This window comes from Mastigoproctus giganteus, chromosome 12 (genome assembly GCF_048544385.1).
Source record: "Mastigoproctus giganteus isolate SK-2022 chromosome 12, ASM4854438v1, whole genome shotgun sequence".
NCBI lineage: Eukaryota > Metazoa > Arthropoda > Arachnida > Uropygi > Thelyphonidae > Mastigoproctus > Mastigoproctus giganteus.
The window spans coordinates 39,661,979-39,806,157 of record NC_143586.1 but is presented as its reverse complement, the minus strand read 5'-3'; the positions used below and the strand labels follow the sequence as shown (position 1 = coordinate 39,806,157).

Here is a 144,179-nt window from a genome sequence, read left to right as displayed (position 1 = left end):
ATATCCTTCCAGAATACACACTAAGTTCCTTGTGGGAGGTTGTAGGTTTTCTCGGATCGACAACAGCAGAATGTTGTTATCAGTACCAAACTTTCTATAAAGTCACAAACTGCAACCAGCGATACACCCAACCATATTCCAATGTACCCTCCCAAGTAGCTGAAAACTTCCACTTTCTGAAAAAATAGAAAGAAATAATTTGAATATAAACAAGGAATTAATAATACTACAACTTTTGAAAACCATATGAATATCACTGATATTATATTCACTCACTGACCAAAATATTAGAAACCTTAGAGCCGCCTTTTACTTGAAATATAGACTGCATACACATTATGGCACGTATTCCTAAAGAAGTCTAGCTTCACCTTTAACCAGTCTTCCATAACATTTACCAACTGCTGTATTGCTGTCGGTAGAGAAATGCGAAGGCGAAGTGCCCTTTCAAACATATCCCAGCAATTTTTAATTGAATTCAAATTTGGAGAATTAGGTGGCCAGGGCAGATATTGGAAATCTTGGGAATGTTGCTCGAACCATTCGGATAAAATTTTCGCAAGGTGGATGATAGTTGCTGTTTTGAAAGAATCCATTGCAATCCGAGTAAAAAGGAAGCACAGCAGGGTGAAGTTAGTCGAAATGAATGGACCAAGTCCATATAACAGAAGTCGGTACGAGTCCATACTGTACCATGAGTGAGGACACGAGACATTCTGGATGCATGGATTAACGAGGTTCACACCACACTTTTAGCATACCACTGGTGCAAAAAAAAGGTGTGTAAATCGAGACCCGTCAGATCACATGATCTTCTTCCACTGTTTTCCACAGACTTCTTCCACTGACGATTTTTCACAGAAAGTAGTTACTTTCGGGTAGGCAGGCGACAAATAAATCCCAGAGTTTTCGACTCTCATTGCATAGTTCGGTTGGAAATGGATCTTTCTTTTCTAAATTGAATTTTCGGTCATTTGCTGTACACTAGACTTTCTGTTGACGCACAGTTCGCTTTAAATCCCTGCGTTTTCGTTCTTGGAGTACCGACTTTCTACCGCATTTCTTCCTTTTAGACCTTCATTCTCTTTTCGTCTTCTACTCTTTGTATACTTGGGGGAAGGTTGCTTTCGACACACCAGTGGTGTCCATTGTTTTCTCAATTGTAGCTGCTGCTGAACGTGCTCCAACGATCAGCTATCTTATTGACGCCAATTGCAAAAGTTTTCTAAGTTTTTGGCCAGTGAGAATATAAACCAACATTTTGTTATATTGAAAAAAGTTAAAGTTTAGTAATTTTCAAAATTCTCCTTTCTAAATCGAACTGAACTTGTGTATAGTACTCAAGTAACTTAATTTGAAGAATTCTACAGCTACAAAGTTGAAAGCCATTATTACAAAGTTAAAAAATGTGAAATAAGCTGAATATCAGAGTCGATGTAGGCCTGAAAATAAAACAATGATGTTTACCTTCTTATTGGTCAATATTTTTAAAAACAGTTCTCCAAAGGTAATTTAATGAAATCTTACCTCAAATTTAGGTTTGTAAGAATGCACTTCCATATTTCTCTCCAGGAAAAATTTCAAATGCGAGTAATGTTCTCTAAAAACGGAAAACTGCTCAAATATTTTTACAAAAACGTTGAAGAAAGCATGAGGAAAAAACTGGTAAATTTTGATTTTTATTTCTTCGAACTGCATTATACGGAAATTAATAATTAAATATCGAAAGGTAAAAAGATTCCACGCATATTTTCAAATTAATGATTGTCACTGAATGGACTCTTCTGAGACACGTTGTTTAAACTCAATCACAGTAGTAAGTGGATTGCCGAATGGAATCCCAAAGTGGATCCGAAATGTTTCTGAAAGAAAACAGAAGTAGAAAATTCTTTTTTTACTTCTGGTAATAATCAGCAAACCATTGAATTTGAAAATATACGTGGAGGCTGTGTTTTTACTGTTTAAAAGTTTAATTTTTATTCTTTTTTAAAATCAGAAAAAATTACCTGCTGTACTTCATATAGATGGCAGTAATCCCAGATAAACATACCAACCGTGTGGTACTACGTTCAGGGTGGTGGAGAATGAAAAGCACGTAGGCGTAATTGAGCAGTCAGATATGAGGTTCTCCGAGCAGTGCAGGCAAGCTGTCGGGCAAGGTTATGTGAAGGATATACAGGAATTTTTCCAGCAGGGATAAGAAGGTGATTATCCCATTGTATGAGGAAATGGTTAGACCATATCTTGAGTCCAGGATCGGGGACTCATTTTAGGAAAGGACATGGATCTTTTGGAACGAGCATAGAGAAAAGCAAAGAGATTGGTGAGGGGAACAAAGAAGTGTTCTTACCAAGAAAGGCTTCAATTTCGTAAATTGCAACGTCTAGAGACCAGGCACCTGCGAGGTGATCTGATTGAGGTGTTTAAGGCTTTGAATGGATTGAGCAAGCTGAATTCTGATAGAATCTTTCCTCTTGCTGATGACGAGATTGGATACAACGGTCGGCTATTTTTGTTCCTTGGTTTTTTTCTTTCTATATTTATTTTTCGTATGTTGTTGGTTTATGGTATCATATTAGTGATATTTCACACTTTTTTGGCCTCGACGCGGTGAGGTGGCTCCGGTCTAAATTTATTGGTTAATAACTTAATATTTTTTAGATACATATTCCTTCCACTCTTCTTTCATTTCTACTTCTGTCTTCGTTATACATTCTCCGCTTTTTTTTCATATTGTTCTATGTATAAAGTTTGCTACGTGTGTGTGTGTGTTCATTGTACTTGTTGATAATATGTAACTCAAGTTCTGTGAACAACCCTTATTAGAAATATGATGATAGGAAGTGGACAAAAAAATTTTAAATATCTTAGAGGTACAACACTTACCCTGGATTCCGTCCAGCATCATATGCACGTTTCTGTAGTAAAGAAATGAGTGGTGTTATTTAATTTTTATTACAATAATTTTCAAGTGATAAAAAAATTCAAAAACTACTAGAAATAATAGAAAGGAACAATCTTAAAAATAAAAGATATAAAATATAATGTGGACATGTAATGGGCGACACCTAGAACGTCTGTTCAACTCCGCCTCGTGTCTCTGTGAAGAACAGTACCACTACAAATGGGCCAGATATGTGTGTGACGTAGGTTTGTGTGTATTGTGTGTGTTCTGTTCTGGCCACTTGGCTACCCAGAAGCATCTGTCACCTGGACAGATGATTCTGGGTACTCGTCCACACCACGGGAAGGTGGGCCAGTTCCAGTAGAGCAAGTAACGCCTCAAAAGAGACTCTGACCTACCTGATGTTGCCAAAAGGTGGGCCAGATTCCTCCGGGGGCCCATTCCAGAGGAAAAAGGAAAGAGAGAAAAGAAAAAAAAAATGAAAAGGGTAGTCTTCAATAAATACTCTTGTATCCAGAATAATTCAGATGTGGAGCTGATGACCTTTAGGATCAGTGCAATGACAATTTATACAAACATGAACCATAGAAGAAAATAAATCAGAGAAGCAAATTATTGTCCCGCTTACACAGTTGGATTTGGTCGATTGTTCTGGTGCGCTAATCTGGCGTTGATTCTTCTTCTGCGAGCAAACACCTCGGAGGCAAAGTTCTGAAGAGCTGAGAGATTATTCTTATTATGCAGAAGCATTTCCTCTTTCCCCGGAGAGAGAGAGAGATCTGGAACGTCAGTTCGGAGCTTCACCCTAAGATCGTCGTAGATTGCACAGTTAAAGAGCACGTGACTCCAATCTTCTGTATACCCGCAGCTGCAGAGATCGGTGTGATGCAAGCGAAACTGAAAGAGTTTTTGATTGAGAGAGCCATGTCCTGTTATCAGAAAGGAAGTTTGCATAGTTAAAGAGCACCAGGTTTTAACCGATTTAGAGAGTAAGAAGGTCACATCAGGCAGGAATTTTCTTGTCGTCGCTCCAAGTGCGGTGGTGTCCCATCTGGTCTGCCAGATGCTAATTAGCTCGTTAAACCATCTGGATTTCTCTTTTTTAGGATCTTCATTTAAATTTAGGTGCATTCCAAGTAATTCTGAAGGTATTTGTTTTTTGTGTCGAAAGCAAATGCCACGATAGATGATGAATAGATCCAATGGGAGGGCCCCCGCAATAACTTGCACTGCAGCGGTGGAAACTGTTCTACAGACTCTGAGAATAGAGAGGAGCATGCTCCGCTGGATGGAATTCAGTTTTAACCTCATTTTGGAATTAGTGGCCCGATGAAATCAAGCTCCTGCTGCATAGGTGACTATGGGCAAGATAAAAAAACAGCATTATAGTAGAGAAAGAGTGACTTTCTAGAGAGACACTCCACTCCCCTCTAGAAATTCGAATAATTGACCCTGTGAACTTTTTGATTTTGGTACTTATGCGAATCAGATGAGGATAGAAGGAAAGCTTATGGTCAATAATGACCACAAGAAGTTTTGCCTCAGTGACTATAGGAAACCGCTTGCCAAACATTTTGACTTTGGGAGGCCGCCTGAGATCTAATTTGGATTTAAAAAGCATCATTTTTGTTTTCGCTGGATTAATTTTAAGTTTGTTAGCCAATGACCAGGAGGAAAGGTCAGTTAAAATCTGGTTTGCATTCACCTCCAACACTGCACGAGAACTGCCTGAGACCACAATGGTCAGGTCATCGGCGAAAGCAAAAATTTTGCAATTCTGGAGAGAGTGGCCCAGCCAGTCTTGAAGCACAATGTTCCAGATAAGGGGCCCCAGGACTGAACCTTGGGGGCACCCTCGAAAAACCTTCCTAGAGACTTGGAGGAATTTGGACTTGACAATTATTGAGCGGTCAGAGAAATAATTTTGAAATAATTTGTACATATGAAAGGAGCATCTGGCAGACCGGAGACGTTCAAGGGCGCTGTCCCACCAGAGAGTGTCAAAGGCGCCCTCGAAGTTGACCATAATAGCTAGTTTAAACTTGGATTTAGAATTTATAATGTGCCAAACAAAGTCAGACAAGGCCTCCTCGCAAGAATGACCTGGGGTGAAGCCATATTGACAGGGAGAAAAGAGATTTTGTTGTTGAAACAGAGCTGTTAGTCGAAGAGCCTTAAGCCGCTCGAAGATCTTCCCTAGATTAGCAAGCAGCGCAATTGGTCTGTAGACAAGGTGGATTTGCGGTAGGCTTATTTGGTTTTTTGATAAGACGGAGCAAAGAAACCTTCCAAACAGAGGGAAAGATGCCTTCCATAAGGCATTTATTGAAGAGCAAGAGCAAGTAGAGAGGTCTTAATTTTAACAGCCGGAGAATGAACACATATTCAATCATATCAATTTCCGGACACTTCCTCACATTGATCGTCTTGACCACAGAGGTAAGTTCCTCTAAAGTAAAAAAATATAATGATAATAAAACGTTATGGCAGTTGGTACCAGTGTAGGTTGAGAAAATAGTTGGATATGAATCATAACTGGATTTGAAAGATTCCGCGAATGCACCGAAAGAGATGGTGCTCATTTCGGCGGTTACGTTTTTCTTTATGTTCTCGACATTCTGAAATCTCTTTCTTTTGAATGCAGTTTTCACCTTGGGAAAAGGAAGAAATTTATCGGAAAAATAGGAGGATCGTTAATCTGTACAACGGCATGTTTGCGTCAGAATTGCCTGCACAGTAAGTGCTGGATGGGCAAGGGCATTGTCGACATTGTGTCCTAACAAGAAACAGCTGCCTTTCTCTCGAAATTGCAGCTTAACCGGGAAATGCGCTTCAATAGTCTTTGAAACATCTGTAGGTAGGCGTCGTGGGCAGCACAGTTGGTCGAATCGCCGTCTTCCTTGTGTTCGAGTCCCGTCGATGATGAGAGGAATCTTTATAGGCCTTTTTCAAAATGTGGCTGAATTAGCCTCCGAAGAGGGTAACATGGATTTTACTCCCGGAAACTCGGGTTTTTCGTTTAGCAAACAGAAAATCAACCACAACACACCTCCATTTACAGACAGTACTGAGCAATACTGCCTTAATCTAATGCTCTAAAACCCAATAACAACAACAGCTTCTGTAGGTAGAAGGCAACATTAACTTTATCCCTTCAAGTATAAAATTTCTTGTGAATCAAAAAGAGGTGTTTGCTTAAAAAACATCATCACCATCTTCTTTATCATGGACTTCTATAAACTACACTTCTTTGGGCCTTGATGATGACTTTGAAGTTCATTGTGTCCTGACGCTTGATCTGTGGGCCGTACTGAAACACTCAACTCCAGTTAAAATACAGTCGAGTACATTAGGACTGTGTTGAAAAGACTTCGCATGATGACGCCCTTCGTTATTTCTGCTCATCGGTGAGGCTATGCAGCACATAATTTTGGCCCGACCTTCCTTTGTCCTAACTCTTCATACATAATTTGATGAATAATCTTCTTGTTCATATCCAACTTTTGAGCCATCATTCTGAGATTCAAACGACGTCGTTCCACAATATCCCGAATTTTCGCAACTCTGTCATAATTTCGAGAAGTTGACGGATGCTCACTTCTTTGGTCATCACGAACTTCCTCACGTTCACATTTCAACCGCTTATAACGTTTAAACGCGCTGGTACGACTTAACGTTTCATAAGTGTTTCTGTTATAGATTTTCCCAGTTTAAAACAAAATTTGATATTCGTTCGTTGCTCCATCATAAAATCGTGACACAGAGGGCTACTGACGAAACTGATTGTTAATTGCAACTTGTCGTTCTACTGGACATTCTCTGTTGAAGAAAGTTTGAACTACATCATAACACTCGTTTTTTTTTTTTACCAGCTCATCAAACATGACCGCGACAGCGTCATGTTTGATGACGCTGTCGCAAACTAACCTGGGAACTTTATTATTACTAACCTGGGAACTTTATTGCCTCACCTCGCTAGTAAGAATAATGATCAGAAGAACAGAAAGGTTAAATGACAAAGGGAAGATTAGTGTTATGTGTTTCAAGTTAAACTGATAGATTTCTACCAAAAATCAGAATCAATATTAGCGATAGTTAATCAGATGAAAGGTTTCAAAATAATGTAATTTGGCCAGGGGGCGAGTTTTCTCCATAACTTTGGAAAGAACTGAATGCAATAGAAGGATTATTGTAAGAGGTCATCCCTTCTTAAGAATTGGTTAAATAGAATTTTCACGCAAGATTGTAAAATGGCAATATAATACGGTTTTTCATTAACCAATGGAATTGGTTAATGAAAAACCAATTCAGGATTTTTATGATTTCCTTCTGAAACTGAATCCATTCATTGAGCAATGAATAAACCCCGTATATATCGGTTACCAAGGTAGACTAAGGTGTCACTTAAATGTGAGATGCCTTTCAGATTGCATGATCAAATTAAATCACTGCCAAAGGTTATATTATGATTTTATAGTATTGAGATTAACATCAAATTGAATATTCCTTATGGAAACTTCGAATTGATATTTGAAAAATCATATTTTCTTTATATAGCAAGAAGCATACGAATTGCTTCGTTATTATTTAAGAAAAAGGAATTTCCTCTTAAAGATGTACTGCATGCAGTATTTCTAATGGTTTTCAATTAAAAATTCGCCCTGTCACATTACATTTCGATGTTTGAAGACTGCTGGCTTTCCAGTTTCATTATCTCTCTCTCACTCTTTCTTTGTACCTTTCAGTAGTTTTTATTAGTGATACTTGCCACTTTTTTATATACTGTGTTACAATATTAGCTTGAAAACAAGCTTCAATTTTTCATTGACCATTGGCATAGCGGGAATATTTCCTACCATAGGAAATTAAAGGAATCCATTAATTTCATTTAATGGATTCGTTTCTTATTATCAACGAAGATCAATTAATTTGGACAGTGATTTTAGGTCAGTCATGATAAAATAATTACCTGTTTTAGAGGTTCCTCCTCTTTGACAACATAGGTATACCTTAGAGTTCTGCAAGACACAAACAATATTCATTTACTTATAATGCCGAAAGCAAAAAATGCACATAAATATTTGCTAAAAAAATTAATATAAATTGTATACATATCCATTATCCGGTAAAATAATTGTGCGCTACTACAAAATGTGCAATTTTAGCCTATAAAAGAACCGCAGTTAAATCGGAGGATGAGCACACGGAAAGAATCAACAGAGTTTCAGACAGGAAAGCAGAAGGATGTGGTGAAAATTGACAACATTCTAAAGAAATGGAAAGCCGGAAGTGACAGTGCGCCCAAGAAAAGACCATACTATATAACTAGTATTCTGTGCTTACAGAATACCAAATGATAGGAGCTTACACTCCTTGAGGCGTTTTGTTACCTCATCACGCCATCAAACCCTAAAGAACCCAAGTTCGGGATGAGAGAGCAGCCACAGACAAACCTGTGTTTCCAGAAATTAGTAGTCTTCCGCGACATATTTATGCAGTCATTACAGGGAAAGCTGTCCCAACACCTTATTTAGTTTTTGAATAAACATGGGTTTTGTTCATGAGTGCAAGTTCCATGAATTTCGGTAGGATAATGCCAGCATTTCAATCATCCCTTTCCATCGGTGCTAACAGCAAAATGGATTGTTTTAATTACTTCTGAAAATCAGCTTTTTTTGTTGGGTTACAGGCGCATCAGCGACTTAGAGGAGCATATTAAGCCATATATCTGTCAACTGCGTATTGTCTGTGTGATTGTTCTGTTTTCTGGATGAAAAACCCTAGTTTCCGGAAAAAAACCGTGCCACTCTCGCTGAAACCGTCTACCTCAGCCACGTTGTGAAAAAGACCCATGAAAATTCGTTGCGTTATTGATGGGATTCGAACTTCAGCATTTTCAACCCGATGTGTATATGAAAACTATGATGAGTGGTGTATATTTGTCCTAATTTGTGCTAAATTATATACACTGTTCTCCAATATGTATTGGACACCTCACCCGTGGGAAGCAATGTTGAAATCCATTACTCCCCGAGGGTTAAGTCACATGTTGCAAGAAGTCCTGAAAATAAAGACGTATATTCTAATTACAATCTTCTTTCCTTGTAGAGGGATGTTAAGGTTGTATTAACTACTTTGTTACCATAATTTGAATTAGCTATAAACATCACTGCCGGATGAAAATGTTGTTTATGCATGGGTAATCACTGCTGCATAATTTATCTGTTCTCAGTGAGGAAATGTATGAAAAATGAATGCTTACCTGCATGATGGCTTGCATCTATCAGAACAAGTTGCCCAGTGATCTGTTTTGGCAGAGCAAGAGTAGATCTCTGCAATTTAAAACAAAATAGCAATGTAACAATTCCATAAATAAATTTTGTTTTGTTTTCAGTTTAATTTTATTGTATACTGCTTGTATGTGTTTATTTTATTATCCGAAAGATCAAATAGGTTGCGATATTAACCCCAATTCTTTCATCAGACTCATCTGATATCTAAAACAAAATGTTTTATCAGTTTCACCCAAATTGTATTTCACCAACAGTTCTGAAGTTCGGTGGTGGTAATGTGATGGCATGGACCTGTTTTACACGATTTTGAGCTGGTTACGTGTCCAACAATTTCCTTGTCACGAATTTCAATTCTTAATAGCTTGTTAAAGAAGAATCAGGCGACATTGATAGACTGATGTGATTAGAAGAATGTGGCCTATTTCACAGAGGTCAATATCAATTACCCAATAGCAAACTGTCCTGCTTGAGGAACAGAAGATTTTTTTCAGTCGACATGGGTCATTAATTTACAGCTAGTGCTCCCATAGACCGCATGGAGCACTACTACTGCTTATTACCAGACAAAGGAGCTCTGAATCATATTGAAATTTGATCTCTAAATCCTTACTCTTCTTTGTTAAGACCTCAAAATTTTTGATAATACATTGAATGTCTTTTACAACATGTACATACCCGGTTTTTAACTGCATAGATAAAGATTATCTAAAGATTTTATCAACTATTTCTTACCATTAGGACATCGTTTGTCGGTGTACAGATGGAGAGATGGAGTTGACACGCATTTATGCTCGCAGGTAGCCACAATTCTTTCGGCCACGCAGGTATTCAGACATTCCTGAAAAATATTTAAACTAAGCAAAAAAAAAAGCTTCACAATTGATATTTGGTTTCATAATGGTGTAAAAACATTAGAATTAAAGTGATCTTTTAAAATCTGTTTATGATTTATACACTGTAGTCATACTTGGTTGTTAACCGTTTAAAACCTGTCAAGACATTACTCGAAAATTTTATTGAAATACCTTAAAATCTAAGGATGCATTTCCTTTCCAAAATTCCAAGCAATTGATTTCATTCAATATTTATTCGTTTTTCGATTTTTTTAGTGTATGTGCGTGTGTACATGCTCGAGTTGAACGTTCAGAGTTTTTACAATGATGTTCAAAATCTAAGCAGCAAACAAGTTGTGAAGTGATTCAGACTCTTTAAATAAATCGATAACATCTAATAACATCATGGAAAAACGTTAGCTAGCATTCATATTAATGTATCTTAATAAGTTAAAAAGACTGAGTAAATTCCGACCTGAAGTTAGAGGTTTGCTTAACGAGCGATCGATCTTCTGTGGGTATTATTATTTATTATTATTTATAATCGTGAGATACTGAAGGAGGTTGTGTGAAATGGGTTCCAGGCAAGTCATAGTTGCAGTAAAGGGAAGATGATAGTGGGGTACGTTAGAGGCCAAATGATTCTGGAGAGCATAACAAGGGAGATTGAATTTGCTGGTAAGTACGAATGTCTCGTTATAGGATTCAACCTATTTCTTATAGACTGGAATACGTGGACTGGACATACAATATACATATGGCAACTGTTTTTTTTTTGAACAAACTAGGTGATTGCTACTTATTCAAACATGCCTGAGAGGGTTTAAGGAACAATTAATCTAGCTATCCTAGATCTTGCTCTCGCTAAGGTGCCTAACTGTATGGAAACTTGAATGGGATTAACCAATAGCAGGCAATAACCGCAATACCATAAATTGGGTTGGCATCAAAAGAAAACTATGTGGACAATTGTAATGGTAAGGACTTCACTTTCAAAAGACGAGACAGTAATGGAATGAGATGTTCCTTTTAGTCGATTAATGAGAGAGACTACTGTATGGTATATGTTCCAGGGATTTATTTTCGAAGCCAAAAACGTTCTAGTGGTCAAGTTCTATAAACGGTACTAAAATGGATGAAAAGAGAGGTTAAGACGTTAATTGCGCAAAAGAAACAAGCATTGAGCAGTTACAGACAATCACAGGATCCGTGAAAGCCTTCCTTTCACGGATGATGGAACTTGGAAATGAAGGCCTTCCCGATTGCCTAATGCTACACCAGCAATTTGAAAGCAATTTCCTTCCTCTGAACTTTGTTGTCCAGTATCAGTTGTTGGCGAACAAAACGCAAACACACCTTTGTATAAACCACGCGGTTAATCGTTATATTCACACTTCCTTCGCTAATTTCGATAACAAAATTAGCGAAGGAAGACTTTCATAACGATGCGTGCATCCACGCAGTAGTTATGGAGGTCAACGTTTCTTATTCTGATTCTCGTACACCCTTAACCCAGAGTTTAACTATGGTTCTCTCAACAATATCATTCATGGAGACGATTTTCTGATATCTGTGAATATTTCTGTTTTTTTCTCTTCCGATAAAAATTAGTTCTCGATTCACTGTTTAGGAACCTTGCTGTCTGACTCTAATTTGAAACCCGACTTTGTTTAAATTAATGAGCCCGAACTGACGAAAATTGAGTACTATTGTAACACAATTTTTTTGTTGACAAAGATTCTGGAAAATAATGAGAAAGCTGAATTAACTTTATGTCACAAACTTACTGATAGAAATTCATTAGAACCCTGGAAAGTTACCTCGTATGTCAAAGGTCCCGAACCATTTTCCTTCCTCTGAGTAATATAATCTGTGCAATTAGTACTATAAGGAGGTGGAAGCAATCTTTCCTCCAACTGCAATGGAAGAGGAATTCTAAATAAATCTGTAAAGCCTTAAAGAAAACTTTAAAAGAGTGTTCACTTAAATCATTCATTTTACTTACTGCCTGTATTATGAAAGAATAATGTTTTCCAGGATAAATTACGTGTCCACGGGTAAACGGTTCTGGATAGGAGAATTGTGAGTGAACATCGATAGCTATTGAAACATCCATATCCGGACGAAAATATTCTTCTCCGGAGAACTCAGTGCCAAAGGTCAGGAAGAATTCAGTCACTAAAATGTTAATGGTCAAAAAATCATTTACAATATTATTACAAAACGTTTTATTTACATTGTACAAAAGGGACAAGACATTGATTTTTCAAATATATTTTTAAAATAAAATTTTATTTCGAAATAATGCATTTATGGTTGTAAGTCAATTTACCAAAGCCAATTGGTCAAATTCAATTCATCGAAAAGTTTATTTACGGAATAATCAGATTATCTAATAAATATTTTATCTAACAAGCTCGAGTGGGACAACATATCATCTATATATCCCCTAATGTACAGTACTTCAGTCATAATGGAAAATAATTTGCAAATGCGATTACACTACGCTACATGATTTTCGATGTTTGTAAGCTGTTTTTAACTCAGTTTTTTAAGCTGACTCCAGAAATGTTATTCATTTTTTATTATCACGTACCGTTTTTTTTCACAAATCACTTAAGTGTATGTCATGAGTTGTATTATTCAATGTATTAAGTTGGAGTAAATGGTTCCCTACCTATCTGAGGACGAGAACTGGTCCCCTACCTATCTGAGGACGAGAACTGGTCCCCTACCTTTCTGAGGACGATTCTATGACTTTTATTTAATATGAATGATTTAATAAGCTACTTAGGAATTAGTTACAATCCTACACAGTGGAGAGTTTTTGACTCATCAAAGAGGAGTATTAAAGGTGTGTTGCTCCACGATGGAAATAAATACGGGTCAATTCTAGCAGCTCGCTCTGTTCATTTGAAAGAAACATATGAGAACTTGAAGAAGTTGTTGACAAATGTTAAGTAGGAAGAACATGGTTGGTTGGTCTGTGCTTATTTTAAATTGATACGCATGTTACTTGAACTGAAATCTGGCTATACAAAAATACCTTGCTTTTTGTGCGAGCGGTACAGTCGGGCAAGGAGTAAGCACTGAGATGTCAAAGTCTGGCCAAAGAGGGGCAGTTTGTTGCCTGATTCAAAGAACGTAGTTCATAAGCCATTGGTAGATGCCAAAACGGTCCTCTTTCCACCCTTTCACATCAAACTGGGTTTGATAAAACAGTTTGTAAAAGCTTTACTTCAAGAAGGTCCCTGTTTCAACTATCTTTGTACTAAATTTCCATCGATCACCCAAGAAAAACTAAAACAAGGTATTTTTGTGGGACGTTAGATTCGCAAAACTGATGAGGGACCGAGATTTTGAGCGAATTATGATTAAAAAAGAAAAATGGGCATGGGTTAGCTTCAGGTCTGTTGTTGAAAACTTCTTAGGGAAGAAAAATGATTCAGACTACAAGAATATAGTTGAAAATATTTTTAATGCAGAGGAAATCACATCTATGACTGCTTATACCATGAGAGGGAAATAGCGGAAATCAGAGTAATCCCAAATAGAGACATGTGAACGTCTAGAAATCTGAATGTCATTGAAGCATCGGATCAGTAGGCTTTTTTGCGAGAAATAAGACAGGAATATTTTAGAAGAATTGAAGGATCTCCAAGTATTCGTCCGAGTGGAGAATTACCTGGAAATCTACGTTTAGGAAATCAGTGGTGAATATTCAAGAAGTTGAGTCCTGTTTGTACAGGCAAGGTGTCTGAAACCTGAAGGTGGAATATAATATGCTATCATCAGTAAAACGCGAGTTCTAGTCACATCGATGACGTGAGGAATTTTAATGGGCCTTTTTCACAACGTGGCTGAGTTAGTCGATTTCAGGCGAGGGTAGCATGGATTTTTCTCCAGGAAACTAGGGTTTTTCATCCAGATAATCGACCACAGAACACACGCAATTTACAGACATTATACACGGAGTAATTTGGCCTTAGTCGCTGATGCTTCTAAAAATCTACTACAACAACTCCATATATTAAGAATTCTGTATGTATTATTTCGTTATTGTACGTATTAAAAAAGTGACATGTTCTTGCAAATTTTTATAAATGATTTCTCACCCTCTGTGGACTTGACAGAGATCTTTTTCATTGCACTGGTGTTCAGCTGCGAAAATAAAGTACCACATTTCCTGAGCCCGTTATCAATAGCAGATACAACCAACTCCTTAAACAGTTTGCTAAAATACAAAAAAAAATAATAATTTGTAATTAGTACTTTTGCACGCATAAGAAATATTTGTAATGGATAAGAAAAGGTTTAATTTTAAGGATAAGAGTTTTCTTCTTCTTTGCCAAGAGCGACAAGGAAGATGAGCAAAGTCTACCTGCCCCCCTCAACTGCTAAATGATTTATTTCATAAAATAGACAATTGCTTAAAATTAGATGCTGAAATTCAGTATAATTGTCAAAAAGTCTCTGTTTGAGATAAGTGATTCAGTGATTTGTCAAAATGATTTGAAGACTCAAAAAGAATGCGCTGTTAAGGAACGTGTGTTTTAAAGCCACATCCAGTATCCGGAATTGAAAGAGTCCAATCTAATAGATGACATTCAGAAGAAATTGGCACAGGAACAGAAATGTTGTAAACTCGTTAAAAGTTAGAATCTCTTTAGAAAACTTAAACTAAATGGTTTTTCATCCCGCAAGAGACTAAAGAAGTTTCAATTTTTCACATTCCCTGAAAACTTATACAAGAGCTACATAATGAGAAAATTATAGTTATTTAGAAACATCTAACATATACCTGACATGAAAACCATGAACTTAGCACTCTGCATGAAAAGTTGTCCCAAAATGTTATACCATACGAATTTTCCTTTATGTTTGTTAAATATAAATTAATGATATGCTTGACTTCTTTATTAACTGAAGTGTAACTGACGAATACACTAAGTGGCCAATTCATCAAGCATACCTACTAATTGCGAGTAGGGCTCCCTTTATCCTTCAGAACAGTTCAAATTCGTTGAGCATGGACTCAACGAGGTGTTGAATGTGTGCCACAAGGATGCTAGTCTTTGTTGGCTCAGTTACTTCCCATAGTTGCTGCAAATTGGATGGCTCTGAATCGAAAGAACTCGTTTCATTTCACAGGTGCTCAACTGGATTGAGATGGGAACTACTGCAGCAAGCCGGATTCACCCTCATGTACATGAGAAAAGTTGTATACAATTCTGGAATTGCCCCATGCAGCATTAACCTGTTGGAAAAACCCATTCGCAAGTGGATATAATCTGTGGCATACAAATGTTACTCGACTGGTATCAAGGGACCTAATGTGCTCAACGAAAATACTCCTCATACCAGTAGACTGCCTTCATCAGCCTGCATTATTGACAATTAGCAAGATGGATTCTTGGAATCAGATGCTTTCATTTATATTCTAGCCCTCGCATCAACATTTGTCCGTCTTGAGGGAATCAAAACTACGCCTTCAACTGTGACAGCTCTTATAGCCCAGGTATATTCAATACTTACTTGCAGTATTCATAGTTCTTATAAAGCGTCCAGCAAGATGTAATTGTATCATTTATTCTGTGTCCAAACTCTTTTGCCTCTTCAAAGGACGCGTAGGAAGTCAATTTCACAGGCAACTGAAATAAAAAAACGAATACATTTAGTTTTTCCAAATAATAAACTGAGCTGCAAAAAGTAAGGTAACTTTACTTTTTACTTTGTATGGTTTTTATTCATAATGATACTACTACTACTAATAATAATAATATTCTTTAATAAGTTAAAAGGTATAAATTTGTGATTCCACACACAGATAACCAGAGTACTCAACACATGGAGAAATAGGATTCGTGAAATGAGGAGGTCTAGTTCCCAATAAGTACAAACTCATTATGTACTGCGCAAAATTAGGTTTCAATAACAGGAGGGAAATCAGTTCTGATATTCTTCTCATTGTCTATCACCTAGTGATGACTTGCTCAATAAAACTCCTGAGTCTTAGCATTCGTGCCAATCACTGGTTGTTGTCAAACAGATCACCCAACAAGCCATTCCCATTATTTTAATGCAATGAGGGTGAAGGGTTGTACCGTATTTCTGCTGACTTGATACGAATGCCAAGATTCCCTTGTCTATGGTTGAATCATGAACTTTCACTTCAAGTATCCACCCACTGGATTCCGAAGTTGAAATTTCCAGAGAGGCAATGTCGCTATTTATGTCAGTGATTACAACCTGTTGTCAATCAAGTCACACTTGAAATCAAAAAACGGGGGGAGGAAGGCCTCGGAATTTTACAATTCACACACACACAGTTTAGTGCATTCAAAGAGACATTGGAATCTACAAAAACATTCGTTAAAACAACAGGAATGGCTTCAAGACACTCTCTAAAAATATAGAGATCAAATAGGAATAAACTGGCCCATTGTCCTTCTGGCACAGGAGTGACACCCAACAGTTATCCAGCCTACAGGACGAAACTGCGCCTTTCAATACTCAATGCGCATCGCATTGCCGTATAAGGCGATGCCCGAGCAGCACTCTGACATTCAAATCATGTTTGTCATCAAAAAATGTGTACGCGTGTCATGAATTTGAAGGTATGCCATTTATATATTCAGGATCGTTATTCGAAATGACCGTTCAAGTGACAAATGAACCTTAAGCAGTAAAATACATTATATCAGAAGTTCCCAACGTATGGGATGCGCCACATGAGGGATCGAATTCGGTTTGTTTTGGAGAGAAGGCTGTTGTTTTTATGAAGAACTTTTTTTAACGAAGGATTGACAAATCATTACACTAATCCAGGTATAAAGCGTATTTCATTTCATATTTGAGATTAAATGTATTGAAGTGTATATTAATTTATAAAAGTATGCATAGCTAAAATTCATCAACTCTACTTATTTTGTTTATTTATGAGATATTTTAAGGTTGCTCAAGTTTGGAAACATCTGCATTATATCAAGCTAAATATGAATATAATCTGCATTTTGTCATCCTGGAAAGTAAAACGTTCTGTAAATCGATGTTGAACTTACTCTGATGTTTTCCTTTTCATCCTTGCAGATATGAGGAAAATCGGAACAAAATTGTTTCGTGTTGTATCGCAAACCTACACACTTATTTGGGAACTTCTTACAGAATGGCTTCCTTCGAATTCTGAAAAAAATTATGTGCTTTTAATCATAAAAGAAACCATTAATTAAACTTTCAGTCTTTTCTTATTTAAAACGTCTAACATTTTAGGTTAAGCACCAAAGCATTCAGACTTTGAGGCGTCAGTATATTGTAATATACTGATGCCTCACACTTGGAACACCCTTTGTTTTTAAAACTACTTGTATTGTACGTGGAATATATTCAAATAAACCTTGAATTATCTCGGTAACAATATTGGGCTATTCTTCGTGTAGAAATGTTTCAAGTTCCTTGAGTGATACAGGTGGAGGAAATCTGCTTCTCACTCTCCTCTCCAAATATGCCCACAGTGGCTCAATAACGTTTAAGTTTGGTGATTGTGTTTAACTTTAGGTTTATGCTCCTCAAACCAAGATTGGACACATCTGGTTGTCTGAATTGGAGCATCATCAGCTTGAAACATGGCATCGTTAGTTGGAAACAATGTTTGCACCATGGAACGGATTGCATGGGATCCGAAGTCCCCTCCCCTGTATGTTTTAATATAATTAGTCGTGAGGACTTTCATATTACCAAACGAAAAGTCCAGGAACATTAGATTAAGTTAATGGAACCAAAAATTTTGGGCGCACGGGTTATTCAAGAGTGCAGAGTACTAAAGAAATACAGTAAATAATATGGCACTTTTTTAATCAAATAATGACAGGATTGCTTCCTCATAAGCGTGGAAAACCAGCTTAGCTGTCCCAGGGCTTCAGATCATACTATAACGAAATGTAAGAAAATAGGCTACTTGTGCAAAGGAAAGTTATTTGTGATTTATAAAAGTTTACCTACCCATTCATATTACACACTGTAATGGCTGGAAGTTCTATCTCCTCCGCCAATACGAACTCAATGTTTGGATAGCTCGGATATCCCCAATACACAGAGAGGAAAGTTGTTGTCTGATAGATGAAGCCTGCTATACAGGCAAACAGAACAATAAGTTTCGTTGCTTTACGAAATGGGCTTTTGGTGGACACTATTTGAGGAACACCAGTTATCATGGAATTTTCAAAACGGGCGGCTGCATATTCTTTGGTAGTGGCCATTTTCAGTGGTTCTGCAAATCACTTTGTAGGGATGGGATAATTATCTGAAAGAATCAATAAAATCATGGTACACGACACGTTTATAATTTAACATCCATGGGAACCATTTTGATTTCAGAAATTACGCAAATTAATTACCACCTAAAATTATTACTAAATTCCGTAGGAGTAAAACGTATGAGAAAGAGTGTTTTAAATACATTAAATTAATATTTATGTTTCTCTTCAAATTTAGTGATAACACTGCTAACAAAGAACCATAGTTTCTTTGGTAAAATCTCAATTACACCATCTCTGTAATAGAAACAGCCAAGCGTTTTAGACAAACCTCTTAACGTAGAAGAAGATCTTCCATCAGAATCCTTTCGCCAAAATGTTAGCATTGAGCTGCTGTCGGAAAGCGTATACGACCTTTCGCTGGCAGAACCATAGATAAAATGTATTCGACTTTTATTTTCTGTTAATGGTAACTGTTTGGGTGTGTCAGTTGAATAAATTATTTATCGCTACCACAATTTTCACTTTACTAATCAAAATTAATGGAATATTGACTACTACTGCCCTCACGAAGTCGATGTGTTTGGTCAAATATTTCTAATGCAACAGTTTGTGCTTCCACATCAATAACGCGATTTCTTTTTTTATAAATTGAATTCCCAAGTAGCTCTCTGGGGTAAAATTATTCCTTCTGTGTAAAGTTGAAACCCATGGAAACTGCTCGCTGCTTTTCATGAAAGAATAATATTATTCAATAAATATATATGTTTAGAAATATTTATAGGAATGTATATATATATATATATATATATATATATATATATATATATATATATATATATATATATATATAACTCAGACAAAAAAAGAGAATTTTTTTAAATATACCCCGAACTAATTTGATTCTCCATTCCTTTACACTTTTATTTTTCTTCAAGCGAGTGCTACTACCTTTTGTCATTTATTATAATGACGAGAATATTATGTTCCAGGCGCCATTTTTTATATAAGATTAGAAAATACAATTTTTCTTGATTTCTTCATTCAAACTACTATCTTACTGTTTTTAAAATAAAGAATGACTCAGCTTAAACATCCACGAAGTGCACAAATCGTGGAAAGATAGTAAGTGTCATCATGGAAGCTTCTGAGAACCAATGGATAACATATTAAATACCTCCATGGAATAAAATGGAAACGTACAATTTAAAGAGGTCGTGCTTCGTAACTTCGATCTGACAGAAAAGAAATTGATATAGACTCTATTTCATGATGGAGGTTTGGAGGTAATGTCCCAAGTAGCTGATTATGAGTCGATGCTCATCATCATCATCATCAGCAGCAGCAGCCATTTTCAATCCACTGCAGGATGAAGGCCTCTCCAGTAACTTTCCAATTCCTTCTGTTTTGTGCAATGGCCATCCATTTACTACCCATGAACTCGTGAATTTCATCTATCCATCTCCGTCGTTGTCTTCCAGGCTTTCTTTTAGATCCTCTTGGGTACCATTCTGTTATTTTCTTTGTCCATCTGTCATCATGTCTTCGAGCTATGTGTCCTGTCCAAGTCCATTTCAGTTCTTTAGTTTTGATAAGAATGTCCTTTATTTGTGTTTGGTGCCTAATCCATGTGCTTCTCTTCTTATCTAACAGTCTGATTGCCAATATAATTTGTTCCATTCTTCGCTGTGTAGTTTTCAACTTCTCTTCTATTCTTCTGGTGAGTGCCCAAGTTTCACTTCTATAAGTCTTAATGGGGAGTATACATTGGTTCAGTATTTTACGTTTCAGACAAATTGGGATATTGCTCCTCAGTATGTGACTATATTTCCTGAATGCTATCCATACAAAATTTATTCTTCTCTTCACTTCCAGTAATTTATCATTACAGCTAATGACTTGTCCCAGATAAGTTTATGACTCCACCTTTTCAATTGCTGCTCCTTTAATGATTATAACCCTTCCTGTTCATATACTTGTTCAACATTACTTTTGTTTTAACCATGTTCATCTTTAGTCCGAAATCCTTACTAACTCTGCATAACTGATTAAGATTTTTCCTCTAATTCTTTGGGATCATGGCTTATGACCACAATGTCAACTGCAAATCGTAAATGGTTTAGGTACTCTCCGTTCACATTGACTCCTTTTTGAGACCAATCCAATCTTCTGGAAGCTTCTTCAAGGGCAGCAGTTGATCCATAGTTGAGAATCCTGTTCATAGTTGAGAGTCGATGCTATCGGTTAGTAACTAAGCAAGGGCGACAAGGATCCCAGAAATGATATGATGGCGCCATGGAACCATATTTAGATTGGTAAATAGGTAATTTAGAGGGGAGGGGAGGGGAGACTGCAGTGCTTCGCAACCTTCGTCTAGATTGCCGCAAGATTAGGGAAAAACTCTATTGAATTTAATAGCAATTATTTATTTTGTGTGCAGGCAATGCAGTTCTTAATTCCAAGTGTGGCTCGAATGACAAAAGTTTGGGACTCACCGGGTTAAATCGTAAACAAATCATCTCCTTCTGTACAACCCAATAAACCCACCTCCATGATTTATGGACTGTCCGTGAATACATTTTTAAAAAATAAAAAAAATGTACATAAATTCTAGTTATTTAATAATTGCTCTTTGTGTGATCACGCTCACTTCTTAAATTTTGTAGCAATTACCTCATATTATTCTGCTGGTTTTTGATTCCCAGTGGCAATTAAAAAAACATTAATGTACATGTATGGATGGCAGATCCAGTGCTACTGCAAAGCACCTGGTAACTTTAATCCCGGAAAATCCCCATAAAAAAGTCAGAATACCTATTTGATTCATTATCATAACATAATTAGATCTCTAAATAAATAAGTGCCGGGCGCAATAGAGTAGTGGAGTGTTAGAGGCAAAGCTGTCTCTGTGCTTGCTACTAGGAGTAATATAGTTTCAGAGCAGTCGTCACCGTGTTACGTTTAGTTCCTGAAAATGTCTCTATAAACTATTTTATAATTATCTAAAGGAGAAACGAATGTTGTAAAGTGGTGAGTACATGTCGAAAATGCTTGAGTTAACTTTGGTTTAACAATAACAGTTTAGTTTCTCAATTAGTAGACGATAATTTGATCTCTTAAATACCTGACATGGAACTGATAGTTTAATTTTCTATTTCCCTTCGTTGAAAATTCATAAATCGTATGAAAGATTATCAATATGAAATTGGTGCAATTCATTCATCATGGCACCATTTCTGTTTTTATCTTTCAGAAGTTGATGGTTAATGATCGACTCCAATAATGTCCACAGCCAAGGAATTCGCGAAAGCCCTGTTGGAAAAATCGATGCTGACAGGCGTTCCCGAAATCGTGAAAACTAAGAGCGTTTTGAGAAGGGTTATAAAAGTTATTATTCTGTTGGGATGTTTGGCAGGCTTCATCTATCAAACGGTAACTTATTTTAATGTTTATTTCAAATACCCGTGCTTTGCAGATCTCAATTTGGTCTATCCTGAAAAGGTGGAGATCCCAGCGGTAACTTACTGCAATGCTAATGGGTAAGTGTCACATTGTGTGGTTGGTTGTTTGTGTTCAATAAAAGTAGTGTACAGAAGTCCAACAATAATTAAAATAAAATATGATTCTGATTTTATATACAGTGCATCTTCAGTGCATTGCATATAAACGTATTCTTAAGGCAAAAATACAAATGTTTCTCATCTTTCTTTATTTAGGATACGTCGAAGAAAATTCTGTAGCATATATCCAGAGAGATGTGCCCCACTTCAGAGAGAAGATAAATTCTGTGATCAGTTTCCTCACTTCTGTATGAACAGATCAGAAAAACTGCTGGTACGTGGATATATTCAATTACTGTTATAAACAAAACTATAGTATTATAAATTACCGTGGTCACCAGCGCTATCCTTGTGCATTCTGTGGAAAAGATCTCTTCAATAGGGGCTACAGTTACCCCTCTCTCAAGCAGAGAGAACAGGGTTTTTTCATTGAGCAATTCCAAGTTTTTCAGCCCATACAAATCAATCCGTCGTGCATCTTAAACCAGAATGTGTTGATCAAAAAACTCGTGGCAATAAAACGATTTCGGTGAAAGTTAATTTTAGATTTTGGAGAAAGTATCCTATTTCTAAATTAAAATATTTAATTAAGAAGTGTTTGAATTTGAATGCTCCGGTTGATTATTTTTTTCTGTTTATATTATCCTCTATATATAGGGTTGAATGTATTGTTTATAACGATTCACTTATGGGTTGTTTTTTTTTTGTAACACGTGGCTCTTAATAAATAACATTTATTGAAAAAGTTATTTAAATTTTCTGAATTACTGGCAAAGAATTTTATTTTAATTTTAACAAGTTTGCAATATAAACAAGATTCTAATGGTATTGATAAACACATTATTATTATTATTCTGTAGTTCCTGGTGTTGATTACTGGTCCTGGATGGCGAGGATGAATTCTTCGGTCTCAGGGAAGAGCATCCCGCTCGTGAGCCATGCATTGGAAGCAATTTTATCTATGTTATATGTGATGGAGATCATTGCAGTGTCTGCCATGGAGTGTCTTCTCTGCCCATCTTTCTAGCTTCCTTTGTGCCTCCTGGTTGGGGGGGGGGGATTCCTCGCTTAGGTTCAGTGGGTATACCGCTTGTCTATATTCCTTATGGCCTGCTGGAGTGCTGCTGTGTGCTGCTCTTGGTCATCATTGTCCTTGTCTTTCTCATGATATCCTCCAGCTGGGTGTTAGTCCAATTTATGACCCCGAAGGAGTATGTTAGCACTGGTACTGAATAGGTGTTTATGGCTTTAACTGTACTCCCTCCGTTCAGCTGGCGTCTGAGTCTCTGATGGTATTTTTCGGTCAAGCAAGCTTTAATTTCCTTGTGCTGTAACTGCTGAGCCTGCACCATTCCCAAGTATTTGTAGGCCTCTCCCTCTGCTATGGCTTCGACCTCTTTACCAGTCTTCAGCTGGTAGTTTCGGTGGACTAATTTTCTGTGGTACAATCCGTGGGTCTTGCATTTGTCTAGACCAAATTCCATCCTAATATCATTGCTGAATTTTTCGGTGATCTGGAGTAGTTGCTGGAGGTGCTTCTCGGTTCCTACGTACAGCTTGATGTCATCCATGTACATCAGGTGGGTGAGGGTGTACAGGTTCTTCCTTCCTTCTTTGAGATTATATCCTACTTGCTACTGTTGAGCATGATGGATAGCGAGTTAAGGGAGTACAGTTAATCACCTTGAAAGATTCCTCTCGTGATGGGGATTGGCCTGGTTGTGATGTTTTCGATCTTAATGGTGGTACTTCATTTCGCCATCGTTTCTCCTAGGAAGTTTTTCACTATCGGATTGACTTTGTAGATGTTCAGCACCTCTATTAGCCAGCTATGAGGCACGGAGTCGAAGGCCTTGCGGTAATCGATCTAGGCTGTGTACATGTTGCGGTGCTTCTTGTCGGCTTGCTCCATAACCGCGGCATCTATGGTTAATTTCTCCTTGCATCCTTTGCTCAGTCACTTGCATCCTTTCTGCTGTTCGGCCATTATGTTCTGGCTCTCCAAGTGGTCAGATAGTCTGCGCGGTAGCACAGTGGTATCGGCACACCGTCCTCCCCACACCGGGCGGAAAAGGTCCGGGTTCGAATACCGTCGATGACGCGAGGAACTTTAACGGGCTTCCGTCGCTGAGTTAGTCGGTCTCAGGTATAGACAACAAGGTTTTTTCATCCAGAAACTGGGGTTTTGTCGTCCAGCAAAACAAGCAAATTGACCAGATAACACACGCAATTTACACACACAATACATATACGAGCATATGTAAGAAATTATGCGTGGCCCTAATATAATAATTTGAATTTGAATTGAAAGTGATCTTCCTGGTTATGTCTGCCTTCCAACAATGTACAGGATCCTGACCAGTTGGTCAAGATCCTGTACATTGTTGGAAGGCAGGTCATTGGCCTATATTTCACCAGGTTTCTTGTATCTTCGTCTTTAGGCTTTAGAAATGTGATTCCTTGAGTGAGAAACTTTGAGATTGTCTCTGGGTGCCTTATCATTTGGATGAACTGCTATGTCAGGTGCTTGTGTGTGTGTGTGCAAGCGAGCTTCTTGTACCAGTAGTTGTGGATGTTATCTATTCCTGGAGTTCGCCAGTTGTGAGAATTCTTGATCGTCTGTTTCACTTCTTCTTCCCGAATCTCCCACCCTCTAATTTCTTGTACGTCCTTAGTTTTCTTGCATTCTAGTTCTATCCAGGGGTCTCGGCTGTTATGTCTTACTTCCCTGCTCCATATGTTTTTCGAGAACTCTTCAATCGTCTTCTGCTTGGGTGGTTCGTTCCCTTCTTTCCCGTCTTCTCCGACACTCCTGTAGAAGCCTCTTTGGTCCTTATCAAAGATTCAGTTGTTTATTTTCTTCTGGGAGCTCTCTTTGTATCGGTGTAGTCTCTTGCTGAGTGCAAGGAGGTTCTGCATCAATGTGTCCAAGTAATCTCTTATTCTCTGATTTTTTGTCTCATGTTTGCTGTGGGCGCTGTCTCTCTTGAGGATGCTCTTCCCTTTTCCAATTAATTTTCATTTCTTACTCCAATTGCCAATTGGGTCAATTGGCCTATCTTGACTCTTAATTCTTCTATCTTCTGCTGAAGTCTTCTTTCCCAAGCTGGCTGTTCCTTCTGTTTTCGGTTCTTCTTCTGCTGGTCTCTCGTTTTCCTTCCATTAATCCTCGTGGCTGCTACCGCAGCACAATACACGGCTGTGTGGATGGCCTCCAGTGTTGCACCATTGCTGCCGAGGTAATGCGGTATTATGTGCCGATTCAGGTGGTCTGTGACTCTCCACAAGGTTATAGGTTATATTCGGCCTCTGCTTCGGTATCACATGAGCGTTTGTGGGGTCCATTCCTTCGAATTCTGTTAGGGCCTTCTTCCACTCGTCATTTATTCTGGATATCATGAACTCGTCTCTTTCCACTTCAGCTGCTGTGGGTTGTATTTCTTCTTGCTCTTCCTCATCTGGTTCCGTATTCTTTATCCTTTGTAGTTGATCGCTCACGTCCTGCTTGATTTTTTCCAAGATTGCAGGAGCTATCAGGTTCTTCGTGACGATGGTCCTTCTCTGGTCCTCTATTCGCTGTTCGGTGACCCAAATATCCAGGAATCGTTCCAGCCACTTGGTATGTAGTCTCGCCCTGTAAGTTGTCATATCGATCTCCAGCTTCGTTATTTCGTAGTATGCTTGCATGATGTACGTATTCATTTCGATGCTCCACTTCATGCGTTGGTTCTCCCTTCCTGGGTGGTCACTAGCGCAGTTGCTCAGGAAGCACTTCTAATTGATGGGGCTGGTTGGTCTTGCCCTTCTCTTGTGATAGCCATACGGGGACGGCTCCACTGTCTTCTTCGGGAGACCGTCTCTGATTTTTCGAACCGACCCCTCTGCCTAACGCATGAACGCGAGTGACTTTATTCTGGGCCACACTCGATGTAGTATGATTAATATTTCTCTGCGACATCATCCATCTATGGAGAGGGACCTGTTTAGCTACGGCTTATGTCCAGTGGTAGTTCTAGGTAGTGACGCCAGATGGCGCTATAATCTTCCTTAGCTGCCACTCCGACCTTGGGTTAGGTAGGCCCCTTGGAGCATTATATTAATTAATTTATTATTATCCTAATTTATTACTAATGTTATACCGATCTCCCAGCATGATGGAGCCACGTTCACTTCCGCCAAGGCGGTACTCGAACCCGGGTCCATCAAGCTGGTAGTCCAGTCATAACCATTGGGCCATCGCGCCCCTTTTATTATTATTATTATTAGTAGTAGTAGTAGTAGTAGTAGTAGTAGTAGCAGCAAATATTAGCAGTATTAGCAAATGTTATAGATCTTAAAAGATTACTTATCAAATAGAAAAAATTCTGTACCCATGAAACAGGACAAATACGAGAACGAGACTCGTATTAAAAACAATCACAATTCTTTAATGTCTTGTTTTCTTACATAATAAACTTATTAACCCCAACTCATTCTGCGGTTTGTTTCGTTGCAGTTTCCTCTACCATCATTCATGAACTTTGAGCGAGATGCCTCCAAAGAAGAACTTGATGGATTGGGCCACACTGCCGAAGAAGTAGTCCCAGTTAGGTACAGTTAAAATTTTCATTTCATGAAAATTCTCAAATGGAAGTGTTCGATAAAATATCTCAGTAAATGCCTGGGAAGGGTATATTTTAGTTTCCTTCATGGTACGGGACTGTTTGGTGGCTTGACTAGTACAGAGCTCGCAAAATTTTTTTAAGACCTTCCTCGTTGACAACATATAGTGATTTCGAGCCGGTGGGCCAATTTGGTCATGTGCCAGCTTGTATTTTTGATCACGATGTATGGGAGAATGCTTTCGTGTTTGAAGGACTCATTTGCGAAGTGCAACGACTATGCACGTTGCATATTATTAAGATTAAGAAAACTATTAATATACCACCTCCTTACAATACAGTGGCTGTTTGATGTGTAGTCCTCACAGAAAGCACAGCGTTTATTTTTTATTAATCGCACCAGCGATCCCTGCCAAATTCGTGCAAGCCTCTCGTATATTTACAATATCATACATACAGTATTAAAGATACACATCATAGTATCGTACAGAGAACGAGGCGGATCCATTCAAAAGTAGAGAACAATGTCCAAAGTCCATCCGCACAAGAATCCTCTGAGATGGACTTCTCTCAAACTATTTGGGCATTTCAACAGGATAAGCGCACGTTCTGCGCCTACCCTGTTGAAATGTTGCAATGCGCTCTAATGATCATCCAACCTGATTGTTCTCCAGTCAGCCACAAGACCTCATTACACGATGCAACAATTAATTTCCTTGCTCCCACTATTTATAACAAGGTTAACCATCTTCGAAATATCATGATGTATGAGATGCCAAACTCTTGGAAGGATTTGAATTCTGTTTCTGTTCCTGGCAGCAGTTGTTCGCATTCAGGATTCAACGGATGTAGATTAAGCGACCTACTAATTCCTCCCTAATATCGGAGTACTCGTGGCAGTCATATAATATACACTGAGTGATCACTGAATTATGACCACCTCCCTAATATTTCGTAGGTCTTCCTTTTGCCCTCAGTACAGAAGCTATCTGACGTGGCATTGATTCAACAAGATGTCAGAAACGTTCGAGAGGTATGACCAACCAAGCTATGTGCAATGCGGTCAGCAATGCAGGTATGGAGGTGATTGGTGTATCCAGATGCCTGATATGACTTTCCATTGTGTCCCACAAGTGTTCTATGGGATTGATATCAAAGAGAGTTAGGAGGCCAAGCGATACGATGGAAGTCAGGACTGTGTTCCTCAAACCATTCCTGTACAACAAATGCCTGTGCTCGGCGCATTGTCACCTTGGATGACACCATCGCCATTAGGGAAAAAGTGTAACATAGTGGGATGTACACAGTTAGCAAGCAGTTGACGATAGAGGAGACCACTGATACGTTGTTCCATATGCACCAGGGGTCCAAGTTCCTGCCAGTGATACATGCCCCACACCATACAACCGCATCCACCGACCTGCACTTTTGATACCATGCATGATGGATCAAGGGCCTCATGTTGTTGACGCCAAATCCGTACACGACCATCCACGGTGTGGAGTAAATAACGTGACTCTTCCGACCAGCACACCTTCTTCCAGTCTTCTAACGTCCAATTTGCATGCTCTTTGCACCAGGCGAGTCTTTTACGCCGATGAACTTTGGTTAGGAGAGGATGCCGTATGGGTCGTTTATTGGTATAGCCCATACGTCCGAGCGTGCGACGCATGGCCATGCCAGATATTGTTCCGGGTTGGCCCATGTTGTATTGGGTAGTCAACTCTTCAACAGTGCTGCGCCTGTTCGAGTCCTCGGACCCGGGCGCTCACCTCTAACATTAACCTTTCGCTGACCTTTGCAGTTTTGCCGTCGGGTCGTTGCTTGACCATTTTGACGCCAGTACTGGTACACTACGGCGGCTCTAGAACAGCCCACCAGTTCAGCCGTTTGGGAAATCGAGGCACCAGCTCGTCGAGCATCCACAATCTGTCCTTTATCAAAGTCCGATAAATCCTTTCTTTTACCCATCACGCTCGAAATTTCACTACCTACTGAATCACTGACACCTTATCTACGCAACGTAGGTCGACTAACTCCGCACTCTCATACCTCACATGGACAACCGGTCGCATTCAGTTTTCATAGGCGTAGTCATAGCTTTTCATAGGGGTGGGCTTTCAGTGATCACTGTGTATGTCCCCAAGTTTCATCTTTCCCAGAGACGGAAGCAGAACAGTCTTCAATACTTAATTTGCTGAACACGATCAATGTCCTGTCAAGAAGAAGATGGAGTGTAAATTTGGACTAAATCATCTGGAGCAAGATTTACGATTAATGTTTACGCAAGGAAGGAATTTATTTGTAATGTGACCCATAGTACTATCCTTCCGTCTCTCTTGTCATTAACAACCAAGAGCCCACAGATACAGTTCTCTTCTTTTTATGCAGCAGGGAAATCAATTTTAATTGATAGAAGGCTGTATGGTACTCCACGCCTTACGTGGAAGCACATTGACTTGATTTGAAAACTTAATATAGGTCTAGAGACAGCCGTCCGGTCACGACCTGCAATGCGTCGTTCGAAACAAATCTGAGGGCCACATTTTACTTCAATAACATTGCACGCTGTATTGCAAACAGCTTCCTGACGTTCGCCTTTTGAAACCCACAATCTAACCATACGTGTACATCCTAACAGACAATTCGCAAAATGCAGTCATAGAACAAATTCAGTGTTCTTCCTTTCATTCCTCAATCCTTCCTCGTTATCGGTGCAATTATTCCAACACAATTCCAGATATTAGTATTAGTATTAGTAACGGCCGCATGGTGCAAGAAAGCCTATGGCTTATGCTGCACCAGCCAAAAAAAAAAAAAAAAATCCGAACAAAACAATGATAAAAACAAAAATTAAATAAATAAATAAATAATAATAATTAATAAATAAATAAAAATAATAAAATGAAATTAAAAATTAAATAAAAAGGAAATTAATCCTATCATCATATGCGCTTCCCTTACCCGAAAGTACTATCCAGATGACCTTTGAATTTCCCCAAACTGTCAGCCTCTACCACCCATGAAGGCAACTTATTCCAGTAATTTATAACTCGCTGGCTAAAATAAAACTTCCTGCAGTCCAATCTAAACATTTCCCCGCGTAACTTGAATTTATGTCCCCTAGTTCTAGCATCATTTATAATCTTGAAACTTTTGTCCTCATTCATTTTACTGATGCCTCTCAGAGCCTTAAACACCTCAATCAAATCTCCTCTAAGGTGTCTAGTTTCCAAACTCTGCAACCCACATATTCGAAGTCTTTCTTCATAAGGACGCCCTTTTGCCGATCTCACCAGGCGAGTTACCCTTCTTTGCACCCTTTCAAGAAGCTCGATGTCTTTCTTTAGGTGCGGTCTCCATACTTGAACACAGTATTCCAAGTGTGGTCTAACATAGGCCTTATATAATGGGATTATCACGTCCCTATCTCTACTTGCAAAAGTTCGATAGATCATCGATAGGACACCATGGGCCTTCCTTGCAACCTGTTTACAATGCTCAGAGAATTTCATGTCTGACTGTATCGTAACACCCAAGTCCCTTTCCTCCAGTACTGGGTTTAGTTGAACTCCACCAAGTGAATAAGTTATTTTGGGATTACTGTTTCCCAGGTGTAATACCTTACACTTTGTTGGATTAAAGCACAGCTGCCATTTTTCTGACCATTCTTGAAGTCTATCTAGGTCTCTCTGAAGCAGCTCAGCTTGACAGTGATCATTAACTACTCTACCAATTTTAACATCATCTGCAAATTTAGACATCACGCCCTCTATCCCTTCATCAATGTCGTTTATGAAAATTAAAAACAACAGTGGTCCTAATACTGATCCTTGGGGAACCCCACTTCTTACATCAACCCAATCTGAGGAATAGCCATTTATCACAACCCTCTGCCTCCTGCCCTGAAGCCATCCTTCTATCCATCTAAGGATTTTCCCAGTGATTCCAACCTGTTCCAGCTTATAAAGCAACCGCTCATGTGGGACTGAGTCAAAAGCTTTGCTGAAATCTAAATAAACAATGTCGAAATTATTCCCTAAATCCAGCTCGTGAGTGACCCTTTCGAAATAGCGAACCAGATTTGTTAAACATGATTTTCCCTTTACAAAGCCATGCTGAGTATCCTTGAGAATTTCAATTCGATCCAAATGATCCTGAATTCCACCCGTGATGTGATCATTGCCTCCATGATTTTCCCTACTACTGAAGTCAGACTGACAGGTCGATAATTTCCCACTTCACTTTTAGAGCCACCCTTATGTATGGGAGATACATTTGCACTTTTCCAATCCAAGGGAATCTCCCCAAAGTCTAGTGATGCTCGCATAACCAGCCTCAGTGGTTCAATGCACTCGCTTGCCGCCTCTCTCAAGATTATAGGGTATATTCCATCAACTCCAGGAGCCTTACTAGTCTGTAGGCTTGAAAGTTTTTTCATTAAATAATCTTGCGAAATTTCAATATCATTAATTACATATTTTTTAACTTCGCTCCCACAATTTCCCATTGCCACAAAAGGCTTTTCATTTGTAAATATCGATGCAAAATAACTGTTGAGTTCAACTGCAACGGCAGCTGGTGTATTTATTACTATCCCCTTTCCCTTACGTAAAGGTCCGATCTGGTTTGTCCTGCTCTTCTTGGCATTTATATATGTGAAGAATTCTTTATCCCCCCTCTTTGCTCTGTTTGCTAATGATTTCTCATAAACTGCCTTTGCCTGTCGAACCTTTTCTGTGGCTCTATTACACATCACCTTGTAGCTGTTATAGGCTTCAGTACTTTTTATTGTTCTGTAACCTTTCCATGCCACCTTTTTCTGCTCAAGTAATGTGGCAACTTCACTATTCATCCAACTTGGAACCCTTCTCGTGGAGTATTTTTTTAATGGTATATACGCATTCAAGGCATCTGTGATTAGTGTTTTAAAAGCATACTACAGTTCAAATGTATTCATTTTCTGCACGATATCTACCCAGTTAATAGAGGCCATGTAGTACCTTAAGGCATCGTAATTTCCTTTTCTGAAATTAAAACCCATTCCTTTGCCTTTTACTTCTGCTACCTCTCTCATCATCATCCACCGTAGAACTCCGTGATCACTTCCTGCTATTGGTCCTCTACTGTCAGCCCTGTTATGTCCTCTGATTCATGTGTGATGATGAGGTCTAGGATATTCTTTTCTCTAGTACTTTCCCTGACATGTTGATACAAATAACAGTCATCTAGTTGATTTAAAAATTTTGTTCCCCATGTCGAGTTTCCTTCCCATTTACTCCAATCAATCAGAGGCAAATTGAAATCACCCATAATAAGGCATTGACGCTTACTTGCCCATTCCATTTGCATGTAGAGGCTTTTGTCATAGTCTTCACAATCACCTGGTCTGTAGATTACGCCTACTCGCATTGTACCTTTGTTTCCAACTATCTCACACCATACAGACTCTATACTAGCATGTGAAACGTCTGAATCTGGGAAAGCTATCGTCGCACTCAGGCTGCTTCTGATAAGAAGCATTACCCCACCACCCCTTCTATCTACTCTATCCTTCCTAAATACATTATTCAAGCCGTACTGAAACTCATCGTCCCCAATTTCCGGGTGGCACCACGTCTCTGTAAGCCCTATTATGTCCGCGTTACTTGTTTTAACCAGCAGTTCGAATTCGCTCATTTTATTGACGACACTTCTAACGTTACTGTATAAACAATTAAGATTTACTGTTCTTGTATATTTAACAACCCTAACACAACCCTTGAAGTTTTTTAGGCTCTCTTCCCTGATATTAGCTACCCGCTCACGTGAAACGTCTTTGCCCCCAGAACATCTAGATAATACGTCCAGTTGGGGTAACAGATAAGAACTCTTAAGGTATGTGCAAGAGTTACATTGACCAATATTATCAGATAAACGCGTGTCAGTATTACCCACATCCCCCCTAACTAGCAGTTTCCCTGAGCCTTTAAGGTATCCTCAATAATACTGGCAAAAACTTTTGCACCACCTTTGTTTAAGTGTATCCCGTCTCTACAAAACAAATTCCTTCTACCTACAAGTGTGGGCCATGCTGATAGAAATTTACCCCCTAAAGCCTTGCAGATTCCTTCAAGTCTTCAGTTAATCCACAAGGCTCTTAACATATAATCCCTCCTATCGTGTCTGGGCAGAATTGCAGACACATAGACATTATGGCCTAGCTCGCGACATTTCCTCAGCATGGTCCTGTATTTTTCCAACAAATCGTCAGATCGTGTACGTTTAATATCGTTTGTCCCCACATGAATAATAATATTTTCTTTACCCCCTTTAAAATCTGACAGTCTGTTGGTGACATCATCAATAGTTGCTCCCGGCAGACATACCCTGGTTCTGCTCCACCTATCTTTATTACAAAAAATATTCCCCGTTTCCCTGACAATGGAGTCTCCTAATAAAACAATATCCTTTTTAACCAGGGTAGTTTGCACTTGGTTTTTCTGTTTTGAGGCTCGAATCGGGTGTGCATCACTTGGTAGATTGCTGGAGTTTTGAGTCCCTGACGAGCTCCCAGAAGCATTATTTTCGAGGGCAAGCACTCGTTTTTTCAGGGATTCAAATTGTTCCATCAGTGCACCAAATTGTAATTTAAGATCGGTGCACTCCTTACATCGATCACAACGAAAAGAATCCCCAGGTGAGGTAGGATTAGTCACCAGGTCGACCTTGGAAAACATTCCACAGGTTCCACAACGGATTAAATCATGACTCACCCGTAAATCGCCATCTGCTATTTCCGTGTGAGTCACGATACCCTGTGACGTGTTTAAGGCAGATCTCGTAACAACCATTATAAAATTAAATAAATATCAATGAAAGTAACTTTAAAAAATTATATCTATAATATTATTAAAATCAAACAGTTACAGGAAAACCTATAACAAAATAATCCAACAATATTTAAATAAATCAAATATTTAAAAGCACTATCCAAAAGTAAACCACTTAACTGAGGAGCCCTGTCTAAGCGCGTCCGCTCACCTCGAATGCCAACGTACTAATCGTACGTTGGCATTCGAGGCATAATCGTATTATCCGCAATGTAAATAATATGGAAAATATTTTTATCAGTTTGATATTTATCGTTCTCACAGACTGGAGATGATCTCCACCTAAAGATTTCACGGGATTTCTAGTCACTGACAAGTGCCATTTTTATAACACAGTTTCACTTTTTGTTGTGGACACTGTGGGCAACCTCTTATTAGATTCCTTGTAATCATCGCACAGGAAGACTTGACAATCACAATTCCCTTTGTGAAATAGTCCTTTATGAGAGAATATAATAGCTTTGTATCTTTTGCCTATCGTATAACAAATAACATACTACTCCAATCAATTGTGTCAAATAACCATATTACATTTAGCCGTGCATTCCTGCACTCAACTGACCAGCGGGTGTAACGCATCATCCATTCCTCTGCCTGCAGTAAAATCATTTCGATCATCAGATAAAATGTAGTTACCTCGCACATGATTCATTACTCGCAGCGTCAGGAGTCTTTCATATACTTTTCCCAATTCACTCAATAGAGCAATCGGGCGATAAGATTCCACTCTGTTTTTCAATTTCGCTGGAGCTTTTGAAAGAAGTTTTACCAACGCCTCCGTTCATTGGACTGAAAACACTTCATTTTGCATACATGCATTGAAGATGCTGAGAAGATGACTTGGGATCATCTTGAAACTTCGATTGATAACCTCACACTCAATGCTTGTTGAGTGTTTCTTAGCTGCCTTTTGTGCAAAAGGGGTTTTTGTAACCCCCACAGTCTTATGGAATTCAAACTTATTCTAATATTAATACTTCTATTACTTCTAACTTAAAGGTAGACCTGAGGAACACCTCAAAATGAAGGAGTTAAATGATTGATATGAGGGTGAATTTTAAGTTGACGAGTTAGAAATGGCTATTTCCAAGATCAAGACAACACATGTCCAGAAAAAGGGTTAGCTTGACCTTGTGCTATAGACCAACACAATAGAGCAGCATCTATATTCTTCATAAAATTAATATAGAAGAGCGCTTGGTTACAGTCAAGTTCAGTAGATGGGACCATCGAATCCACGACGATGATACGGACCATCCGATATAAATTCCATACTTGCGAAAACACGAATCACTTTAAAATTGCATATTATACGAAGAGCTCCTTTACGGGCAACCTTACACTACATACGCGTGCGCTGTTGCGAAATTTTGAAATCTAATTACCTAACAGATCATCGAGAATAAGCCACTTTCTTCTCAAGGTTTTGAACTTTGACAATTAACACGAATATATCAGGTTACATCTTTAGCCAGGGTGCCTTAACTTGTTATTACAAATCTTATAAACTATGCCGCAGGGGCCCTTATTACCAGAGGATCTCACCTGGTAATAAGGGCCTTGTGCATGACCAGGAAGAGAGATAGCTCGCTTATCAACTAGAAACCTAATTACCTGATGGTCACTGGATACTCAGCAAGTGACAACCAACCAATCCACTCATTGATGAAAGCTGATTCTTGCAGAGTGGATAACGTGATATTCCTCCAAAGTGTGTATAGATATAATTGTCATGTTTCTAATTAATATTTAACTTGCAGTTTAAATTAATTTAATCGATTAAATTTAAGATAGAATTAGAAAATTATTAGAAGGAATGAACTAATGAAGTTGGTGTTATTTTTTCCCTTTCTGGTATTTCATACATTAAGTTCCTTGCATTATTTTAGCTATTAATGCTAAAACATTTAACTTGAATTAAAATGAAAGCTTCGATATGTCATCTATAAGTAAATATATACAAATAAATACACTTTTTTGCCACTTAGAACGGGAACTATTAAATTGTTATCAGGTGACGTTTCAGTATTCTTTCCAAATCTTCAGAAAAGAGAAGTGAAGTCGCGTACCGTCATTCTGTAATCAAATTAAAAATATTTTGTTTCTCTTCCCTTTGAGGAATATGTGAAATAAATATTCTTCTATTCTAGTGAAGATCCTTCAAGTATTTTCAGCATTCTAGTGCACAATGATGGTTTAAAACACTGTTACACTATGTATTCAAAGATGAATTCTTCGTCGATTAAGAAAAACTACGTGAAAATAGAAAAAAGTAAGTTGTTTTTATACATTAAAAATATTTCTGTATGCTATTTCGCATGTTTCATTCACAGTCCTGTAGATTTTGAGTTTATTAAGCAAATAGTTAACTATTTTTATTGTTTCACAGAATAATAACTTTTCGATCAGGGCAATATATTTGTTCTTTTAGTTCAATATCCAGCACTTCAATTGGATGTAAAATTTTTTGGGCACGACTATTTCCGTCCAGATAGGAACGTTGCTGCAGTGATTGCTATCCATTCTCCGTATGAGATTATCAATCCTTTCACTCATGGCACCACAATCTATCCGGGGAAATCGTATAACTTCAGGCTGTTAATAGTAAGTTCACATCGGTAATAAATATGTTTTATGAGTTACATTGAGTTGGCTTTACATTAGCAACACCTTTTAATTTTCTCTTGGGACCAGCTTTTGCCCGTAATCTGTACACCGTCTTTGCATGGATTCCACAAGGTGTTGCAGCGTGTCTAGTGGTAGTGTTACCCGTGGGTTGCACACTGGGTGCAGTAATGTCTTCATATTGTCATGTGGATGGTCGTAGCATCGAATGTCCCAGTAGGTCCAAACTAGGTTGAGATCGGCTGACTTGGGCAGCCATGGAAGAACGGAGAATTCATTATTATATTCCTGAAACCAGTTAGCAACTTATCGGGCCTTGTGGCATGGCGTGTTATCTTGTTCATAGGCCGCAGTTCTCCGGATACACTGTCATCATGAAGAGGCGTGCTTTGTCGGTGACAATAAAGAGATAAGCGTTCCCGTCGAGCCGTTGACTAACGCTGATCAGAGTACCCATGACTCGCCTCGAAAACAGTCCTCCAGCCTGCCGAACACCAGCAATGCATCCAGGTGTCATAGCCTCATATTGCTTTCTCCAAATGTGAAAACACCAATACGCCTTTTAGACTTTAGAACCGGGTTCATCAGCCCAGATTTCCAAATGGCGGCTGTCCAGTGTTTATGCTAATATGGCCATGCAAGGAATAATTTCTTGTGCCTTGCAGTGAGAAAATGAGCATGGGTACCAGTGATGGCCATTGATTGCCATAATCTATACGAATTAATGTGCGGCACATAATCCACATAGATATTGGTCTTGCTGTTCCTGCTTTGTGCTGGGTGGCTGGCTGGATCACTGTACTGCGTCGCTGGTATGTTATGACACGAGACATACCATGCTCAACAGTAGCGCTGACTACACATGGCTGACGACCTGTGACTTTTGGCTGGTTGTTCTACCGCTATTTGGGCCATTCATGGTATAATGGTGACACAACAACGGGAGCAATTAACCATGTTGACTGTTGTCAAGATACTTGACAACCTTGACCCTAAGTCATTCCACGTAGGCACTGCAAAACTTCCTTGAAGACAAAAAAATTGATCGCCAGTGATATCAGCCTTTCTTGACTTTGAGCCTTCATCGGCTTCACAGACCACTCCATTCCTACACAAGTAAGTGCTGGTAATGCAAAGCCAACTTGGTGTTAATCTCCATATCTTCATACAACAGCTTTCATTTTATTGTTTGTTATTAATAAGATAATTTTGGTTCCAATTACTTAAGAGTAAAATTTCTTCTCTTTTTAAATATACCAGTCGCTGGAATGAAACACAGACAGAGCCGTTTCTTGTTTCAGATATCAATTTTACCGCATATGCTGATGAAAAGTAATATGTCATCGTCTGAACTAACCGTATATCAAGAGAAAAAAGGTAGCTGAAAAGATTGGGTAGAATAAGTAACTTTAGAAGTACATTTAGACTACTAAGGGCTGGTACTAAACGCGAACAAGGCAGTAAATGGCAATCACTAACAATAAAATAAAATAAATAAATAATAGTATCTTTTTTAAAATAGCAAGAGTACAAATGGTCAAAAGAAACTTTGATATTTTATTTTCTTCCAAGTGAAAATAAAACGTACTATGCGTTGTTGAGAGCCAGATGGTAGATGGTGAGAGCCCCAACTCGGTACTAACATTGTATAGAATTTTAAAACATGTCGTCCCAAGACTACTTTCAATTCGCAAATATCATCAATAATCATTCAAGTTATTGATGATCATCAATATCAGCTCAGCGTATTCATGTCCTGGACTATTTCTTTCACGAATGTCTGAATAGAATTACTATTTACCTTTTCAATGGTCATGTCACATAATACTGAAGCCAAATTATCCAACACTGGAAGAAAATCATCCTCACTAAAATGTCCATACATTTGCCCGACTACTCACTAAAGTATTTGAAGCTCGAAACATAGAGATTTGCATTACCTGAACACTGACCAATGCTCAAATTGAAAAGAAATCTGGTGTTTCGCTTCAACCAGAACTTAAAAAACTTGGGAGATCCTTCCTCAGAAACATGTTCAGTATTTCCACAAACTTAGATATCGAACTGGACGCTTAAAAATAGTATATAAACAAAAGCAGGCCTTTGAAAGTTCTTTCCAACCAACTATGAAATTCCCTTCAGCCCCCAGCTCACCACTCTCGCCAGTTCTTAATGCTCAACTCAACATGTCTTGATCGAACTAAAACTGTACATCAAGAAGCTTTAAAGGGATTCTAAAATATGCAGAACTATAAAAGGAATTGACACTGAAACGGGTGTGAACATCATTCGACTGTGCTACTGATCGTTTGTACTTTTTATTTCGTTTTAGGCGCATCAGGCATTGGTCTGTGCCAAAGAACTACAAAATCTTAGGGAATACAGAATTGCAAAAAGTGTTAAGGTAGGTGTCGTAGTTCACGTTTTTCATACAACCACCAAATAAATTTTTCTGGGCCATACAATGAGAAACAACCCCACACCAAACCCTACCTCCTGCTAACTTAATTATTGACAATATGAAGAGAGATCGTCGCTCTCTAGAACCGATTTCTACTGTTTTATAAAGCAAATGCAGTGTCCCTTGACTCTGCAAGGGGTGGCCCTCGTGGGTAGCACAATTGGTAGAACTGCCGTCCTCCCCACACCGGGTGGAAAAGACTTGAGTTCGAGTCCCGTCGATGAGGGAGGAATTTTTATGGATCTTTTTCACAACCTGGCTGAGTTAGTCGGTCCCAGCCGAGGGTAGAATGGTTTTATCTCCCATAAACTCGTTTTTTCGTCCAGCAAACTTAAAATCGACCACAGAACACACGCAATTTACAGACAGTGTACACAGAGCAACATGGCCTTAGTTGCCAATGCTCCTAAAACCCTTTTAAATAATAATAATAATGCCATGCTAAAGTCTTTTTTATTATTTTTATTTGAAATACTAGCGTCATTGGATGAAAAACTGTTTCTTGCAATGGATTAGAATGAAAATTGGGAAATATTTAGCAGAAATGGAATCTATTGATAACAGAAGAAATGCAAGTTTTCTTTTGTTAATAAACTTATTTGAGATAAATGAGCTCAAATTTTGGAGGTGTAATGGTAATAATTTCAAAGATAAAGATTTTTATCTTTTCCACAGAATGCGTAATTTTGAAGACGCTCAAAATTCAAGCTTCAAAAATTGGATAAAATGAAATTATGCAAGGCCGAAGAACTAATTAAACTCTTACATAATTCAATGTTCTTCTTCTTCTTATAAAAGCGACATTACTTTTAAAACAGAAATGCATCATTAATGACGAAAAAGACTTATCAGCAGCATACTTTACCACTATCTTTTGCATCAGTGATCTTGAGAAAAATGGCCTCCTACCAAGCACTACCAACTCGATGCCTCCTGTCACCTTCGATAGAAGGATATTAAAAAAAAATTCCTAACAAACTTGATACCAAGACGTCTGAATTTCTTGATGGTATTTTTCCACTTGTCCTCAAAACCTGTGCTCCAGAACTTACTTCTGTTCTGTGTCGACTTTTTTTGGAGTCTGTTATTCCTGGTGGTTTTCGTTCTGCATAGAAATTTGCTTAAATCTTAAAATGGAAGACAAAACCCTCGTTCCATTGTCGTTGTTTCCCCATTGCACTTATTGAAACTCTCCAAAATAATGGATAACTCCATCATTTTTCAGCTCTTACAGTGTCTGGAAACATTCCGTCTCATTACCGATTGCCGATATTTATTGCATCAGTGTTAATCCAGTGGTGATAGTATGGCTTACATTATGCCATTTGAACAAATCAAACCGCTCACTGCAGGCGATGGTAGATGTCTCTCTAAATGATCAACTGATGTTGGGGTTCCCCGAAGTTCAGTTCATTCTATCTCCCGCTGTTTTCTTCTTGTATATTAATGACCTCCTTCTAACTGGTACCTGTATATAGTTTTGTATATAACAGTACACCACATTCCACCTTCCAATTTGAGAAACTTTGATCTACACGATCATCCTCAACCTCTCAAATATCCTCGAAAATTCCTTAAATGCTGATCTCCAGGTAATTCTTCAATGCGTAAAGAAAATCTTGGTTGCTTTGGCTTTTAGGAATAGGGTTTACAGAATTCACGATGGCCCTTCCTCTAACTTCATGCAAACTTCAAAACAGTAACGCTGACAAGAAGCAGTTATCGCAATTTTCAGAAATAAAAGGCTTCTGCTCAGTTATTTATTTAAACATTTCTTATTTTTATTTTAATTTCATAAAGAAAAAGAATCAAGTTTTGAAATCTTCCAACTCTTTTTAATAGATAAGACATAACAGAATTTCCTTTAATTTTAAAGTAAATACTGTAAATTGTGTGTGTGACATCATTTAAAATTATTCTAGACACAAGAAGTACTGCTTCCAGCTCCTTATGACTCCAACTGTACAGATTACAGAGATCTATGGCGGAAGCGGGGAGGAAAAGGCCCTCTAACAGCAGAGGTAAGAAACTGACAGTAGTTTGGACTTAATAAATCTATGCATAAGTAATAGTTTCTCGCTTTTTTCTTTACATGTATGCTTCATACTAATGCATTCTTTGGAAATTGTTTACAGGCGTGCATTTACAAATGTTTTGTAGACCAAAGTTTGGCTCAATGCGGATGTGTTTCGATTCCCCAGCTCTACCATTATACCGAAAGACACTGTTTTCGTAGTGAGTACCCATTACATTAATCATCTTTTCTTTTAAATTTTTTTATTTCATTTTATTTATTTTCCCCTTTATATGAAGTGTAGTGACCAACGGGGTTTCCGACATCGTCAATCCATTAAATATTTATTGAACTTTGATTTTCATCAAAGTATAACAACTTTAGAAATTATTCATGATGTACATTGAATTGCTTCGCATTAACAACACCTACCTAATACCTCAAAGGACCCCTTTTCCTCGTACTACAAAATCTTGGCATGGACTCCACAAGTTGTTGTAGGGTGTCCTCTCATAGTACTACTTATGCATGTGTCTAGTAATACTCGCGCAGATTGTCAGGTGAATGGTCGTAGCATCGAATGTTCTTTTTTAGTAGGTCCAAAACTTGCTCAATTTAAATGAAATCGGTGGGTTCGGCAGCCATGGAAGGACGGCGTATTCAGCATGTTCTTAAACCAGTTAGAAATCTACTGGGCAAGTGCCATGGCGCATTGCCTTGTGCCGTCGTTGGTAGCACAGTTGGTAGGATCGCCGTCCTCCCCACGCGTGTGGAAAAGACCTGAGTTCGAGTACCATCAATGACGGGAGGAATTTTTGTGGGCCTTTTTTCACAACGTGGCAGATTTATTCGGTCTCAGGGAAAGTTAGCATGGATTTCTTCTTGAAACTCGGGTTTTTCGTTCAGCAAAACAGAAAATCGACCTCAGAACACACAATTTACAGACCATATACACCGAGCAATATGGCCTTAGTCCCCGATGCTCCTAAACCTTACAACAACAGCATTGCCTTGTTGATAGACGCCGGAGTTGTCTGCATACAGTCATCATGAAAAGGTGTGCTTGGTTGGTCCAGTAAAAAGGTAGGCATTCCCAGTGAGCAGTTGGTTAACGGTGATCAGAGGAGGACCCAACACATGCCACGAAAACAGTCCCCGAACTATTAATTATCACCGCCTCCGGCCTGCTAACATCAACATTCGTCCAGGAACCATGGCCTCATGTTGCATTCTCCAAATGCGGATACGCCCATCAGCATTACAGAGCTGGAAACGGGATTGATCAGATCAGGAGACAGATTTCGACATGTCGGTGGTCCAGTGTTGATGTTTACGTGCTCATGCAAGGTGCAGTTTCTTGTGTCTCGTACTGAGCATGGTACCTATGATAGCTGTCGGCTGCCATAGCCTATACGAGCTAAAGTCCGGCGTATAGTTAATGTGGATATTGCTCTTGCTGTTCCTACGTTGTACTATTTATTTGGGCCACTGTCTGCATTGCTGCTATGTTATGCAATACAAGACATGCTGTGCTTACTGCTGATGTCGACCACAATTGGCTGCTCCACCTATGATCTTTGACGGTTGTTTGTGCTTGTGGGACAACGAAATATCTTATATTTGTTAATGTGATAATGAAATTAATAAGCGTTAATTAAACTATGGAAATTTTCGTGCTTTCAGGATAAAATCTGATGTTAAAAATCTTTCGAACAATACTTTATACTATTCTGATTGCTTTGAGGTAACATTCATATATTGATCTGTGGCAATTTAAAGCACTGCAAGTTCTCATCCCTTCATTCTTCATTTCACAGATGAGAGTAACGGCTGTGTTCCCGATTCCAGTAATATTGCTGTTTGTCTAATTAACTGCCCCCAGCCATGTTAGTAAGTAGCAATCCCTCATTTTTCGTACTGTGGAGTTAAGTTTGAAAAAATCCGTTTAATACAAACATGCCTTGTTTTTTGTAGAAAAAATTCACGTTTAATTTTATGTTATTCTCTAGATGCTTATTTCATAAAGCTTAATCATTGATTCTCTTGTAGTTTTGTCAGATACGACTATGATGTCCAAGAAAATCAGCAACTGGGCAGAGCAAACATCTTAAAAGTAAGCAATGGCTCTTGGCTGATTAAACTTACTGTTGCCATATTTTTAATATTTTAATATTAATTTTCATTTTACCTTCTTTACAGAGTGAAAATCTCAAAGAATTATATATCTCAGATGACTCCAGGTAAGAACTACATACTAGTTGATAAAAGGTTGAATGTTCACAAATATAAATTTATAAAATTATTAAACACCTATAAAGTTATCGTGCGATAACATTTTTATCACGTGGTAGCTAGATAACTTTACACATTTTTTCCTAAAAAATTGTGGTAGGGTATTGAAGAAAATTATTGAAAACTCTTTATGGAAAACAACAGCACTCCACAAAATTTAAATTAATGTAACTAGGTACACTAATCTTTTTTAGGGTTAGTTAGGGTAATTGTGAATATGGGGTCATTGTGAATGCACTTTTGTTTTAAAAATCTTAAAAACAAAATGTGTTGACGTCAAAAACAAAAGACTCGCATACAAACAAGCATCAGAATTAGTTGGATGGTTGTGTTAGCCATCCAACTAACTGCTCCTAGCAATGTTGACGCCAAGTTGGTTAAATGCTTAGTTGCGAGGACAGAGATGGGCTACCCACGTGATGAATTGTTCAATTTGATAAAAGACTATTTTAAAGAAAATAACACTAAGATCCCTTTTAAAGATGGACCTCCTGGATAGGATTGGTATGATGGGTTTATGAAAAGGAATCCAAATTTATCACTGAAGAAAGCAGAACACTTGAAAAAACGCTGATGTTCCGCAATCGAAAATTTTGAACTTTTGTATAAAGAACTTGATCCATGCTACATTCACAATCGACTAGTTATTGTAAGTAAGGAATTTCACGGGCTTTCCAAACGTCCAGGACCCTAAAACCCTAAAAGGCTGTTGAAATTGATGGGTAATTGTGAACTTCAAATGTTAAGCTTATATTTCGCTGACAAATTATGATATTTATGTTCATATATCCAAAAGGACATAGAGGTAGGTAGCAAGTTCAAGATTTTATTTTATTCAAACTAGTTTCAAGAGTTAGATCGGTTTACAGTTGCCTTTTTTGAAAAGCATTCACAGTTACCCTAACAGGTCCTATTTCTTATGCCTAGCTTTATAGCAGACCTGATATTTAGTAATTGTTCTTCTGTTTGACTTTTATAGAGTGTCAGACATCTCCAGAATCAACATCTTTATTGACCCGAACGTCTTTCAGTACAAATATGTACCACAATATGAGGTAATGTGCTCCAACTTCAGATGAACTGCTGGTAACCCAAATTTAAAATTCAAATTGTAAATGCTATAGATAATGTCAACAAGCATGATGATAAGTTACAAATTTAAGAAAAAAAATCCATTTCAGGTTTTCAGATTCATCCAGGAGAGTGCTTCTATGATCTCAGACGGACACGTTTACAGCCTATCATTATATGCTTAATGGCTTGCCCAACTCTTTGTTAAAATAATTCGCAATGAGCGGTTTTTAATCTCATAAATAGCTCAATTTAGGTATTTATGCACAATGACCAACGAAACTCTGAATTTTTAATCCTTGTAGTAGCAATAAGGGGAACAGTACCACTTGCTCCACTGCCTTTCTGGGAAGAATGGCTCCGAATTTTCGAGCCAACCCCCCTCTGCCTTAGGCCTGGACTAGATTTATTTATTTCATCTTGTGCCACACTCTATGCAGCATGTTCAATATTTCTATTTGTCATCTTCAACCAACTATGGAGATGGACCTGTTTCGCTTTAGCTTTTTGCATCCAGTGATGGGCGATAGTAATTTCGAGCTATACCAGATGGCGCCACTCTTTGCCTCAGCTGTTACTTCGACCTTGGGGAAGATAGATCAAATGAAGTGACTTTTGTGATTTTATCTTTTCTCGTAAGGATTCGAATGCTGGTTCATCACTTTGGTGGTCTGGAGTCAAACACTGGGCTCATCGTGCGATTGTTATTATTATTATTATTAGCCATATGGTGCAAAGAAGCCTGGGGCTTTTGCTGCACCAGCCAACCAAAAAAAGAAAAAGAAAATTCAACTTACCTGAGAGAGAGAGAGAGAGAGAGAGAAGTAGAAGGGAATCACCATGGAAGAGAAGAATGATGATATCCAGCTCAGGACCCTGACTATGCTAAGCCCATACTCACCAGATGTAAGCCCCAGGGGTTATATTATTATTAATAAACATATTTCCAAATGAACTGAACGTTACAGCTCTTCTGTTAGGAGTGCAATGATTGCAATCTGTATACAAAACAGTTTTAGTAAAGACAATAGAACTGTTTATAATCTAATGCACAGCAGTTTGTTAAATACATCCGTTTTTAAATAGTGGACCTCACGAATTCCACAAAAACTATCTTTCTTATATATGATATTAATTTAATTTATATTAAATTAATAGAATAATTTATTTATTAACCCCGTAATTAGTTTAATTACCATGCTTCCCCAGAATGAATAAAGGAATTTTCTGTTTATGTCATGACTGCCAGACTGCGTAACAAGTTCCTGATAAACTATTTGCATGTCGACGTCCTCTTGAGTAGACCCCTCAAACTCTTCCTCCCAGTCAGACTCTTCTTCTTCACCTTTTCTTGATCGTATGCGTCAGGTCCAATTGCAAATGCGTCAAGCAAATCTCGCTCCTAACTCTTCTCAATTATAGATGGCGATATGGTTCCCCCATGCCATCTCTGTTAAGTCAAAAACACTAGCTAGAGGAAGCTTCTTCAGACATTCTGTTATGGTTACTTCCTCATCAACTATTCGTTTGATTAAATTTTTCCTGTAGTGCATCTTGAAGGTCGATATAATTGATCTAAAGATTGGATATTTAAGGTCATATTCTTTGGGAAATAGCTCACCTTTATTTTAATGTCACGGCTTATGAAGTTTTTCTGCAGGAGTATGGGGAAGCCATATTTTTCTTTCTTAAAAGAACATGCACAGATGGCACAAAAAGTTTATGAACCCACTCCTCGAAAATATCTGCTGTCATCCAGGCATTTTTACTGTAGCGATACGAAAACGCTAATGTCTGCATGTTTTTGTGGTGGAAACACCTTGGCACCCTCGATTTTTCTGCGCACATTGATGTGACTTTGTGGGTGCCGGTTTTATTAATACAAAACAGCAATACCACCCTGTCCTTCATCACTTTAAAACCCTGTGCCTTTTGTTTATCGCATTTAAGCTAGTGGAAAGCATGCGATAAAGTCCTGTTTTGTCGCAAATTTGTTTTGAAACATAGCCACCTTCTTCTATGATAACTTTTGACTGTGATGGACAGTAATCAGCGGCCTTCGTGTCCGCAGATCGAATTTCACCGAAATTGCAACCTGGTGAGTTACATCCTCTTTTTCCATCGGCTGAGCCAACCCTTTCTCGCTTTGAATTCTTTCTCGTAGGCTTGTAATCCGTGCTGGTTGTCTAAGTTTTCCTTCATTTTTTCAGCTTGACTCCTGATAATTTCACCAGATATAGGCGTTCCTTCTGCACCACTGGATAAGGCCATGTTCAACCATGTGAACATGGCCTTATCCAGTGGGCGGTCGCTTGCTGTCTTAATCCCTTTGATGCTTTCCATAGCTTAGCTTCATCTTTTATCCACCTCCTGAGAGTAGATTTTCCCACACCTATGGACAGAGACAACTCCGCTTGCATCTTTCCCCATTTTAGCAAGTCCAATGCAGCTAGCTTTTCTTGAAGTGACCATGCTTTTCTTTTTTTCTTTTGAGAACTTTCCATGGACATTATTTTTTTTTAAATCTGAGAAAACAAACTAACGTTATATAGAGTAAGCTTACCTCAAATTTCTAAACTGCACATGTAAACTGTACCATTGTGGCATCTTTAAATAAAATTATTTTAATTTTTTAAAGATTTTAATTTTAATAAATAATTTAAAGGTTATTTAAAAATTAAAAATTTAACTATTATATTATTTATAAATTATATTAAAATTACGTTTTGTGATTATAATAAATATAAAGAATACTAACAAATATATAATAATAATTATTATTATATTTCTACATTCTTTTAAACTGTACTTTTTCGTCAAGCGAATGCTACCATCTTTTACTATATCCTACACTTAAAAATATTATATACCAATTCAAAGTTTGATAAAAATACCGTCCGGATTAAAAACAAATCCGGACTGTTTTGAACAATGTTCCACCGAAATGTTTTGCAAAAAATCTGTTGGTTGTGTATTGAATGCAATAACACTAAATATGTTACAAAATACTGTTTAATATGCATGAACTGTTCCTGTATACAGTGTGCTTTTGAAGCTGAAAACAAAATAAATAAAAATATTTATTTGCACTGTACTTCTGTTAAATATTTTTATAACAAAATAACTTTTGCAAATTATCAAGTGTTTTTAAAGCAGTATCTTGCTGGTAAAATGTCATTTTTCACAAATAAAATCAATTCCAGCAAGGTAAAATTGTCGGACTGGTTGTAGCAGTACTATACTAATTAATTATACCTTTAATTAACTATACTAATTAGTTATACCTTTAATTATGAAAATATTCTTTAACATTTATTAGATAACAATTTGTCTGCTTCGTGTTTCTCCAAACAGCATAATTCAACAGAAAATTTCTGAAATATTTCAATTCTCTTGTTTTTTTCATTTAGCCCCATTTCTTTACAGCCTGTCGAAGTTCTTGGTTGTATTGGTGGCTACGTCGGAATATGGCTTGGGATCTCTCTTGTAGCCGTCTTCGATTTCGTAGAAAGCATAGTAATCCTGGGAAGATATTGTTGGAGAATGAAATAATCAGGTTAATTCCAATGATCCTTCTTGTGGTAACCAATATATTGCAAAGAGTCGTTTGCACTAACTAATTCACTAGAATTCCTGCACATATTTCATCTTCTCCAAAGTACTGAAGTGACTATAATGGCATCCAGTCGGTTCTTTACAGCTGAGTAGAACCGGCTGTTAAAAATTCAGAAAACTGCTACTACACTTTACTGTATAAAAAATTATACTCGAAAAGAACGTTGTCATTTACAAAAAAAAACTAGATGATATCATTGAATAATTTCATTGGGTTCCAGAACTCTTGTCCATTGTAGACACCTTCGATGACACACTCAGTTTCTCGATTCAAAATGGATATTTTGATATCCTAGTGTAAGACAAAATGGTTAAGAAGTTTATGAAAGTTTACTGTACTTATGTGTAAAGATTTTAATACATAAATAAATATTATCTACTAAAAATATGTTTTTTAATTAATGTGGCAAAATAACAGCTGTTTAATTCGATATAATCTTTCGTTTCAGTTCTAATTTTTGGTAGTCATCAAATTAGAATGCAGTTGCTGAGAATAAATTGTTTCTCCTTTTTGAATAAGCTTTATATTCAAAAAACAGAATTTACAATTTCGAGAGGCATAATATGCGTCAACTATTTCATATTAGAATCAGGATATAACAAGATCTATATCTTCACAAATCGTGATTTATTCTTAAATCAAGGTTCAACGCTAATATGGTAAATAGGTATCTTCATTGAACAGCGTGACAAAGAGTAGTAATCTATTCAGTTGGAAATCTTAGGATTCTTTCAAAATACTTTTCTTGTTTCAGTTTCAGCCAAGGAACTTGACTGAAAACATTGGAACAAAATGGCTGTCAGTTTAATTCTTTAATATGAGTAAAGAAAGACGTTTTCACTGAAATAAACCAGGATTCGACACTGTTTCCATACGGTGTGGAAAGACAGTGATTATAACCCTTTGCAACCAGCATGGGCCACTGAAGGTTAGCGATGAATTCATATAATTTTATTTTACAAATCATTACATTATTCTATAATTTTGTTGTCATACCTCGTATACCCAAAGTTCAAAGTCGCTAGTTGCAGTCCCAGATAGGGGCTGAAGGGTCTATAGTCCCTCTCCCATGGTAAAACCATGATTCCCTCTCTCCCTATAGTCCCTCTCCCATGGTCTCCCATGATTCTCCAGAACACCGCTTTAGCCCCTCCTTCTTTAGTGATTTAGCCCCACCGTTTAGAAAATCCTGGGGCTGTCACTGATGGTCGCCCATATTCCATTACCTTAGCAAGTCGAATATAGCTAAATTATTGATTCATTCTGCGTGCGAATTGTTAGTTTTACAACAAACAGGTCATTCGAAGCGTTTTACTCTGGTAATTCAGCTATTTTGTTGGAGCTTTGCGATGTTTATTAATGATATTCTGTGCTTGCGTGATAGCAGACTTGTACGGTGTCATTTAAGCAGATGCTGTTTACTCTGTAAATAATTTAATGTGACCTGGTGACTTTGATGTACTACATTGCGTTTTCTATCCAACTTCGTTGGATCCAATTTTATCTATTATTGAAAAACTTTAAAGGGGTTATCGATATATGCCAGTGGAAGGTTAATTGATAATGTTGCTCAACAAAATGCCAGTTGCATCTAAATGAAATGATACAAAGATAATACTTTTTATTTTAAGATTTGAATAAAATTAATTAACTGAATGTATAATACAATACAATAAAATTGTATTTTATTGTATTATAATGACTTTTTCTCCTTATAGGGTTTGACTGGTACTAGTACCAAGTGCATGGAGTGGTTGGTTGTGTCCGGCTACTATTATTATTGCAATTACTAATGGTCGAGAGTTCTCTGACTGTCCTACAGGTGTTCAGGATTGCGGATTTCTGTAGTTCCATGTAAGTGTTCTCTGAGAGGCCTATTTTTGCTAGATTCTTATGGAGGCTCTTTAGTGCAATGCTGGTGGTTGTTTGTTTGTGGGCTTTACGGCTCAACGACAACATGGCCATAATGCACCTAACTATGGTAGAGGCTGGTGGTTGACATAATTGGAATGGTCAATACTTGTTCCATATTCCACATTTCTTTGACCTTATCTTAGGTCTGTGTACTCCCCGAACAGGCGGAGTTGTGGGAAATCAACGGTGGCGCCTTACCCTGAACACAATGACAATGTACTTCCTAATCTTTTCCTCGTAGGTTTTAGGAGTTTGCTGGTGTTGGTCACCACTATGTCGATCAGGTAGGTAGCCATTTCCTTCTTGTCGATGAGGTTTGTGTCTGGTCTGTTATGCATGATCCACTTGTCCGTTATTATGGTGTGGTCCCAGTACAGTTTGTGAGTATCGGTCCCTAATACGACCTGGGGTTCGTACTTGTAATACGGTACAATTTCTTTCGTCAACTGGTATTTTTGCCCTGGCTTCTGATGTATTATCCTAGCTACCTGGTTATGTATATGGGTGTACTCTATCTGGGTGATCACCCTAAATCTCACAGTGATGTGTTCAATTGTTTCTGGAGCCAGGCCACTTTCTTTTATTATTATGAAACATATGATTATTTAATTTTTTACCTTGTTGTATTTCTGATAACATATATTTATTTATATACACTGTAATGCCACTTTATTAGGTACACCTACCTAGTAGCGTGTTGAGCCTCCTTTAGCCTTCAAAACAGCCTGAATTCGTCTGGGCATGGATTGAACAAGATGCTGAAAACGTTGTGCAGGAATGGAGTACCATGCAGACATGAGTGTGTCACGCAGTTCCTTGAAATTCGAAGGAAGTCGAATTTCAAGGCTGAGGCTGAGGCCACTACAGCAAAGAAAAGTCATTGTCATGTTTCTGGAACCATTCCGTAATGATTCGGGCTTTGTGTACCGGCGCATTATCCTGCTGAAAGTAACCATCTGACTGAGGATAAACTGTCAACACGAACGGATGCACTTGGTCAGCAATGATATTTAGGTATGATGTGGCATTCAGACGTGAATCTATGGGTATTAGTGGCCCCAACGAGTGCCAAGAAAAAACATTTCCCACACCATAACACTGCCCCACCACCTTGCACAGTAGTCATCAGACATGACGGGTCCATGGATTCATGTTGTTTTCGCCAAATTCTGAGCCTTCCATCAACATGATGCACCAGTAATTTCGACTCGTCAGACCAAGCAACTGTTTTCCAATCCTCGATACTCCAGTGCTGGTATTGCTGTGCCGTTTCAGAGATGCTTTGTCCAGCACGCCTTGCACCTACTATCATGCCACGTTTGAAGTCCGTTAGATCATTCCTTTTCCCCATTCTTGCTACGGTTTGTACGCTTAACTGATACTAGAAAGGTTGTTCTGCTGCATTTATATCCACAACTGTGGTCATGTGACTTGCCACGTTGTGGGACAAACCATTTGTTATTATATATACTAACTTGTTGTAGAGTATCGCTAAATCCTTGACAAATTATTAATATTAACATCAGGCTGGCTTAAGGGTGGATGGTGAACCAATATGACTCATGACGCCGAAGTTATGTAGAAATAGTTTATGGGTTTCCCCCATAAAAAGGAATTATAGAAAATTAACCAGTTTTATTTTTTCTGGGAAAAAATTAAAGCAAATAAATTTATCTTTACCAGATTGTTTAGTGCGACATTTTGACCCAAATAAAAATCGAAGCAAAATGCTGTAAGAGATCAATTTGAATATATCACACATTGTCTGCCTGTTTTCAAAATCAATCGAATATCTTGAAAACTACAGAACAGATTATCAATAAAATTCACAATTGAACTGACTCTGAATTTGAGCATCAAGAACTCGCCCCAAAAAAAGAATGTTTGATGATGAACACGAAAACGAAGTCGAAATGATAGAGAAAGAAATTTTAGGTTTCACCTTTACAGCTTCTCAGACAACGCAATCCAAAGGACAGGTCTGAGTTGATCCTAAAACATTACGATTAATTCGAATTTCTATACAATTCGAATTATATCACAGAAATGAGGATTGAAAAGCTGTGTAACAATTTTATGGATTTCGAAATACTGCTTACAGATTGTGATCAAGGGAGGAATTTCTTACTGGATAAAGAGGAAAAGGGGGATATGATAAGAGAGGAAGAGACCCCCTCAGTCCAGAGGGGTTCGTACTAGGGTGTAGTGCGAGAAAAAATTAATAAATAAAAGAATGAGAATGTGGCTGTCCAGAACTGGGGGAGCCCCAGTTCATTGCAGAGCGAGGGAAAAAAAGTTTTTAGTGTGGCAAGAAGGCCATAACAGTAATATTATCTGTTCCGACTACTTCTTCTTCAATGATTGGTGTCTTCTTGGTTATTGATGTTCGCTGCCAGGTAGAGCGTTTTTCTTTTCGTGAAGAAATATTCAGCAAAAGTCTGTAATGCTTCAAGGGTTTTTGGCGTTAGAAGTAGTTGTCCAAGTGTGTCAGGGGGTGAGATTGGGAAACTCTCTAAATAGCCGTTCTCTGTGATCATAATACTCTGGGCATGTGAAGATTATGTGCTGCCAGTCCTCGTATTCCCCGCAATAACATTGATCGTGTTAAGCAAACGAAGTTGATGAAGTTTTGCGTTTATTGATCGTGTCCTGTCACTAAAATGAGGCTTCAAGGGACAGTGTACGCCAAAAGTTTGCTGTTCTGGTTGTTATGAATTTCACATCAGGAACCTTCGTGTCATAGTTCCTGTCGTTGACGCATCCCATTGCTCCTGCCACTTCGTGATCTGTGTAGCTCTGTGTAGCATCGAGTTCTTTCTTTCTTGGTGTTAGCATCCAGGTCGATACTTATCTCTAGCAGTGTGGTAGGGATTCTTTTCTTAATTCGGTAGCAAAGTCCTCGAAAAATGAGGTGCAGGTCAAGGGGCAGGGCTTCCGCAATTAATTGTACGGTTGTGGTTGAAACAGTTCTGCAGATGCAGTAAGTGGACAGCAGCATGAATCGATGTATTGAATTTAATTTTTCTCTGATTTTAACATTGGTCGCCCTGTGGAACCAGGCTCCCGCTGCAAAGGTAACAATGGGGAGAAAAACTGCTTTATAATAGAGGAATATTGTTCGTCTCGATAGTCCCCAGTCGTTCCGAGAAATTCTGACGATGGAATGAGACTTTATGGTCGATAACGACTCCAAGGACTCTGGTTTGTATTATCAACGGCAGTTGGACCCCGGCAATTTTGATCTGGAGGGGGGCCTCCTGAGGTCAAGCTCGACTAAAAAACCATCATATTTGTTTTCAAGGGATTGATTTGGAGTTTGTTCCTCTTTGTCCAATCTGTTAGGTTATCAAAGATTCTCTGTGCATTTGCCTCCAGCTTAGCCCTGGATTGTTCAGCAACTACCAGTGTTTTTTTGACACTGACGATCTGACACTATCAGATCGTCAGCAAAAACTATAATTTTAGAATTGTCAAATGAGTTTTTCAACTAGACGTGAATATGCAATACAATATTCCATATCAGGGGTCCCAGTACAGATCCTTGAGGACATACCCTGGTGACGTTTCTATTGATTGATTTTGGATTTCACTGTGATATGCCCATCTGCGAAGTAGACTTTGAGGAGCCAGTCGAGATTGACTGGGCAGTCAGCAACACGGAGGTGCTCCAGGGCGCTCTACCACCACACTTTATCAAGGGCTCCCCGCAAAGTTGATGTAAATTTCCAGTTTATATTTAGAAACGGATGTTTTGATATGTGAGACCAGATCTGACAGCGCATCCTCGCAGGACCGCCGCGGTGTAAATCCATACTGCAGTGGAGAAATCATGTCCTGTGTCTGGAACAGGGCTGTAACACCAAGGGCAATTCAGCCTCTCAAATATATTTTGTCCATGTTGGCTAGCAGAGCAATGGGTCTTACGGATTTGATTTCGAATCGGATGGCAACTTGTTTGGTTTAGGTATCAAACGGATCAGAGCAATTTTCCAAGCTTTGGGGAAAGTGGAATGCTTTAAGCATTTATTATAGAGCGATGTTTAGGTAAAGTGTAAAGTATGTTTAGGGTCAAACGGCACCAGGGGTTTCCTCCATCTCCGCGTAGTTTACATTGTGGTGTGATACAGTTCGTTGTAAAGACCAGAGATTTAAAAGTATATGGATGTTGAGGTGTATGATGTCGTGTACCGTTGTTCTCCTGGCCATTTAACCACCAGGCCCCTGCTGAGGCCAGCCGTTGCCCACACTTCGCCCCGTGGAGGCAGACCAGTTAGGTACTCAGTAGTTTTAGTTTACTCTGGCAGGTCCTACCACCTAGTTTCCTGAGATTTCAGTGGCTAGGACCTATAAAGGAAATTTACGTTTGCGTGGGTTGAACATTAGATTGAAAGACCGAAATGTAGACGAATTTAATTTCGATTATATTAAATTTTGACCTGTGGGTTATACACTGGCGTGCAGATAGAGAGGGAGAGGAGACTGAAGACTGGCGGAGAGAAAGACAGAAGAAATTGGGTGAATAGAGGAGACAACCCCATTATAAGTCAGTGGGGCATGCCTATGGCAGCGATGTTTTGGTAAAAAAAAAAAAAAAAAAAAAAAAAAACCCAAACTATTATATTTAGGCCACCTGAATACTTATTCATCTGCCGTGTTGTGTCTTATGTTTGTTGATTACGTGTTATTTGTCTGTTTGCTGGACGAAAAACCCAAGTTTCTGGGGAAAAAATCTTGCTATCTACTCTCGAGACCGACTAACTCAGCCATGGAGTTAGTGGCTGAGTTAGGTACTTACTATGGCTGACCGTGAGCAACCCACAAGCCCATCTGAAGAACAACAGTAACACTGATTAACGGAGCTCAGTATCAGGTGTTTTTTGTCTCGATCCGCGCACGCGCCGTAGTTCACCTGTAGTTACTTCGATTTGCATAACGACTCGCTGGTCATAATGTTTTGGCTCATCGGTGTATATGATCGTTCCAGAGTATAAACACAGACTTTATTTATTTATTTCATGAATATTTACATAAGATAGTGCAAAGGGAAATAATATACTAGCATTCAAAGTAGTGACCTCATTAAGGTACAAGTTTATTTTACGTATCTACCTTATTTATCTAAACAGTTTATTCAGATAGCGTAACGGTAACGTTGAGACATGTACGATAATTAACTGGTTGCGTGAGAAGTTGTCAGGAAACAGAAGGAAAAAAAAAGGATATTAAGACGACAACGCTATGTAGCTGCTCCAATGTTGTCATATTAATATGACCTTGTAAGAAAGATTTCCGGAGTCTGTTAAAACAAAAGCAAATCGTATCGAAACTAATGTTGTACTACAAGAAATATTTTATTTACAGGAATTGTAGCGTGAGCTTGCAGTATACTCTTTCTGGCTACACTTCTCCTAACATTTTTGTTTTTTACAGCACCTTGAAGAGTATAATCTTTAGAAACTTCCTCCACCGCTTTTTGTTTAATGGTTACCACATCAACAAATCTTTCTCCTCTTCTTTTCAACCTTTTTTTTACTTACAGAAAAAAAAATGGTCATACGAAGCTATATCGAATGTTTGACCAAATATTTCCACAAAATTTGTGATCATTGATTAATCTGGTTTCTCTAATTGCGATGGCTTTTTATAACGAAGAAGTCATTGAAAACTCTTTCAATGCTGATGGTGTTGTTATTGTTGTAGGTTTTAGGGGAATCAGCAATAAAGTTCAGGCATAATTGAAAATCTGACTTCATGGGTTCTTACTAATAAATAAAGTATGTCAATTAAGAAAACTAATATGGTGGCGTTTAGAAAATCATTTAATTATGGTCGTCCACCACAACTTCATATATATGGAGTTGTGGTGGACGATTCTATTAGGTTAAACATATAATCTATCAATTCTAAGTTTAACTTTGAAGAAATAGCGAATAAAATCAAAGCATTTAGTGGAGCTAATTTTAGAATATGGAAGTCGGATTGGGGGTTAAACAACAAAACTTTAAGATTACATTATAAAGCGGTTTTTCACCCAATAGTGTCTTATGCAACAGGTAGTTCGTATAGGAGGGTCGGTACCATACAATTCAGGAAAAAAGTTACAGACCATGCAAAGAATTATGTTGTTAACAATTAATAGAGTTTGTAGAACTGTATTCACCAATGCTTTACAGGTTATTGGTGGAGCTCTACCTTCAGATCTACACATTATTTTTAGGGCTGGTATGTATCATCTGAAAAAAGGAACAGAATTTAACATTCTGGGAGTGAAAACTCGATTAGAGAATAGTACAAAAACAGAAAAAAAAAGGCTCTTAGGGAAATTATATTATATTTGTCTGGATCGATGGAATAATAGTTTTACTGGTTCAGTTAGCAGGCTATTTATTCCTGATGTTAAATTTATGTTAACTGACATACTACACCGTATATAATATGCCTGTAAATCGTGTGTTTTATTTTTGTCTTGCTGGACAAAAAAAAACAATTTTCCGGGAGTAAAAAACCATGATATCCTCGCCTGAGACCGAATAACTGCCACATTGTGAAAAAGACTGATAAAAATTCCTCACGTTATTGATGGGATTCGAACTCAGGTGTTTTCCACCTGGTGCTAGGAGGATGGTGATTATATCAGCTGTGCTGAGGGTGAATCTTGTTTATAAAGTGCAAAACAGTATGCATATATTAATATATTAAATGTACACTGAATTAATTAATATTATTCCTATAACGTTTAAAAATAAGGTTCACAAAAATTGTCAACTGAAAAGCAAAAAAATTAGAGTATTTTGCAGATATGAATATAAAATCCTCGTAAATGATAATTATTCAATTAGTAACATATTAGAAAGATTTCACTTTATATAATTGTTGCGATAAAATATGCAAATTATAAGTCTAACAGTCTAACATATGTATACAGTAATAATTCCGTAATATTTTCAGTTATAAAAAAAATCCATAATTATCATTGTCAGAGAACTACACACACATTGGCCAAAAAATACGAAACCATTATTCCGTATCGAAATATTCTGTTTCGAATAACAGCAAGTGTGCAGCGCGGCATGGATTCTATAAGTTGTTTAAGGCAATTTGGTCTAATTGTAACCATTCTTCCAGGAAAATACCGCGTGGCTGCGACAAGGTTGATAAAAGAGGTTTTCTTTGCCGAATAGTTCCCCCAGCATATCCCACACATAGCTCGAAGACATAATAACAGATGGACTAATAAAATAACAGAATAATACCCAAATGGGGCTCCGTTGTTGTCTTCCAGGCTAAAAGAAAGCCTGGAAGACAACAACGGAGATGGACAGATAAAATTCAAGGGTTCGTGGGCATTAAATGGATGGCCATTGCACAAAACAGAAGGAACTGGAAAGTTGCTGGAGAGGCCTTCATCCTGCAGTGGATTGAAAATGACTGATGAGCATGATGACCCCACACATTCTCAACATGATTGAGATTAGGGAATGTGGGGGCCAGGGAAGATTGGTAAAAATCCATATCATGTTCTCCGGACAATCTGGCACGATGCGTGTTGGATTGTCATCCATGAAGCGGCCATTACCTTCGGGATAAAAGTGAAACATTGCAGGATGCAGTAAATCTGATACAAAATTCAGATACTCCGTGGATGACATTCGACCTTCCACCGGAGGTGGTATTATGGTATCATTCTACATACCATGATACCGCTTCCAAATGATTGTGTTGTCTTCTCGCCACACTTTCTGCCTAACATCAGTTGCAAGCCAGTGTTTCGTGATTCGTCTGACCACGTGACTTTCTTCCATTGTTCCACTGTCTAATCGCGAGGTTCTCGGCACCACTGCAACCGGTTTTTTAAATTTTTTTGTCTGAAACAAGTTACTTCCGAATGCCAAATTTCTTCATTTCCCCGTGCGGGTTGAAATAGGAAAGTGCTGGGCTTGGTTGAATTCAGTTATTATTTGTTGCACACTGGATGTCCTAATTTTCCGCACAATCCTCCTTAGAGTACAATGGCTTCCCTCTTGAAGTACTGTTTTCCTGACACATTTACACCTTTGAGATGTGGAAGAACTGCTTCCTTTTAGTCATTAAAATAACTTTGAGATGGATGCTTTTGAGAAACCAGTAATGTCTTTTGTTCTTTGAAACTGCGATAAAAAATTGGATATGTAGTAAAAAGATCAAGTTTATATTCATTTCGTATCAGTAATAAAGAATTAACGGGCTGTTTCATCCTATTTTAGAATCTGAACGTGATTCTGAAAGTGGTTATATGTGATTCATGTCGGAACGTTTGTACATTAATGTTAATCATTGGGATTGCCTTCTAAAGAACGAAGGTTTAATTTTATATTTAGATCAATATACGACGGATAGTGACTAGTTGATGATCACAATCATCAACTAGTCACTATCATTTATAATTCAACTCCAAACTCACCGAGTTTACTTCTCTTCTTCATTTATCATTCTGATTTAGTTCTTTGGAGAAATATTCCTTTTTTGTGCATTTCCTGATAATTAGAAATTTCGAGACCAATGTCAATAAGTTGCTTCTGGCTTCCTAACCCACATATACGTACTTCTTGGTACTAGAGTCAATAGGCCACAATCTTTGGTGTTTGCAGATACCATTAAAAAATTGAATATGCGTACATACTATCTGAGGAGGGTGAAAGTCGATTAAATTGAACTGGCACATGAACTGAATTCGAAAAATGTAATGTACATAACGACTGATTACTTTTCATCCATCTGCTCTGAACATGACGCGCATAATTATATTAAAATTGAATATAGTGACCAGTAGACGTCTCTTCTCTGACTGCCACGTCCTTATTCATCCATTCTCATCCATCATAATATAAATGATTGGCGAATTTTCTGTAGAATATCGAAAATATCATTGCCAGTTCCAGAATGAAAATACATCATCTGCTCTCGTCCTTCACTGGAAATATTAGTTTGCTTTTATTATGCTCAACCAGCACATTAGATCGATTGATACTGGATTTTTGTTCAAACATCCAGTTCAAAAATTCAAACTTTTGAATAGATTTTGTTCAAAAATCCATTCAAAATTCCTTCAGAGGATGTACTTGATGAGAATTTCTTCACCCATCTCAAATTTTAAAACCCAGTTTTAAAATTCTGTAAATAATTCAATTGCTATTAAGAAATGAAGCATTGTTTATTGGAAGATGGCCAAACAACTCTCTATTAACTGTAGAGTAGCTTCCTCTACTTCCTGTTTACGTGATGCACCTTAATATCAGTAGAGCAACATTTGGATGCCACAGGTTATCTGGAAATATTTTCGTTGGGCGCATCCCATCATGGCTGCAACTGTATCCACCTGCAAATGGGTTCTTCAAATAGGATGAGCTATGTCACAAGGCCAGAATTGTACATGATGAGTACCAGAAATCTGAGAGTGAATTCAGCTTACTGCGGTGGCCTCCCTCAGTCGCCAGATCTCAATCCTATTGAGCACTTGTGGGATTAGGTGGAACGAACTCTTCGGAGTACAGATTCGTAACGATCCAATTTCTATCGATTGTGGCAAGCAGTTGAGTCAACGTGGATCAGCAACCCTGTAGCACGCTTTCATCACATCTTGTCGGCAAAACACAGCGTAGTATTCTACTCACTTTATTAGGTAGGCGTACCTAATAAATTGGCCACCCGTTGGATATTATTTCATAATGGTAACTAATCCAAATGTCTGCCTGTTTTAACAATTGCATATCTAACATAATAATCAAGTTAGCAGCATCAAGGTCTTTTCAAAGTACGCTCATTGCGCTCTGTTTAATGTGATAGCACCCAATTGGAATTGCTTAGGTTCAAATTGCTTATTTGATCTAAGGAGCATCTATAATCATATTCACTGAATTACAGTTAGCTAACCATTCTTCGATGCAAGGTAGTTTTTCACTCGTGCTTTTTCTGGGAGTGTCAGCTGAAAAGCAGACCTGTACACACTGAATTACAGATTTACGAACTACCTAAAAATATACCTTTGAAATGATTATTTATTTAATGTGGGACTAAAACCCAGCTTGCGTCCCAAATTCGAATATCCTATATGAATAAACAAATATGAAAGTAAAATGAGAGAGACTCTAACAGAGTAAAATATAAATATGCACACGACTGAGTACAAGAAGAAGAAAGTAAAACACAAGCAGAATAGCATACACTCGAATAATACATAATTTTATACAAGTTTGACAATTAATTAAGGTCCAGGACTGGGTTCATTGAACGCGTCTACAAGCATGTCGGACCGTGATGTAATGCGCGCTCGTAGCTGAAATACATTGCTCGACAAAATTTAACAGAACACGAAGAAAACATGGTGTAACTGGTGCAGCTTTCGATAAAGCAGAACAAAATTTGGTATGGTGGCGTGCCATGGAATAACGATAAAATTAGAAGACAGCGAGAAACTTCAAACAGGCATAAGGTACATTTATAGGGGCTGTATAAGAATTGCTAAAAAGGCCACATTACAGACGTTGGTAAAAGACGCTCGAAAAAATGGTCACATGTCATGAGTATGGCGTACGATCCCCTCCAACGGCTAAACAAGCCTGACAGCGGTGAACCATGCTCGGCACAAGGGTGTCTATCTATGGCAACACATCCTTTCTGGTGGAAGGATCCCATCCTTTCACCAGCGCAGACCTTTGCTCACCAAGTGACCGAGGAGTTGGTTGTCGGTGTTCAATGTGAAGCACTACAGCGTCCCACATATGTTCGATTTGATTTAAGTCTGCTGATTGTGCTGGCAATGGCAGTCGTCGGATATCTTCAGTTTCAAGATATTCCTCCACCACTTGAGCTCTATGTGCATGAAAAGAAAAGTTGGGTCGGCCGCACCAAGAACAGATCCTCGAACCCTAGTGCGACTTTTTAGTCGCATATAGGGTTCGGGGATCTGTTCTTGGTACCTCTGAACATTCTGTTACCCAATCAAAAACATGAATCGGGGGTTCGACCGCTGATCATTATTCCGTCTCACACGAGAACACCGCCTGCACCACAGGTGTCCCTTTCTGTCATGCTGGAGGGGAGGGAATGGTACCGCATTTCTCGTTATCTCCAGATGAAATAACGCCTAGAACCTGTTTGTAGGCTAAAACGGGACTCAACAGAGAACAGAATTATACCCCGTTTGTCAGGGCTCCAGGTCACTTGTTTGTGGCACCAGTTTCGACGATCTCTGCGATGACTTTTGGTTAACGGGATTCAAACCGGTGACTTCCTTGCGTTGAGTCCACTTGAATTGAACCATTTTAACACAGTACGCTTGGAAATGTTTTCAAGTGGGGCCACAGTAACCTCAAGCGATAACAGAACGTGGTAAGCTTCCGTCTTCCGTCACCGGAGATCTGGCTGTCCCACTTAGCAAACCAAAAAATGGGAATGATGTGATATGGTGGAAACCCGTGTTTTCATAGGCATGAATAATTTGCAATAATGCGCTCGATCTCTGTAAGGTGCTTCATCGATTTCTATTATTGCTCGGAATTTGCATGCCAGGATGCCTATTATATCAAATATTCGCCTTCGGCGACATGTTCACAATAAAATATTCATGAAAAGCATGTCTAAGAATATATAAATTCATACACCGACCATTGAATAAAATTTAAAATTTAATATGACTACAATTTTTACAAAAAAAAAAAAAAAAAAAAAAAATATATATATATATATATATATATTTACAATAAACTATTACGGAATGCTAAAAACTGTAATAAAAAGGTCATTTACAATAAAATTTGCTAAAATATAAAACATTAAAAGCGCTAAAAATCTGAAGCTTTCGGGAGCGTCAGCTCCCTTCTTCAACAGTGATATAACTTCCTGCAACATCTCCTTAAGTAGCAGGCTCACGGTACCTCCACACGTGGTATTTCTCCACGTGGTTCAATCGGCACATGGTCAGAACTGGAAGCGGAAATGTCTCGGGAACGTGGCAAAGAAAATCGTTCATCCGACCTTAATATAATTGTTTCAAAGATAGGATTAATACGTATACCTCTATCTCTGTTTATTGTATTCCTACTGGATGAACTAATCCGTAAACCCTCGAGCCATTTACGCTCCCAGTATCCATGTGCACGATCCAAAATAATAGCGTCCTCCGGGGAGATTTGATGCTGCTTCTCCCAAAAATGTTCGGCCACAGCAGACTTGTTGTATTCAGCGGTTCTTATGGCACTTAAATGTTCCCCCAGACAATCCCTGAGCCGTCGTTTTGTTTCCCCCACATAACACTCCCCACAATCCGGGCATTCTATTCTATAAACCACTCCACTACTAAGATCTTTTGGTAGTCGGTCTTTGACCTGAGACACAGCTGTGCACAGCCTCCGCCCAGGAAGCTGTACACAGCGTGTCCCATAACCCCGTAAAATTCTTGCCAGATGTTCAGTAAGGCCCGGATAGTAGGGGATGTATGCGGTGGCTACCGGAACGAACGACTCCCTAAGTTCGGACACTCCTCTATATCTATCCAGGATCCTCTGGGGGTATCCGCACTTTCTAAGTTCTGCCGTGACACGATTAATTTCTTTTTCTTTATCCTCAGAAGTGGTACAGTGTGATCTTACTCTGTCAAATAAAGCTTTTGCAACACTATTCTTATATTGTCCAGCTTGTGCTGAATTGAAATGGGTGTATTGACCTCTACACATGGGTTTTTTAAAAACTGACGTCTTAAGTCTAAAACCCACCCTGGAGATCAATACATCCAAAAATGACAGGGTACCACCCGTTTCCACCTCTGAGGTAAATTGTATAAATTGGGAGAAGCTATTAAGCCAGCAAACGGCATCATCCTCCCTCCCCTTCTGGACCAGGGCAAAGGTATCATCAACATATCTTCTCCAATTCCTAATAGGAAACGAACACCCACTAAAAACCCTACTTTCCAACTCCTCCATGGCCAGATTGGCCACGGTGGCACTAATGGGTGAACCCATGGCAGTACCGCGAACCTGAGAAGTGATCTATTACCAAGGGAGGCATCCCTGGTCAATGCCATTTTTACACAATATACTGCATGACTAATAGGAATACATGTAAATAAAGATATAACGTCAAAAGAGATCATGCTCTCATCATCATTTATAGTCAAATTTCCCACAAAATTCACAAACTCTCTACTGTCTTTAACAACATATTCGGACTGCCCCACTATGGGTGCAATTAATTTAGCCAAGTACCCTGATAGCGCATAGGAAGGACTCCCTATAAATGAAACTATAGGTCTCAAGGGCACTTCTGCCTTATGAATTTTTGGCAGTCCGTAGAATCGCGGGAGTTGACTACCTGTAGTGTGTAATGACCAGTAAGTCTCCTTGGAAATCTTCTCCGTGTTCAACCAGGATTGTATCAGTTTATTGACTCGCCGTTCCAGCCCCACCAACGGGTTCCTTTGGATCACCTTATAAGTGTTATTATCTTGCAGAAGATCCAATGCCTTCTTATTATAATCTTCTGTATTCAGGACCACCGTTGATCTCCCTTTATCTGCTGGTAAAACAACTATTCCTTTGTCTCTTCTCAATTCCTCTAGAGCTCTCTTTTGACTAAGGCTGAGATTCGGGGGTGCCTTCCTCACCTGACTCAACACTGCAGCTGACTTCACCCGGATTTCAATGAAACTATAGGTCTCAAGGGCAGAAGTGCCCTTGAGACATATAGTTTCATTTATAGGGAGTCCTTCCTATGCGCTATCAGGGTACTTGGCTAAATTAATTGCACCCATAGTGGGGCAGTCCGAATATGTTGTTAAAGACAGTAGAGAGTTTGTGAATTTTGTGGGAAATTTGACTATAAATGATGATGAGAGCATGATCTCTTTTGACGTTATATCTTTATTTACATGTATTCCTATTAGTCATGCAGTATATTGTGTAAAAATGGCATTGACCAGGGATGCCTCCCTTGGTAATAGATCACTTCTCGGTGTGAAAGACATTTGCACCGGGGTAGAATTATGTCTAGCTAGTACTACCATGTTGTTTCAAGGAACTATGTATAAGCAGGTTCGCGGTACTGCCATGGGTTCACCCATTAGTGCCACCGTGGCCAATCTGGCCATGGAGGAGTTGGAAAGTAGGGTTTTTAGTGGGTGTTCGTTTCCTATTAGGAATTGGAGAAGATATGTTGATGATACCTTTGCCCTGGTCCAGAAGGGGAGGGAGGATGATGCCGTTTGCTGGCTTAATAGCTTCTCCCAATTTATACAATTTACCTCAGAGGTGGAAACGGGTGGTACCCTGTCATTTTTGGATGTATTGATCTCCAGGGTGGGTTTTAGACTTAAGACGTCAGTTTTTAAAAAACCCATGTGTAGAGGTCAATACACCCATTTCAATTCAGCACAAGCTGGACAATATAAGAATAGTGTTGCAAAAGCTTTATTTGACAGAGTAAGATCACACTGTACCACTTCTGAGGATAAAGAAAAAGAAATTAATCGTGTCACGGCAGAACTTAGAAAGTGCGGATACCCCCAGAGGATCCTGGATAGATATAGAGGAGTGTCCGAACGTAGGGAGTCGTTCGTTCCGGTAGCCACCGCATACATCCCCTACTATCCGGGCCTTACTGAACATCTGGCAAGAATTTTACGGGGTTATGGGACACGCTGTGTACAGCTTCCTGGGCGGAGGCTGTGCACAGCTGTGTCTCAGGTCAAAGACCGACTACCAAAAGATCTTAGTAGTGGAGTGGTTTATAGAATAGAATGCCCGGATTGTGGGGAGTGTTATGTGGGGGAAACAAAACGACGGCTCAGGGATTGTCTGGGGGAACATTTAAGTGCCATAAGAACCGCTGAATACAACAAGTCTGCTGTGGCCGAACATTTTTGGGAGAAGCAGCATCAAATCTCCCCGGAGGACGCTATTATTTTGGATCGTGCACATGGATACTGGGAGCGTAAATGGCTCGAGGGTTTACGGATTAGTTCATCCAGTAGGAATACAATAAACAGAGATAGAGGTATACGTATTAATCCTATCTTTGAAACAATTATATTAAGGTCGGATGAACGATTTTCTTTGCCACGTTCCCGAGACATTTCCGCTTCCAGTTCTGACCATGTGCCGATTGAACCACGTGGAGAAATACCACGTGTGGAGGTACCGTGAGCCTGCTACTTAAGGAGATGTTGCAGGAAGTTATATCACTGTTGAAGAAGGGAGCTGACGCTCCCGAAAGCTTCAGATTTTTAGCGCTTTTAATGTTTTATATTTTAGCAAATTTTATTGTAAATGACCTTTTTATTACAGTTTTTAGCATTCCGTAATAGTTTATTGTAAATATATATATATATATATATATATATTTTTTTTTTTTTTTTTTTTTGTAAAAATTGTAGTCATATTAAATTTTAAATTTTATTCAATGGTCGGTGTATGAATTTATATATTCTTAGACATGAGTTTTCCCGACCTCAGAGGCCTCTTTCAGGATTTCATGAAAAGCATTTTGTTCTGTTAACGTTGTCGAAGGTGACAAAGACAGCTACAGGGTAATATGCAGGATCGGCTCGTTAGTAGGCACTGCAGCACTCCCAGCTTTTTAAATCTAAATACACAATCAACGGAATACAGTCAAGGAATATTTCTATTAACAGGCCTCGCATATAATATACTCATCCTCTATTTCCAATAATCATTTCAATAATAAACGAATAAAAACACGAAATCGTTTTCAACTTTGAAGTTTAACCGTAGGCGGAATTGTGCGCTACACAGTTCCACATTTTGGTCCCAGTGGTTCAGTCAATGCCTAGCTGTCAGGTTGCCAATACGCATTTTTTAGAGGTGACAAAACGAGGCAAGGGAACTGCGGAACGAGCGGTGCCGATTTGAACAGTGCATCAAACATGAATGAAAAAGGTATTAATCTAATTTCAACAAATAAAAACCGAAGAATGGATTTTATTTTTAAATAAAATTTAAAGATTACCCAAGTCTGTTAATGGTAAGTGTCCAGTTAATGTTTTATAGTATTTTTAACTTGCTTATTATTATTACTATGTCTACCAAGGCAATTTAACTTTAAGAAGCAGCACCCCCATACATCGGGGTTAAGAGCCGCCACTGGTAATATGCATATCGTAAGTCCTTCTTACGCAGTCGTGTTAGAGCTGTTGTGTTGAATTGATAAAACAAGTGTTTAGTAACAGTACTCTTATCTCGTGAGCCCTGTTTTTCACTGGTTTGCAATATTTCAGATAGCAGTGAGTGAATTTTTCTTTAAAAATCAAAACGGCACCACAGTGATGGTGATCTCTTTCTTCAACAGCAAGGGAATAAATTCACAAGGAATTTGTTCCACCAGGAAGACAGAAAATAAGGAGTATTATGCACAAACTTTTAAATGCACACCTGTTCTTTCCTGCACGTTCTTGGAACTTACGAAATCTCTAAAAACAGCTGTCACTCGCTTCTAACAAAGGTTATTTGTCAAGGATCTATTTCCAGTTCTTTCCTCTACAAGGGACAGTATCTGATCATTCAAAGAGCTAAGTCCGTTTAAATGAGCCTTGTTTTTATCAGTTATGCATGCAGCATTTATTTCGATACCGACTCCACTAATTAATTTGACACCGTTATCATCAAAGGTCCAGAAGAAACTGTCACACCATTAACGTATAGCTAAAAAAAGAGCCAAATATAATTTTTTTATGAAAATTCATCGTAAAATTATCACATGCAATAAATTCAGAGTCAAATTATTACGTACAGACGGACAGACAAAAAAAATATAATTTCTGGAATTCTATTGGTCTAATTTTAATGAAATTTCGGCTGCCTCGACAAATATTTCTGAAGGAGCCAAATATAAAATGAAATGAAAATCCATAAATTCAATTAGTAAAGAAGGACTTATTGTTCCATTCATGATGATGTAGAAGTAGTGAATACGGCTATTGACGCTGATGCCTAGGACCATAAGTCCGTCTCATCAAACTAATGCCGTTTAATCAAAAAGGAAGAACCATTTCTCAAGATTCAGTTGCTAATTCAGTGTTCGCACCAAGTACTTGTTGGGAATAAAGGTCTAAGATGAACTTGACCTCTGTGAAGAAAAGTTCGGTTCGTTTATCAGCCGAGATGCTTTAAATCCTTATAATAACCTGCAGTTCTCATTGACAGGAGCCAAAGGAACTCTTTAATTAAGATGACTTTGTCTGGTCTCTGGAACAGAAAATCTGACTTTGCAGTTATGTAGCATGAGCGGTTATAGCCAAATAGAGACCAATTCTTGATGAGTTTAAAGGTGGACAGCCTTGATCTCATCTTCTCAGCACTGTTCCAATCTTTGAAAATCGAGTCAAAAGCTTACTGATCACCTTCGATACTCAGAGCACAAGAATGACAGCAATAAAGGTGGTGTCAGGAGTGCGTTAAGCACCAAAGAAACTAAGGCTATGTGGCGTCCGCATATTGTATTCTTTGGTTATACCTCGAGTCAGTTTGCCATTTACTGTACAAAAACTTCGAATTTCAAGGAGAAACAAAACAAAAATTCTCCTGAGATTGACTAATTCAGCCAGGTTGTGAAAAAAGCCCATAAAATTCCTCGCTTCATTGACGAGATTCGAATTCAGGGAGGACGGTGATTATAACCACGGTGTTACCCGCGAGGGTGGTAAAGGCGGCTTGTTTTTTTCCACAAAACTAGTTTGCAGAGTTTATGTGCGCCTTATAATTTTTCCTTGTACAAACATGAGGAAGAATCAATTTGCTCTAATCAAATTCCGATAAAATAATAAATAAAACAATAATTCCGATAAAGTCATAAAAATAAAAAAGATTTCCCGTTATGAACACAGAAAAGCAAATATAAGTCTAATTATTAATCAGATATAACATAAAAAATGACCATCGTGAGACACGGACTTAAAATCTTGAAGACAACTTAAAATATATTCAAGAAATACAATTTATACTAAACTACGCTAATAATTTCTTATAATAACCTACTAATTAAAGCAGCACCGACTGCGAACAGCAGAATGTCAGCCACACCCAAACTACCCAGCTTAATGACGATACGGAAAGAAATAACACTGCTAAAAACTCATGTAGCAAAGAAAGAAAAAGAATTCGCGGGACAGATTTTGAAGATGCAGGAGGCTGATTGGAAAAGAAAAACAATAGCAATCGAGGAAGCATCTACGAAATTGTGCGAAGCCCTCGGGACAATCGCTCGCACCCTTCAGGAAATAAGTGCTGAACGGTGTCTCTGCACTAATGACCGCTGCATAATGCAGCCACGCAAACAACACCCCTGGAGTCTGGCGAACTGCTTACACAAAACGAAAAGATGCACAATAAGAATCCCTTTAGGGTGGCTAAAGAAAATGAAAGCGCCCTTGAAACTCTTCTAATCAAATCAGATTACTGCAAGTTCCTGAAATCACTTGAGAATCGAGATCAGAAGAAGAAAAGAAAACCAAGCGACAAACGTCCACAGGAAGTAACCAAAGCCATCTACGTAGTGAACCACACTAATAAGTTGACTCTGTTTCACGAAAGAAATGATGATATTGTACTACACAGCGACAGACATGACCAAACTATTGAACCGAGAATCACTGACCAGAGATGTATATCGAGAAGCAAGAGCCCCACCCCATTTCCCCCCCACTAGAAGGCAACCAAAGAATTCCAACAACATTAGCAAACAAGCGATTATCAAAGACTCACCCCAGTAAACAGACGCTCGCAGAGAAATATGACATCTCTGTCGCCTTGCCCAGAACCAAGATTTTTGTCTCCAGGTTTGGACCCTCAACGAGCCCCGATTCCATAAAGAGAATGTTTCTTGTGAAACACAATGTTCCCATCGAAGTAAAACAGCTTAAAACTAGGCAAACTGGCTACGCCTCATTTCTAGTAAGGTGTTCACCCTCTGCCTACGAAAAAGTTCTGGATCCCGACTTCTGGCCTCCAGGCATACTTATCAGACCTTTCTCTGACGAAAAAAGGCCATCCTCTCAGCAATCCCTGCTTACTCGTCCTCTACAATAGCAATCATCTGTTCCAAAAAACCTCCATCCATGCCCCACAATCAAGGTCTTCTCGCAAAATGTGCGCAGTATTGCTAACAAATTGCCCCTCTGCAATCTCTCCTCCTGCTCGACGAATATGATTTCATCTGTATCCAGGAAACTTGGCTTAACCATGGAAGACAACTCACCCACTTGGCCACTCCCCACCATTACAGAAATGTTTGCAACGGCAGGGACCACAGATGTGGAGGTGGCGTCTCCGTCATTTACAAAGACATCCATCACCTTGTGTGTGCACAACTCAGCGACTCCCCTGCATTTGAAGCCATTTCTGCAATTTTTAAAGTCAAAGCAGTGAGAACTCAAGTTGTAGCTGTATATTTACCTCCTGACCATAATCCCGACACAAGGGATGAGCTAACTACCTGGATTATAACCTACCTCAAGCCTCACATGCTCACCTTTGTTTTAGGAGATTTCAACATGCCCTCCCCAAAACACGAAGCTGCTATGAAGGACGTCGTACGCTCCATCTCATCTCTAGTCCTTAGAATTAACCCATACGCAACCTACAAGACGACATAAAAACCTCGACCTCTTATTCCATAACCTTGACCATCTCACTCTCACAACGCCGATTTTTAAGTTTGCATCAGATCACCTCCCAATTTCCTTTGATAGTGAAAGCCTATGCTCTCCCCGACAACTTGAACAACATGACCATAAAGAATCCCAACTCAGGATCTTCTCATTAAAATATAAGCAACCTCAAATCATCCTACAAAGACTAAAAGCTACAGACTGGAAAAAAATTGCTGCTAGCCATCCTGATCAAACGCTTACCAATTTAGCTAACTTATTAAAAGACATCGCCCATGAAGGGGCCTCCAAATCTGTACACCTGTCTCCCAGGACCAAGAACTGGTTTACCAGAGAAGCAAAACTCGCCTTTATCATGAAACAGAAACTATACAGGAAATGGCATGGGAAAGAACACGGGATCTAGCCGACTACCAGCTCTATAAAAAACATCGGGCACGCTTCCTATGCATTCGGAGGAAGGCGCAGAACGACTGGATTTCACACAGAATGAAACTTGGGAAAAGAATCTTCACCAACAAGAACCAACAGTCCCCCATGACCACTGACATCTTCCTCGCGTGGGCTAACTCGCTCGAAACTAAGCTCCTACCTACCCCAAACCCCTTTATTCGGGTTAATCCACCAGCTAACCAGACATCACTGAATAAAATAGCCATCACAAAGGAACACCTTACTGAGGTCATTAACAGTCTTCCCAACAAGTTTACCACTGGCCCGGATGGATTCCCTGTTTTCATGATTAAACTATGCAGTGTATATATCATTGACCTCTTGCTTCATGCATTCAATTCCGTCCTCGTAACAGGAGTTTACCCTGCTATCTGGAACACATATTATGTTTCTCCCGTTCCAAAAAAGTCTAACCCAAAATCGCCTAATGACAACAGACCAATTTCCGTAGGATGCACTTTCCTCCAAATCTTGGAAAAAGCCATACTTCCTGCTCTTACCCATGACATGTTCGGCCACAAACCTCCATACCTCCATAGTGTACTACCTGGACGATCCACTATCACCAACCTCTTGGACACACTGTTCAGAATTGAAAATACCTTAAGCAACAAAGAGCAAGTGGATATTGTGTTCCTCGACATTAAGGCGGCCTTTGACAATCTGTCTACCCATGCATTATGTACCATACTGTGCAACTACTTCAAAATCTCTGGCAACATCCTAGTTCTCCTTAGGAAACTCCTTCAGTCCAGGACCCTATGGATCAGAAATCAAAACTATAATCACCACATTCTCTGCTCCAGAGGGCTCACCTTCTTGCCTCACTTTAATGCCACTGGAACGAAAACATATTCGGCTTTATGGGCAGTAAAACAAGAGATCTCCAACTTCCATAACCCGGACCTTATCATCAAATACATTCTTCGTTGCATTTTCCCAATTCCTTTATATGCCACGACTATATGGTCCTCAGCACCCTCATCATACCAAGCCAGGTTCCTCTCCCTGGAATTCTGGATCTTTAAATGGCTAAATAGGGTTGCCGGGCTAACACCTACAATCTCAAAATCTGTTCTGGTCACCAATCTTAATACGCTTCCTTGGAGGTATCACATCATCTCTAGGAACCTTCATACCCTCTCTCAGCTTCTATCCGGAAAACTGAGCTCACCTCATATATGGGATATCATCGCCAGACCGTCCGACAGGAGAAGATGCCAGTCCAAAACCTCCCCATGCAGATCGAAGCTGCGTGGCATGTCCTCCCTGGACAACATGTTTCCACATAACTCCTTCCAGATATTTAATAGATTAGCCATAGACGCTGAGAAATTTTGCAAGGACAGAACCTACAGATCTTCCATTCTTGCAGACATGTATGCCTTAGTCATGCTCTAGGTGGACTCTCTGTGATGCCGCACTATCCACGCTCCGATGTATCCGTATGCACTTTTATTTGTTGTAACTTTATGTTTTTGTATTTGTTGTAACTTTATGTTTTTGTATTTGTTGTAACTTTATGTTTTTGTATTGGCTCTGTATACAATGCATTTGTCTGTATTTTATGTTTTATCTCTGTATATAACTCATGTCCTCTAGCTGCATAGCTGTAAAGGGACATTTCTTCGGAAATAAATTGATATTAATAATAATAATAATAATAAATGATCACAGCATCGTCCTTGTAGATTATATTGCCCCTGAAACACGATGGAATCTAACCAGAATATAAATATTCACTAGGCTAATTCCATACATAATCAACAATATCCACAAATAAAATTTAGGAATAATAGTGTTTTGGGGGGGAAGAGACGGGAAACAGTAATTTAGAGAACAACCACTAACCATAAAGCATTCCAAACCAGATATACGAGTACCTGAATGACCTCTAAGGTCTTTTGTAATGTGACTACACCCACGATGTGGTACACGTTCATATCCTGCGGGGGAAAAAAAGTTTAGTTGCAAAAAAATTAAAAATTAAGAAATGATATTCGTGACGTAAGGGAAGGGAGCAGATCTCGACGCGAAATACGTCATTCCAATAGCGACGCCTTGAGTTCCATAAATAAATGATGCTGCTTGCGTGACAGAGCAACGAGGAAAGCTATAAAACTTCCGCCTAATCCCATCATCGCAGAGGGAGTTGTCAGTGTTCAACCGTCAGGAAGTGTCTCAAATTACTCCTATTATCGAGGAGGCATCTTGGTCATCTTTCGAAAGGAGAAATTGTCCTGTGTGCAGGTAAGTGCGTACGGAAAAGTCCTTTAAAAGTCAGAGGTCAGTGTTGCAATTAGATTCTTCGTTTGTTCGGGATGACTATCAGCCAAAGAAATAAAAGTATTTATCTGTTTAGAATGATCGGGAAACGGACGAATGGATCTATGCCTACTTGATAAATTCTGTTTTAATCTGCTGTAGAAGATTCCCGATGAATCCAAGTCCAGAAATGGATTCCACAACCACGACCACGGAATATGCCAAAACTCTTCTGACACAATCCATGCTGACAGGTGTCCCTGAAATAGTGAACACACAGAGCAAAGCTAGAAGAGTCGTAAAAGTGATAGTATTGATGGCGTGTCTAACAGGATTCATCTATCAATCCGTCAGCTTTTTCAGCATCTATTTCAAATATCCTTCGATGGCCGACATTGATCTGGTTTATCCAAGACATGTTGAGGTACCAGCTGTAACGTATTGCAATGTTAATGGGTAAGTGTTTATAAATTTCGTGAGAGGTAAGGAGCATTTTTAAGCCCATTGAATAGTTCGAATAATTGAATATATTTTCGAATCTATAAATTTCAGTTATAGTTCAAAATTTGCTATTTGTCTTGTTTTGTTAATTGTGCTCGAATACTCAAGAGGATAAATACAAGGTGCATTTAATTATGAAATCTTTTATATTTTTCACAAGAATTTAAACAAAATTTTGTCAATCGATAGAACTTTGTTCTTCAATTGTTTTAACTATTCCTTTCTTTCCAAACTGTAAAGCGCTCTCCGCTTGAGAAACGAGCAATTATTTAGAGAAATATGAACAATTAGAATGAAACGACAATAGAATGAAAAAAGAATTATAAACTGTTTTTCTTAAGCGCATTTTTTTTATTATCAACTGTTTTAAGTATTTTAATCACAGTATGCAAGTGCATATAGGACTGGATGTCATCTCGTTCGTCTAGTATTATACCTATGAGATGTGGCAATAAAGTTTGCGGACTAGCGCAATTAAAAGAACACAAAGTGGAGGAGCTCAAAAATGGTTTCATTTTTATTCAATGTGATCACCACCTCACTGAATGCCCTTATCATACCGTTATAAAAGTTTCTGAAAAGAATCAGCAAAAACGTCCAAAGAGATGATGTTCAGTTCGGCAGTTATGTTTTTCTTTATGTCCTCAACATCCTGAAATCTCTTTCCTTTCAAGACAGTTTTTACCTTGCGAAAGAGGAAGAAGTCCGCTGGTGCTAGATGGGAAAAGCAAGGCGGATGGTTAATCTGTACAATGCCATGTTTTGTCAGATTGTCTTCACAACAAGTGCGGAATGGGTAGACAAGAATTGTCTTGAAATGAGAACCAACTGCCTTTCTCTCGAAATTGCGCCCTCACCCAAGAAATGCGCTTCAATAGTCTTTGAAGCACCTGTACGTAGAACGCAGCATTGACTCTCTCTCTGTTTCCCCCTTCAGGTACAAAGTACTTGTAAATCTGTATCCTGTTTGTAGAAAAACATGATCAGCATCGTCTTGATCATGGACTTCTGTAAACGAAACTTTTTGTCTGGGTGATGATTTTGAAGTCCACTCATGCTCTAACGATTCGTCTCTGGTTCGTACTGAAACACCCATGCTCATCTTCAGTAACAATTCAGCCGTGTAAATTAGGATTGTTTTGACAAGTCTGGATGAAGTCGTCATGGTGACACTGTTCGTTGCTTTCGCTCATCCATGAGGTTGTGCGGCACAAATGTTGCATAGACCTTCCTTTTCGCTAAATATTCATGCAAAATTTGACGAATCGTCTCCTTATTCGTATAAAACTCATCGGCCATCATTTTGAACGTCAAAAGACGTTCTCTTACCATAATTTCCCTAACTTTTGCAAGGTGGATGCAAAAGGTCAAAGGTCCAGAACAAACTGTCCCACCATTAACATATAGCTAAAAAGAGCCAAATATAATTTTTTATGAAAATTCATCGTAAAATTATCACATGCAATAAATTCAGAGTCAAATTACGTACTGTCCTCATTTCGAGAGATTGACAGACGCTCACTTCTTGGGTTTTCGCGAACATCCTCTCGTTCGTCTTTCAACCGCTTACACCATTCAAACACGTTGATACGAGTTAGCGTTTCGTTAGCATAAACATCTAAACATTTCGTACGTTTCTGTTGCAGATTTTTCCAGTTTAAAGCAAAATTTGATATTCGTTCGCTGCTGCATTGCAAAATCGTGACAAAGAACGTTAATGAAACTGGTCATTACTTGCAACATGTCAGCTTACTGTACAATCTCTGTACCATCATCTGTTGGCAGAAATTTGAACTACAACATATAACTTCCGTTTCTTTTCAAACTAATCGAGTATGACCACAACAGCCAGTCCCGGAACTTTATTGCCACACCTCGTATACAAGTATGTATAAGTTTTAGGGGTTGATTTTGATTTTTTTTGTGTTGATGCAACTGAGGTTATGAGGTACAAAGCAGTGTGTATGTGAAAGCCTTGAATATATTCTGTGGTCGGTTTTCCTGTTTTAGGCATGAAACACCATTCGGTAGAAAAACCATTCAATCCCGACCCGTTACCGGCTAAGTTGGCAAAGTTTTGATTTAAGCCCTCAATTTTACTTAAGTTAATTCGATTTAATTTGAAGTTTAATAGACTAAGGCATTGGCAACGTAGAGCCAGAGGAATTAAAAAATTTGAACAACTCTCGACTATTACACAGGTTCGGTTTCGATCGCCGTCATCCCACATTTCTTAGTCGCTAATGCTCCTAAAGCCCAAACTCCTACAATACAACAACAACAACAACAACATAATTCGACCTTAGAAACTTAGACGATGTTGCAGTGCTTCCAAGGTCTTACGCTTAAATATGCGGTAATTAAATCTTCTGCAGCAGCTACACAGCCTTGATCGCTCGATATAATTTAACTAAGATAAGGACACTCTTAGAAAAGCTAGTTATCATGTAATTTAGAACTGGAATTTAAACTGGCAATTACTGAATAAAAATGTGTATAACTAGCAGTCACGTGACTGATAATCAAGCGGAAGGAGGAAGAGGGCCGCTGTTCAGAAATTAGGTCAGCTATTAACGCCAGAAACAGCAGTTTGGGCTTAATTGGAAGCTACTATTGTACGAGTATTAAGATAAAGCCACTATCCTGTTTATTTATTTATTTTTTTCCTTTTTGATCTACGCACCCACCCACCCCTTTTATCTTAAAAGCAATTGTTAAGAATTTTGCTGTGTACTTCTTCAAGTTGCAGGTAGTGATGAAGTACAATCGAATGATTACTAATTGAGTAATAATAATTATTATTTTCAAAAATGGAAAATAAAAATTATTCATAATATTCCCTTCTAGCCAGTCGGTTGTGGTGAAATAGTGAAAGCAAAACTTTGCTGAAATAAACAGATAAGAATATGAGGAATACAATGTGTTCAGAAAGGACAGAAAAATCAGCAGGGGGGTGGAGTTATACTCTCAATTAAAAATTGTATAAAATCTAAGACAATGAGTTAAGTTCTCATGGCCAATACAATGTTGAGTTAGTTTAATTTTACATAAGCACTGTGAAAAAATTAGAGTGACAGATACAACGGTTGATGTTATTAAAAATGACTCGGGCTTGTAGAACGACCTCAACAGCAGCACTACAAGTATTAACAGACTGTATCCCCCTTGACCTCCAAGCGGCCTTCACAGCGCTTGCCATCAGAAAGAACAAAGAAACTGAATTCCTGGGGATAAAAATTATTTTCGATGCAGATCCGAAGCAAGAACTCCGGCGTACTTGGCAGGAACTTGTTTCCGTTTGGCAAATTCGTTGGGATGATTCCACCAAAGGCAGTACTACCATACTATTTCTACCTAGTGTCTTCTACCTCAACAAACAAAGACTTGGCTGGTTCTTCCCTAATTTACACGCTACCTTTCTTCTGACAGGACATGGGTCATTCAAAAAGCGACTTCAGGACTTTGGGCTTGTAAACGATGCCTGTGTTTGTGGAGAACTGGAGGACTGGCACCACGTAATGCACTCGTGTAACATCTACCTGGACCTACGTAATCAACTATTACTGGATATAAATTTACTCACACTCAGCCCGGAACGCAACCTGTTAAAATCAAAAGCGTTTTTAGCTTTTAGCAGGTATGCCTCAGCAGTCTTCAAAAGGCGTTGGTATCATCTCTCCACGTCTGATCCCACAACATAGATATCCACACCAGAGGTTCCTGAAACCGCTATGATTTCTCCTCGTACCTGCTCTTCCCTCATCGCCGGCCACTATTAGAACTGAATGAACACCTAAATGGACATCTTCCACGTTGGAATGACGGCACTGAACTGATATAAATCAAACTCAGACACTTCCCGTTGCACCTTCCCAACTTTGCAGACCTCCCTTGCTCTGCAAGCTGTCTTCCTTTCCCTGGCATTCGGTGGGCTCCCAGACCAAGGGTGATTCCTACTTCTTCCTTCCCACCTCTTCTTTCCTCATCTTCCTCCTTTTGCCTACTTTGACTACACCACTTCTACTATCTTCCCCACTCTTCCCCCCCCCCTTTTTTTTTTGTTTGGTCTCCGTCCAGAAAGCTCAGGCGACCCTGGCGGAGATCAGCCAGAGTATGAAAGCAGCCTGGCTCACCTCCCACTGGTGGTGGCGGGCAACGTAGGGTTCCACTAGAAGCCCTGCGGCCAAGTAGCCAGAGACACAACAACAGAACATAACACAATACTGCATAAACCAGACACTACACTTTTTTCTGGCTTATGCAGTAGTTCTACATTCCATCACAGAGTACATACGGCACAGATGTGGGAACCACAGGTGGCGCCTAACCCTAAATACTATGCCAACTATATCCAGTTATATTAAGGGAGGCAGCAAAGGAAGTAAGCAAACCTTTGGTCATACTTAATTAAAGAATCCTTGGATGCAGAGGAATTCCCTATGGACAGGAAATGAACGAATGTATCGCCAATTCACAAACAGATATCAAAATGTAACGTGAACAATTACATACTGTTAGCTTAACTTCAATTTCAGGGAAAATAATGGAGTCACTGGTTAAAAAAGTAATGCAAGATCATCTAGACAGGAATGCTGTGATAGTGAAGTCACGGTATGAATTTGTTCCAGTCTGATTGGATACAAAGGAACTGGAAGCAAAAAATAATTTTGACATCATATATTTAATTTCAGGTTTCAGAAAGCTTATACAGTATTTAGATTTCAGAAATGCTTTTTATGCTGTTGCACATAAAAGACTACTTACAAATTGCAGTAGTGTGCCATTAAGGGCCAGTTACTGCTATGAATAATGTGATGGTTGAGTGGGAGAAGACAGAGTGTGGTTATCAGTGGATACTGCTCTTCGTGGACTAATGTTATTAGCAGAGTCCGCTAAGGTTCAGTGATGGAATTATCTAAGCAGTGCAAACATGCTGCCACGACAGCTCATGGATTTTTCCCAAGAATTTTGCTAGCTGGGATAAGGCGGTGTTATCCTTTTCTATAAGGCAATGGTTAGGCCACATATTGAGTAGTGCATACAGGTCAGGAGGCGTCATTTTAGGACGGATTTTGGAATAAGTTCATGAGCTCTGAGAAGGGCAACGAGATTGGTGTGGAGAACCAAAGGGTGCTCTCGATATGCTTCAGTTCTCCCGTAGCTGAGTGGGCAGGAGCTACAGTGCAGTAGCACACGCTGCTTGAGTGGATCAAGTCCGTGACTGCTAAATACGATTAACGATTGTATTCATGATTTATTGTAAACTTCTCTGACCTGGTAGTCGTGCCAGAGTATAAACAAATTTCAGTCGAGATGAGATCTCTAGGCACCTGCGAAGAGATCTGATTAAGGTGTTTAAGATTTTAAGTGGATTGAGTAAACTAATGGTATTCTTCCTCTTGCTTAGACTACACACATGATGGGACATAAGTTCAAATTGAGAATGGATGATTGCAGGATAGATGTACGAAAATTTTGCCTTCAGTTAGGGGTAATTGATTGTTGGAATAAACTCTTATCTGTTGTTGTGGAAGTGGGTAGTTTGAATAAATTCAAGAAAGAAGTAAATAAACCATTTTGGTAAAAACCTTCTTAACTTTAATAGAAAATCTTAACCTTAAAATCTTAAAGTTTTTTGAATAAGTGTTATTAAGTGCATTGAGGTGCTGAAAAAATATAAAATATAGATAACTGGCATCAGATAAAAAATATTGCCTATTCTATGTACAGAAAAAAAAACTATTCCAACTATTGCCGAAATATTGTAGAATGAAAACAGCAAACATAAAAGAGTTGAAAAACCCATCACGAGAAATTATCGAAATACAATTTCTGTGATTTCTGTATTTTCTGTACAAGCAGTTAAATAAAATTTAATTTTTAAAAATAAAATAAAATGTAATGTTTTATATACATGCTGTAGTATTTAAAATAAAGTTACTTATAATAAAGTTCCTGATTATATATCATCACACATTATATGTTCTGTTATCTATACATATATAATAATGACATATTATATATATAATTTGCTTGTGTCCCTCTGAAACTAACTTGCCATTTGCAAAGGATACTTTCAAAGACCGTGCAGCGTTACCACCAAGCAATCAATTCTATGATCCTTGCTGTCTTAAAACATGACTCCAATTTCAGCTCTTTGGAAACATAAGTACTAAAGTCTTTTAGAGTGCATCGTATTTAAGGGGCCAAAAGAATTAGATAGGCATCTAAATATTGATAAAACCAATGTATTAAATAACCGCCCTTGATGATTTGGTGAAGACAAACAAATGATATTTCAAAAATTGCTACGAGAATAAATTCGGTTATCTTAAATTTGCTTATTTAAGAACCCTCGCTCAATTTGGCAACAGATGGCAATATAATTTTTAAAACTGATGACAATTAGTCACAGAAGCAGTTCTTATTAAGAAATAATCTAGTTATTACAATTTCATTTTCTCCTTCCTATTTTAGAATAAGTAGAAGGAAGTTCTGCAACAAATATCCTGAAAGGTGTGGTCCTATTAAAAATAAGGATCGATTCTGCGCTCAGTTTCCCCGCTTCTGTGTCAACGAATCCGAAGCGCTTCTGGTAAGTATAATACAGAAGCAGACAGTAATCTACTCGTGTTAATTAGAATTTCTCGATCTTTTAATTTTATGATCTTTCTAGAAGGAACTCTCAGCCATTTCCCCCTTTCAAACAAGTAATGCTTCTTCTTGCCCTATGCAAGACCTCAGAAATTTATTTTTGGTGAGGTAATCTCCTAGAAATCACTCACTCCATCACGGACTCCACAAAAGTAATAATAAAATTCTCTTCTGTATAATTGTCTAAGAGATAATCCGTAAATTCTCTACTCTTGTATCAGATGGAACGATTTCCATTAAATCAAATGCAAAGCAATCTTCTGCTTCATCTGGCTTTGAAAACTGAAGTCTAAATACATTCAGACTTTGGTTTTCAACCATGTCAGCTATTTCTCTTTCTCACACTGGTCATTTTTGTATTCTGTCGACAGACCGAGTTGATGAATTTTCCAGTACCAGGACTGTCCAAAATGGAAGCAACTCGCATTTAGTGGGGCAAACAGAAATTTTCCTAATTTAAAAAGTTTATTGTAAAGAAATGTTTCGTCCAGTAAACCGCAAATCAAGCAAACAATACACACACACAGTATGCTGACCCCTCTTCGCTTTAATTACTTTGGCTCTTAACACACACAGACAAATATACACGCAAGCACCATCTGCTACACTTGCTAAATCTGGTTCCATTTCCTTTTTTAACAGCCAAAACTGTCGGGGAAAAAATAGAATACGTAAGCAGCGCACAATGTGAGTCATCAAAAGTAGGGAAGTGGGTCTCTTCCGCAGAAACAGCAAACATAAACAATTTTACACAATATTTTTGTGTAAAACTGATTTTAGTTATTCCTAGAGAAGTTCTTCAGTTCAAGGTCGAAACATTCGGTATGGGCAGGGGCGGATCCAGGTTTTGTGGAGCCTGAAGCTTATGCAATTTTTGGGTCCCTCTTTAAGAAAATGAATACAAAATTAAGTACGAAAGTGAATATTTATTTAGAATGAGAAATCACAACAAATTACAAATTTAAAAAAGCTGACAGATACCACAAACAACACAAAATCCATAAAAATAACTTAATATTTTTATTAATTGCCTGACACACACCTCTATAATACTTTTTTTGCCTACGTTTTTGGCTGCACACTCTTTGATCGCCTCTTCATATGACAACGATTTTGTAATATCATTTTCTATAGAGGGAATAGAAAGATAATTCAGTCTTTCCTCTAGCAAGGTTGATCGAAATTTGTTTTTTATTATTGATAGTCTAGAAAAGTTTCTCTCAGCTTCGCAACTTGTTATTGGTAATGTCATGTAAATTTTTAAGGTTTTTGTCAAATTTGGAAAAACCTCTATTAAGTTTCTTTCATATATGAGCTGCAAGATTACAGGGCATTTCAAGTTTTCTTATGCAGTGACTAACCTTAAATACTCTATGAATTGACGACACACCCAGTTTGTAACCGATGTCCTCGTTGTATTGACGTACTATGAGTTTCATGTTATGTTCGTTGATGTCAGTATTTCGTGTCAAATCAGCAAGAAATTGATCTTTTTCCAATGTGTTCATGATTCGCACTCTTCTTCATTAAGAGAATGAGCTGCGCACGGCACATATTCTGCGTACTTATTAATATTTTTAGAGTGCTTGAAGCTCTTTATATTCACCTTTCATAACAGCTGCGTTGTCATATGACTGATGGCAGGTTACAATCGTCCAGAACTTGTTTCACTTTGTTGAATACAGTCACAGATAAAAGTGTGACGGAAGAGAAGTCGCAGTGGAAAGAGATAGCAGTCCCGATTGTGATTAAAATATCTTACTTTTGCAAATTTTATAAAAACATATGGCCATGTGAACACATTGCTAAGGCCCCTCCCAGGATCTTGGAAAGGGCCCGTGCAAGTGCAGGCCCTGAAGCTTAAGTTTCATTAGCTTCACGATAAATCCGCCATTGGGAATGGGACCAGGGGAGAGACCAGAGAACATTGGTGTCTTCCAACCGCTTGTTAGAAGCATAACTGGAATCGAGGGAAAAAAAAGCATACCATGAAACTGCAGAAACAGTATACAGCCCTAGTTCAAGGAAGCAGTCTGGATAAGTCTAACCCATATTTATTTTAAAGTTGGCTAAAATGATTTTAACCAACTTTAGAAACATCGAATATTCTGAAAGCAATAAAATTACGGAGCACAAAAAATTTAGACCACAAAATTCAATCAGAAAAACTTTAGGGACAATGAAAGAATTCCACTGTACGAAGAGAATGTTATGTAATCACTTATTTGACACGGATTTCCGATATTTGAGTAAACTTTTTGCATATGTTAAATTGTTAATTTACAGTGTGTTACTTTTTCTCTTTACATTGCAGTTTCCTTTGCCATCCTACATAAATTACGAGCCAGATATCATGACAGGAGAAATGGATGAGCTGGGTCACACACCAGATGAAATCGAGATGGAGATTGACTCGGATATTAAATACGAGGAGCAGTATGTATTTTATTTATTATTTTATCATTTTATTTAATTCATTTCAAGAACCCTCATTTTCTTATCTTTATGGACCAAGACGTCCACGTTCAGAAGTGAAAGGACAACTCTTCACATTCAACACAAGGTAATCCCACATGATACGATCACAATCATCCACAAAGCATTATTAAGAAATAATAAAAAGGAATATCGTCTAGACTTCTTTGCTGGTGTTTACATGAGGTAGAATTTAACTCCATATATGCTAAGTTCAGAAGTAGATTACTTTATTCAATAAAAGATTATTGTATCCGTATGACTTTGCGCTTAGAGGGTTTCGAAGTTAAAGCTTAGGTCAGGGAGAATTAATAGTGGCAACCTATCAGATAATTTCATCTAATTAAGCTAGAATATTTTTATTTGTATTTATTAGAACAGTCATTGTGGAAACAGAAGCTAAAACACTTTTTTCTTTGTTCTGTTTTAGCGGCTATTTCCGAACATTTATGAAAACTGTAAATACTGACACAGTAAGAACCTGTTACACGAAGTTCTCCAAGATGAACTCTTCCACGCTTAAGAAGAACTACGTAGAAGCTTCAAAATGTAAGTCCAGTAGCAAGCATTGATTTATAAGATAGTTTTGTGCGTTCACAATAAGAAGAAAATAATTTTAAAAAAAAACTGTTGTATACCGCTGTTATAAAGTAATCCAACAAGAGTAGCAGACCGATTTCAGAACAGTGACAAATTATGCAAGGAAGCAAGATTATACAGCATAAGTTATATAAACCCCATCCATCTCGTCTGTTAATCCCGTCTAATAATTTGATTAATTCTTCTTAAAATGTATTCAAACTACCCACTTCTACAACACCAAATGGAAGTTTGTTCCATTAATCAACCATTCTCTGGCTGAAAACAAATTTTCACATGCCAGTCCTTCAACTGGCCTTTTTTTCAATTTCTCTTCCGATATGTGTCGTCCCAACAAGTATTGGGATACTATTAGCATTTGACTTACTCAATCCATTAAACTCAAGCCTTAAACACCTCAATAAGATCTCCTTGAGGGTGCCTAGTTTCCAAACGCTGCAATTTGTAGCACTGAAGTCTTTGTTAATAAGATTACCTTTTGTGTCCGTGTCTAATGTTACTGTTCTTCTCTGCAGTGAAATAGATTTACAACCTTCCTAAAATGAGGTTTCCAGACCTCTGTGTAGTAGTCAAGATGAGGTCTAACTATTGCCCTGTACAAGACAATCACCTCCTTATCCCTACTGGCAAAATTCCTTTATACCATTGAGAAAAACCTATGAGCTGATCTGGCAGCTTGTTTGCGCTGTTCAAAAAACTTCATGTCGAACTGACAATTACCCCTAGGTCTTTTTCTTTCTCCACTATCTTGGGTGCGGCAACACCCAATTGATGTTATTCTGGGAGTACTGCTTCCCATATGCAGTGCTTTTCATTTATCAATCTTAAACCACTACTGCTACTTCTCAGCCTGTCTAGGTCATGTCGCAGTAGCATACATCGATTATTCTGATTAACCACCCTTTGCATCATCTGCAGACTTGAAAATTAAGCCTGATATTAACTACATTAATATCATTAATAAATATAGAAGACAACAATGGGGCCAGCACTGAACTTTGAGGGACTCCACTAAAAACACGAAGAGCAGTGTCCATTGATAACCACTCTCTGTCTTCTCCCAACCAACCATCCAACCAGCAGTAGTTTGTCCGTAATTTCACAGTGCTCAAATTCGTATAGCAGTATTTTATGTACAACAGTAAAAAAAAATCTTTTTTGAAATTTAAGTACGTAATGTCAAGATTATTTTTTGCATCCATTTCCTTTATTACTATGTCGTAATAGCCAATCAAATTGCACAGACAAGAGCATCCCTTTACGAAACCGTGCTGTGATTGCCGTTTAACTGCATTCCTCTCAAGATCATCCTGCATTACTTCTCCGGTCACTGACTCCATTATTTTCCCTGGAACAGAAGCCAAGCTTATGGGTCTATTAGCTTTTGCTCACTTCTCCTTTTGACTACCCTTTATGAATTTGGGAGACATTTTCACATCTCCAATCCAAAGATGCTCTCATAATTATGGCTAAAGATTTACTTACCTCTTTTGCTGCTTCTTTTTATATAACTGGATAAATCCTATTTAGCCACAGATGCCTTATTTACTTTTAGCAAGTACTTATATTTTAACTATATTGTTACTGCACTGTTATAGGTCATTGAAGCAACTATGGATGACGAATTTTCACGCAAAGATAAACAGAAACACTTTTCTTAAAAAACTGTGGTTAACACTTTGTTCCACATGACCAGATTCCTTGTGCTGCTACTTCTAAGTTCTGCTCTTCATAATGAATAGGATTACACCACGTTTCCGTGGTGTAATCCTATTTAATGTTTACATGTTGCTTGACCAATCTCGGGAATTAATACAGAGTGAATAATGCACGGGCACCAATGTAGTGTCTGTTCATTCCGTTACTGATAAACATGAACTATAAAACATGTCTGAGGGCTTAAAAATGAATCAGCCGTATTACTGGTTTGACTTTTGTTAGGAACATAAAAATCTCAGTACTGGTCCTTTCAGACAGAGGATGCATACCTTGTAATAAACCCTAAATGTTGGTACCCGTTTGGAATTTCACAGTGGATTATTGATACCAATCAGGGATTCTGATTTTCTTTTGTGCTTCTTTTCAGTTCGAAGTAATATACTCGACATAGAAGTAAAATTTAACGGCAATGATTACTTCCGTCCAGACAGAGATGTTGCTGCAGTGGTTGCCGTCCATTCTCCTTATGAAATTATTGATCCTTTCATTCATGGCCGTACCATAAATCCTGGAAAATTATACGCCTTATCAGTGAAAGTTGTAAGTACAATTTCTTACAGATACAGCATGAAGGCCATTAACTCGAATTTAAAATTATTTGCTATTATTTTTCACGATAGCTGCATAAGTAGATGATAAAAAGGTCATTCTGAATGCAACTGAGTTGCATCCAGAAGATACATGGAAAATTTATTAGAGTTTCTGCATTATATATACTATTTAAAATTGAAATACTTTTCAGAGACAGCAAAAACTGCTCCCATCTCCTTATGACTCAATGTGCATGGATTACAGAAAACTGTGGAGAGAACGTGGAGGAAAAGGGCCCTTATCATCTGAGGTAAGACAGCCTTCAAATAAACTAAAAAATCTTGTTCTAGAATACTTTCTTTGTGAGTTTTAACATCAATCTAGTTGCCCTGATGACGTGAATGATTTAGTAACCCTAAATCATTCACGTCATCTGCTGTGAAAGATGCATGAAAGACCACTACAAAGTCCATACATTACAGTATGGTGTGGATTCACAGCAGGGTTTATAATCGGACCATTTTTCTCTGAAGAGTCTACACCTCATGGCCCTGTAAGGTGTACAGTAACTAGTGCACGATACTGCACTCTTCTAAGAGATCACATTATTCCCGCTCTGCAAGAAAGGCAATGCTTGGAGACCGTAGTGTTCATGCAAGATGGTGCCCCTCCCCACGTTGGTCGGCAAGTGAAGGAACTGCTCCGTTCAACATTCGGAAATGATCGCTTCATTTCTAGACTTTCCGCAGTTCTAGCCAGCCCCCAATCCCACCAGATCTCAATCCCTGTGATTTCTGGCTATGGGGATACCTGAAAGACAGAGTTTACCGTGGCGGCATACACACGCTTGTCGATTTGAAAGCAAGCATTAAACAGCATGTAGCCAACATCTCCAATGAGATGCTACGCGAAACTGTCGCACGCAGTCCTCCGTTTCCAGAATGACATCTCAAGTGAAGGAAAGCACATAAGAACAATATCTGTAGATTCCTAAGTTCTGATATTAAAATGTAATCCTAAGTTAAGTGTTCCGTCTCATGTTTACACAGCCAATTTCTACCCTGGCGGAAATTTGAACTAAATTTTTTTTCTTCCACAGATCGCTTCTCCATACCCTAAATGACATACCCACCGATTTTCACACTGCTATCTCTAACCGTTTTGTCACTAGGGTCTCCTGAATAGGGAATCTTATTTTTTAACCACCCGGTATTACACTAATAGTTACCGCAAGTCAATACGAAGAAGGTCGGAAAGTTCTTTCAGTGATGGTTTATTTCCACTCCGAAATTTGTTTACAAGGTCAAGAGTTTATTCTTAATAGAATGCTGGGCATGGGTACTTAGAACTCCATGTTGGTTGCCTGTCCCCTTGACAACGTTCCTTTTCGTTTTAAACACAACATTAAGTGAATGGCACTCAAGTTATCCTTTGCCATCACCTGTGATGCTCCACTGACGTGCATCGTGGAATTAAATACCACACATCGGTGTTTACAAAATTAGTGAATTAGTATATACGCTAATGAGCCAAAATATTATGATAACCCATATCCCCGGGAGTGAACCCATCCCACAGCAGTTAAGAGTAACGTCACTGACCGGCGAAGCATATATAGTGACGGTATGGATAGTTCTTGACAGTTCGTCAGTACGAAGCCTGTGCAATGGGAAAAGAAAAGAACCTGACGGAGTTTGAATGTGAAATGATTTGCAGTGCTATGAAAGCGGGGGGGGCAGCATCTCAGCCTGCAGGTATTGTAGGCTGTTCCAGGGCCGTCGTAGTGAAGGTGTGGCGGAATGGTCCGAAGAGAGAGACATACAATCACCCAACGTGCCGGGATGGAGAGACCACCACTGGTTGACAGTCTAGGTGAACAGCAATTGGCATGTGTTGTCAGGAACAGCACATGATGCCTCAATTGATTTTAACCAGAGCGCACAGAAATGTAAAATAGCACACCACCCGGCGGACGCCCTTGTAGATAGACCTACGGAGTAGGCGACCTATTCATGTGTCCATGTTGATTGACTCATCGACACTCCGTTCTATAGTGACACGGCTGCACTGTTCCTGGACATTGGACGACTGTAAAAGAGTCGCCTGGTTTGATAAATCAAGGTTCCAGCTCCGTCATGGCGATAAACGGGTGTATATTCGACGGCAAGCAGGTGAACAGCTACAACCAGACTGCACAGTTCATCGAAAACAGGCTGGCGGCGGTGGTATAATGGTTTGGAGGAGAGGGAATAATTTTATGGACACCACACCCTCACCGTCAGATCCTACCTCAGCATTGTAAATGGATATAATTCATTTAGGATAGTACGTGTATAGGTGGCGGAGGCGGCCCACCTCCTAGTGGCGTGGAGGGGTACCGAGAAGCAGCTTTCTCGGTGATCGCTGCTTCCCGGTAGCAAAGTGAGCCAAACACAACTAAACAACGTACATACTGCACAAACATACTACTTTTTCCCATCTGATGTTACTAATTTCTAGCCATTTTACATGAAGGGTATGTGGCGATAATGTTTGGAGAAAGGCGTCTCTGGTAGTTTCCCATAACACTACGTCCACATACGTGTGCTCCTGAACACGGAGTGCATAAGACACGTCCTCGTGGGTAGCACATTTGGAAGAATCGCCGTCCTCCCCCACACCGGGTGCAAAAGACTGGATTCGAGTCCCATCGATGACGAGAAGAATTTTTATGGGCCTTTTACACAACGTGGCTGAGTTAGTCAGTCTCAGCAGAGAGTAGCATGGTTTTTGCTCACGGAAACTCTGGTTTTTCGTCCAGCAAACAGAAAATCGACCAGAGAACATACGCAATTTACAGACAGTATATACAGAGCAACATAGCCGTAATCACTAATGCTCCTAAAGCCCAATAACAACATGTTTCAGCGTACAGTTTCAATGCATAAAACACAACACATGTACACATACCTCGGCATAGTTTCGGACCAAGTTTTGCCTTACATAATGACCGTGTATCCAGATTGCACTAAACCCTTTCAACAATACAACCCCCTTTATCACAAGGCTGGCATTGTACAGGAATGGTTCGAGAATCATATACGATCATTTCGTGTCCCCCCCACAGCTGTTAAATTCCACCGACGTCAATCACTTCTCAAAATTGTGATGGAACGGAATATTCGCCAGTGTTACACTCCGTTGCCAAATTCCGGGACGTCCTTCTGTCCAACTGGTCCAGAATACCTATACCTGAGGACATCTTCCAGAGTTTCGTGGAGTCGGTTATCACGTCGAAAGGCTACCCGACAATGTTTTGGCTTAGGAGTGTGTAACGAAAAGGAAAATTAATACTGCCACAGTCTTAAGTATAAAAGATTCACTAATATTCTAACCTTAATTTCGCGTAATAATATTAATATTAGTCTTGCTCTTCCATCAATCCCCTACCTCTAATCAGTATAACATTTTAGTTGACATAGAGTACTCGGTCACTTTATTAGGACCACAGAGGGTTGGATTATATGAACCAATCTATGCAAAAATATGTAAATGAAGAGATCAATATGGTATGTGATGCGTGGAGGAAAGTTCCATAAACCTAGCGCTTTCCTCCACGTAATTTATCACTTTACTATTTTTTTTAACGAAATAAGTGTGATTAATTACAGAAATTCATGGATAACTATTCTTGACTTTTTTTGCTATGTCATGTGTAACATTATGATTAGCTGTGCTATCTCACCATTTAGTCTACTTTTATCTGCCAAACGTACTTTCGATTTTGTTATACTTGTGTATAAATATACACTGCCCCTGTCATTAATATCCAGACACCCCTCCATGGATGAGGAAACAGGTCCTATGCATGCAACACGTTACAGAACCTGCTATAAATATGCAAGATAGGCTTCGAACAGACAATTGCAAAAGTGGGCATGCAAGATGACATGTTCAACAGAATTACATCAACAGTTCAACAGAATTGATCACCTCAACAAATGCTAGATGCCCATTAACATGGTGTAAGGAGTGCGAATCCTGGACTGTAGAGCAATGGAAAACAGTCCTATTTTCCAGGACAGACTAGTCGAGGTTTGCACTCTACCAGTCTGATGGCCATTCCCAAGTGTGGCGAATGACGGGGGAACAGTTTCCTCCTGATTTTATCCTCCCAACAATGAAGTTTGATGGAGGCAGTGTCGTGGTATGGGGTTCCTTTCATGGTTTGGCTTGAGCCCATTAGTCGTCATCGACAAAACCATGAATGCTGTGCAATACCAGGACACATTGGACAATGATGCACTTCCAACATTATGGCAATACTTCGGAGAAGGCCCATACCTGTATCAGCAAGACAACGCGCCACGCCATACTGCTCGGTTCGAAACAGAGTGGTTTGAGGACATGGGTGTGAAAAAGTTGGATTGCCTACATTCCAGTTCCTTGCCGAATACTATACAATTGCAGTTCTCTGCGGCCATAGAAAATCTTGGGCTGAAGAACATCGGGATTAGACTAATAGAGTCAAATTCTTTTCATCGGCAAGAACAAGTACCAATTCAATTTTGGAATCTAATTCTCACTGAGTTTTTATCTTGTGCGAATGTGGAATCTGTAATGTAATTCCCCTTGTGCAACAGGCAAAGGAGAAGCTCTCAACGAGGAAAATCACCCATCCCGAAATTTGTGTATTATTCAATCTGTCCGCTACCATGGAGGCAGGAACTTCTCTAGTGTGACAAGAGACCACTTCTTGAAGCCCTATTAATTGCTGCTGAATACAATATTTTTGTTTTCCACCTCTTCAATTTGTTTTATTAAAGTCCATTGGCTTCAGAATCCACTTTTCTACATCTGTTTCGATTCGATGAAATAAAAATATTTACTGTAATAGGGAAACAACTTCGGTCATTTTACTGAATAAGATAGAATTTAAGAATTCGCGTAATTATTTTACAAAACGTACATTTTGTAAAATAAAATAATGTGTGACAGAAAGTACTCTAATTGTAACCTTCTCGTGTAATGTTCCTTATTTGTCTTTTACAGTCTTGCCTTGGTTATTGCTTTGCAAATATACTTGAGACTTCGTGTGGATGCGTTGAGTTTTTTGAACTGTTTCATTATACTGACCACTATTGTGATCAAAGTAAGAATTGATTACGCATTCTGTTGTTTTTTCCCTCATAATAATTAATAAACAGTAATCTATCAATAATTTAAAACCATTCATTTTTAAATAATTAAATTATCAATAATAATTTATTAAAACTAATTAATAATAATCATGATTAATTGTCTATATTATATTTGATTCACTTTTATAGGAAAATGAGTACCTTTGTGGAATTTAAATTTCCCATTTGTTGCATAAAACCAGTATATCCATATGTACCATATTTAAGACAGCTGGCGACAGCTTAAGTTTGTATAAAATGCATTAGATGTACACTGAAAGAACAGAATTCATGGGATAGCCAGTTCCTGGGAAATGCGACGCTGTCAACCCTCTCGCTAGTGGACGAACCCACAGCTTGGCAGGTGTATAGGTACACTGCATCACTGCATTTGCGTAAACGGTAATTCGATGTCAGTATGGATTAGCATCGTAAGTTAACCGACTTTGAAAGCGGGATGATAGTAGGTGCCAGACGCATGGGTCACTCTATCGCGGAGGTGGTACAGAAATTGCTCTCCCGGTTGGACAGTATCAAGAATGTATCGGGAATACGACATTTCCGGAATAACATCTCATTGTGGACAGTGCTGTGGGTGGAGAAAGCTGGTGGATGAACGTGGCTGTCTGTCTCGCATTGTTTCAGCCAACACCGGAGAGCGACAGTGGCACAAATCACGGCCGACTTCAACGAGGGAGGTGCCAGAAACGTGTTCACCAAGACAATCAGGCGATCATTATCCGCAATAGAACTCTTTCTTATATGCAGAAGGCACATTGCTGTATACAACTCTCTTCACGGCTACAGGTCAGGGGTTCACTCTACAATAGGTTATGGGAGCCGCCGACCCACCAGAGTCCCGTTGCTAACACCACGACACAGAACCCTACGCCTCAACTGGGCGTAACATTGGCACTGGACCTTGGATTATTGGAGACAGGTGTCATGGTCCGATGAGTCCCGTTTCCAGTTATTTCGAGCAGACGGGAGGGTGTGTCCGAAAACCGCACGAAGCTAATTACCTGTCATGTCAAAGGCAGGTAGATGGTCGGTAATGGTCTGAGGTGTGTTCAACTGGCATACGTTGGGACCTCTGGTACGTCTAAATGCATCTCTGAACGGTTCAGGTTACGTGTTCATCCTTGCAAACCATCTGCATCCCTTCATGGTCATCGTGCACCCACAGGGCACTAGACTCTTCCAGCAGGACAATGCGCCTCCCCACAAAGGCGTGGTGACTATAACATGGTTCAAAGAGCATTCCGCAGGTTTTAGCACCATGGAATGGCCTCCCCGTTCATCGGACATGAACCCTGTGGATCATCTTTAGGATGCTGTGGAAAGATCCGTTCGAACTTTGGATCCTCCACCCAGGAAAACCTTGCTATACGCCTGAGACCGACTAACTCAGCCACGGAGTGAAAAAATCTCATTAAGTTCCTCGGGTCATCGGCGTGATTCAAACCCGGGCCATTTCCACCTGGTGTGGGGAGGGCGGTAACGCAAACTCTTAATGCCTCGCTGTGTGACTGCAATTATCCGGGCAAAAGGTGGGCCTACCCGTTACTAGGTAGGTATCCCATGATTTCTGTCCACTCAGTGTATATCGCAGTATTAAAATCAAGTCTTCAGCATCTTACTACGTTATTGTGACTTATATGAACATAAATGATTAGCATGTCAAGCGGATAGGTGCAGTAAAAAGTTCAATAACATGTTCGTTACGGCCAATGCAGGAATGTGTACATAGCAGGCAAACAAAACGATGAGTGAGTGGCCATCTTAAGAGGTGTACAAAGCCTTTAACATGCGTAAGGCGAAACTATTTAACTATTTATTAGCCGAAATGTTAATTCAACTACCCATGTGTATTGTGTCTGTAAATTGCGTGTATTCTCTGGTCGATTTGTTTGCTTTCTTGGACGAAAAACCCCGGGTTCCGGGGGGAAAAACCTTACTATTTACGCCTGAGAACGACTGACCCAACCACGGAGTGAAAAAGTCCATAAAAGTTCCTCGCGTCATCCACGGGATTCGAACCTGGGCCTTTTCCACCCGGTGTGGGGAGGACGGTGACGATACCACAATGCGCACAAACTGCATAATGCGAAGTCATGTTGTTGAAACCATTCTATGAGTGCTTCTACTCTTTCTATGAAACCATTCTATGACCCGTGTTTCTGCTCTAAACGCTCGCCCACATAGGGCTCTCGTATACTGAAAATAACTGCTTGATGTGGAAAAGTTGACTTGATCTGCCGCTCATGAAACACACTTGGGGATATATGGGCGTTCACTGATCTCCACTTGTCAGTCCCTGCCGCTGTTTCTCACCTCAGAGCATAAGTGCATTATCGTCAGCGATTTTTTCCGTGATGTAACCAAAAATCAAAGCAGCACTGCATACACTCCCGCCTAAAAGTTTGAATCACATCGTATGACAGCAGTTCTCGTTATTTTTTTATATATATTAATTATTATTATTATTTTTTTGAAATTAGGTATGACAATGTAAGGCCTAATATGAGGGGGGAAAAAAGACGCACACACACTACAAAATATTTTAAGTTTTTTTATTAAGCATTAAAAATTTATAAAAAAATATTGAAATTGTTAATATTAATGTTAATATTAATCAGTTATGTATTAATACAGTTGTGTATACTGATCTTTCATCAAAATATCCTCCACGAGATTTTATCACTGCCTTGCACAGACGTAGCATTCTGGCAATTGTGTCTTGACTAACATTATTCCAAGAGATCTCCAAGGTTTCCTATAAATTTTGTGATGAGCAGGCTTCAGAGACTTGACGGTCTAGAATGATCCCTTAACGGCTGTATTGAGTTCAAGTCAGGCGACTGGCATGGCCACACCATAATTTTGAATACTACCTGCTGTTGTTCAGTTGCTAAAAAGTCCCTGCACAGCATAGAGATGTGCTTGAAGGTAGGCACTAAATAATGAGCCGCCATTCTTTCTTCAGTTAATCGCCTTACTTTGGTTCTAAGCTCTACGCTTGGAACCAAAAATTTCAAATTTGGATTCATCACAGTACGTTTTTCCACACAAAAATTTTCTAACTTGGATTTAACCACAGTACGTTTTTCCACACAAAAATTTCTAACTTGGATTTAACCACAGTACGTTTTTCCACTCTTCAACTCTCCAATGTTGATGGCTCTTAGCCTAAGCCAACCGTTTCTTTCGATTTTCCGGTTTTAATAAGAGTTTTCGGACCACTACACGACCATGAAGTCCTCTTTATTTAAGACGAAGTTTCACAGTGGATGTAGGAAACGGGAGTTTCTCCATTCCTATTGAACTCAGCTAGGATTTCATTCGATTGTGTTTACAGATCAATGTTATGGTCTTATCTTCTTCCTTTGTTACGTGCAGTCGTCCTTATCGTCGTTTTTCCTTTAAACTTCCAGTTCGCTTGAATCGTCGAATGGTAATTTGTACTCCTTTAAATGAAACACCTAGTTTTTTGTCAACACTACCCAGAGGCGGATTTAACGGCGGGCGCACCGGGCGCGCGCCCTGGGCCCCGACTTCTGAAGGGCCCACGCAAAACCCCAACAAATTAGTTGAACATATTAGTTCAAAACTTTGTGATTATTATTATGCTATTATTAATTATATTATACATATATTATATTCAAATTTTATTGGAAATAAAACATTAATAGTACATAATATTTTTTATTTATTTAAAAAAATGGTTAACATGTATTTTTATTTTCCCTGTCTCTCTCTTTTTTTTAAGGGCCCCAATATTTTCTTCTGCGCCCGGGGCGGGCGCAGAAGAAAATATTGGGGCCCTTAAAAAAACCGAGAAAATATTGGGGCCCTCAACCGACCTTAATCCGCTCCTGACATTACCCACAGAATAACTTTCTTTATACACAGTTATTAATAGCACTTCTTTTTTTAACACTAAATTCCTTATTTCTTGCTATGTTTATCACGATACACAACAAACATTCTTTTAAATGACGCGTGTTCGATTAGTATTTTTAGTATTAGTAATGGCCGCATGATGCAAGAAAAAGCCTATGGCTTATGCTGCACTAGCCAAAAAAAAAAAAAGAAAAAAAAAGTAAGATTAACTCTTACTCCTAAATTTATATTATTACAAAACACTCTAGACTCATCTACAATCCTCTATAATATAAAACAATACTCTTACTTTCTAGAATATTCTAGAAGCATCTGCACCTTCTACCACATTCAGGGATCTTCTGTACCTTTCTGGAATGTTCTCGAATATTCTAGAAATTTCTTAATATTATGTAAGTTTTTTTTGATTTTTATACATAATAGAAAATATTTTAATAAAAATTGGCAAACAAGATAGTCCTATTTTAATAAAAACCTTTAAAATTAAGAAAAATTAAACGTTATAGTAGGATTTTAGGAACATCAGCGACTAAGGCTATACGAGTATTATTCCGTATATACTGTATTATCTGTTAATTGAGTGTGTTCTGTGGTCGATTTTCTGTTTTGCCGGACGAAAAACTCGAATTTCCAGGATAAAAAAAACATGCTTCTCTCGCTTGAGATCGACTAACTCAGCCCCGCTGTGAAAAAGACCCATAAAAATTCCTCCTCTCATTGACTCGAACTCCTTTTCCACCCACTGTGGGGAGAACAGCGATCTACCAGCTGTTCTACCCACGAGGATGAATGAAACGTGATTTCAAACCTTTATGGGGGAGTATAAACCGTGGCGATCTTTACTATTGGGTGTACATCATATGTACCCAATACGAAAGTCATATCCCTATCAAAAACACACATCAGGAGCAATGGAGTTAGAATATTGCGCGTCGGGTGAAATGGACCCAAGGAGCTGAATTGAGTAGAATAGACAACCTTTTTCGCAGTGCATCGAACCGGCTGCAGTTTTTGTTCCGATTCTTGGAGGCAATGATCAAGGGTGGAATTCAGGATCATTTGGATCGAACTGAAATTCTCAAGGATACTCAGCATGGTTTTGTAAAGGGAAAATCATGTTTAACAAATCTGGTTCGCTATTTCGAAAGGGTCACTCACGAGCTGGATTTAGGGAATAATTTCGACATTGTTTATTTAGATTTCAGCAAAGCCTTTGACTTAGTCCCACATGAGCGGTTGCTTTATAATCTGGAACAGGTTGGAATCACTGGGAAAATCCTTAGACGGATAGAAGGATGGCTTCAGGGCAGGAGGCAGAGGGTTGTGATAAATGGCTATACTCAGATTGGGTTGATGTAAGAAGTGGGGTTCTCCAAGGATCAGTATTAGGACCACTGTTGTTTTTAATTTTCATAAACGACATTGATGAAGGGATAGAGGGCGTGATGTCTAAATTTGCAGATGATGCTAAAATTGGTAGAGTAGTTAATGATCACTGTCAAGCTGAGCTTCTTCAGAGAGACCTAGATAGACTTCAGGAATGGTCAGAAAAATGGCAACTGTGCTTTAATCCAACAAAGTGTAAGGTATTACACCTGGGAAACAGTAATCCCAAAAAAACTTATTCACTTGGTGGAGTTCAACTAAACTCAGTACTGGAGGAAAGGGACTTGGGTGTTACGATACGGTCAGACATGAAATTCTCTGAGCATTGTAAACAGGTTGCAAGGAAGGCCCATGGTGTCCAATCGATGATCTATCGAACTTTTGCAAGTAGAGATAGGGACGTGATAATCCCATTATATAAGGCTTATGTTAGACCACACTTGGAATACTGTGTTCAAGTATGGAGACCGCACCTAAAGAAAGAAATCGAGCTTCTTGAAAGGGTGCAAAGAAGGGTAACTCGCCTGGTGAGATCGGCAAATGGGCGTCCTTATGAAGAAAGACTTCGAATATGTGGGTTGCAGAGTTTGGAAACTAGACACCTTAGAGGAGATTTAATTGAGGTGTTTAAGGCTCTGAGAGGCATCAGTAAAATGAATGAGGACAAAATTTTCAAGATTATAAATGATGCTAGAACTAGGGGACATAAATTCAAGTTACGGGGGGAAATGTTTAGATTGGACTGCAGGAAGTTTTATTTTAGCCAGCGAGTTATAAATTACTGGAATAAGTTGCCTTCATGGGTGGTAGAGGCCGACAGCTTGGGGAAATTCAAAGGTCATCTGGATAGTACTTTCGGGTAAGGGAAGCGCATAGGATGATAGGTTTAATTTCCTTTATTATTATTATTATTATTATTATTTAGTTATTTATTTTATTTATTTATTTTTTTGTTCTTATCATTGTTTTGTTCGGATTATTTTTTATTTATTTATTTATTATTTTGGCTGGTATAGCATAAGCCATAGGCTTTCTTGCACCATGCGGCCGTTACTAATACTAATACTAAATACTCTTCTAAAACTCAAAATTTCGCTTTTGCAATGGTCTGGTACTCACCAGGGAAACATTTCAAACAGTATATTTTCGTCTGTAGCATTTGTTTTTTGAGAAAATTTCCAGAAATGTATCGAAATAAATCTTCACTATAAACACATGACTTTTAAATAATTTACATTTCTAATTATAAAGATATAAACAAAAATAAAATATATAAAATGTTAATGTTATTTTTAATATTTAATTATTTTTTGTGTACAATTTATATTTATTTATTTTTATTTAATTAATTGTCTTAATTAATTCATTCATTATTATTAGTTTTACTTAATAATAATTTGATGTTTATATTTTAAATTTAATTTTACTTGGCTCAATTAAATTTGAGTTTTTAGTTTGGTTAAATTAAATTTAAAGTATATAGGGCCGCGACCTAGTTATATTCAGTCAGGACGAAACGAAAGTTTGTTAGACTGTTATTGATATAATAATTATTTTTATACTTATTTTTCAATAAATAAAGCTAGTGTCATTGTTTACATTACTAAGTATAACCTAGAAAAAATCTTCCGGAATTAACCGTCCATGATGTCGCAACTATATAGGCTGAGCACTTAAAATTCATGGTTGATATATAGTAAATGATACCAAACAAATTAAGAATAAATAAATCAGATAGTTAAAATAATAATATCACTGTGCTTAGCAGTCACATGAGTAAATTCAAAGGTACCCTCACGACTATCCACTCAGCTATGGTGCAATAGTAATGGAATGTTCCATATTGGTAATGGTATTGCAAACAGGGCAAAGGTTGCACGGTATGTTTCTAAGAACGCTCTGAATGTGTGCGAAATCTGCCTTGGTCCCTCCTTACAATCCCCCCAACACAGATTTTAATCTAATCAAAAATGTGTGGGCATTTAAAAAAAAAAAAAAAAAAAAAAAACAAAGACACGAAAGGATTCAGTAATTTTGTTTGGACTAAATTTCTAATGTCTGCTGGGCTGCTAAATTAATTTCATTTGACAAAATTAAATTTATTTATTTTAATTAATTTAATTTAATTTAAATGCTAAGTTAATTTTATTTTGTCAATTGAAAATATTTTTTACCCATTAAATTAAAAGCGAAGATTATTTAATGTTCTGAGTTTACATCAAAACGTACTCATCATATCGATTTATGTACCTTTTACATATTAAATTTATATCTTTATAATTTTTAATGCAGCTACACTATTTACGATTCTTTCTGAATAGATGTCACCATAGATTACGGCAAATGTTTGACTGCATCAGAAGTGTTTGGCTGCTTTGAAAAATGTCCTCAACCTTGTTAGTAAGTAGATTTTCGAGTTTTCATCAAAATTAAACTTAAACCTAAATTGGCTGTTGAAATTATTCAATCTCATTTTACTTTATTAAACTAATCCCCAGTGAAATAAAAATGTGACGTTTGGCCGTTAACGCATTCAATCATAGTTCATTCCATCCCATTATCACAAGAACTAAGATCTCACGGGTACTTCTTAAAAATACATAACCAGAATGAAATGTCTAGGAGTAAGGCTGGGACAACAGGGAGGATGGCTTTCCTCTTTTCTGTACACTGAAACTGAAAATTGAACGACTTAGGGACAAAATGTCGACAAGAAGAAGGAGAACCCTGCTTGTCAAATTTCTTTTGTTTTCCATTGCTCGATTAGCCCGACTTTGCTGTTTCATATACTGCTTTTAACACATAAATTATCTTTCTAGTCCACCTTGTTGGAGGAATGAGTTTACCTTTTCTACTTTCATTAGATTGTTTATTCTATCTGATCTCATTGAATTAATGTGTTGTTATATTTAAAGAGTCAAATGAGCAGAAATACTTGTACTGCAATCTTCAAAACCTGTTTTTAGATTTGTTACAAATATAATAACGTAATGCACTCAAAGGAAATCGGGGCGTAAATGTGAGACGGAGCGTAAAATTTATATTTCCTTTACAAGTATACAATAGAAGATGAGTGCCTGTTGTCCATGCAATACAAGTAAATTTACCCAATTCACTTTTCTAGCCAACTATTACGGTGTTGCAAATGACCTTGTCAATATTTAACTCCTGGAAGAAAACAGGATTTTTTGCGACGCCATACATACCAATTTTACATCTATCCTTAGCTAGAATTCACGTGGTCAGCCTTAGTAGACAAAAGTCTGTTGTGACCTTGGTTTGTACAAAAGCATAGCCTGCTTGTCGTTGTGGCGTCTAGTCCCAGCTGCAGTCATCATAGATAGACTTTATAGAAGCGATTCCCTTGCTCTATGGATTCCATGAAGTCCACTAAGATGCTAACATCATCGTGTGGGGCTGTTAGCAATTTTTTCTTATTAACGCACTTACCTAGGTACTAATAGAACTGTACTTCATTTTATGATTTGAAAAACAAGTTCTTATAAATTTGTAATTAAAATTAATGTTCTTGTTCTCCTCAATGACACCAAAGATTCTACAGTATTTTATTTATTCACGAAAGAGAACCTTCAAATATTAATTGCCAGCCTCACGAGGGAAGAACTGAAAAACAATTGCAGATTACATTGCAAGCCTCATACAATTCTTTTGCAATGTGTCCTACAAAATCTAGAGCCGGCCCTGGTTTGTTATCTTATTGTGGCCGTGTTTGTACAGACAGAATTCAAAAATAAAAATTATTATCATTAATTAAATCATTAATAATTAATGATTTAATTAATAACTAATCATTACGTTATTAATTTAATTATTAGTTAAATCAATATCGTTTGAGAAAATAGCTCTATTATGCGTTATTTTTATTTTATTTTTTTGTTTCTTTACTGTCTGGAGACATTTTTATCCCTCCAGTGTCAGAGCTTTGGCTTAACTTCACAAGTTTATTCACAAGTCACCTAAAATTACAAATATCGTTTTCAATCGAATACCATTACCAAGGAGATCGATAGATTATTCATTAAAAACTTAAGAGGCTCTGTGCGTGTGTGATTTCCTTTTAAATTTTACACATTAGCAAATATTTTGTGATCAATTTTGTCATCGACATATACACAGGAAATGATTTTTCTTCGTAAATTCACATCATACGAATGTTCCAAACAGAGTAAATCCACGTAATGTTCAGAAACAAAATAAAATTATTAAAGTTTAATAAAAAAATCCTCTTTTCCTATTTATCTACCTCTGTTTTTTATGCAGTTATGTAAGATATGACATCTCGCTGCAGTCAACTCAACTGATAAACACCACGGTAAGTACCACCTAGCTAAAGAAATATCGTATTCATATATTTATAAAAAAAATTGCAGCAGCGGTTTTTTAATGTTAATATTTGTAATGTTCTTCGCACAGATTGAAGACATTGAAGAAATGTATTCGAATAATGCCAACAGGTAAGTCATTAAGATGTATCATTTGACCTACGCATGAAAAGGATAGTGACAGTGTTTATGCACGTAGATAGATATGTAGAAAGAAAGATACTGCTTATACAGTATATATTAGTCGATACATGAATATATTTACGAACTCTAAGTTTAATAGCATGTTTATGCAGTTTTACACCATGCATAAGGTGCGTTGTTGGATAACATGACATATTTTTCACTCAGTCAAGCAGTTTTAATTCTGGTAGACTCTTTACTTAATGGCAAATCTGACTTTAAGTAAACTCCATTTAACAGAAGAAATGCAAATTGTCACATAATGTAGTAGATCGCATCACTTTACTCAGAATTTGAAATAGGAATGATTTATGGGTGAGTGCAACAGAAATGATCAAAATAAAGAAAAGTTGTTTTTAAAACGAATTCCATCAGCCAGAACTCTCTTTAACCCCTGTCAGATCTGAAAGTAACCTTAACTCCATGAAACAGGTAGAAACAGAAAAATCACACCCAGTGTAGAAGCAGATGTAGTCTGCACCGACATAACTCTGCACCATTAATACCAAAAGTCTTGTAATTTTTCAGCTGAATACTGTTCCTTCTTAAAACGATTATGATCTGCAATTTGTGCGTGTCTTATTTTTTGTGCTTTTTTTCCACACGAAACGGTAAAATTTGGCACCAAAAGTAAACTGCAGCCATTATCAACCCACTGCAGGATGGAAGCCTCCTCAACAATTCATGTTGAGGGAAAAGGATCTGCAAATAATCGAATGGCTACTTCGATTTTGCTATTATTACAAACATACTGCTGTACATTCCCAAGATACAGTATTGTGGGGGTCTTTTTGGCGGACATTGCAGTGTATAACTATACATAAGATACTATAATATCTATTTTAATGATTTTATAAGCAATTAAATAACTTTAATTAATTAATTAAATAGTTAATTGTCAATTCAAATTAATAATTATAATCAAATGATTCATTTACTTAATAATTTGATTATTCATTGAATCGCATAAGTGCACAAAATGAATGAAATTGAAAATTACACAAGGTCTCCAGCACTCCCAACGTTGCGTTTTGCGATCTCTGACATGATATCAACGTATAAACACCAGTGAAGGAAGCCTAAGAGAGAACGCTTACAGTGATAAAAATAGAATTCGTTATCATCCCAAACAATGATAAAGAGAATGACTTCCTTCTAAGCCTGGTTGCAAAATGCGATCCAAGTTGAAGATCTACTGTCCCATACGGTAGACGTGGTTTTGCTTACCAGAAAATTGACTTGACTGCAACTGGGGTAACAACTACCTACACACTTGGCTTACAAGGTATTAGATGGCGTGTAGTTCATGGGAAAGCCAAAGAGGAGGAGGAATGGCAATCTTTTTCAAGAATCAAGTGAATCAAGAATCTCTCTCTCTTCCATTCAGTATTGAGTCAGTCTGATGTGTTTGAAGCAGTTCTGGTAATACTGAAAACAACGATTTTGCTGGATATTGCAGCTGTGTATATATCACCAATTCCAGACTCACAAGCAGTAGAAAAACTCCTGAATTAACTCAATAAGACACCTCACGTGTGGGGAGGTTAATCTTCCACTTACTCTTGCTGAGAATCTTAAGAGAAGACTGAGCTGTGGGCTAAATACATTCGTACTAAAGCAGATTAGCACTCCGCCTACAAGAGGCGATAACCTGCCGGATCTTGCTTTCGTATCGTTGCATTGTAAGGCTGGTCAAACCCTGCAAATAATACGGTTAGATCACAACCCTGTCATTATCTGTTCACAAATGGAAGCACCCTCTAGTACAAAATATTCAAAACAAGAGAACTATAGCGTACAACTACGCCGACTCAACGAACTGCAATTATGAGATGTCTTTGAATACTGCGACCTTGAACTCAGAATCAACCTGACGAGGTGGGTTACCATTGCGACAATAAGCTGACCATCAGAGCGAATTCAACGGCCTTATGGAACCCCAACATTCTCTGAAAGCGTCCACTTGAAGCAGGACCTGCACAAAAGGTGGAAGAACTCCGTCTCACCGACAAAATCCTATCCTCCTGAGCCATGGCCCTCTTTATTAGGGACAAGAGACAGGCTATCATTAATATTAGAAAATCTTTCTATTGGAGTCAGCTTCACAATGCTCTCAACTCACTCAACTACATGAGTTGTCTTTATTATATTATTACGTTCTCAGCTCAGCTGCAATCCACTACACCTATTTCACCTTACCCATTTCAGCGAAGACATAGTGTTGTTCATTCAAACAGTAACTAAGAATTGGACTATCATTTTTTTTTTTCGATTTATTATACTAGGCGTTCTCTACTAAAAAGTGATATTCCCCCATATCATACAATACCGCGCTTAAAGAAAGAGATACTTGAATCCATTTATAAAATATACATATATAATATATATATTTAAAACATAGATTCAGTTAGTTCAGTCCAGTAAAAGACGCTCAGGAACTACGACTCCATTAGATAGGAAGCTCACTAAAACCAGTGTGCCACCAGTCCATCAATTATAAAAAGTGCATATTGATGAAGTTCAGATTTAATGAAGATGCCACCAGAAAGAAGAATCCATGCTGGCTGACTTAATTCAATAAAGTCCAAAAGAAGTGATGGGTTCACCAACGATGTGCTCTCCACATGAGGTACATCTTAGCAGACTGTAAACGCTGCTAGCAGCAAGTCCAGATAAACCAAATTAAGTCCACCCATCATCAGCAGTCCATCAAGTATACATGATCACTAAATCAGAATATAGTCCAAGTTAAAATTCCTGGCAGCACACAACTCAACAGAGGAGATGCAACTAGGTGAACAGTAGACAGTGCGAGATGAGGAAGGTAAAGCAGAGCAGACTCCCACCAGTAATCAGAACAAAACAAATGACGATATTAGGGTCAACCATAAATGATTACATCTACTGATATATTTATTTTGTCCGTAAATTGCGTATGTTCTCTGGTCAATTTTCCTGTTTTCTTGGACGCAAAAACCCCAGTTTCTGGGGGTGACACCTTGCTATCTACGCCTGACACCGACTAACTCAGCCACGGAGTAAAAAAAAGCCCTTTAAAGTTCCTCTCGTCATCAATGGGATTCGAAGGCCTTTTCCACCGGTTTGGGGAGGACGGTGACGATACCACTGTGCTACCCGCTTAGACTAGTAATCAGAACAGTACACGCGCCGGTTGTCCTCTCCGGTATCCTTTATTCAGCTGTCCTTGTTCCATTTGCGATAGGCTGGAGTGATATGATCACCTAATGGATTGATCCAACACAAAGCGATGCGACTGTTTTCTACCCACCCATATACTGGGATATATACATTCCCTGGACAGTGACCTGCAAATACTGGGATATATACATTCCCTGGACAGTGACCTGCAAATACTGGGATATATACATTCCCTGGACAGTGACCTGCAAATACTGGGATATATACATTCCCACTATTATGCGCTGATAGTTAATTTCATTGGGCTCGTTTCACACTGTAAGTCTTCCTGCTGTCCAAAAACGACGAGAAGAGTAACTGTGTGAAACGACTTACTTTTCCAAAACCACATAAGAGTGCTTTACTACGGACGATAATGTGTAAAAAAACATTTTTACAGATTCTCTGTAATTTGTTGAAATATTCTTAGCAATCTTTAATATTATTTTATATTTTATTATTTTGGTATTTATCTTCCATGTAATAATCTCCATTTTGGAGTTGCATAAAACAAAGAGTTCTTCATCTTAAATTCACACATCCTTCATCTTAATACGAGGGGTAATCATTCAATTCGCGGACTGGTGCAAGATCTTATCTTCATTGTCATCATCTGAATCTTCTGTGGATTTCTCCTCGAAATACTCTCCCTTGAACTTTACACACTTTCGCCACCGTCGTACTGACGCATTAAATGCTTCTTGCAAGCCATTTTTCGAAAGATTGCGAAGTGCTTCCGTTGTGGGCTCTCAACCATCGTTGTGTCAGAGCGAAACGCTTGCCTTTCAGAGCTTTCTTCAGACATGGAAACAGGAAGAAATCACACGAGGCTAAGTGAGATGAATAAGGGGAATGTGGCAGAACCTCAGCACCTATGGCAGTGATCAATGCCTGCACAATATTAGCCATATGAGGTCTGCCATTGTCTTGATGGAGAAATCACTTCACACCGGAATATGGCTGTCCTACCAAGACACTCATTACCATACTTTTCATTAACTCTTTAACTCTTTTCGATGCATGTAAGCCACGTCTGACACAATAACGAATTGCATATCGCTATTCAGGCTGTATGTCCGACATAATACTTACTTCAAAACGATCGTTATGTCACGTGGCGTAAAAAACTCTCTCCTACAACATTAGCCCAAGTAGTGACATGCGCACAGTCTACTCAGTAGCGATCAGGAAGGCCGTTCCAGCGGCAGTTATTATTATTATTATTATTAATATCCATATGATGCAAGGAAGCCTGAGGCTTATGCTGCACCAGGGAAAAAAAAGTTCCCGAGTAACCCTGAGAGAGAGAGAGAGAGAGAGAGAGAGAGAGAGAGAGAGTCAAAAGTAGAAGGGAATCACCAAGAAAGAGAAGAATGATGATATCCAGCTCAGGACCCTGGGTGTGCCAAGCCCATACTCACCAGATATGGAACGTTCGCGCTGTAAACTTAAAATTGCACCAGACCGCGTATTAAAGGATCACCCCTCGTACGTATAACCTGAAAGCACATTTGTAGCATTTCATATTAACTGCTTTTAGGCCCTTTAATAATACTATTTTATGAGTACACTCAATGTGTTTATATTTTTAATATTTTTGCTGAAAAATACTTCTATACTTTCTATTCTATTCTTCTTAGCCTTTTGCAAAACGTAATGCGGGTTTTGCTACCATTACCAGCCTTTTTCGATGGATTCGAATAGGCTTTTTAAAGCCAAAGTTGCAATTCTGGTTGTCAATATTGTCTGATATTCATGCAGTTCAAATATCTGTCAGAAAAAAAAAAAAAAAAAAATATATATATATATATATATGAGGTAAAAGTTAGGCAAAAGTGATAAAAATAAATAAATATGGCTATGTAGCTATCATTAGAGCCAGCAAATGCACATCCTCCACATGATGCCTAATTATATCTGATAATTAAAATAAATATGATATTTAGAATAAAAACATCAGCCAGTAGTACGGCAATAATGCAGAGCGAAACGAAACATAAAATAATATAAAATAAACAAACAGGGAAGGGAAAGTAGCGGTAGTAGGACAAAAGGTAGTCGATAATTCCCTGTATAATTTAGTCAATTAAGTCCTTAAACCAAATTAATAAAACATAATGTAAATTTAAAATAATGCCAATTATACATAATTTAGCGGAACCCCCTCGAAAGGTACCATTTCCAAAAGACGTGAAATATCACCAAAAAAGGATTAAAGAAACTACCAAAAAACTAAAATATCAAAATAATAGACTGACCATCATGCCCCATATCGACAGAGGACCACGAGGCCAATAATGGTCATGGAATCGCTGCATTTCAATTTTTTTTATATGGCTACATAGCCATATTTATTTATTTTTATCACTTTTGCCTAACTTTTACCTCATATAATATAAATTAATGGTAGTAGTGGGTTGATATGCTAAATAAGCAGCGCCTGTGCCGCCATCTATTTCTTTCCTTCTATTATATAAGCTGGTTAAGCTTGCATTATGTCAGTGGTGTGGCTCTGATCTAGAGTGCTGTCTGTTCTATAGATTATTTTTCGCTGCATAAGGACCACCGCCATGCAAATCCTTTGCATTGGTTGATCTATCGGAGAATGGAGGTGTGGTTTGGTTCTTCGATATTTCCGCCTTTGCGATGATTTGTATGACGATTGAAATGCAGCGATTCCATGACCATTATTGGCCTCGTGGTCCTCTGTCGATATGGGGCATGATGGTCAGTCTATTATTTTGATATTTTAGTTTTTTGGTAGTTTCTTTAATCCTTTTTTGGTGATATTTCACGTCTTTTGGAAATGGTACCTTTCGAGGGGGTTCCGCTAAATTATGTATAATTGGCATTATTTTAAATTTACATTATGTTTTATTAATTTGGTTTAAGGACTTAATTGACTAAATTATACAGGGAATTATCGACTACCTTTTGTCCTACTACCGCTACTTTCCCTTCCCTGTTTGTTTATTTTATATTATTTTATGTTTCGTTTCGCTCTGCATTATTGCCGTACTACTGGCTGATGTTTTTATTCTAAATATCATATTTATTTTAATTATCAGATATATATATATGAGTAATTGCCGTCTTTACACATTGATAGACACTCGATGGGAAACCCGCACCTATAAATGCAAAAATTAAAAGGAACGTTATACCAGCATTACGTAGGCCTAATATGAGAACTCAAAAAGTAGCGTTATAGATAAAGTTATAAACAATAGTCGTTATTATTTATCTATATCCCCTTTATCTATAATGCTAAACCACTACTCACTAGCACTAACGGTACACAGTAACTAATTTTAAATAAAGAAAAATACCTGCAGATGAACCAGAACCTGACAAATATGATTACCATTTCTCCTTCGAATAAGAAATGGCCGATTTGTGCGCCACCTATGCATTTTTGATAACGGCGAAATGTCAAAAAACTTAACGTAATTTATGATTTCATTAATTAATTTTAGTAAACGATAAGAGTGTCTGCTAGGAAAGATAAAATGAAAAAACGATTAAAAGAAAAGTATAAATAACAAAAATATGTATTTACTTCGATCGCGTAATGTTCAAGTGTGAGTATATATAATCAGTTTAGTTTTAAAATTGTGATTACTATTCTTCATTTCTATTAAATGTCAGAATTTTTAATAAAAAATCTGTTTGATACACCTGGTTTTTTTTGTTTTTTTTCTTGCAGAATGCTGGATGTTTCCATAATTAAAATTGTTCTTGATCCAAACACTATCGTATACAACTATAAACCACAGTATGAGGTGAGCTTATTTATTTTATTCAAGCAAAACGCAGCAACACGATTATATAGAAAGATTAATAATCACTTTTGGCATGATTATTTCAAAATTCAACCTACCCAAGATTTTAGTTCTATTATCAGAGAGTTTATTATCAAAATTCAGAGACGAATTTACTCTTGCATTGTGACGATCTTTCAGCCACGAATAAAGTGATATCATTGCCGTGTATTGCACCTGCACTCCAATCGTGCTACCTATATTTTTTTTTTTTTTTTTTTTTTTTTCAGTCGCCTGTTGTTACTAGTTGGTACAAGGTCGTTTTCAAGCCTCGTGTTGCAGTTCAAATGGCTAATTCGGCTGTAGAAACACTTGAAATTTTGCAAATATGGGCTCTAGAAGGCATGAAGTTCATAATTATAAGCTATTCTCAATCCTCCTGGTCAGTAGGGAAGTTATGACTAATCACTCCCCTACTCCTAATAGAAGGGGACGTTTAAAAAATAAGATAAAACAGATGTTTTTGAGAAGAAAGAATGCGTTCGGCAACAGTGAAACGGCACATGAATTGCATACATGCATTAACGCTTCGTTTCATCTTCTGTTTCTTAGAGGCTGCACACCTTGACATACGTAAGTTATCAAACCAAAATGGTTGCCTTACCTAAAACTCTGAAAACTGAAGAAGTGACACACTTATCCGACTTAATCCCACGGAAGTTCATAATAAACTTCGAGATGCGTATGTTTCAACAGTTATATTCAATAACTAAACTCATTTTTCTTGAAGTTAGTTCAATGCCATAAAACAGTGCGGTACAGAGCTGCACCACAATAAACAATGCATACCACACCGTTGTACAGAGCTGTATCACATTAATAAACTCTGGTTATTGACCATAGAAGAGATAGAATGAGTTACATTTCTGCCTCTTCTATGGTCAACTTATAGACTTCTCCTAAAAACCCAAATTCCAGGCTACGAAGGCAGATTTCAACATAGAGATTAGAAAGGCAGCCAATTTTATTTAATTATTGCGATTGTTTGCGTCTAATGGTAGCAGTTTTTCGTTTTAATTCTAATAAAAATTAAATATTTCACAGTAAAGTGTCTTTTATTAAGGTTTCATTTTTTGTACTTCCATCAGTTAAATTTACAGATATGGTTATAGCTTTTCTTCTAACGCACAGTCTCAAACTAACCCTTTCATATGTTCGGACATTAGAAAAAAAAGCATCTGACAGGAACCGAGAACATCGATATCAACGTTGAAACCTAGTTGAAGAATTCACTCGTAATGTGCCTTCATTTAGATGTCGTTTTATTGATCTGTGATTAAATGCAATTTCACAAAAACAGATGTTACCTTACTTTTCAAACAGTCCTCTTTTAAGGATATTTCGAAATACTTAGAAACACATGTGAGGAAGAGGAAATTGTATTTTAACTGCTAGAGATGCATATATATAGAAGCAGCTTAATGTGCAAAACAGAGTATTCGGGCACACAATGGATTAGATTATTTTAAATCAAGTGCACTAATTTGGACTAATCATTAACTGGCATAATTTATCTATCCACAGAAAAATTAAATAATACAGTAATACTAAATTGGCAAAAGTAAATTTGTGGTCGGTGTTCTCACTCATTGTGCATATGAACAATGACCTGGTAGCTTTTGAAACTGGATGTTTATTTATTAAAATATTCATCGTGGCGGATAAAGTTTTGAAATAGTTCATTTCTTGATGAATTAAATGTATTAAAAAAACTATGCGTATTCTCTAAGATGCGTACAGTAAGTTATTATTGATGTGAACCTTCTGTTCATTGGCATTATTCAGTAATACTGTCTTAGTATTCTGTTAATATCATTATTATGTTTTCGTCTAATATCTCGCTGTTCTTTTTTTTTTTTTTTTTTTTTCCAGCCAGTTGAGTTCCTTGGTTACATCGGCGGCTACATAGGAGTCTGGCTTGGAGTCTCTCTTATTGCTGTTTGGGACTGCTTTGAAGCAGTCGTGATGGTGGGAAAATTTTGGTACCAAAAGCGAAATTCAAAGAATTCGAGGGAATCCTGACAACCCTTCTTCGTGCGACGTAGGAACCTCAACATTGAACCAAAGTAGGCAGTATAGATGTTTGCAATGAAGCTCTCCCATGACTGCCTCAATTGAAATAATCAATGGACTTTATAATACGAAAATATCCATTATGAAAGATGATTGTGACTTGCACAAGACCTTATCTCGGGGAATCTCATCCAGTGAAACAGGCATTTCACTCAGTTCAAGATAACGTTTGCATTCAGGCTGCACCTGGGAACATGTGCCACTAAACGGAACAAACATCAAAGTTTGTTTTTTGATGTAAAAGCCAATGCAAGATATGACAATTGCCCATATGTTGACAGCTACGTGTTATTACAGAATTCTACAGAACAAATATTTGTTCAGTATCATGAAGTTTAAGTTATACAACTTTTATGCTATTTCACTAAAATTAAAGAAAAAAAATAAATATAAGCTTCATTGACTGTTGAGATCAATTACGTTGATTACCTCCAATTGACCCCCAATAGTAACTAATTATTAATTGAATGGCAAAAAAAGGGTAATTAAAAATTCTAACCTAGCACCAAATAGCTAAATTAACTGGCTGTTAAGCGATGTTTCTAAACATCTTTAGAATTCTGCGTCAGAGCAATGTCTGTGGTTGTGTTGGGATTACAAAATCCCAATACAACATCGCTAATTTGATTTATAAACTGAGTGTACTACGTGTTGATAAACATTTATAATTAACCATTTTCTTTGACTTTGAAAAAGTAATTTTTAAACCACAAATAATGTGAAGTGTTTCATTTCTTATAATCCTTGTATAAAGTTTCTTATACATTTCTTACAAAGTATTTTGTATAAGTAGTTTCTAGTAAATGTATAAGTAGTTTCTTATACATTTCTTATAAAGTATTTTGAGTAAATTTATTTTAGTCAAATAAATTGAAACAATATTTAATATATGTCTATATACAATGTATAAGGCGCAATATAGCCGAATCTGCTCTTGCGCCATTAAACAACAACAACAACAACAATGTGTATTGGGGAGGGTCTTCCTACCAAACTTCTAAAGAATGCTCCTTGGTCAATTTTAGTAGTGAATAGATCTTATGTTGTACCGTTCATGCGATCCTAAAGGTAGTAATCGAAAGGGGTAGGGTCTGGCAACGTCAGTGATTGTCCAGCATCCATCGTCACCTATCCCAATAACTGAGGAAATAATTGTGTAAATACTCCCTAAAATACTGAGTGTAATGGGGGTGCGTGTCGTGTTGACAGTGTATTATACTTGTCATCATTAAAATGACATCTAACAGACCTGGTAATTCATTTTCCAAAAAAAATTCATAAACGTTTCCTGTTAGCTGCTGATCAAGGACAAATGGTCCAATTAACTTGTTCTAAAGTAAACCGCTTTACTGAGAATCATGCCAGGAACTGCTTTCACTCGTTCTGCTATTAATACATGTGTTAATCGTAAAATGGCCGATGAAGGTAAACAATATGTAATATACTATTTATTACATTCGCGAGTTGATCAGTGTTGTTTAGAATCACCCATAATTATAACAAAATCCAAGATTTCTTGTTTTATCATAATATATAACAGTATATTGTCTTTTGCATCTTCTCGGATGTACTACAAAATTATTATTATTAGCTTAAAAGTTTACTTCGAGTGAACATAAAATAATAATAATAATAACAATGAGCATTTTTGCTGACAGATGGCGCCATCCACTATTTCTTTCCTAAACGTGTATACTGTTATTCTCACAAAAAATGAAACTCATGAATTAACAGTTGATGTAAGACAGAATTACCACATTTTTTCTTCAAATCCTAGGACAAAATACTTCAACATATAAGTATGGAAATTAAACATTCTGTATTGTATTCTGAGGGTAGAATTACATAATAATAATTATTAATTAATTAATAATAATAAATGAAATTGCAATTATATTATAATAGTAATTTAAATTTTAATTGGCTACAGTATAAAAATAAATTAATATAATAAATAGATTATAAATATAAAATAAATGAATATAATAAATAGATTATAAATATGAAATAAATTAATATAATAAATAGATTATAAATATAAAATAAATAAAACAAATAGATTTCAACCAAAAAAAAAGGAATAATTCAACTGTTTTATGTTATTTTTTTCAATAATATTTAAACTATTTAGTTAATTCAATGATCCTAATGCTCAAACCAGACCAATTAAAAAATCAATGCATTTATTTGCGCTGCTTTTAGTCATATGATATCCATTATGTGTTGTCTTACTTTTTGAAAAGTTAATCTCCCATTTATTTAAAGGATGTGAGACAATGAATAAAAAGCAGTTTAACATTTATAAAAATTCGTGTAATCTTTATAAGCTCCCAGTAGTAATACTGCCCACTAGTTTCAAAAAATAAATAAATAAATACATTTGAAAGCACTTCAATACCATGGCAACTCGTTATGAAGGAAAAGAAGTTTGTACACCGCACGATGTCAAGGTCGATAAAGTCAATGATCAGCACCAAGAGCTCCTTCAGGTCGACTTACATAGTCTTTAGAGATGGTTAGAAATTTGGGGACTATGTGTTAATGCAGAAAATATGAAGTCGCACTTGTGGAATAGCAACTCCAAAATGTACAGATCTTATACACTTCGTGGGGTGGAATGAAAAAAGAGTAGAGGAAGAACAGTATAGACAGGCGACAAGGGACGCCCATGGGTGTCGTACCGATGAACATTTGCTTACAGAGATAGGAAGAGAGGTAATAATACCACTGTATAATGCAATTAAGAAAGCAATATTGCAAGTAAGAGCACACCTGGAATACTGCGTTTAGTTATGGGGAATGCACTAAAAAAAAAGGCATCAGACTTCTTGAAAGGGTCCAAAGATGAGCCAACACGCCTAATGAGATCGTCAAAATGGTGTCCATATGAGGTAAGAATATGTGGATTATAGAGCTCGGAAACTAGGCACCATAAATGAGATTTAACTACGATGTATAAGTTTCTAAGAAGTGAAAGTAAAATGAATGAGAGTGAAATTTTCACTTTCATTCAATTCAAATTACGAGGAAGAAGTTTAGACCGGATTGCAGGAAGGTTTCTTTTAGTCAGCAAGTTATTAATTCCTGGAATAAGTTACCTTCATGGGTGGTTAAGGCTGACAGCGTTGGGAAATTCAAAGTTGAGTTGAAGAGATAAAATAAAATTAACTATCTATCTGAGCTCCGTAGCCGAGTGGTCAGGAGCACGAGTGCAGTGGCACACGCTCTTTGAGTGGACCGGGCTCCACCCCCATGACTGCTAAATACGTTTAACGTTTGTATTGATTGATTTATTGTAAACTTCACTGACCTGGTGCATAAACAAGAATATTATTACCTAGGTGATGAGGAGCTCAGATAGATAGTTTTTTAGCCTATTATTATTTATTTATTTTTTTATTCTTTCTGGTGTACCTAAATCCTAGGACTTCCTTGCATTTTATTTTATTAAAGTTTCACCATATGTAATAAAATTAATAATAATAATACTCATGGATCACATTAATGCAACCATAATAGTCGCAAGCGAATATGTCATCGTTGACCATTTCGAGAGTGTTCGTTATGTAATGTGCAGAATGCGCTTATCCAGCAAGAGGTTAATCTCAAGATATGATTACGGTATTTGCAATCTTTATAAGTCGCATTCTTGGAGACATTCCGAGGAAAATATTCTACAGGGAAGGTAGTAAATTTTTGGGATGTCTGCTAACCGTAATATGAAAGATAGTCTGTGGGCCATGGCAAACTGGTACTGGTGCTTAACTTGAGCAATTATAGATACCCATTCAAGACGTGCTCATATGAAATTGCCCTTGAAAGTGATGCCAACCCTGTGGTAACACGAATATGTTAGCGGTGCTCTTAGCAAGTTGATGTAATTGCGCAACTCTAGAATATAGAATAAACATGGCTCGATTTGCTCCTCATAAAATGCACTTGATAAGCCCCACGCAAGAATTTAAACAGAGGAGTGTCTGGGAGATTTCATACAGATTATGAAAGGCACGCAATTTGATTCAGATATAAACTCTAAAAAAAATTACACAACTTTTGCTTTCCGTTGAAGCATCAGTGAGTTATTTCCCATATTGCTAATGACATCACCATAGGATTTTCATTATGCAAATACTAGACGAAACCGGAATTTAATGCTGATTTCTATCCCCAGTTGAATATTTCCTATGAATAAATAAATAATAAAGCAAAGCCGGAAAGAAAGACTTACACAATTCATCGCTAGATAAATCTATAACATAGTACAGAAGAGATCTAACTAGTTTATCGAATGTCATTATAGTTCAATTGGTTAGACATTTCCTTATTTTCTCAAATTTCCCAGCGATTTTTCTTTATACAGCACACAAGTCGACCTATGCAGAAAAGCAGGATACACCTTAATAGTTGTATCTGGCTTGCTTAGGTACTACACATATGGTTACAGACACCAGGTCGTTTTTAATTAATATAATAAAAGTGATACATATAATTTATAATGTATCTAATATATTAATTAAATGATACATATATTTTATAAAAATAAGTTTCCATATAAATAAAATAGAAAAGAAAATACTGTGTGCATTTTAATATATAAAATGTTCCTAAAGTCTGGAGAAAAATTTAAATATATTACGCGATATTATAACCTTTCTGCACTGCTCGACAAAATTAACAAAACACGTAAATAAGGTGGTGAACCGCTTGGAGCTTGCGATGAAGTGAGACAAAATTTGGTATGGTGGTGTACCATAGAATAACAATGAAATGAGGAGACAGCAAGAAACTTAATTCTTGTTTTCTTCCATAATCCTTGGGAGAGGAGGCTGTTTCCACAGTGACCAGTATTGTAAGAAACTTTGCGGACAAAGTAGTTCCTCATTCTGGGGTAAATGAGGTTGATGATTGAATAAATGGCGGTAAGCAGGGTTTCCCCTATACACCGAACGGGGTAAAGGATGTAAAGAAATATTTTTGTTATCGCTAAAATATTTCTTTTCTTTTCCGACCTTGTTTCAAATCCTTGAGATTAAATTGCAAATTTTTAGCATACGTAAAATGAACTTTGGGCAAACTGCTTTCAATGCACCCTGTATAACGCGCAGAATAATATTTCGCTTTATTGCTGATAAGCGAAAAATGTAGATAGCATACAGATAACAATAAATTGGAGATAACTATAACACATATATATATATATTATGTAGACTATGACCATGCATTTTCATGTAGACTACAGAGGTTCCATGAAAGAATAAATGCGGATATAACTGTCCTTCATGAGGTTTGGTTTAGGAAACGGATGATGAAGATTATCCGTCTAGGAATCTTTTATGGTGCAATTTTAATTTGTTTACTGCGTAGAAATCGTTTCCGGATCAGGTGACGAAGGTTTGAAGTTAGAAAGGTCATTAACCGAATATAATTGCTGTATATTCTGAGCCATCTTCCTTTATTTCTCAAACTGCGTTTGAGAAATAAAGGAAGATGGCTCAGAATATACAGCCAGTGTCACCATTTATAAGTGGTGACAATGGTATTAGACCTCAGCCGTATTCCCTTATTTGAAATATGGTTCCTTTCATCAACTCAACATTAATTCAAGAGTGAATTGAAGGTTAGTGGTGCGCCCATTCTTTGGACATTAATGAGGCTTGTTGAGTAGGTCTCGCTCTAAAATCCCCCAATAAAATTGCTAGTAGAGAGAAGCTTTAAAAGTCGAACAAATCTTGCAATAGTATCACTAGTTGTTTCCATATAAACTCCACTTTCCAACTTGAGACCAACAGAAGTACTATTGTCAAACATTGACACATAAAAACAATCAAAATTATGTAAAATCAATCTGCATTTCCTGTAAGGTTCATTTCGATCTGAATGACACCTAATTTGGCGAACATAATTATGGGCTGAAGAAAATCCTAATTATTCAGAATATACAAATGCATCAAATCGTATTGAGGCACAGTCTAGTGTCCACATCTGCATCATAATATTTTAAGAGGATGGAGATAATGATCTAATAACAGCGAGTGCAGAACGAGCAAAAATATTGAAATACCGTAGTTCTTGATACGATTTCGCAAAAAAGACAAGTCCCATGTGGCCTACGTCATTAATGAGCCAAATTAGGCTGACCGCACGTGGCTCCCTTAGTTTTACAATGCAGCCCACGGTCAAATTTCAGAAATACAGAAATATATATTTAAAGTCTTAGAATACTTTATTATATTTCTATAAAGTATTAAACAATTTTTCTTTGTACTACTGATAATACAATTAATACTTTAAATAAGAACAAAAAATCAAACAAAAGTTTCGTCTCTCCTAAAAATAACTATCATGGTATTTTTGTTGTTTTGGTTTAGGTTCCGGGCAATCACCAAAAGGCTGATTGCCCGGAACCTAAACGGCGTAAATGTAATCGCTTTCATCATTTTGTAAATCTTATTTTAATATCTTAATGATCATTATGAAATTATATGTGCATGTTTTATTTATTTCAATATCATTAATGTAAATAACATAATTGCGAGTCGCATTATACGAGAATCATAATGCGGGCCAGAAACAGTTTTTCTCCTGCAATTGGCCCTTGTTCCAGAAGAGGTTGTTGAACACTGCACCAAGTGATTCCAGCAAGATGGACTAACGTGCTATGTGAAAAGGGATTTTGAGGATGCATTGCATCGAAATTTTAGTGAAATGCTAATTTCGAGAATAGTCCAAATCTTTTTCCCATCAACATCTACCAAGTTATTTATTTATTTATTTGTAGGAATGGTGTAAAATTCATGCAAAAAAGTGAAAAAGTCTATCCATACAATTCCAAACTGATGAGCAAAAAAATCCGACTTGCAGTCAATGGAATCAGCAAAGAAACTGCCACAACGAAAAATATTTCCTTGGAAAATTAGTTATGTGCACATTTATTCAATTTAGTTGAATTTCAACCAACAGAGATTACGCCATCTGCGATGAACTTATGAATGACTTCATAAGTTCATCGCAGATGGCGTAATAATTCTCTGAACTGTATAGGAACTCCCCGACTTACGTAATATTCTACTTACGGAAATTCGACTTTACGTAAGCTTTTGCCGGCCGGTGCAAAATCGTGGAAATGTATTTTGCATCCCGTAGGAATAAAAGGAGGTACTGTATCGTGAAAATATCGTAATGTGAACCCAATAACACTGTTTTTTTTTTTTTTTTTTTTGGTAATTCGTTCTCAGTCTTTGGAAGTTAAAAATTTCGCTATATTACTATGCTGTTTATCTCTCTAAAAGGTCATATTTATAATGGAAATTGCACTACCCTTTCATCGTTATCACACGTTCCCATTATAAGAATCAATTTTGAACGCCTTTGTGATATTTTTATAAAGCACGTTTCTGGAGGTCACGACCCTCAAACAATAAAAACAATTTGCACTTTCCGGTTTATTGGGCTTTTATGTTACTGCAATCTAATTATAAACGAGTACTAAACTCGATCTTATTGCATTTGCAATAAGATCGAGTTTGGTTAAGATCGATAACCACAACTGCAGTTATCGGGATTATAAGATATAATCCCGATAACTGCAGTTGTGTGGGTTTTTTATGCTATTATGGTTGACTGATAGACGCTAATTTTAGGTGGTAGATGACTCTCATCAACCGGTGCAATACCACCACTTTGCTCATTGGAGGCTTGAAATGGTGAAACCCATGTTTAGCCTCTAGAGCAAAGTTTCCGGCGGCATCCCCCCCCCCCATACTTCTCCTTCAACCCATGCACGGTACTAAGTACTATAGGTTTTGATACCTTTCGTGTTTGGGGATTTCATAAAAAAATAAATAAATAATGCCCCATAAAATCTTAAAACAACCAGACAATCCCTTCACTGAAATCTTCAATCATATGAAAAACAAATTTTCAGAAACTTCTCTTCATACCTATTTACGTATTACAATGATGAAGGGAAAGCGACCAAAGGAAAGTGCAAGTGGTAGTGCCAGGAAACGAAACAAAATTCATTTAAAAATGAAGATAAAAATGATTAAAAAGTACAAAACAAGACAAAGTTTGTCATTTATTGCAAGTGAATTAGGTCTCGCTGCTTCAATGGTGAATACTATTAGGAACAGTGCGTATAAAAGAACATGTCAAAGGATCAACACACTTAAGATCAATAGTGATCACAAAACAGCTTTCAAGTGCTATATCGAAGATGGAACAGCTGTTAATAATATGGATGGAAAATAAGATTCAGAAGCGAGTGCCCCTGAGTCTAATGACCATTCAAGCAAAAGCAACAAGTATTCATAAAGATATTAAAGATAAGTACGGTGAGCCCCAACCCAACCTAAGTGCGTGGCAAGCAACGGGTGGTTTAATAGGTTCAAGCATTGCGCTGGTTTCCACAACGTATGCGGGGAAGTCGCCAGTGCCGATTCTGCATCTGCAGAGAAATTTTGTGATGTGTTGGAAAAAATTATTGATGAAGGCGACTATTTAACGCAGCAATTTTTAAACTTTGACGAGACTGCTCTGTATTGGAAAAGAAAAGCTGGATCGAACATACATTGCCAAAGAGGAAAATACAATGCCAGGTTTCAAAGCGTCAAAAGATAGGGCCACGCTCTTGCTTGGGGCTAATGTAGTGGGAGATTAATGTAGTGGAAGATTAAAACCACTGCTTGTGTACCATTCTGGGTATCCTCGTGCATTTAAAGGTATCAATAAAGCCACGCTATTCGTGCATTTCCGATCGAACCAGAGAGCATGGATAACAATATCTCTCTTTGAGGATTGGTTTAAATGCTGCTTCATTCCCGAGGTTGAAAAATATTGTAAAGACAACGAAGTTCCTTTCAAGATTTTGCTTCTATTAGATAATGCTCCTGGACATCCTACGCATCTAGATGATTTCACTTCGAAAGTGACAGTCATATTTCTACCACCAAACACGACTTAACTCATCCAATCTATGGATCAGGGTGTTATTTCGAATTTAAAAGCATACTATTTAACACAGCATTTGTTTAAGCATCGTCTGCAGTAGACGGTGGGAAAAATTTTACGTTGAGAGACGTTTGGAAATCTTACAATATTTACCACGCCATTACTAAAAGTTGTTTAAATGGCGTATGGAAGAAAAGAAAATATGCCCACAGCACGTAAAAGGCTTCGAAGGATTTGAAAAAGACGAATCATATGAAGACGTTACAGATAAGATTGTAAAGGTTGCAGAGCTAGTTTAGTTGGAGGTTGATGCCAAAGACGTAGAGGAGTTAATACAGGAAGAAGAGAAGGAATTATCTAACGAAGAACTTATTGACTTGCAGGCAGCGATAGTGAAAGAAGAAAATGCTGACGAAGCTCAAGATGAACCAAATGAGAAGCCGAGACGTTTCATCACCAGAGAGATGGCAATGGCATTTCGTGAAATTGCATTGGCAATGCTGAGGTTTGAGAAGATGGATCCTGACAGCGAACGATTCTTAAAAGTTAACAGAGGGGTGAATGATATGCGCCAGTTTGTGATTTTACAAACACATAACAGGTTACTTTCAAAAATAAGAGATATTTGTAGAAAGTTTCAAAATAGGTTGAGAATCAGGGCAAAAGCCTTCTTGTGCCTAAGACGACTGTTGAAAAGGAATATTAATTCCCACTTATTCATCAACGATACGTAATTCAGACAATATTTACACGTGGGGGGGGGGGGAGGAAATTTCGCGTATTCTATTAAAAATGCTGTTATTTACAACCGCCATCTTGTTTCAAGGTGGCCGCCACTGAAACTCCATTATGTGATTGGAGGGCATCTTGAAAAAAAGATAAAACAATGTGTAGACTACCCATTCAGATATCTTGTCTACATTGCTATATAAACCAAATTGCAGCAGATGGAAGAGGGAGATGGGTATTTCGACACACTCTCTTTAAACAAAGTTGAAACAGTCTCCATTATTTACCGAGTTAAAAGAAATAGGGATTGGCGCCACTAATTTTGGTCAAATTTCTTAATTGCTTGTGCGATCAAAACAGAGAGAAAATATTTATATTAGCTAATATAAATTTAATACTATAAAACTGTTAGAATAATAGTTGCACATAATCAGATAAACATAGCCAAACAATACACTTCTGAAATTCAAAACAATTCGCTAAAAATGAATAATCCTTTAAGAATCAATTGCACATTAGTACAACATAGTTTAGTCCTTCAGCATTTGTACAAGTGTGTCCTGAATAAAAGGAATCTCATTCATTTTCGTAACTGCCCTTACAAAAAAAAGTTATCGGATAAAAGAATACGTTTAAGTCCTAGAACTGTCAGTTGATACAGCTTTATCACGGGGACACCTAAACAGTTCACGATAGGCGCTTCTGTATTCCTTGCTCATCACCACATAAATCATAGGATTGATGCAGCTGGTGAGGAAGACTCCCAAGTAGCTTAGAATGTTTAAGACGGGTAACTCACCTTCTTTCTTTGAGATTTTGACAAATGACACAGGCAGGTGGCATATAACGAAGGTTACAAATATCACTATTATAACTTGAAGGATCCTTAAGTCTTTCTTTGTCTTTCCGCTGGCATTAGGGATACAGCAACTGAAACGCGATTTTCGATCGTCATCAACTTCTTGTTCTGTTCGATTTAGACTAAGCCTTTTTTCCACCTTTCTTACGACCCAATAAATACGGGAATAACAGAAGATAAAGACAATAGTTGGTAACACAAAAGCCATAACATACAGAAATGTTTTAGGGGAGCGCCCATTTAAACGTAATATGCTGCACGTGCCAATCCGAGGATCGTATCCAAATTTTCCCCACACTTGAAACAGTGGCAACATGAGCAAGGTCAGGGATAGCAACCATATGAAAGCAATCATGGCCACGATGGCCCCTTTTTTGTACAGTTTTCGATAGCGAAACGGATGGACGATGAGTACGTACCTGTTGACGGTAATTGCGACGACACTGAGAAGTGAAACGGCTCCGTTGGAATAGCGGACCAATGGAAACAGTACACAAAGAGTCTCTCCGTGTCTCCATCCTCGCTGAAGGAAAGTAACGGCCGACAGCGGTAGAGAAAACGCACAAATTATGAAGTCAGCGACACACAGGTTAACGATGAACGCTGTCGTAGCATTTCTTAAACGAGAACTCCTAGTGAGGGCGAGGAGAGAGATTAAATTTCCAGGAATCCCAATAGCAGCGAAGGCAATGAAACACCCTGCTCCAAAGTCCAAAAGAGCAGTGGAATAGTTATTAAATGCAGTTGTGGAAGCATTTATGGGGGCCACGGGAGTTGCGTTTATGGTTTCTAGCGGTAGAACCGAATTGGCCCTTATAGTCCAATAATTCATGGTGACTACTACACATTGAATCCCTTTGAGTGGAATGCGTCAGTATATAGCTAAAAAGCTTTTCATAAATCGTTTATTTACAACCTGATAATCTCTGGTCACGTGCTATTTTCGTCAGAGTACTTCCGTTTTATCTAGAATATCAGCTCGCCTAACGAGAACAGATTTCCGGAGATTAGTCATCGTGGTTTGCACGTGAACTTCAGTAATCGCTATTATAAACGAAAGTAATGAGGTTGGAAGGTTAATTTATCTAAAGGTACTCTCAAAGATAAAAAGGGCGATACTGGGCTTAATTATTAATAAAATTTACCGAAATTACAATTATCAGAGATGTAATAGTAAATCAAAAATTAGCAAACAAATGTCGAGTACTAGGGTGTTTAGAGGATACGATATTAATTCAGATCATTTTTTAGCGGCTTCAAAAATAGAGTTATGGACTAAATGGAAGAAGAGGAAAGCTATTAAACAGGGGAAGGAGGAGTTGGGTTATAAAGTATATCTACTTCAAGAAAAAAGTATACAAAATTTATATGAAAAAAGGATTAAAGACGAAATAAGTAAAACACCGAAGAGAGAAGAAATAGAAGAAGAATGGAATAATACACGAAATGTAATTCAAAAGATAGCAAAAGAGACACTAGGACAATTCAGGAAAAACTATAAGAAGAGGGGGTAAAGATATGGAATTAAGAAATAGCTAAAGCTGTACAAGATAAATATCTTAAATATATACAAAACAGGACAAGTGACGCAATAAAACTAAAGATATAATTAGGAAATCTAAAGCAGAGTCATGGGATAGATTTATAAGCACAATAGAACATAATGTTCATGGAAGACAAAATTTGACATGTAAAATGATGAAACACTTAAATAGCACAGAGAAAAACACTTCAAGAATAAATATAATAAAGGAAGAACAATGGAAAAAACATTATGAAGAATTGTGGAAATTTCCAACATATCAAACAGAAGAGATACAGTTATACCCAGTTAGTGACATAGATCCGATAACGAGGGAAGAATTGGAAAAGGCATTGAAAGCTACAATAAAATAGGAAACCAATAGGAATGGATTCTTTTTGTTTTGTTTTTTTATATAAACCCAAACACGAGAGGTATTAGAACCTATAGTACTTAGTAACGTGCTTGGGTTGGAGGTTGAGAAGAAGAAAGAAGATATTTGTTGACATTGGACTTGAACTTCTGTAGACTGTAATTTTCAGGAAATACGTATGAAGAAAGGTTGTTCCAGAAAACGGCAGTTGCATGAATAAATGAGGAAGATGAAAAGTTGGTTCTGTGAGTTTGAAGTTGGACAGTAAATGGACGTTGGCTGGTGACGGCACGTGTTCGGACTGTTTTGAAAGAGAGAGCGGGAATTATAGAAGCCAATTCAGAAGAACAGTGCCCATGGAAGTATCTGTAGAAGAGGCATGCAGCAGCAACAGTACGTCTATGAGACAGCGAGTGGAGATACTCTGTTAGAGATAAATCATTAATTAACCTAACTGCCCTCTTCTGAATGGAATCTAGAATCCTGAGAGAGGTTTTGGGGACACCACCCCCAGATATGGGAACAATATTCCATGGCAGGGTGGAGTTGCGATTTATACAGAGTGAGCAGCTGTTTGGAAGAAAAGTAACGCCGAGAGCGAAAGAGAAAACCAAGTTTTTTAGATGCGGAAGAAGCAATATTTGTAATGTGCTTGTGCCAAGAGAGATTAGAAGTCAGGGTAATCCCCAAAAGAGATATATCATTTTGACTAGAAATCGGAGTGTCACTAAAGATAAGCATAGGAGAAGAAGAATCCTTTTTGCGAGATATAACACAAGACTGAGTTTTAGAAGGGTTGAAATCAACTAAGTTGTCTTTGCCCCACTGGAGAAATACCTGAAGATCAGCATTTAAGGAATTGGTAGCAGATTTTCGAGAAATTGATGCTGATTGAGCAGGACAAGGTTTCTCAAAATGGAAAGTGGAATGCAATGTGCTATCATTGGCAAAACTATGGATAGGATTTCCAGTCAATGGAAGAAGGTCATTAATATACAAGAGGAAAAGAGTGGGGAAAGAACTGAACCTTGGGGGACACCGGCATTAGTGGAGAAGTTAGAAGACAGAGAGCCATCTACCATCACCCTCAGTGAGCGAGCAGAGAGAAAACTGGATAGCCAATTACAAAAAACAGTTGGCAAACCATAAGATGGAAGCTTGTTTAGAAGACCTTTATGCCAAACACGATCAAAAGCCTTTGAGATGTCAAGAGCGACTACTTGTGTTTCACCGAACCTTTCCATTGAATTAGTCCATAAATGAATAACGTAAGCCAAAATATCACCAGTAGATGGACACTGATAGAATCCATACTGCCAATCGTTCATCAGATGGAAGGTTTCCAGGTAGTTTAAGAGTTGGCGGTTAATTGATTTCTCCATTACTTTAGAAAGAGTAGAAGTAATTGCAATGGGACGATAATTGGATGGGAGGGATTTGTCACCCTTTTTAGGAACTGGCTGGATATTGGATATAAGCAAATTTCCAAGCAGAAGGAAAAACACCTTTGGAATAAGAAAGTGAAAAAAAGCGGCAAAGAATAGGAGTAAGTTCAGGAGCACAGGTTTTGAGAACAAGTGGAGAAATACCATCGGGACCTGGAACTTTCTTAGCATCAAAATTCGTCGAAATCCTTCTGACATACTTTTGACGGAAGACCACAGGAGGCATTGAATAGAGCGTGTTGAGAATGGTGGGAGGTGTTTTACCAAGATCATTAGTACATGAGTTGGAAGAAAAATGTGATGCTAGCAGGTCAGCTTTATCATTGGCTGAAGTGACAACAGAACCATCTGGTTTGGCCAGAGGTGGGAGCAGAGATGGACAAACGTTGCGGCCAATATCTTTGGCAAGTGACCAGAATGCTCGGCTACCATTAGGGCAAGAAGCAAGTTTTATACTCTTAGCCTGTTCAAACTCTGGTTTGGACTGATTAATAACTGCTTTACAATTGTTGCGAGCTTTGGTGTAGGCAGAAAATGAAACTGAAGAATTAGAAACAAGCCAATTACGATATGCAACATTCTTCTCTTGAACAGCCTTAGCATATTTATTAGAAAATCAAGGTTTAGATAAAGGACGAGATTTTAAAGTGGAGTGTGGGATAAAGGATTCCATTCCTGCAAGAATAATTTCACTGACACGATCTGAGCAAACGTTGACATCAGAAGTTTGAAACAGTAATCCGACCAAGGAAATGAAGAAAAGAAATCTCGCAGGTCATCCCATTTTGCATTCTTGTAATGCCAAAGAACACGAGGTTGGGAACAGCCGTGAGATAAAGGCTTCATTGGAGAAGAGACAATCACCAAGTTGTGATCTGAAGTGATTAAAGGACCTCTCACTTCGACCGTGTACTTAGAAAGGTTGTTTGTGAGAAAAAGATCAAGCGTATTGGCTGTATGATTAGGATTGTTCAGTATTCGTGTAGGTAAATGAACAATCTGTGCAAGGTCATTAGTAATTGCAAAAGCCTCAGCATCTCGACCAGCTGGGTCGGTGTGACTAGAAAACGGAAACCAGCTGGAGTTGTGAACATTAAAATCACCAAGGAAAATTACCTCACTGTTAGGAAAGTTGGACTGGAGAAAATCAAATTGCAAAGAGAGGAAGTCAAAGAGCTCCAAGTGATTAGTGAAGTTGAGAGAACGATAGAGACAATAGATGAATTTGACGCAATGAGAGAAAGAGATTTTAAGCCAGAGTAGATCGAAAAGAGGAGATTGCAAATTACCAAGTCTCTGACAGGGACTATTAGAACGGATATATGCACAAGTACCACCTTTGAGGCGAAAAGAATCATACAACGAATAATTTGGGCATCTGAGATGAGCAGTAGTTGAATCAACCGATAACTGAGATTCTGTCAGAAAAAGTACATGGGGTTTGGCAGACTTAAAGTGGAAATGGACATCGTTGAGATTAGAATTGAGGCCACGCATATTTTTGAAATGAATTAGGAAGTGCTTGGGAGGTTTAGTTCTTTTCGCAGATAAGCTTGCTCTATTAGTATGGTATAAATGCAGGATGGTATAAATGCAGAACTGATCCAGTATGGAGGAAGTTTTTTAAAAGACAGGATACTAAATTTATTTAATAAATGTTGGAAACAATATAAAATACTAGAAGGATGGAAGATAGCAAAAATTATTTCAATATTTAAAAAAGGAAATAGAAATGATACAAAGAACTATAGAGGGATTAGCATACTAAATACAGTATATAAAAGACAGCAAAATAATAAATAATAGAATTAAAATTATATTAAAATTACTATCTAAAAATATTAATAGAAGAACAGGCAGGATTCAGAAAAGGAAGATCATGTACAGATAATATATTTATATTAAAACAAATAATAGAAAAACGAAAATAGTTTAATTTATAAACGCATTTATGATTTAAGAAGAAAGTATAATAAATCAAGGAGTTAGACAGGAATGTAGCTTGTCACCAACGCTGTTTAACATATATATAGAGGATATGATATGTAAATGGAAAGAAGAAATTAATACAGGTACAGTATATATTTAAATACAAAGAATAGGATTAATATACTGTTATTTGCAGATGATCAAGTAATTATGCAAGATAGTGAAGATAATTTACAAATAGCAGTACTTAAATTAAACCAAATAACAGAAGAATATAAAGTTAAAATATCAACGATGAAAACTAGAACAATGGCTTTTAAAGGGAAAAATACGGTGAGAAGGTGAAAATACGGTTAGGCCATATTGCACCATATATATTCAATTGCAATATCCCAACATTAACTTAGTTTATTTATGCAGATACGAATATAACTATTTGCGAAGTTTTGAGTACGTTTGACTAATTATTGCGATTTTATGTTTGTTGCCTAAAGTTTGGACTCAAATGTGCAACATAATCTAAGAAGCATTCTTTATTTTATTGAGAAAGTAAAGAAAGCTTCTCAGATTATGAAAGAAAATTATAAAATCATTATTGCAAGGAGTGAATACAACATAGGATTGGGTAACATTTGAATTGTTCCATCACGGCCAGAAGCCAGGGTCATCAGAATCACTCAATTAATTACATACACCACTTGTAAAAGTAGAGTAAAATTAATATGCCATAATGATTCCTCACATAATGCATTGCTATATTTACAATTCTACATCACGTAAAGTTATATTTACAATGCGTGCTAGAAGTATTGGTTGGTTGCTGTAGAGTTTTAGGCGCATCAAGAACCGTATATAATATGTCTGTAAATTGCGCGTGTTCTGTGATCGATTTGCTCTTTGCTGAAGGAAAAACCGAGTTTCCGGGAGGGAAAACCATGCTAATCTCGTCTCAGAGCGGCCAACTCGTTGTGAAAAAGACCTATAAAAATTCCCCGCATTTTTTTTGGGATTCGAATTCCAATCTTTTCCACCCGGTGTGGGGAGGACGGTGATTATACTAACTGTGTTACCCACGAGGGCTATATTTAGAATATATTTACATTAATGTATTCACATTGATGTGCTGTGGTTTGTAGAAGCATGGATATGGTCAGTCTGAATGTGTAACACAACGGTTATAATCACCATCCTCTCCTCACCAGGTGCAAAAAGCCCGAGCTCGAATCCCATCATTGACGTGACGAACTTTTATGGGCCTTTTAACTCTTTGGCTGAGTTAATTGGTGTAGGGCGTGGATAGCAAGGACGAAAAACCTGCATTCCCCTTCCCCCGAGAAACGCGGTGTTTTCGTTCAACAAAACAGGCTAAATTGACCAGACAACACACCCAATTTCAGATAAGTTAATTCTTGGGTGTCCTTAATGACTTTTTTTTCTGTTTTGTTTTGTTTTTTTCCATCGAAGACAAGCGGCTCTGGACGTAAATTTGTCTACGTGAGCATGAAACTGAAGTTTCGGATCAAATACCATTCCAAAACTCTAAGTGGGTGGAAGTGGCTAATATTGTAGTTCCATCGAGCGTTAGGAACATTATTGTTGGGAATGATTTGAAGCCATCAATCTTGTTGTTTGGTGATTAATTAACAGTCTATATGTTTTCCGTAGCCGAGTGGTCAGGAGCGGGAGTGCAGTAGCACACGCTGTTTGAGTAGACCGGGGTTCAAGCTCCTGACTGCTGAATACGGTCGATCTGCCAACCCGCACTGGACCAGCGTGGCAGATTATGGTCCGTTTCCCTCAGCATGAATTGTTGAGGAGGCTTCCATCCTGCATGGGTTGATAATGGCTGCACTTTTATGTTTTAGGTATGAGGCGATGTTGATAAGGCTTATATTGTGACTTCAAGGTAATTGCTGGAAGCAACTGGCATCAAACGTTTTATATCGTCTGTGTACGTAATAAACAAAAAATGGAATTACGGCTGTAAATAATAAGTTGGATAGAACTCCTCGTTGTAGAACAATAGCAGAGATCGCTTGCCTTAGGTAATAGTCCATGGGCATCAACCTATAGTGCCCTATCATGGAGGAGCGATTCTATGAATATTACAATGGATAAAAGGATGGTTGAGTGGGAGAAGACAGAGGATAGTAATTAATGGGTGCTGCTCTTCGTGGACTAGTGTTATTAGTGCAGTCCCACAGGGTTCGGTTTTGGGTGCACTGTTGTTTTGTATATTTATCAATGATATTGATGAAGGTACATCAGGCTTAGTGTCGAAGTTTGCAGATGATACAAAGGTTGGCAGGGTTGTTAATGACAGTAATGGCAGTGTGCTACTGCAACAGGATCTAGATAATTTGGGCAGACGGGCTAAGAAGTGGCAACTAAAGTTTAACCTTGACAAATGCAAAGTACTGCATATGGGTAGAAGTAACCCCAGAGAAACGTACCAATTGTGTGGTACTATACTTAAGGTGGTAGAAAATGAAAAAGACCTGGGAGTAATTGTGCAGTCAGATATGAAGTTTCTGAGCAATGCAAACAGGCTGCCAGGGCAGGTCATGGGTTTTGTCAATGTTATATAGGAATTTTGCTAGCAGGGAGAAGGAGGTGATTGTCCCTCTGTATAAGGCAATGGTCAGGCCGCGTCTTGAGTACTGCGTACAGGTCTGGAGGCCTCATTTTAGGAAGGATGTAGATTTGCTTGAGCGTGTACAGAGAAGGGCAACAAGATTGGTGGGGGGAATGAAGGGATCCTCTTAACAAGAGAGGCTTAAAGTTCTGCAAATTGCAGTGGCTGGAAACTAGGCACCTGCGCGGTGATGTGATTGAGGTGTATAAGGCCTTGAATGGGTTGAGCACGCTGAATTCTGATGGGATCCTTCCACTTGTTCAGATTACGAACCTAAGGGGGCATAAATTCAAATTAAGAAAAGATAGATGTACAATAGATGGGCGGAAATTTTCCTTTAGCCAGCGGGTGGTTAATTGCTGGAACAAACTTCCATCTGTCGTTGTGAAAGTTGATAGGTTGAATAAATTTAAGGAGGAACTGGACAGGATTTGGAGGGAATGGTGTGATTTTTTTTTTGGCTGATGCTGCATAAGCTTGCTTTCTTGCATCGCATGCCACTACTACTACTACTACCCTGGATTAAATAGTGGGAGTTCAAGTAAGCAGAGAAGTAGCGACATGTTGATGCCATCAAAGGCTAATATTTACTATAGATTAATGCAATAATAGCACAAATCGCATCACGAATGCAGTGTACTCTGGTATTCTACAGCCAAATGAAAACTGGTGCAAGATTTTGGTGTTAAAAATCAAAGCAAACAGACACGTTCATGGCGTTGACCAAACTCTGTTTGGTACGATAACATCATGAAACAGTTTTCTGTAATACTGTAAAAGTTTGAAAATGGTGGTTTTTTTTTTTTTTTTTTTTTTTTTTGGCTGATGCTATATATTATTGCTTCCTTCAATGATTTTTTTCAGTGCTAGTACTGCGCTGGAGATTAAAAAAATGCTTTCTTTTACTAAAATAACAACACATATGGAACCCAAAAATGCATTAATACGCATTTTTGGAATTTACAATTTTTACTTTTACTTTTTAATAAATGAATATCCATCGATATAAATAAAATTTTCCGATGTTTATTCCAATTGCACCGATACAAATAAGCATTTCCAATATTTATTTATATCGGTGGACTTACATTCATTTAAAGTAATAGTAAAAATTGGTTTTAAGCTAGGATTGTCGTCATTATTGTGTAATGTGCACAGCCTTCGTCAATGAAAAGTTAATCTGATCCCAGTCTTTCTTACAAGAGAGCCCAAGTTGATAACAAGTGATCCAAATCTATTAAATATATCACAATAAATTGAAATACAAAGTGCAGAGATTGTAGGTCACGTGAAAGTCTATGGCGTATCTCTAAACTAATTACATAATTTCAAATCAACTCATTTTAATAAAGCATGAACAAATACAAACAAAACTTTCAGTAGTAATGGACAATATATTGTATACCTGTACATTGAAATTATGACCCAAATAACAATTACTTTAAGACAGTCTCATTAAGTTTATTTATTTCATTTCTAAATTTGATACCATCTAGCAGGAACTGCCCTAAACCTGAAGTAAAGTTATCCTGTTTAATCCCTCCAACTTGTTTCTTTTACTCAATCAAAACGGAAATCACTTACTTATATCTCCAGAATCTACTTTGTTTCGTTCTTAGAAAAGTGACATTCAACTTCCTCCTAGACATTAGCTAAGCGCATTGCGATATAAGCCAATCAACACGTGCTGGCGTAGACCTCATACTTTCTGCAGTTCCTAGTTCTCTCGTGCTAGAATTATATTTGTTCTACTGACAGTTCTACAGATGTGGACTCTGCCAAATTTCAATAATTTCTAATAGTTAGATTTCTAACAACGAACGTCGTTAGAAATCTTACTATTAGAAATTATTTGATTTAATTCTTCAAGTTGATCACAAATGGAAATCCCTCTGCAATTTTCTCTTGGGTTCTCCCATTTCGAAATGGACATAAACTGGGACACTCGTTTCTATGGCCTAATTTTCAACGGAGAAAATCCAGTTGAGTTTCTATTTGACTACTTAAATTCTGAACAATTTAAGTAGTCAAAAAATTAACAAGATATGAATCCAAAAATGTTTAAATAGGAATATTAATATTAACTGCTTGTACTACTCTCTATATTACCGTCTTTTTGACATCTAAAGAGATAATGGTACGCCCGTCTATATTCCCTGCTCATTGCCACATAAATAATCGGATTAATACAACTACTCAGATAAACTAAGAGATAACCGAGAATGTTAGCTACTGGTGCTGATTTCTCAGAATTCGTCACTTTAACTATCAGCAGTGGAAGATAACATCCTATAAATGTACAAAATATCACCAATATCATCCGAAGAAGGCGAAGATCTTTATGGATTTTTCTGAAACTTCTTTTTTTCTCGGTAGAAAATGTGAACACGCGTTTCCTCATCCAAGTAAGAACTTTGGCGGGTGTAGAATTCGGATCGTTTGCTATAACATTTTCGTTAACACTGTCGGAAGGAATTTTACCATCTTCTTCACTGTACGTTGGCAGTTCCCTCTGGTAATTGCTTGTGCCCAAGTCACCTTTTGAAAAAGAAACATTACGTTTGGGTTCATCAAAATCACTTTGACTGTTTTCAACTGAAGGTGTGGTCACCTTTCGACAGCGTTTCTCCACCCTCCTCACAACACAGTAGATGCGGGAATAGCAGACCAGAAACACTAAAGATGGTACGATGAAAGACAATATATACAGTGCCACCTTTGGAGAATGTCCTTTCACCGGTACAATGGTGCACGTGCCCGTCTGGGGATTGTAACCGAATTTCCCCCATGCTTGGAACAGAGGGGGAGTCATAAACAAAATAGAAATTATCCAAATTGCCACAATGGTTGCTGCAACACTCCTCTTACTAAATAATTTCTGATACCATTTAGGGTGCACGATCAGTACGTACCGATTTACGGCGATGGCGATGATTGTCAAAAGTGAGAGGGAGGCGTTGGTATACCGTATCAGAGGGAACACTGTACACAAGTCGTGGCTAAATACCCACTTCCTGTAGAGGAAGTTTGATGTCGCTAGAGGAATGCTGAAAGAACAGTACATTAGATCTGCCACACACAGGTTTATAATGAACGCAGTCGTGGCGTTTCTCAAGCCGGAGTTTATGGATAAGGCGATAATAGTAAGGAGATTACCTGATACTCCTGTAATAACGAGAAGGATGCAGCACACTACCGCAAAGTTCAAAAGTCCAGAAGGATACTGTTGAAAAAGGCCTGTATATGCAGTGGCGTTTGTCGGTGGAACTGTTGACCAAAAGTCTGGAGATATTGTAGACATTCTAATAACTGTAGAATTCCTGTCACTGGCAATTGCTGACTGATTGCAAAAAAGTCTTACTTGTCCTCGAATGCAAAAATATAAAAAATAGACATTTAGTCAAAAGATGGCGTCCACATCTACGTTTTAATCTCGTTTCTGAACCATCTCTTTAAATTTTTTTGCATGTGCTTCCGTTTGTACATGAACTGGCGGATGCAAAGTGAGAGAGGATATCCGAACAGGCGGAAAACGCATCCTAATCACACAAGACAACTGGGTGGTTTTTGGAACAAGAAAGAATTATACTGATTCGCAATAAGAAATGTGATGTCGATAATGCACATGTAAAGGTGTGCAAAGGTATGCCGAAACGACTACTTATGACGATGTACATGTGTTTGTATTTTACATTACGTAATTTGTCAGAAAAACTGTGAAAATGTTTCTCGTCTACTCCTATCTGTGAAATGCAACAAGGGGAGTCAGAAACACCTGATACAACTGAACAGATGTTAGCTTACACATTGCATATTATGTGGTGGTGTGTGTGTGTGTGTGTGTGTGTGTGTGTGCGGGCGCTGTTGCTAGGACTACAACAGAATGATGACGTAAGCATGACATATGAATATATTTTCTAACAAAAATGATATTATGAAATACGTAAAGTACAAAAGATATGCTTGTGGTTATCATACCAGTAGTTTGTCGCTGCATGATACGAAAGGTCATTTGAGCCTTTCCAGTTGAACACAACATGATGCTGTGAAAAGGACGATGATCAACTCTGAGGCGAAATTTCGGCATACCCACCTTAATCAGAATTATATAACTGGCAAAATTCAAACAACGGCTAGATCGAACCTCTTGTCAAAATTGGCCACTTATCTCTTTTTTAATAATTCGTTTTGCAGTTTGTCAAACCTTCATGACCTCCGAGCTTTAGTTTTAGCAAATAGCGAAAAACAGCGCGCTTTTCGATTTGGTATAACAAAAAATTCAAAAAAAAAACGGGATGAAATCCACTTTCCAGAGTATCCAAAGCGATATGCAAGCATGATTTTGAAACACGTTAAGTTGATTCCATCATTACTAGTTCTAGACCGTTGTTGTTCAAAATTGTCCAGCAGTAAAATCATAATCTGGCATACCGAGAACTGATGAATAAGGATCGCATGTTCCTGGAAGATAGAAACGACATCATTCTCGAACGCTTCTTAAAAAACCAGACATCGTACCTTCAGGTAAAATACACTCTGATTTCTGGTTTTGTTCTACTTTCTATCCTGTCACATCATATATAAAAAGCCTGAGTTCGGCTCTAATCGAAATGGGAGGAATTTTATTCATCTTTTAGTCGATCTAAGGCAAGAATTGAACGATTTTCCCTCAAACTAGAGTTTTTCATTTAACAAACAGACAAAACACCCATAGAATAATATGCAATTTACAGACACAAAGTCTAGCACGACTATTTGTGCCATCAATTTTCTTGGCATTGTCATAATTTATCTTGGCCTGCTGAATTATTAATATTAGTATTATTACTAGTAGTAGCAAGCTTAGAGAGCATTAGCCAAAAAAATCCCACATCACCCCTCCATCTCCTTAAATAGTTTGTCTAGTTCTTCCTTGAATTTATTCAAACTACAGTACTCACTTCCACAACACCAGATGGAAGTTTGTCCCAACAATCAACCACCCGCTGGCTGAAGGCAAACTTCCGCACATTATCCTATAAACATCCGATTTGAATTCCTCAAGTTTGAGCAAGAGAGAGAGAGAGAGAGAAACCTTCCTCATCCTTCCTCAAGTCTGAGCAAGAGAGAGAGAATTGCTCAATCCATTCAACTTTAATCAGATCATCTGCAGGTGCTAGTTTCTACACGCTGCAATTTGCACAAATGAAGCCTTTCTTGGTAAGAACACCTGTTCCTTTGTTCGCCTGCTTCGTTGGTCTTCTCTGTACCTATTCCAGAAATTCTACATCCTTCCTAAAATGAAGACTCCTGACTTGTATGCTGATGTTGCCTAACCATTGCCTTGCACAATGGGACAATCACCTCCTTATTCCTGTATAATTCATTATGATAAATGTTAAATAAATTATAAATGTTTGTGATTTGACTGCTGGACAAAAATTTTAACAATTGACAACAGCCTTAAACTTGTAATAATGGAATGAACTTAAAATGTTTCTATAATAATTTTTGTGCAATGGTACAAACACTCTGGTACGTGGATTTCACCTTCGTTTTTTGATATTTACAGATAAAAATAGCCTTACATCCCTATTTCTATCTGTAAATTGTGTGTTATTCTAAACCAGACAACAATAACATTTACATTTACGTTTATTATTACAGTGCTTGCACTAAGTTCATGTTTCTAGTACAAATTGTATTTTATGAAATCAGGCAGGGTCTGTACATATGTATCAGCGAACCCAAGACCAAGAAGAGTTCCAAATCCCAAGAAAAAGGGGGTGGGGGAACGAGCTCGTCAGTCCAGACATGGAGAACCTTTTTTGTCTTTATTCCAGCATCAGTTTTGGCACCAGGGCTCCCTAAGCTCTAAGACCAGCTCAGGAATCATGCAATTGTGGAAACTTCGCGTTAATATCGGAAAATAAATTATTTATTTAGTTCATCTTCTATTATAGTTACTTCGTCAACGATTATTTGAGTTTTTCCAAGGTAAATGCTTAACAGTTAGCCCAAATTATATCATAACTTTCAGTGATAATTTAAAACCCTCCGATGTAGTGGTATGCAAATGCTGCCACCTGTTGAAGAAGGTTTAAAGTTTTATGAACAATATTAAATAAACTGATTTAATATTATTATTTTTAATTACGCAATTTTTATTGCGTAGTATTATTTATTGCATAATTATTATTATTGTAATATTATTAACTAATTTTATGAACAATATTAAATAAACTGATTTAATATTGTTCATAATATTAAATCAGTTTATATTCTTGATTCTTCTTGATTTGATTAATTTGATTATTCGTACAGTGAAATATCAGTTTGCTGATATCAATATAACTTTTAAAATTATATAAACACTTCCTTGACTGTACCACAATTTGTATAAAATTTGATTTTATTTAATATTCAATTTATTTCTATAACTATTTTTATTTTGTTTTTTTTTTAAACTTTTTTTTATCTATTGTTAAATTTTGTCAATTATACGTATTATCATTTTTGTTTATTTAGTTATCCTGCAACCTAATATAACTATATGATATAATTTGTATTCGCATTTTTATTATTATTTATTGGGTAAGTTGACTAAGTTTTGATTAAGAAAAAAATTATTATATAATACTGGACATGATGCATCTCTTGCTGAATGGCATAAAATTAAACACTCTTATGTTCAATAGATGGCAGCACATGCCTGTACATACGTATAGGTGCAAATTATTTATTTTATTTATTTATCATTATTTTTTTTAACGCCGACTACAACTGATATCATAAAATAATACTTGAAATGGCAACGGTACATGAAAAATTCTAATCAGCATTTGTTGCTGCATTGTTTTACACACCATTACACTTCTGGTGATCACCGCTAGGTGTCGTTAATAGGCGTTATTGAACCTCGACCGTCATCTTGTCTAGTTATAACAGTTTATATATTCCTAAGTTATTACAGTGCTCTACGTTGATATCACTTAGGAATCATACAGAGTATTACTATTATTCATTCAACCCCAAAATCAATTGAACAATGTGAGCGATGGAATAACTATAAAACAGAGCACATGATTTCACTGGATTTAAACGTCAAGAAGACCTCACCCAAATATGCTTAGTTTATCTCCCACCCGACCACACGCAGACTTGAATTTCAGTCCTAGTTAATGATCAATCCCGCTCCAACTCCCACTACAGCACAGGGTGGAGATTTTAACATTCCAACTCCAAGACATGCCACAGCTCTGCATATGACATAACATTTTGTATGCAATAAAGAGTTCTTCTTCTTCTTCTTCTTCTTCTTCTATTAACATTAAATTCAGCTGATCGCATAAGATACGAAACGCCGCTAACAGGAGATGGATAGGCTGTTGACCAAATGTAAAAAAAAAAGTCAAGAGCTTGTCCATCTCTTGCGTCAGGTCTTCTTCTTCTTCCAGTCACATAGCTCTCTGAAGAGCTGTTGTGGATCGTGTGCAATACGAGCAGCATCGCAAAGTGTCATGCCCAGAAGTTCATTGATCCCATCCTTCCACCTAGTTGCAGGTCTTCCTCCACACCTCTTCCCCTCGCTTTTTCCTTCCATTATATTCTTCAACAGAAAGTTTTCCCTTGTTGCTATATGACCATAAAAGCTTGAGTTTTCTTTTGTTGATGCTATGAACAATTTTAGGCCTGCCAATTTTATTCAACACCCAGTCATTTGTTCTTCAATCCAAGTAAGAAATACGCAGTATTCTCCTGTAACACCACATTTCAATTGCCTCAATTTTCTTCCTGACAACCCCTTTTCAGATTCCATCCTTCACATCCATAAGTGGCAACTGGAAAAATTAACGAATCAATGATTCGCATTTTCGTCTTTAGGGGCAGATCGTGATCTCTACATAATTTTATCAGATCAGCGACAAACGTTTCAGCAATTGCCTGTCGTCTATTTGCATCGTTTGAGCAGTCACTATTTTTATTTATTCTTGACCCTAAGTAATCAAATTCATCAACTTCTTCGATATCTTGCCCATTAACCTTCACCTTACAAGAATTGAGATTATCACCAATCACCATAATTTTAGTTTTACACGCATTCAGAAACAATCCTTTTTTACTTGCTTCACATACTCTCCTCAAAGTTTCTTTAAGATGATCCTTAGAATTACAAATTAACACAGTATCATCTGCATAACGAAGGTTGTTTGTCTTGATTCCTCCAATTTTGATGCCAGTCTCTAAATCTTCCAAAGCTTCACGCATGATATCTTCGGCATAAAGATTAAAAATATGAGGTGACAAAATACAGCCCTGCCTGACACCATTACCTATTGTGAAAAAGTCCGTGTTTCCCTGTTCGTTCTCACAGTTCCTTCCTGTTCTCGGTACAGTAGCTTGATCAGTTGAATTATGTGAATTGGGAAATACATAACAGTCATCGTTTCCCATAATTTCTCATGTTGAACACAATCAAATGCTTTTGCATAATCTATAAAACACAAAACAACTGTAACATTGAACTCTTTGCATTTTTTTATAACCAGTCGTAGGCTTAAGATCTGATCTCTCGTTCCTCTACCCCTTCTGAAACCTGCTTGCTCTTCTAACATTTCTTTTTCAAGTTTTCTTGAGATTCTGTTCAATATGATTTTAAGAAGAATCTTGCTAGCGTGAGAAATTAGGCTAATAGTCCTATAATTTGAGCAAATTTTTAGATCTCCTTTTTTCGGTAAGGGGATTAAAATTGATTTCTTCCAATCTGATGGCCACTGTCCCGTTTCCCAAATTTTTACAATCATTTTATGAAAAAACTCGGCGCCCTTCACACCCTGTAATTTTAATCAATTCCTCTGGGATTTCATTAATTCCAGGTGACTTGCCCACCTGGTGGGCAAGTCACCTGGAATTAATCTGGATCACACTCTTGAAAAGGGGATGGCATATCATTAGTGCCAGCCAACGTGCTCGGAAGAGCTGCTGACAGTATTCTTTTCACCTTCCTTTGATTGTTCTCCTCTGTTTGATTGTGTCAGGTAGTGAGGTGAAATATTATAAGTTTTAATGTTGAACCAGACTAAACGATACGAATATTGATGAAGCAGCCATGGGCTACTCTCAACAGCTTGGATTTATTGCTACAGTTAGAGCTTCAAAAGAAATAATAATATTTGATCAGACTCGAAGCGTTCAACCAACACATCAAGGTGGCGTTCAGAAGAAAGAAAATATCATAGAAAAGGTGGATGAGGTCAAGTACATTAGTCAAATAAGAAAACCTAGAAAAGAGACCTTGCTTACTTCCTAAAACTAAATAATTTTTTTGTTTATACTTCGGCACGACAACCAAGTCAGTAGAGTTTACAGTAAATCGTCAATACAAATATTTATCATATTTAGTAGTCACGGGCTTGAACCCCGGTCCACTCAAGAAACGCGTGCTATGCACTCTTGTTCCTGACCACTGGGCTACGTCAGGCCGCAGCGCTTTACTATCTCATCATTTCCCGGATAAAAGAGTCAAGAAGAATAATTGTGCGACCAGACCAGATTATTGATATGGAGGAAGAGCTCCTTAGAAATTGGGCTAACCAGGCTTTCGATTATCAATGCAAATCAGCAACCACCAGATTCTCACCTGAAGTGAACCACAATCTCTCACAGGCCATGATTATGATTACAAAGGAGCAGCTAAAGGTATTAGCACCTAATAGGGCCACTGCTGGGCTAGATGGCTTCCCATTATTTGAGATAAAAGTATGTTCAGTTTAAATTGCTGACACCCTGTTACACAATGTATACTATAAACTGGTACTATTCCTTTTATTTTAAATAAATTTTCTGTTTATACTCCTGGACGACAAAACGGTCAGAGGAGTTCGCAAGATAGATTGAATACAAGAAACAGCACCGTATTCAGCAGTCACGGGCTTGAACCCCGGTCACTCAAGGCACGTGATTATGCACCCGCGCGCATGACCCGCCCCGCCCCCAAAAAAATTCCAAAGTTACCAACATATTTCCTTCCTATATCCATTAATGTCTTTCTGCCAGAAATCTTTAAAAAGCTAATACTCCCTACAATTGTCGACCATTTCTTCAGCAACAGACAACCACATCTCCACACATTACTGCATCCAAGCTCTACCATAATAAACCTCCTTGTACATTATTTCAGATTCAACATGCCCTCAACAACAAATCTCAAATATGCATCTACTTTGACACAAAGTTATCTTTTGACAATGTACCAATTCAAGCACTGTTTCATATATTAAAACATTAGTTCAAGACAACCGACTCATTCTCATTAATCCGTATTCTCCAGAACGTCTTTAAGGAAACGATACTCATCATATCGCATGACACTACCAGATTATGAGTACTGTAAAAATAGGTATACCACATGGCAGGGTGGTATACCCTACCATATTGGATTGGATGACAGTGCCCTGTCATCCAATACCCACTTTGCAGTCGCCTTAGTAAAGTTCTCGTAACGTTTACCAACTGCAGCTCTTATGCAGACGACTTGAAGGTGTTTCAAAGTACAGCTGCACAAATCAACCTACTTGTCGATTATTTTGAGATTTTGGCCATCAAAAAACTGCACAGTACAAAAATTCTCGTCCCATATAGACCTTGGCGTAACCTGGGATGATCATTTTGTACAAACAAGAAAGAATATATATACGGCATTTTGGGCAATCCGGCAGGAGTTAAGAGGTTGCCACAACGCGGCTCTAATATGCCAATATATAACACGATGTCTCACACCCATCCTCTATGCTTCACAGATCCGGTCCTTTAACCGGAATGCCACCAAGAAAAGCTACTGGGCATCGAATATTGGATCTTAAGGAGGAATGCCATCCACATATCTCGAGCTATATTACATGCTGACATCGACATAACACCTTGGAAGCTCCTCATCCTAGGAAAAAGTATCACCACTTTATTGAAATTGACGAGACAGTGTGGCGACAAGAATCCTCACATTCTCTTCAAGACGAAAGTTAACAACCTTGTGTGCTTGAATAGTATATTTCCATAGAACACCATAAAGTATTTCAATGAACTTGAAATTGAATCTCACAAAATAATTGAAAATAAGGCATAAAAAAAAAAAAATCAAGCAGAATCTGTATCCCAGCCTAACTTGAGTCATGCCTAAATCCTTGAGGATCTAGGCTGTAAAGTCCCATTCAGTCCGAAGAAGCAGTGTCGCTCACTTTGTATAACTGTACAGTATTGCACTTAGTGATCCATTTTCAACTTGCCACATTTCTAGTCCTCGTGGTAGTACAGATGGCAGAATTGCAGTCCTCCAAACACCAGATGGAAAAGACCTGAGTTCGAATCCCATCAATAACTATAGGAGGAATTTTTTTGGGGTATTTTTCACAACGTGGCTGAGTTAATCGGTCTGAGGCGCGTATACCATAGTGTTTCCTCACGGAACTCGGGTTTTGCATCCAGCAAACAGCAAATCGACTACAGAACATACGCAATGTACAGACAACCGCTTCGAGATGCTGGCCGTGCCCGAGGATATAAATGAAGAAGAAAAGCAGATCTCTGATGCCATCCTGGAATGTGCCAAGCCCCTATGTCCACCTGCCCGACGTCGAACGCAACCATGGATATCAGATGAGTGCCTCGACCTCGTGGACAAACGGAAACAGGCAAAGTTGGTCGACTTTGAACGGTACCGGCAGCTAAACCGAGAAGTCCGACAAAGAATGACAGCAGAAAGAGAAGCATACTGGAACCAAGTGGCAGACGATCTTGAAGTGGCGACATCCAAGAACGAGTACCGCACTCTATACCGCACCCTCAGATGTCTGAGTGGAAAGACTAAATTGACTAGTGACAACATCAAGAATGCTGATGGGACCTTCGTGCGATCACCATCCGAACGCCTGCAACGGTGGAGTGAATTCTTCAAAGCTTTGTATAATCACGACCCACCTCAGGGACCGCCAGCAACAGCACTCTCGATCGACCCCCCCTGAGGTCTCCATGGTCGATGTTGAGCCTACAGTAGAAGAAGTGAAAGCAGCCATACAATCCCTGAAGAATGGCAGGGCACCAGGAGTGGACCAAGTCACCACAGAAGCGATCAAAGCCGGGGGAGATATACTGCTTCGCCAACTACACTCACTCCTCAAAACCATCTGGTGCACTGAACAAATTCCGCTAACATGGAGGAAAGCCATTATCGTACCGATCCACAAGAAAGGTGATAACCGGGACTGCAATAACTACCGTGGCATCAGCCTCCTTTCCATCATCGGAAAGGTCTTTATGAAGATCATCCCAGTCAAGACTGCAAAAACATCGCGAGCAAACCAGTCGAGAAGAACAGGCAGGATTTAGACCCGGGCGAGGATGCTGTGATCAAATCTTTGCCATTCGTCAGCTGATGGAGGAGAGGATCCGGTGTGGACAGCGAACCGTCATTGTTTTCATTGACTTTAAGTCTGCTTTCGACTGTGTCCACAGGCCTGCCTTATGGAAACTACTAGAGGTTGAACATGTACCTCGAAAAGTCATCACACTCCTCCAAACTGCATACAACGGTTTAACCAGCCAGGTGCGCATCCAGAACGATTTATCTGAGGAATTTACCATCGAAACTGGAGTCCGCCAAGGGGATGTAGCCTCCCCGTTGCTTTTCAACATCGTGGTCGACGCCATTATGAGGCAAGCATTCAGAAACAGACAGGGCATACAATATGACAAGGATCACTATGTGACTGACCTGATGTTTGCTGATGATAGTGCTATCCTTGCCGGTAACGACGCTAAAGCCACGGACATCCTCTACGACATTGCCCGCATTGCCCGGCCATACGGTTTGAAGATCAATGCTGGTAAGACAAAGGCCCTGACAACAGATGGGTCGCAAGCCACCATCTATCTCGAAGGCGTCCAGATCGAGCAAGTGCAGGACTTTAAATACCTTGGGTCGCTGGTCCAGGAGAAGAAAGTTGCATCCACCATGGAAATCCACAGCAGAATTGGACAGGCGGCCACTGCGTTCGCCTCGCTCAAATGTTGTCTGTGGAAGAGGACCAACATTTCCACAAAGACTAAAATCCGACTCTTCCGGACTTTGATCCTGCCCATTCTTCTTTACGGATCGGAAACATGGATTTGTCTCAAGTTAGATTTGAACAAACTTGAGGTATTCCAAATGCCGCAGGCAGATGCCCAAGATCTGCCTGCGGCAGATCTTGGGCATCTCTCTTCGCGACCGCATCACTAATGATACCATCCGCACCAGATGCCAACAGCAACCAACCATTGCCGACCAAATCCAGAAGCGAAGGCTTAGATGGTTTGGCCACGTATGTAGAATGGGCACGAACAGAATACCATCCACACTCCTTTGGAGACAACGACCCACCCAATGGAGCATCCAACGGACCGCGCCTAGGAAAACGTGGGCCAAGCAAGTGGAAAATGACTTGAAGAGCCGACGTCTCGACCTTAACCAGGCCAGGACTGACGCCATGGATCGTAAGGTATGGAAGAACATCACAGAGCAAGTCCGAAACCCTGCGGCACCTACAGCAGCATACTGGTTGCGTGGCCAACCGCCTCCCCCAGCTGCCAGCTAAGGACCAAAGAAGAAGAAGAAGAAGAAGAATGTACAGACATATTATATACGGCGCAAAATGGCCTAAGTTGCTGATGCGCCTAAAAAAGAAAAAAAGCTAACAACAACCAGATTTCTAGAACACTCTTTTCTAGAGTCTCAATTGTCTAATTCTGTTTATATTTTAACTTCATTGCATTTACATGTATATTAAGTAAAAATTGTAAATATTATTGTAAATCAATACTGCAAATTGTATATATTATTGTAACTATACAAATGACTTTCAAATTATGTTGTTGTTGTTGGATTTTAGGAGCATTGACGACTAAAGCCATATTGCTCTATACTGTCTGTAAAAATATGCTTGTGTTCTGAGGTCGATTTTCTGTTTTATGGACGAAAAACCCAACTTTCCGGGAGAAAAAACCATCTACCCTCATCTGAGACCAATTAACTGAGCCACGTTGTGAAAAAGGCCAATAAAAATTCCTCACATCATCGATTGGACTGGAACTCAGTTCTTTTCCAACCAGTGTAGGAAGGACAGCGATTCTACAAACTGTGCTATCCATACCTCCAGGGGCTCACATCTGGTGAGTATGGGCTTGGCAAACCCAGGGTCCTGAGCTGGATATCATCATTCTTCTCTTTCTTGGTGATTCCTTTCTACTTCTCTCTCTGTCTCTCAGGGTAATAGGGAATTTTTTTTTTTTTAGCCGGTGCAGCATAAGCCTCAGGCTTCCTTGTACCATATGGCTAATAATAATAATAACAATAATAATAATAATAATAATAATGCGTGCCTCTCAAATTATACAAATTATTTCTATAAATTTATATAAAAACTATATACAAATGATTGTAACTATGCGATTTCTCTGGCTTGCATGCTGTGCAAGGAATAATTGTAAAAAGCAATAAACTGAATAAATAAATAATAATAATATACTGATTGTTTATTTGGTTTAAGTGAAACAAGATCTGACAATAAAGGTTCACGACTGATTTTTGTTATCATCATCAGGTGGCGCCACTGACTCATTTTTAGCAGAATATGAAGACGTTAGGATCTGTTGGTGATTTGTAACCATATTAATGGCGTAACCAAATTAATGATTTTATTTCTTTTTACGCATTTATTTTGTATTTATTTTTTGAATCTATTTCTTTTATTTATTTATTTTTGATCTATTTCTTTTATGTATTTATTTTTAATCTATTTCTTTTCTATTAATTTTTAAAGATATTTATTTTTATAACTATTTAATTTTTATTCAAATTTATTTCTTTCATTTTTATTTTTTCATTTATTTTATTTTTACTCTTTTGTTTATTTTATTTTATTGTTATCTCGTCCTCCCTTAGGGCAAATATTTTTTACAGTTACAGCTATACAAGTTACCTTTTGATATCATATATGCACTGCAATAGGGAAGCACTTATTTATATTGTGCAATAATATAAACAAGTGCTTTATATTTATAATATTTATAAACAAATATTATAAATATAATAAACTTCTTATAATAATAATAAGAAGAAGAAGAAGAAGAAAGCTTCCACAGGATTAGTGACCAACTAGCTGAAACTGGTAATTTTAAGTGATTTCAGCACTATCACAATATTTAGAAACACTGAAATTAAAACTGATAATTAAAACCTGAAACATTTAAATACGATGGATAGTGTATGTTTTTAATTTTCACGTATGTTAATTAACAGCGAGTTATTCTAAATACTTCTGCTCCATTTCATATTGGATTTTCACAGCGCAGAATGCTTACGTTGTACAGAACTGGATAATTCCCTGAGCAGAAGCGGAAGAGGAAGTTTCTACTTCCGCTTTCTACTATGGGGAAGAAGACAGCATTTCTAAAGCAAAATGTTAGCGCGCACTTAAAATTTACACGCAGAATATATAAATTTGTAAATAATATCGTCTTATAGATTTTTTTTGTTCCATATTCTATTGCTTATATGTATATTATAATTAAAACCATTTTTCCAAAATTTTAAAATTTTAAATGCTTGTCCAAACTTTTCTTTACATTAATATCGTTAAACAGTTTTAAACTGAAGCCACAAATTTCATGATCTTAATGAAAATATGAATATAATTACTATTATTTTAAAGAATATAATAATAATTATTATTATCTTTTTGTTCTCTTTATGAAGTTTTTTTTTCTTTCTTTTTTTTTATACTGCGACGTTACTGGTACCAGATGCGCTGGTTGGGTTATGTCTGGTTACTATTATTTGTCGAGGAACTGTCTGACTGTCCTACAGGTGCAAATCAAACAGGTGCAATTTTCAAGATCGCGGCTTTCTGGAGTTCCACGTATGTGTTCTCTTGGAGGCTGCTGTTGTAGAATTTTAGACGCATTAGCGATTGAGGCATTGCGCCGCTTGGTGGACAAAAAAACTGCATCACTTGTGTATTTTGCAAATAATGTGTTTTGCGCTGCATTGTGGGTTGCAGAAATGTTCGAAATGTATTTGTTAGATGGGATATACATCTCTGTGAATGAAATCCAATAAAAAGACTTCACCTGATATACCAAATGCCATAAATATCTTCCAAAGGGTAAAATGCGTAATTAATGAAAATATGAGAAATCGTGCAAATGGCAATCATGACAACCAAACATACATTTTATTGCATTTACGTGTACAAACTTAAATGACAAGTTAACGTAATAGTATTATTAGGTTCTGTAAATCAGCAAAATAAGTCCTCAATATTTTGTTGTTCCTCCTCGAGCTGCAATTACAGACTTGCAACGATCTGACATAGAGTTAATCAACTTCTGGATATACGGTTGCCCAATTTCGTGGTACCACATCCTTACAATGTTCTCCTGCAGCCGAATCTTACTTGTTAGCTTCTTCTCATTCATATCAACAAGATTGGTGAGGGGAATGAAGGGATCCTCTTACCAAGAGAGGCTTAAGTTCTGCAAATTGCAGTGGTTGGAGACTAGGCACATGCGCGGTGATCTGATTGAGGTGTATAAGGCCTTGAATGGGTTGAGCACGCTGAATTCTGATGGGATCCGTCCACTTGTTCACATTACGAACCTAAGGGGGCATAAATTCAAATTAAGAAAGGACAGATGTAGAATAGATGTGCGGAAATTTGCCTTTAGCTAGCGGGTGGTTAATTGCTGGAACAAACTTCCATCTGTCGTTGTGGAGGTTGATAGGTTGAATAAATTTAAGGAGGAACTAGACAGGCATTTGGAGGGAATGGTGTGATTTTTTTTTTTGGCTGATGCTGCATAAGCTCATACACTTGCTTTCTTGCATCACATGCCACTTCTACTACTACTACTACTACTATCATCTTCAAAAAATGTTTGCAATATTGCTGGTGAATCTTCCAGCGACAGAAAATAGGATTTAAACCCTTCATAAAGTTCTAAAATGCGATTTATGGCTGGAAAGAGAGATAACCATCGCATTTTGGTATTATCATTATTATTATTATTATTATTAAAATCAGTTTATTTCCCAAGAAACCTTGGGTCACCCAGGGACCGCTCTGTGCCAGAAGGGTGTGAATATTTACAGACTAAGGTGCGAGGAACACAATGTACAATAAACAAGAGTACATGCGTGTTCGACCCGAGACTTTTACAGGATTAAATATACAATAATGTACAAAATATACAGTAATATACAAAATATATGATTGCATGAAGACAAAAAGTTTGTCATATACAAATAGGCAAGTTAAAAAAAAAAAAAAAACAGTCTGCCATGTCCAGGAGCAGATGAGTATTATAAGTTCATAATCTGGTAGCAGTTCTTGAGGATTTCCTTCCTGTAAGGCTTGTCTTCACAGAACCTATCAGGGTGGATCCTAAATTTATTGAAGATCCGAAGACAATTGGCTGGAAACATGTTCCTCAGGGAATCAA

At 37.9% G+C, this 144,179-nt stretch overlaps 4 protein-coding genes across 4 annotated transcripts; 1 reads left to right on the top strand and 3 right to left on the bottom strand.

The window, feature by feature from the left end:
• Positions 1-6,318: 6,318 nt before the first annotated feature.
• Positions 6,319-18,286, bottom strand: LOC150076922 (uncharacterized). The gene is made up of 9 exons (XM_090385735.1): positions 18,030-18,286; positions 17,093-17,213; positions 15,567-15,682; positions 14,147-14,265; positions 12,037-12,209; positions 11,819-11,947; positions 9,931-10,036; positions 9,168-9,237; positions 6,319-6,595 (listed from the first exon to the last, which is right to left on the bottom strand). The coding sequence occupies exons 1-9, from the start codon at positions 18,284-18,286 to the stop codon at positions 6,319-6,321; spliced, it is 1,368 nt and encodes a 455-aa protein (XP_090241861.1).
• Positions 18,287-71,557: 53,271 nt separating this feature from the next.
• Positions 71,558-108,830, top strand: LOC150076921 (bile acid-sensitive ion channel-like). Its single transcript, XM_090385677.1, has 13 exons — positions 71,558-71,666; positions 71,779-72,137; positions 78,660-78,777; positions 81,151-81,272; positions 81,742-81,860; positions 83,998-84,170; positions 84,373-84,471; positions 89,193-89,292; positions 96,931-97,009; positions 98,891-98,942; positions 99,044-99,084; positions 106,040-106,115; positions 108,027-108,830. Exons 2-13 carry the CDS (start codon positions 71,854-71,856, stop codon positions 108,174-108,176), a joined length of 1,413 nt encoding a protein of 470 aa, XP_090241803.1. The 5' UTR covers positions 71,558-71,666; positions 71,779-71,853; the 3' UTR covers positions 108,177-108,830.
• A 9,670-nt stretch (positions 108,831-118,500) lies between these two features.
• Positions 118,501-119,615, bottom strand: LOC150076920 (G protein-coupled receptor moody-like). Its single transcript, XM_090386286.1, has one exon. The coding sequence runs from the start codon at positions 119,594-119,596 to the stop codon at positions 118,538-118,540; it is 1,059 nt and encodes a 352-aa protein (XP_090242412.1). The 5' UTR covers positions 119,597-119,615; the 3' UTR covers positions 118,501-118,537.
• A 9,133-nt stretch (positions 119,616-128,748) lies between these two features.
• Positions 128,749-130,029, bottom strand: LOC150076919 (G protein-coupled receptor moody-like). Its single transcript, XM_090385734.1, has one exon. The coding sequence runs from the start codon at positions 129,967-129,969 to the stop codon at positions 128,749-128,751; it is 1,221 nt and encodes a 406-aa protein (XP_090241860.1). The 5' UTR covers positions 129,970-130,029.
• Positions 130,030-144,179: the final 14,150 nt, after the last annotated feature.

Bases quoted from the DNA above. Each gene is read 5' to 3' on its own strand.
- LOC150076919 (XM_090385734.1), bottom strand. From the start codon at position 129,969: ATGTCTACAATATCTCCAGACTTTTGGTCAACAGTTCCACCGACAAAC.
- LOC150076922 (XM_090385735.1), bottom strand. From the start codon at position 18,286: ATGGCCACTACCAAAGAATATGCAGCCGCCCGTTTTGAAAATTCCATG. The intron at 17,214-18,029 runs GTAGGTAAACTT...AATTTTTTTCAG, and splicing joins ACAGTGTGTAATATGAATGG to AATTCGAAGGAAGCCATTCT. The intron at 12,210-14,146 runs GTGAGAAATCAT...TTAACATTTTAG, and splicing joins CTCTGTCAAGTCCACAGAGG to TGACTGAATTCTTCCTGACC.
- LOC150076921 (XM_090385677.1), top strand. From the start codon at position 71,854: ATGAATCCAAGTCCAGAAATGGATTCCACAACCACGACCACGGAATAT. The intron at 97,010-98,890 runs GTAAGTAGATTT...TTTTTTATGCAG, and splicing joins AAATGTCCTCAACCTTGTTA to TTATGTAAGATATGACATCT. The intron at 99,085-106,039 runs GTAAGTCATTAA...TTTTTCTTGCAG, and splicing joins TATTCGAATAATGCCAACAG to AATGCTGGATGTTTCCATAA.
- LOC150076920 (XM_090386286.1), bottom strand. From the start codon at position 119,596: ATGAATTATTGGACTATAAGGGCCAATTCGGTTCTACCGCTAGAAACC.